We start from the raw sequence: 144,179 nt of genomic DNA, 5'->3' as shown, positions 1-144,179 counted from the left end.
CATTAAGCCACACAAGTGTCAGATCGGTTTCAGTGATTACCAATACTGGTAGTAAAGGAGTGGAAGTACTGATGGTGACATAATTGATACGGACACAACTTTATTTTATTAAGGTGGAATATTTATCTGCAAAAGAATATATGAAAGCAGTATGTTCAATAAATAGGCCAGTGATACAGTGAAAATGTATAGCACTGCAGAAGTCATGGTACTGAACCACTAACACATTTTACTGCAGCATCAAAGGAAATAGCAACTGAACTACCATTTTTCCATGATGAGAAGATTTCACTTTCACCTGGATTGATCCACAGGACATTTCAATACCATACTACATGCTACATTGAGAAACAAGGTCTGTTCTAAAAGTTGCATTTCTTCCTGTGATCCGGAGCTGTAAGAATAAGCTGATACAGAACAGGATATATTATTTCAGCTCTAAAGGCAAAGAAAAATCGCATTTATACACCACTTAATATAATCTTAGGGAGAAAAAGAATCATTAAACCACATTACAAATTAGACAAGTACGGTGGTTAGTGAGGTAGGTTTAACAAAGGAGAAGGGAGAGAGATATTGAGATGTGTAACAAGAGAGTTATGGATGGTTATGGATGGCGGTGAACAGAAGTGCAGAATAAAGTCTAGAATTAACTCAGACTTGCACTCAAAATAAACAAGATAGCACAAGTGGAATCCAAAGGCAAAAATCATAAAGAGTAGTACTAGAAATTGAACTCTTGTGATTGAGCACTATAAGCGCTCAGCACAAAGCCTTTAAATACAGACTTTCTATGAAGGAATGTAGCGGGCAATAATTGGTAGACTGAGTCTGAAAGGGACGACAACAGCTAACCATACCCTGGGGAAATGCAGTGGTGAAACCTGGATGCCTGCTGCTGTTCAGTCGGGACTAAGACAGAACTGCGCTCTGCCACCACCAACCCCACAGCCAGCCCCCCGATGGCCCAGAGCAATCAGGATAGTGCTGGTGAAAGTCATCTATCAAGGTAGGGTCTAGGATATCCCATGAAAGAATTCAGCTTCCTTCTTTGGGGCCATATCCCTCCCAATCGATGAGATGCTGCCTTTTACCTCGAACAATGCAGGTGTCCAAAAGTCACCAGACTGTGTAGGCAAGTTATCCCTCAGCAACTCTAGGAGGCAGTAGAGGCTTGGGAACCAGAGCCAAAAGGCTGGCACTCAAACAATTGAGAAAGGATACGTAGAATGTGGGGTGAACCTACATGGTGTTTAGTGGTTGGAGACAATGAGTAATTGGGCTAACACGCTGTAGGATTTTGAACAGATTGACATAACGAGGGGTCTATTTTCTGGATTCAACTCGCATGGGGAGTTTTCTAACTGAGAATCAGACCCGCAGGAAGATGCACTGGTCTCTGTCTTCTCCAAGAGTTGTCCTGGTCTTGTTGTTGACACAAATTTGCCAACAACATCTCTCACCTTAACCCATTTCTGGCAAAATCTCTGGTCCACTGATGGAACCTCCAACTCTTGTGCCAGGAACAGCAGAGGATGGTGCCCAAATTGGCATTCGAAAGGGGACATCTCAATAGATGAAGGCTGAAGTGTGTTTTGTGAGCAATCTCTGCCCAGATCAGGTTGTCACTCCAGGTGGTAGGGCTCAGTGCACAATCAAGTTTATGTTACAGCAGATGTGTATCACCACTCGAGCTGGGAATTATAGTTGAAGGGTTCTGTAACTCAGGTTAATTAAACCCAAAGATGTAATATTAGAAAGCTCCACCTATGGAGGGCTGAAAACAAGATTTGCCATTTTATTTTTAAAAAGGAGACTTCAAAAAACAGCTATGCGAGAATGAAGTGTGGCTGACGCAGACATAGACAAGTCACAGAAACCCAGCAAACTATAGAAACTAACTGAAGATAAAAACTGTTAAAAGTAGAGTTAGTAATGAGTATCTCTACCCTACTTACTGGAATTCCTCAGGGTGAAACCTCTGGAGGAGAGACAATATCGATAAAAGATTTATTGAAGCAACGGCTATATTGAGCACCAGCTATAGCGAGAGAATATTGGCAGAGAGTAGTGTCCTAGATCTCTACCGTATAACTGGGAATTAGTTCTATTAAATCAAACCAAGGGATTTGGTGAGTTAAAACTCTTTTACTGTTCGGAGTGTTTAATTTGTGTGTGAAATATGCTCAGCAGTGTTGTAACTGAGAAATGTTTGGAAATGACAATGTGATAATGATTTATCTAGAAATATAAAATAGAATGTGTATAAGAACTTGTGGATTGTAGTCCTGTTGCATACAGGTCAGGTTTTTTGTTTTATAAGTTTTGTGAATTGACTTTCCATGGTTGACCCACCATTTTATCCAACAAACCAAGAAACAATATGTCAAGCCACCCAAGATTGAAGAACCAGCATGGGAATGAAATACTTCAAGACGTAGAGGACTTAATATGGTTAGACATACAAGTTTATTTCTCCATCGAAGGATCCGAATATAATTTTCTGGAAGAACTGATTGTTTTTGCAGGGACTTTGATAAGTAACAGAATGAGATTTACTTTGTTTAAAAGTTGTGATATTAGAGAATTGTCGTGAAAGAGGTTAAGTTGTAGATATATATTTTAGGGTTTGAATTTGAATTTGTAGACATACAGACTGAACGGAAACTGAGGTTAACTATAGTACTTAAGAATAGGAATTCAATTAGTTTCCTAACAAGGGATAAATGGAAAGGCAAATGTTAGTCTGTAAATTTCTAAACAGAGAATAATATACTAAAATAATACCCTAAAACCCTCACTAATTTTTATAGATGCACTGTAGAAAGCATTCTTCTAGGGTGCATCACAACCTGGTATGGAAGTTGTCCTGTCCAAGACCGGAAGAAGCTGCAGAAGATCGTGAACATGGCCCAGCACATCACACAAACCAATCTTCTGTCCGTGGACTCACTTTACACCGCACGCTGTCGGAGCAGTGCTGCCAGGATAATCAAGGACACGACCCACCCAGCCAACACACTTTTCGTCCCCCTTCCCTCTGGCAGAAGGCTCAGGAGTTTGAAGACTCGTACGGCCAGATTCGGGAACAGCTTCTTTCCAACTGTGATAAGACTGCTGAATGGATCCTAACCCGGATATGGGCCGTACCCTCCAAATATCTGGACCGGCCTCTTGTTTTTTTTGCACTACCTTACTTCCCATTGTTCTATTTTCTATTTATCATTTATAATTTAAATTTTTACTATTTACTAATTTTAACTATTTTTAATATTTATACGTATTTAATATTTGTAATCCAGGGAGTGTGAAGCGCAGAATCAAATATCGCTGTGATGATTGTACGTTCTAGTACCAATTGTTTGGCGACAATAAAGTATAAAGTATACTAGATCTAATTAGTTAGAGAAATTCAAGTAATAAAGGTTATTCTAATGAATCCAATATTTCTAAAGGGAAAAGGAATTTGGTTTTCATTGATATCTTGGGATTTGGAAATTAAAACAGTATTTAGAATTATGCTTACTCATGTAAATATATATTTTTTTTAATCAACAAAGCTTACCTCCAGAAATGTGTGTTTTCTATTCACTGCCTCCTTCCGATATCTAGAGCCTCTGACGGTCCACTAGCTCCTAGTGTGGTACTGTGTGATTTGATTTTCTCATAAAGAGTGTGACAACCAATCACACAAGATAAGATGAACACTACACAGGTGTTATAATTCTCTTTCCAGTTAAGTGCTTCAAACTGTGGAGTGACAGCATCTGTTTTTTGATTTTATGATCCTGGGTGTTAAGTAATGTTGGAAGTGAACTCCTGAGGTATTTCTGGAGGTAACTCATAAGGTGTCTGATGCCCCTTTTTGAGGGGTTTATTTTTGCACTGATTCAACCAGCCCAGGACAATGTTTGTAGCCCAATTGACCATCACAGTCAGGGATGACCCAGAATGAATGGTATTTCAGGGGAGCAAATTAGATGAAACTGGATTAATTACACATGTTAGCCTATCTTGAACTCGAACAGGGATGTTTGGTGATTGATCTCCCCTGGCAACAGAGTTCACCATCCAGTGCCATGGCAACAAGCTGCTGGCTGAGATGTAAAAAGAGGATTTCCAATCTTCCGGTTGGCCCAAGGTCCAAATAATTCCTGCTGCACTGAAGTCAATAAAGGCGTCTAAGGGATGTGTTTGGTCTCCCCATGAAAGCAACACAGGGAGCACCACTCCAGAGGAGCTAAACCATGAGTGAGGCTAGCAACTGCCATAGCCCTCCCTAGACTGGATGTTCCCAGGAGTTCCCAGCAGCTTGGGACAAGAGGTCCAATAATGTCTGGACTCTCCACAGTTAAGTGCAACACCTCTCTTAAGGCTTGAGAGAGGCCGGTAAGTCCTATTTGCATAGGTTCTGCAGAGGCTGGGACCGGCGGCAGTCAAGGAGGAGTCCTAGCCCAGGGAAAAGGTGAGAATGAAGGATAGACAAGAGAATAATTTGTTTGGAATGATCCCCTTCATCTATCCCTTATCCTTTCAATTAATCAGTTATCAAGTCAGATTGCCAGGTCCATAAGACTCTCACAATTCATCACCAAGTTTCAGGTCACAAGGGCATCCTTTAGCTCATCACTCACTATGGCCATAACAAAAGGCCTATGGATAGTGGTGAACAGAATTTCAGACTAAGGTCCAGAATTAATTCAGAGGCACACTCAAAAACAAACAAGACAACACAAATGAAATCCAAAGGCAAAACCACAAAGAATAGCATTAGAAACTGAGCACTGAGTGAGCAGCGTGAGGCTTTTAAGAATAGATTTTCCATGAAAGAATGTGGCTGGAAATAATTGGCAGTCTGAGTCTTAAAGGGACAGTAGCAGCTAACCATACACCAGGGAATTGGCGTGCCAAAACTTGAATGCCTGTGCTATTGAGTTGGGACAATGACAGAGATGCAGAAGCTTAGGGAATGAATTCTAGAACTTATGAGAACTAGAGGGTATAAATCTGCATAATAGAACAGTTAAAATCAGAACTGTGCATGAAGGCACAGACCTCAAGAAGCAGAACTAGATAAACTACTTGTTAGTCACAACAAATTAAGGATAATAACAAACGCTATTGATTCTGGTTTGGAGTTCCACTGGTGTCATTTACCCTCCTGTCACTTCTTTTCATGAATATTACTTGTATGTGCCTTGATAGTGAGTGTAACTGGATCTTCTAACTGTGGAAGGACATGCAAATTACATTTTGTCATGGAGTAAGTTAAAAGATTGTGTGTTCATCTCTCACTCCAGACTCTAAGCTTGTCTGAACCAATATTTTTAAAGGTACTGAACAGTCAGGAGTAGTTTTTTAGATGAGGTATTTTTAAATCTATTCCACTATGTAAAGGGCAGGTCTGTTCTTGGTATCTTGGTCAATATTTATTCCTTAACCAACTTAACTAAAACAAATTAGCTTATAATTATCCAATCACAAACAAGAGAAAATCTGCAGATGCTGGAAAACCAAGCAACGCACACAAAATGCTAGAGAACTCAGCAGGCCAGGCATCCCCTATGGAAAAGAGTACAGCCAACATTTCGGGTTTGCTTACTCTTTTTCATAGATGCTGCTTGGCCTGCTGAGTTTCTCCAGCATTTTGTGTGTACCTTATAATTATTTTGTTGCTGTTTGTTAAAGTTTACTGTATGCAAAATGGCTACTGCATATTCTACATTGCAATGATCATTCTGCTTCAAAAATAATTAGCTATGTAGCATTGTGGAAGGGGCAAGAGTCAGAAAAAACGTTCTGTCAATGCAAGACTGGTTTTTCAAGATGAATGCATCTAACCATAGGCAGCCTTAGCTATGTTTCACCCGTTTCAACTGAAACGGGCCCTATCCTCCCAGGGACCCCCAACTGACATGCAAAAATTTAATGCACAGTGCCCAGACGCCACAATATTCTCCTGCTATTGCCAGCCAAACCACCAGTGGGCGCTCGCTGACTGACATCTGAGAAAATACATTAAAATATTTACTTCACTTGTAAACATTGCTCCTAGCAAAGAAGGCTACTTTTCAATGAGAGGAAGATGAAATGCTCCTATCCCAGTGGTGCTAAAAAAAACGGAAAATATTAGACAACAAAACAAAGTGTCTAAATAGTCTCCCAAAAGTTACATCTTTCTTTGGTCCAGCATCTGTAAAAGGCCTGCCGACTGCAGTTGCTGCAGCACCATCGTCACAGCATGGGTCTGCAGTGCCAAGTGACAGTGTAAGCGGTACAGGAGATGTTGATAATCAGGGCAATGAAATGAGAAGAACTATTCTACTCAAACAGATGGTGATAATGATGACCAAACTTTGTCTGATGAACAAGCACCACAGCATTATGACAGTCCTACAACTGAGACAGGTGAGGGAGATGCTGCCACTAGCATACCAGACAGAGAGAAAGCCCCACTAACATTTACAGAGACCGATCCGGCACGTTGGCCAACGCATATTACCAGTGACCAAAGGATCGACATTGTTAGGAGAGGTCCCGTTCAGTTAGAGGACATTAACTTTCCACAGAGCCAATCACGCTGTCGTTTTACCAAGGACAGATATGAAGATGAAAAATGGAGAAACCATTCGTAGGTTATGGTTAGTGTACTCAGAATCATCTGATTCAATCTTCTGTTTCTGCTGTACCCTATTTGGCAAGCGAAATCACAGTCTCACTTGCGGAGGTTTCAGAGTGTGGGAGCGACTCACTCTCACACTCCAGGATCATGAGAAGTCATATGCGCACCATGCCGACGCGGATAGCTGGCGCGAGCTGGAAACGTGCTTAAAAACGCACAGTGCCATTGACAGCACGTACCAAGAAATGCAAATGCTGGAAAAAAACACTGGAATGATGTCATGAAGAGGTTCATTGCCATAATCTGTCACCTTGCAGAATGAAACCTTGCTTTCCATGGCCACAATTCCACCCTACATAAAACAAATTATGGGAACTTTCTAGATCTGGTGGAGCTGTTTGCCGAGTTCGACCCAATGGTGAGCAAACATGTCAGACAAGCAGAGAAAAAAGAGATTGCTGACCAATACATGGGGAAAACCATACAAAATGAGTTAATCACACTTATTGGAGACAAGACACTGGAAGCGATAACAGAGAGAGTAAAACAATCACGTTACTACTTGGTGATAATGGACTGCACCACTGACGCTGCACACATAGAGCAGCTCTCTGTGACACTGAGCATTGTCACATGCCAAGTAAATGTCGGAGCTACTGTTAGTGAGCATTTTGTCAGTTTCCTACCAGTGCTTGACACAACAGGTGCAGGCCTGTCCGACGTTATCTTAACGCATATGGAAAAGTTAGGATTAGATATCTCAAAATGCAGAGGGCAGGCATATGATAATGGGAGCAATATGCGGGGGAAAAAATAGCGGGGTGCAAAAGAGTGTGCTAGATATTAACAAAAAAGCACTGTTCATGCCATGCGCCAACCACAGCCTAAACCTAGTCATTGTCAATGCTGCAAAATCAGCAGTGGAGACTGTGAGCTTCTCTGGGGTACTGCAACGTCTATACACACTATTCAGCTCATCGACACAGAGATGGGAGTTTTTCAAGGAGAACGTGCCACAGATGACCCTCAAGGCCATATCCAACACATGATGGGAGTGCCGCGTGGAAAGTGTGAAAGCCCTGCGCTACCAGTTTCCCGATGTTGGCAATGCGCTCCTGTCACTGATTAAACACACCACACAGAAAGGTGACAGTGAAACCACATCTGCAGCCAGAGGCCTAGAACAGGAGATCATGTCATGGAAATTCCTGCTGACTGTTATCATCTGGTACAAAGTTTTACATGAGGTGAATAGTGTCAGCAGGCTACTCCAGAGCCCGCATGTGGGAATCAATGTGCTACAGCGCGAGGTGGAATATGTTCTGAAATTTCTCAAGGAATACAGAGAGAACAGCCTTTCATCTGCCCAAACAGATGCCAGAGACATAGCTGAAGAGATAGGGATGCCAATGGTCTTTCCTACTGCACGAATCAGAAAACCAAAATGCCAGTTCCAGTACGAGTCCCAAAGTGCAGATCCTTCCCTGACAGTGGCACCCGAGGAACGGTACAAGAGAGAAGTTCTCCTTCTACTAGTGGACTCTGCCATCACAGGCATTAGTGAGCACTTCAAGCTGATGGAGTAATTTTACAGTCTGTTTGGCTTCATTTATGGAAAAGAGGAAATGAAAAAAGCCACCCAAAGTCGCACACTGAAAGACAGCAGCGTAAACATGGAGAGGGCACTTGGTGATGTGGAGGCGGAGGACCTTTTGCGCGAGGTGTCAGCTGCTGTCAGTGCCGTTCCTGCAAAAGAAACCACTGGCCTGCAGATTCTGAGCTACATTTACAGCAACAATCTGGTTGAACTGTGTCCTAACCTCACTATTGCTTTAAGACTCATGCTGACAGTGCGCGTGACTGTAGCGAGTGGACAGAAAAGTTTTTCGAGGCTAAAACTCATCAAAACGCATCTCAGGACATGCTCCAGAAGCGTCTGTCAGCTCTTGCTCAGATATCAATTAGGCATGAAATAACAAGATCGCTGGACAAAGATGAGCTCTTTAAGGCATTCTCAATACTCAAACACGGGGGGGGGTGAAGTTCGAGTGGTAAGTCTTTTAACACATTTTTAGCAGAAATAAAGTTTATAATTAAAATAATAAAATAAACTTTAATCACACTTTTTTGTTACTTTTTTTTGTTACCAGCATATCTGTAACATGTTTGAACGAGTAAGTTGATTGATATTATCCTGAAAGAATTATTTTCTTAGATCTTGAGATACATTTCTGCTGTCAGCATGTCTGTGTTAACAATCGATTATGGTTTTACATTGTGTCTTGGCAAATATGATTGATTGTCTGATATCTATCTGTTTTATTGATTAACACGAGCTTAAAACATGGCATGCATCTTTGAATGTAATAGCTTGGTTTGTACTGCAGTACAGCAAGTCATTTTGTGATTGTGTTTTCTCCTCTCTGTGGTGTGAACGTGGAACTCATTCATGCACCGCTTCTGACTGATGATGTGAATATGAATCTTCGGTTCCTTTTTTTCTTGATTTGCTGTGTTATTAACGCCCAGCAGATTTTGGTCTCAGACTGTTATTAATGTAGGATATGAAAGAAATGGGTAAAATATGTAAGTCAGTGTTTTTGCTCAGTTGTGAGCATCCTAGCACACTGCATCACTATGTGGTATTGAAACTGCACTGCAGCAGATAGGAGGGCTCTGCAACGGATAGTTAAAAATGGCCCAACACACCATCAGCACCAGCCTACCTGCCATCAAGGACATATATACAGAAAGGTGCCAGCAAAAGGCCATGAAGGATCCCACCCACTCTGCTTAGAGACTGCTTGTCCTTTCATCAGGGAAGAATGGCTGCATCCATGCCAGTACCTCCAACTTCAAAAACAGGTACTTTCCTCAAGCCATCAGGTGGATCAGCATCACCGCCTACTAACTCATCCCACCACCACTACTTGTAATTTCCTGTCAGAGTCACCTTATGTATAGACCCTCCTGCAGCTAGCATCTCTTTATGTGCATAAAATCTGTATATGTATACAATCCTGTGTAGTTACATTTATCACGTTTTTTATTGTATTCTTAATGCTTGTTGTGCTTTTTTTAATGACATATCAGATCCAGAGTCACCATCAGTTTCAGTTGTCAAGGTGGGAAGCATACCTAAAACATTATATTAGAAGATAGTCCATAAGTAATTGTTCTTATACAAAACCCCTTTCAACTTTCAATGCAGATATTTGGTATTTTATATCAAATGTATGCTAAATTTCTCAGAAGATATTGGGAACTACTTAAAATATGTGTAAGTGTTGATTTTGTGGGTGGATAAACAGGGTAAAATTTGCTTTTTATCACCAGGTCTAAACTCATATATATGGTCTTGGATACTAGTCAGACTCATCACTGTACACTCGACTCCACTGAAATTTTGATTGGAATATGTAGAAATGAACACAATCTGCGTTTTAATTCCATGTCCCATTCCCATTCTGATATGTCCACCCACAGCCTCCTCTACTGTATAAATGAAGCCACACTCAGGTTGGAGGAACAACACCTTATATTCCGTCTGGGTAGCCTCCAACCTGATGGCATGAACATTGACTTCTCTAACTTCCTTTAATGCCCCTCCTCCCCCTCGTACCCCATCCGTTATTTATTTATATACACACATTCTTTTTCTCTCTCTCCTTTTTCTCCCTCTGTCTCTCTCACTATACCCCTTGCCCATCCTCTGGGCTTCCCCCCTTCCCCTTTTCTTTCTCCCTGGGCCTCCTGTCCCATGATCCTCTCATACCCCTTTTGCCAATCAGCTGTCCAGCTCTTGGCTCCATCCCTCCCCCTCCTGTGTTCTCCTATCATTTCGGATCTCCCCCTCTCCCTCCCACTTTCAAATCTCTTACTAGCTCTTCTTTCAGTTAGTCCTGACAAAGGGTCTCGGCTCGAAACATCGACTGTACCTCAACTTTTATGTGCGGCGCTTGAATTTCTAGCATCTGCAGATTTCCTCGTGTCTACAATCTGTGTTTGTTTCTTTTGCAAGCATTTATCACTGGACAGATTTCTACTCACTCATCATTGTTTCATTTCCATATAGAAACATAGAAAACTTAGAAAAATAGAAAACATACAGCACAATACAGGCACTTCGGCCCACAGAGCTGTGCTGAACATGTCCTTACCTAGGCTTACCCATAGCCCTCTATTTTTCTGAGCTCCATACTCCTGTCAAGGAGTCTCTTAAAAGACCCTATTGTTTCTGCCTCCACTACTGCCACCTGCAGACCATTCCACGATCTCACCATTCTCTGTGTAAAAAAATCTTACCCCTGACATCTCCTCTGTACCTCCTTCTAAGCACCTTAAAACAATGCCCTCTCGTGCTAGCCATTTCAGCACTGAGCAAAGGCCTCTGACTATCCACACGATCAATGCCTCTCATTATCTTGTGCACCTCTGTCAGGTCACCTCTCATCCTCTGTTGCTCCAAGGAGAAAAGGCCGAGTTCACTCAACCTATTCTCATAAGGCATGCTCCCCAATTCAGGAAACATCCTTGTAAATCTCCTCTGCACCCTTTCTATGGTTTCCACATCCTTCCTGTAGTGAGGCAACCAGAACTGAGCATAGTACTGCAAGTGGGGTCCGACCAGGGTCATATTAGATTAGATTAGATTATGAGGGCATGCAGTCCTCTTTTATTGTCATTTAGTAATGCATGCATTAAGAAATGATACAATGTTCCTCCAGTGTGATATCACAGAAACACAAGACAGACCAAGACTGAAAAACTGACAAAAACCACATAATTATAACATATAGTTACAACAGTGCAAGCAATACCATAATTTGATAAAGAACAGACCATGGGCACAGTAAAAAAAAGTCTCAAAGTCTCTCGAAAGTCCCATCATCTCATGCAGACGTGAAGTCCCATCATCTCACGTAGAAGCAAGAAAACTCTCCCTGCCATGAGCTTCCAGCTCTGCAAACTTGCCGATGCAGCATCTTGGAAGCACCCGGCCACAGTCCGACTCTGAGTCCATCCGAAAACTTCGAGCCTCCGACCAGCCCTCCGACACTGAGCACTGAGCACCATCTCTGCCGAGCGCTTCGACCCCAGCCCCAGCCACCAGCAATAGGCAAAGCCAAGGATTTGGGGCCTTCCTCTCCAGAGATTCTCAATTGCACAGTAGCAGCGGCAGCGAACCGGGCATTTCAGAAGTTTCTCCAAGTGTTCCTCCGTGCTTCTCACATCTGCCTCCATCAAATCAGAATTGTGCATGGCATCCTATTTAAAAAAACCGATATCATTCACCGGAGAGGCCGTGCGCGCTGCGTCGCGCTGCCATCTTCTTCTCCCTATATACCTGCAACATTACCTCTCGGCACTTAAGCTCAATCCCACAATTGATGAAGGCCAATGCACCATATGCCTTCTTAACCACAGAGTCAACTTGCGTAGCAGCTTTGAGTGTCCTATGAACTCGGACCCCAGGATCCCTCTGATCCTCCACACTGGCAAGAGTCTTGCCATTAATGCTATATTCTGCCATCATATTTGACCTACCAAAATGAACCACCTCACTCTTATCTGGGTTGAACTCCATCTGCCACTTCTCAGCTCAGTTTTGCATCCTATCAATGTCCCGCTTTAACCTCTCATCCTATCAATGTCCTGCTGTAAACTTTCATCCTATCAATGTCCTGCTGTAACCTCAAGAGACTCAAGAGACAAGAGACTGTGGCCAAAGTTTCTAACTAGCATCAGTCACATGCACTTGTGTGACTGTTAAACACTATACTGTGCTTAGGACGAATAGTTTTTAAATAGCATCATTTGCAAGTGTTTGTGTTCAAGAAGCAGTGAAATTTGTCACTGATAGTTGGCAAGAAATAAGCAGAATGACAATTCAGAACTGCGCTGCTCACTGCGGTTTCAGGCATTCAAGCTTGGAGATGCTAGAAGCAGTCAGGAGTGAAGATAAATTGATTTAACTACTTTAACAAGTTAGGAACTGCAAAGAATTTGAAGGTATTGAACATACAGTCACCTTGTATGTTAGTTTGAAGGTATAACATATTCATTTTTTAAAGTTGAATGAATTGAAAAAATTGACTATTATTTACATCCTTCATATACATGAGGAGTAAAAATCTTTATGTTGCTTCTCTGTCTAAATGTGCAATTTGTAGTAATTTATAATAAATAGTATGTACAACAGGATAGTTAATGTAACATAGAAATACAGCTGTGAAAGCATGAGTTAAGCAGCCTGATGGCTTGGTGGAAGAAGCTGTCCCGTAGCTTGTTGGTCCTGGCTTTTAAGCTGCGGTACTATTTCCTGGATGGTAGCAGTTGGAACAGTTTGAGGTTGGGTGACTCAGGTCCCCAATGATCCTTTGGGCCCTTTTTACACACCTGTCTTTGTAAATGTCCTGAATAGTGAGAAGTTCACATCTACAGATGTGTTGGGCTGTCTGCACCACTCTCTGCAGAGTCCTGCAATTGAGGGAAGTACAGTTCCCATACCAGGCAGTGATGCAACCAGTCAGGATGCTCTCAATTGTGCCTCTGTTGAAAGTTCTTATAGAAAGTTTCTGACAACCTAGATTGAGTATAGCAATTAAAAGTTCCTCATGTGAGTTTATTTGGATATTTTTTCTGTGAGGAAATGATAACAAGAAAGGCGCTTGTTAGTTTATTTGACATTCATACTTATTTACAATTTCGGAAAGGATACTCAGTGATATTAATCTTGCAGAAGCACAGCTTGCCCTGGAGGAATGCTAACAATCCAACTCTTTAAAGTTAGCTTGATATCAAATATAATTTACTGCATGGATTTATAAATATAAGAGATTCTGCAGATGTTGGAAGTCCACAACAAAACACACCAAATACAGCAGGTCAGGCAGCATCTACGGAGAATAAACCGTGGACGAGGGTTTTGCCTGAAATTATAACTATTTATTCCCCTCTGTAGGTGCTGCCTGAGTTGCTGAGTTCCTCCAACATTTTCTGTGGTGGGTGTTACTAGATAGAATTTTGGCACGGTTTCACCTTTAAAATGATGTACAGCATTTAACAGCCAATTCAATTTCATTTTACCAATTGATTTTTGCAATGGGTAAAGGAAGAGATGAGGTTTACCCAGAAGGTATCCAAAATAGTACTTGCTAACACGACATTGTGCTATGATACTCCACTGAGCTAATTCTTCAGCTATCTAATCTCCACAAAGTTAGTGGGCAAGGAGTTTACTCTTAGTCATGTTTGCATGACTTTATCCCCTGATAGAGAGGGCTGGTATCCCTTACGTTCAAGGTCTGTGTGCTGCTCTTCCTATAACAACAGCTATTCTGTGTCTTCAAGTTATGTATTCTAGAAGTACATATACTACCCTGAAAATGAATTTCAGGGTAGTGTGATCACTTGAGTTGAGTAAGAGATTGTCTATGGGTGGGACGTCTGGTGTTGTAGAGGACGATCTGGGATCTACATATTCTGGTGCAGTATGGACACAAAACAGTGATGACTGTGGTTAGTAGTGGGTCTTTTTATTGTTAATTCTCTCCTTTCATGTTCTCTGCAGCACAGTGGAGGTCGCTCTCATATACTGTAGTGCAGCTCCCATTGTAAAGATTTTCTCCGGGTGCATCGATTGAGTGCAGTGTCTTCCCAGTTTTTAGATGTAATGTTGAACAGCTTCCAGCTGATTTTGATGTTATCTTTGAAGCATTTTCTTTGCCCACCAAGGGCTCGCTGACCTTTCTTCAAATGGGAGTAAGGGATCAGATTGGTGAGACATGAGTTAGGCATCTGAATAATAACATGACTTATCCATTGGAATTGGTGTTGCTATATCATGATGGAAATGCTGTTCATGTTGGCCTCTCCAGCACGCTGGTGTTAGCGTGTCTCTCCAACCAGCTGATCCTCAAATCTTGCATCGTGTCTTTCGGTGATATTGTTCCAGGGCATTCATGTGTCTATAGTAAGTGGTCCATGATTTAGCTCCATACAGTAATGTAGGAAGGATGACTATAGACCAAAAGTTTTGTTTTGACCTGTAAGTCATGGTCTTTAAAGACTTTTTTCCTTAATCTTGTATAGGCTCAACTTGCACTACTCAGGCTGTGATTGATCTGAGTCAATGTCTGCTTTTGAGGAGAGAATTCTTGCAAAGTAGGTGAAGTGGTGTACATTTTCAAGGACAAATCATCAACTTTTATAGAGGGCTGGATAAATGGCTGTTTGGGCAGTGCTGACATAGGACCTGTGTCTTTTTTATATTCAAAAGATGACCAAAGATCTGTATATCTTGGTAAAGGCATTCAGGGTACATTTGAGGTGTGTGCTACAAGACCTCAGAGAAATATAGGGTGACACATATATACTTTGATAATAAATTTATTCTGAACCTTGAACTTTGAACTTTAACTTGTAACTTATCGCACACAATGGTGGTATCTTCACAGCTTCTGGGCATATACCCAGGATAACAGTAGTCTGATATAAGAGGCAGAATCTCATCTGCAGAAAACAATATACCTTATAATTCTAGCACAGTGATTATGTGGTTGCGTAGTTACAATGTTCCAAGTTCATTCTTAACCTCTGGTGCTGTTGGAGGGAATTCTGTATATTCTCCCTGAGACCATCTCTGTATCCCTTAAGAACACTGATTTCTTCTCACATCCAAAAGATATTCCAGCTGGTAGGATAACTGTCTCCAGTAAAGTACCTCCAGTGTAGCTGACTGCTAGAAAAATCAGGATAAATTTGACAGGAATGTGGGAGACAACAGATTGTAACAAAATAAACAGGGGAATGGATCTGAAGTATTAGTCAGGGAGGCTACATAGATTCAGTGAGATGAATAGGTTTCATGTCATAAGAGTACGTGATACTTGCATTGCTCTTGTTGTAGTGTATTCAATTGGCCTTATAGGTCAGGGAAATAGTGGTAAGAAGTCAGGGGAGTAGAGGTTAGCCATTGCCTACCAGGATCAAAAATATAGATCATTGCTGGCCACTGAAATTATCTGTCAATTCAGTCTCCAAGAATGAAATTATCATGAATGCTTCCTCAGAAGAAAAATTTCTTTCAAGCCTGACACAAAGAATACACCGGGACAGGTAACGCTGGAAAAGAATATCTCGTGCTTTTATGCTTTTACTTTTCATGCTTTTTCAAAGCCCCTAGAAAACCTTTGCATCCTGTGCAGGCAAATGATGGCGCACTGAGGGCACAAAGGCATCTGGGATCTTGCTGAACTAGAGGCAAAACAGTGTAACTCTCAGCCTATGAAATTTAAGAAGATTGAGAAGCTTCTCAAACAAGATATCTTGACATTTTTTTCCAGTTTGCGAAGGAAAATACCAACATGGACAGAATGAAAAATAAAATAAAGGATGCTCACAGCTTTTCCTCCACATTTTCCCGTTAAAGAGAAACAGGCTCGCACAATCAATGATTTATTTGCAATCTCTGGAGGTGCAATGATTTTATGCTTTTATTCACCGAAGATTAATTAGGATAACATGAAACTTGTTAGTCCTACTACAATAAAATAAAGCTAGACCCTCTCACCTTTCTTCAAATGAAATATCAAATGCTTATCATGACTTGTCAATGGCTAGATTTGAGAAGTTTCATAAAAAATAAGAGAACATCTCAATTTTGAAATAGCTGGTCATCCAACATGATTGACTTTAGTTTGTCATGCCAAATTCTTTATTTAGGCCTCAGAACAGAGAAAAAAAAGCATGATAAGAAATTTTAGGGTTAATAATTACCTTTGAAGTATAGTTTAGCATTATTCTGCAGGCAATTTGGACACAACAACTTCCAAAAAGAACAATTTGACAGTGACATAAAACATTTTTTGATGTTGTTTGACATTAAATATTTGACAGGATCTGAGGATAATGCCTTTGCTCACATTCAACCAAGCTAAGGAAAAAATTTCTAATCACCTCAGAAAACGATGGTGTCTTGGTTTCTGACACTACCTCTGAAGGTACAATATTACCTCAATCGTGATTTTATGTGCTTAGTTAGCCAGACTGGGAATTGAGTCTGCACCTGTGTGTCTTTGAGTCAAGAGTGCTACCAATTAAGCTAAAGATGAAACTGAAAGATCATAGGAGTTCAAAGTTCAAAGTAAATTCATTATCAAAGCAGGTATATGTTAACAAGTACAAACTTGAGATTCACCTTCTAGCAAACAATTACAGGGAAATGATAAACTTTTGACAAACAGACAAAGACTGACTAACAACCAATGTGCAAAACAAGACAAACTGTTCAAATAATAATAATACTTAGAACATAAGATGTAAAGAGTCCTTGAAAGTGAGTCTGCAGGTCATAGAATCAGTTCAGAGTAATGGTGATTGTCATGTAATAACTTAGTGGTTGTCATGTAATAACTGTTCCAGACACTGGTGGTTTGAGATCTAAGGCTTCTTTCCTCCTGCCCAATGGTAGTAGCAAGAAGAGGGCACAGCCTTCATAGTGGGGGGTCTTTGATGATGTATGCTGCTTTCTCGTGGCAGGACTCAATCGTGGTGAGTGCTTTGCCTGTGATTGACTTAATTTTATCCACCACTTTCTGTAGCCTTTTTCATTCTTGGAGACTGGTGCTTCCATCCCAGGCCATGATGCAACCGGTCAGGATTATCAGAAAATTTTGTGACATGCTGAATCTATGCAAACTGCTAAGAAAGTAGAGACTTGATCAGACAGTAGCATGTGTTTATTTTATGCTGCTATCTGACCGAGGATTTGAATAAAGTCCTGATACTGTTTGTTTAGTAAGAACTAATAGGCTTAGTGGAAGAACATAAGGTCATTCAAATCCTTAAACTTGTGGTACCATTAATGAGATTACAGATGATTTGAAGAGTTTAATATTCACTGGGATTACTTCAGCAGAACTGTAGATGTTGTTTAGTACAATAATGCGGTAGATTTCATTTATTTTATCTACAGTATGTGCCTGTCATCATCAAGACAGTTCAAATTCCATTCATGCATTTGTTCATGACATGCAGTCAGTAAGAATACTTCAAGCCATCATAATATAATTTTTAAAGTGAAGTGTGTAGATTGAAAGAAAACATAGATTTCAAGATTTATATCAGGTAAATCATACAAATATCTTTTTCCCATTTGTTTCCACCATGCAGTATTAACTCTGTCCTTAAACTGTTTCCAACTAGTTTCATCAGTTCTTTCTCTATAGCTCCAAGCATTTAATTATGGACCATCACTATTAAAATATGAATTCCATGAAAAAGACACGCTGTAGCTCACCCCTTCTGATCTAAGTTATCACATGGTCATCTTGAATTTTCCTCAATCTACATTGGAATGCCCAAATATCAAGTATTCACTGGCCTTCATATAAAAGTCTATCCTTCAGCCTTACATTTCAATTATCAGGAAAATCTTTGCATATGATGTGTTGAAAGTGATATTGTCTTGTGGCTGTAAAGAATTATAATGTATAAAGCTGGAGTTCTTTTTACAATACATTTTGTTCACTGGTCCAGCCCACACTGGAGGCAGTCGTCGATTGTAGGGGACCATGGGTTTGTACCTCTGGTGGACTGTGTCCTCTCCAGGGCGCAAGCTTGGGTGGTAAGATTTGAAGAACTGGCTGTTGCCCATGCAGCAGGTTCCCCCTCTCCATGTCAGTGATATAAGTCCAAGGGAAGGGCAAGCGCTGATACAGCTTGTCATCAGTGTCGTTGCAAAGGCTGCCGGAGTGAAGTTGTAAACAACATCAAACTGCCTGAGGGACCCCGGCTCCAGATTTCTTCCTCAGGGTTTACTTCCGAAGCCTTTCCCATGGATGGGTTTGGCCGCAAGGCAGTGGAGGTTTAAAATCAGAGTTTTCCTTCTCCTAGACAGGCTGCCGTCCAAGGCTGGTGAGCCCCACCTGCCCGAGGCAACTGGTTTTGAGGTGCCAGTGGTCCACCTTTGCCCCTTCTGTTGCCAGCAGAAACAGTTCTGTCAGGCCTAGTCGCTAAGCCACACGTGAAGGCCCAGTGTTGGACTTGTTTGTCAGACACTATTAGAGTCGCACACCATTTGGAGCACTCTATAGGCAGTGAGAGCTTACTCTCACTACCACCCCAGCAATGACAACCTTAGGAACCGAGCCCATACTGAAGCTAGCCCATTACACCTGATATTACTGCCAGTGCACCTACCCACCAAAGCTTACCTGAGGCAAATACAGCAGCCCAGTCTGGCTAATTCGCCTCATACTGAGCTGGGCAACGAAGCATCATCAGGCTTCACTGACAACCAAATCCCAGGCCTGAGGCTTTGCCGCAGAATGCCTTAAGACCCTTTGGCAGGAGGCAATGCTGAACTTCAAATTTTATCGAAACTGCAAGGCTTTTTCTCTACATTTTATAAGTGATCCTCATGCATGTTAAAACATTAAATAAAATTGATTATTGCTTTAAGAAGCCATTTTCCTTGCTCATTTTCAAGATCATCCTCCAATCACATGAAGGCCCACCAGGTCTACTAAAGTTGGAGGTGCAAAGTAGATGATAATAGGAATCCCAAAAAGGTTGGGTCTCCTCTATTGGAGTCCAAGAACAGTTCAGAAATATAGCCAAATTTATTAAATAGGTCAAAAAAATCTCCAAAAAAATTATATAAAATCTTTGTATTACACTGAGACATAACTGTGGCTTGCTGCAGAGCATGGAAATTTAGGGTTCTTAAGCACTTGTATTTACTAATCATTATCTTAACTAGAGCCATTAAGCCCTTGTGCTTTTAGTTTAATCTGTTCAAGATAATATTGACTGACACGTGTTTCTCACATTCTATGAATATTTAAAGAGGACTCTCAGTTAGTGCTTTAGTGGAAGTTTTTGTGGAACCCTGAGACACCTATAAAGCAGCTATGGATGATCATTCACAGACTGTCAGGGATGTATAGGAGACCATCTATCCCAGCTTTGCTAGAAGGAGATATTGAAGCTGTAACCAGTAAGGAAAAGGCTGATATGTTTGTAGAGGTGTTCTAAGCATTACACAGTTCTAGAGAGTTAGGTGATTTGAGAAAGGAAATAACGTTAAAGGAAAGTTGGAAATTGGACAGGAGTTTGGATGATAATAGCTCCATAAATTTATTTTTCTCCTTTCAGGAATTGCAGGAAGCTGTCCAATCAGGTTCAAACACTTCTGGTAGGGATGGAATGTGTTATGAATTGCTCAAGCATTTAGATGACTCTGCATTAATAGAAATTCTAGCATTGTTTAATTCAACGTGGAAAGAGGGATAATTACCAGTATAATGGAAACATGTGGTGGTAGTTCCAGTTTTAAAGCCAGGTAAGGACGCGTCTAGTCCTAGTTTGTATCGGCCTATAACTTTAACGTCAGTGCTTTGTAAAATTATGGAACAAATGGTCACCAACAGACTTGTTTAATTTTTGGAAAATGAGGGATATTTTGCTGCCTATCAAAATGGTTCTAGAACTGGAAGATTAACCATGGAATCTGTTGTCCTTTTAGATCATGATATTTAAAAAGCGTTTCAAAATAGAGAAGTAATGGTATGTGTATTTCTAGATATTGAAAGAGCATATGACTCACTGTGGAGGGATGGCTTATTAATTAAACTCTATGATGTGGGAATTAGAGGAAGAAAGTTTAATTGGATCAAAGATTTCCTTAAGGAAAGGACAATTCAAGTAAGAATAGGTGGAACAAGCTCCAAGTCAGTTAAAACAGGTAATGGTACCCCTCAAGGAAGTGTCATTAGTCCAGTTCTTTTTAATGTCATGATAAATGGTATCTTTGATCAGGTAGGGACAGGATTTGGCAAATCATTGTTTGCAGACGATGGTACAATCTGGAAAAGAGGAAGAAGCATCAAGTATATATTAGGGCAGGTACAAAAGGCTTTAAGATCAGTTGAAAACTGGGCTAATAAATGGGGTTTCAGGATTTCTGCTTCTAAGTCCAAATATATGATTTTTTTGGCTTTAGAAGAAAGATTCATGATTGTGAATTGTCTATATGATTCTCCACTAGAAAAAGTCAAGGTATGCAAGTTTTTAGGTGTCTGGTTTGATGAAAGACTTACTTGGAGGGTTCATATAGATAAAACAATTGGAAAGTGTGAGCAAGTTTTAAATGTTATGAGAAGTATTGCTGGATGCGACTGGGGAGCAGGTAGGGAAACTATGTACTTAATATATCTAGCTATGATGAGACTAGTTATAGATTATGGTTGTATTGCTTATGATTCCGCTGCCACAGCAGTGCTTGGAAAACTAGACACTGTGCAGTCCAAAGCACTTAGACTCTGTTGTGGAGCTTTTAGAACAACATCAGTCCCGGCATTATGTGTGGAGATGGGGGAAGTGCCTCTGCATTTAAGAAAAATTCAGTTGGGCCTGCAGTATTGGGTAAAACTAAATGGATTCAATCACAGCTGTACACCAAAGTGTCTTTTGCAAGGGAAGTTGGAGTGCCAAAGTAAAATTAAAAGATGCCCATTTTTAGATTTGGTTAATAACTGGGCTGTGAAATTGAAACTGACTGAGGAAGACGTAATTGACCAAACTTGCTTGCCACCCGTCCCTTTTTGGCTCTTTCCAGAACCAGAAGTAGACCTATTCATCCTTTTTCAGCTTCAAGGAAGCAGTGCAATTTCATCAGTGTTGATCACAAATGAATATTTAAATAATAAATGGGAATCTTATCTGAAGATTTTTACTGTTAGCTCAGTGGACCCAGAGAGCAGTAAGGCAGGACTTGGGATGTATGTGTCTCAACTTGGAGTTAAGATTGGTCACCAGGGTTCAGATGGTGTTTCTGTCTTTGCAAAAGAATTATTAACAATCCTCTGGGCCTTATGGTGGATAGAGGACTCTCAATCACGTAGGGTTATCATCTGTTCCAATTTTGCTCTGCTTTAGAGGCTATAAAAGGGAATAAATCAAAAGCTCATCCTGACATAGTTATTGAGATTCTCTTAGTGTTGTTTAGAGTAGGGAAGGTGGGTTGTGCAGTTAGATTTTCATGGATACCTGGGCATGCTGGGGTGGAGGGAAATGAAATTGTGGATGGCATTGCAAAGTCTTCCTTATGGAGCAGGCACATAGAAATTAGATTTCCCCTAGGCAGAGCATAATTGAGAAGTAGGATTAAAAAAGGTATAGAGAAGAAGTGGCAGGAGGATTGGAAAAATGAATTAAAGGGCAGGCATTATTTTTCTAGTCACCCACTAGTTAAAAAGGTCTCAGACTGTTACCTTCTAAGTCGTAGAGATATGGTGAAATTAACAAGACTTGGGTTGGGACATTGTGGGTTAAACTATTATTTAAAGATAATAGGAAAACATCCGACTGGATTATGTGACTGTAGTAGTCCAGAGACAGTCCGACATGTTTTGCTGAGCTGTAAACGATACAAAATTGGAAGAAGCATGTTGTTCAAGAGGCTATCTGGCTTAAATTTATTTTGGTTTTCTATTAAATCTTTGTTTGGTTATCAAGAAAACCAACATCTGATTGAAGAGTATTATTAGTTTATATGTGAGACTAGGTTATATTCGAGAATTTGAATCCCTTGAAGTTCTATAATTATTTATACATCCTGTGGAGGGCTGTAATACGCCTAGATGCGTCTAAACAGCCGGAAAGAGAAGAAGTAGTAGTAATGCCTTAGTGGAGTCATTATGTTGGAAAAACTGAATTGTCTCCTGGTGTCATTCAGTCGCTTGTTTGAGGCTCTGTTAGTATTCCTATATCTAACACCTTGCTTCTGTCTCCTTCCTGGGGATCCTGCTGTTCCTCCACTCCTGGGTCCAGTTATGCACCTGTTGCCCACAGCTCCTGGGTTGAGGCAGTTCCAGTGACCTCTGTAACAGAGAAAGCCTGGGTCCTGTCCTCTGAGAGCATACTGTGTGAGAGAATGAATCCGCTCATTATGGACCTAGCAGAGGCTAGTTTCAGAGTTTCACCAGTCTACATTCAAGATTTTTGAGGTTCTCTGGGTCAACAAGTTTTGTAAGGTCTCTCACGTTCTGCTTTGTTTCTGAATTTTGTGCTGTGCTCCTGAGGATCATGCTGTGTTCCTGATTCCCAGGTCCGCTTCGAGTATCAGGTCCGCCATGTCTTTTTCAGATCTGTGCTCAAGAGCACCAGCCCTGCCCCAAGAGGTCTTCCTTGCTTTTTTCTTTCAGATCTGCCTCAGGAGAATCAGAACAGTTCTGGATTTTGCACTGCTGCCTCGAGCTCCAGGTCTGCCTTGTGTTTTACAGACTTGATTCGAGCTCCATGGGTTGTCAGGTGCCAGCCTTAGATGGGCGGGGGGGTGGGTGGGGAGGTACTGTCACGAGCTCTGGAGTTTGCTGTGGAGTGTTGAGCCGCTGGCGTTTATGAGCAACTGTTTTTACTAATCATTATCTTAACTAGAGTTACTGAGCACTTGTGCATTCAATTTAATCTGGTCAAGCTAATATTGACTGGAACCTGTTGCCAGCATTCTATGATGATTTAAAGAGGACTCTTGCTTATTGTCATTGTGTTGGAGAGAATGAATTGTCTTGCAGTGTCACTCAGTCGCTCCCTCAAAGTTCTGTTGGTATTTCTACACTAACATCCTTTTTTTTTCATTCCTCTGCTGGGGATCCTGCCATTCCTCTGTGTCTGAGTCCAGTTGTGAGCCTGCTGTCCATGGCTCCTGGGTTTAGTTGGTGCCGGTGACCTCTGCAACAGAGAAAGCTTGTCATTCCTCTGCACTCGATGACAATAGCATGTATACTTTTTGCAGGGAAATATACTATGGACATGTGGTCAATGTTCCGGGATCTCTTGCTGGATGTTAGCGAGAAATTTGTCCCGGAGAGGAAGATAAAGAATGGTGGGGTGAAGGAACCATGGGTGACAAGTGAGGTGGAAAGTCTAGTCAGGTGGAAGAAGGCAGCATACATGATGTTTAGGAAGCAAGGATCAGATGGGTCTATTGAAGAATATCGGGAAGCAAGAAATGAGCTTAAGAAGGGGGCATGAGAAGGCCTTGGCAAGTTGGGTAAAGGAAAGCCAAGGCATTCTTCAATTATGTGAAGAACAAAAGGATGACAGGAGTGAAGGTAGGACCGATTAGAGATAAAGGTGGGAAGATGTGCCTAGAGGCTATGGAAGTGAGCAAGGTCCTCAGTGAATACTTCTCTTCGGTATTCACCAATGAGAGGGAACTTGATGGTGAGGTTGATGTTCTGGAACATGTTGATATTAAGGGAGATGAGGTGTTGGAGTTGTTAAAATACATTAGGACGGATAAGTCCCCGGGGCCTGATGGAATATTCCCCAGGCTGCTCCATGAGGTGAGGGAAGAGATTGCTGAGCCTCTGGCTAGGATCTTTATGTCCTCGTTGTCCACGGGAATGGTACCGGAGGATTGGAGGGAGGCAAATGTTGTCCCCTTGTTCAAAAAAAGGTAGTAGGGATGGTCCGGATAATTATAGACTAGTGAGCCTTATGTCTGTGGTGTGAAAGCAGTGGGAAAATATTCTTTGAGATAGGATCTCTGGGCATTTAGAGAATCATGGTCTGATCAGGGACAGTCAGCATGGCTTTGTGAAGGGCAGATCGTTTCTAACAAGTCTGACAGAGTTCTTTGAGGAGGTGATCAGGCATATAGATGAGGGTAGTGCAGTGGATGTGATCTATATGGATTTTAGTAAGGCATTTGACAAGGTTCCACACGGTAGGCTTATTCAGAAAGTCAGAAGGCATAGGATCCAGGGAAGTTTGGCCAGGTGGATTCAGAATTGGCTTGCCTGCAGAAGGCAGAAGCTCATGGTGGAGGGAGTACATTCCGATTAGAGGGTTGTGACTAGTGGTGTCCCACAAGGATTGGTTCCGGGACCTCTACTTTGTGATTTTTATTAATGACCTGAATGTGGGGGTAGAAGGGTGGGTTGGCAAGTTTGCAGATGACACAAAGGTTGGTGGCGTTGTAGATGGTGTAGAGGATTGTTGAAGATTGCAGAGAGACATCAATAGGATGCAGAAGTGGGCTGAGAAATGGCAGATGGAGTTCAACCCAGAGAAGTGTGAGGTGGTACACTTTGAAAGGACAAACTCCAAGGCAGAGTACAAAGTAAATGGCAGGATACTTGGTAGTGTGGAGGAGCAGAGGGATCTGGGGGTACATGTCCACAGATCCCTGAAAGTTGCCTCACAGGTAGATAGGGTAGTTAAGAAAGCTTATGGGGTGTTAGCTTTCATAAGTCGAGGGATAGAGTGTTAAAGTCACGAGGTAATGGTGCAGCTCTATAAAACTCTGGTTCGGCCACACTTGGAGTACTGTGTCCAGTTCTGGTCACCTCACTATAGGAAGGACGTGGAAGCATTGGAAAGGCTATAGAGGAGATTTATCTGGATGCTGCCTGGTTTAGAGAGTATGGATTATGATCAGAGATTAAGGGAGCTAAGGCTTTACTCTTTGGACAGAAGGAGGATGAGAGGAGACATGGCAGAGGTATACAATATATTAAGAGGAATAGATAGTGGATAGCCAGTGCCTCTTCACCAGGGCACCTCTGCTCAGTGCAAGAGGACATGGCTTTAAGGTAAGGGGTGGGAATTTCAAGGGGGATATTAGAGGAAGGTTTTTTACTCAGTGGTTGTTGCGTGGAATGCACTGCCTGAGTCAGTGGTGGAGGCAGATATACTAGTGAAATTTGAGAGACTACTAGACAGGTATATGGAGGAATTTAAGGTGGGGGATTATGAGGGAGGCAGAGTTTGAGGGTCAGCACAACATTGTGGGCTGAAGGGCCTGTACTGTGCTGTACTATTCTATGTACTTGGAGGTAGAAATTTATTTGCAAGAAAGCACACAAACTATTTACATGATCATTGGTATAAATATTCAAGACTGTATATAAAACTGTTACAGTTTGGATGAAGGAAAACCACACATTTTCCTACTCAACGGGGTACAATATGAACATGCAGCTAGGGCAGCCTTTTCCATGTTTAATGATTCATTACAGAGGAGGAAACCCTGTTTGGTCACCAGCAGTAAACTTGTGTATATGTTTGTAAACATGTCCTCACAATTCACTCCATTACCTTGGATAGAAACATGCAGACAGCTCAGGTCACAGATTGTATTTATCATTAGTGACCAAAAGACAAATTTCTCCCTCACTATCCATTTATGAGTTCAGTAAATCAATGACAAAATGACCTTTCATTGAAAAAAGTGAACTCTTAATTTCATGTTGTACCATTCATAATAACAATCTCAGGATTTTATAGCCAATGACATAGCTTTATAATCCTGCTGTTACACACTAACAATGACTGACAATCAAGCCACAAAAAAAACTCTCATAAAAAGCAATTACAAGCAAATCTTTTTCCTGAAGTCAACTTGGAGACAAATATTCACTGCCAGACCAAACTATAGCAGCTACCTCACCAATTACTTGAAATGAATGTTGAAATAAGACAGAAAGTGTTTTAACATAAACAGCAAGCAACACAATATCACATCTTGTAGCGGTGCTCCCTCACAATGGCAGAGACCCAGTTACAATCCTAACTGTGAGAGCTGTTTGCATGGAGTTTGTGGGCTCTCCCTGTGGCAGCATGTTTTCCTTTGGGTGCATCAGTTCCCTCTCACATTCCAAAGATGTACCACTTGGTAGGTTAATTGTCTGTTGTAAATTGCCCCTTAGTGTAGATGAGTGGTGGAAAATGGGGAAAGATCTGGAGAATGTAAAGGGAATTTTAAAAATAAAGCTTCGGAATATTAGTATTGAGTATGGCCCCAAAAATCGTTCGGGTTTTACCCCAGTCAGATGTCCTTGGATGAGCCATGAAATCTGGAATTTGCTGAGAGCCAGAGCGGAGGCATTTGATGTGCAGGTCAAGAATGCTACAAGATATGCAGGTATGATCTCTGGAAAGCCACCCCGTGGGCGAAGTGGAAATTCCGGACCAGATTGGAATCAAAGAGAGATGTTCGACAGCAGTGGCAGGTTTGAATAGCATAACCTCCTTTTTTTTTTTTAAAAAGTTAAATCTTGCGACATAGGGGCAGCAAAGCTTCACCTCCAGATGAGCTCAATGCCTTCTTTGCTTGCTTTGACCACCAGAAGAGGTAGGATCCACCTGGCACCCCTTTGTCTCCTGATGATCACCTGGTCTCAGTATCTGAAGATACCTTCAAGAGAGTGAATCCAAGGAAAGCATCCAGTCCAGATGGAGTACCTGGCTAAGTAATGAAGACCAGTGCTCTGCGACTGGCTGGTGTGTTCACAGATATCTTCAAACCCTCTCTCCGGCTGTGTGTGGTACCCACCTGCTTCAAGCAGGCTTCAGTCTTATTGGTGCCAAAGAATATGGAGAGGGGCCCCTATGGCAGCTGGATGTCACTGAACACCCTTCCCAGCAGCTCCTGCAGCCAAGCTGGTGCCAAATGTATTGCTCTGCTTTCTTTTGGATTGCACAGGTGAGGCCGAGAGGGGGATCTTGACAACTGGGCATCCCACGATCTCCATACTTTCAACCCAGGCTTGCGTCTTAGAGAGATCACTCCAGAGCCGCTATCCATTGTCCTTCAGGATAGATGGATGCCATCGCTGAAATGAATTGAATTGACTTTATTCCTTACATCCTTCACATACATGAGTAGAAATCTTTTTGTTGTGTCTCCATCTAAATGTGCAATCATAGTAATTTATAATAATTTATAATAAATAGAACAGTCAACGATTCAAATCAGTGTGTGTTAATCAGTCTGATAGTCTGGTGGGAGAAACTGTCCCGGAGCCCATTGGTCCTGGCTCTTATGCTGCGGTACCATTTCCTGGGTGGTAGCAGCTGGAATAGCTTGTGGTTGGGGTGACTTGGGTCACAAATGATCCTTCAGGTCCTATTTACACACCTGTCTTTGTACATGTCCTGAATCATGGGAAGTTCACAACTACAGATGTGCTGGACTGTCCGCACCATGCTCTTCAGAATCATGCAATTAAGGGAGGTACAGTTCCCATACCAGGCAGTGATGCAGCCAGTCAGGATGTTCTCAGTTGTGTCCCTGTAGAAAATTCTTAGGATTTGAGGGGCCCATACCAAACTTCCTGAACTGTCTGAGGTGAAAGAGGTGCAGTTGTGTCTTTTTCAACAAACAGCTGGTGTGTAAAGACCACGTGATGTCCTCGGTGATGTGGATGCCGAGGAACTTAAAGCTGTTTACCCTCTCAACCCCAGATCCACTGATGTCAATAGGGTTAGCCCACCCCCATTCCTCCTGTAATCCACAACCATCTCCTTTGCTTTTGCAACTTTGAGGGAGAGGTTGTTTCCTTGACACCATTGTGTCAGAGAGATGACTTCTTCCTTGTAGGCCACCTTGTTATTATTTGAGATTAGGCCAATCAATGCAGTATCGTCGGCAAATTTAATTATCAGATTAGAGCTGTGGTCGTCATCATCATCATAATCCTTCAGAAATGGCTGATAATATTTACACGATTTATTGCGCAAATCTGCAAGGAGCACCACCACAAGAAAACAACATCTGTAATGACCTTGGGATTGGACCAGTGTAGATGTTTTATACAGGTATACCCTGTTCATGTTCCATAGTCTTTCAATTTCCTCTTTTAATTCAGCATACTTATGTTTTAACTTACTGATTTCTGTATATTATGTGAGCTGGAATAGCTTTATCTATTAAGTACATTGTTCTAGCTTGTTTATCCTGTAATATTCTACCTGGATGGTTAATATGGTTTGCTCTATTGGTAATGATGTCATAATTATAATTTGTAGGACTTTGACTGTAAAGCTTAATCAGTCTTGTATTCATAGTAAGGAATGGTGTCTTTTATGAGTTTGTATTTTAAAGCAAGATTTTGGTGAATGCTGGCTGCCACTTGAATGTAATCAAACTGAATTAAACTGCTGCAAGATCCTGTAATGTGTTGGATTATTTCTGGTTTCTCTTAGCATTTTCTGCATTTACTGTTTTGAAATTGTTAGGTTTGTTGATAATTTTTTATGTTAACCACCTGGTCCTGTAATGCCACAAGAAATACCTCTTTTTCTTGGAAAGACATCATCAAATCTGAGCCAGGCATTCGATGCTTCAGTGTCGACATCTAGTCTGCTCAGATTGTGGAGATGTCTTCCATGGAGGGCCATGCTCTTCCATTTAACTTTTTTCTTCTATAATAATCATTTCTCCGTTTGTCTGGGTTGTGCTTTAATTTAACTTTTAAAATTGTAAATGCTCTTGTGGAGTGCTGAATCCTGTTTTTGTTGAGGAAAATATATCCTTAAATCTCTATCTGATTGTTGTGGAAATTCTTTGTCTGTTATTCCCCTTCCTCCTTCAGTCCAAGGTAGTGCTAATCTAAGTGTGTTCATGTGTACACAATTAAGATCAGTCGTTTAAGTTCTTAAATTTCTTTGTAAAATTTTCAGATCAGTTACTGAACAAAATAATGTGCCAAAAGAATATATTAATATGGGAATAGCAGAAGTATTTATTGCCTTTGTTATATTTGTACTATTGAGCTCTGTTTGGCAGATTTTCTTAAGCCTTAACATAAATTCTGTCAAAAGTTTTCCTTTATCACACTATGATCTATTTTCTTTGCTTGTTGATGCCCAAGATACTGATGTTTCATATTCATCTATCGGTTGTATAATATTGTATCCTGCTGCTCTGTTTTCCATTCTGCTGGCTCTATTGCACCTTTATGCTTAATGTTTTGCACTTATCTAGTCCTAAGTTCATTTTTATATCTTTAGAAAATAGTTCTGCACTTTGAATTAATTGTTTTAGCTTTACTGATGGAGAGTATTTTTTTTCATGTTTGCACAATTTGCTTTCTTTTGCACAAGTTATATGTCAGTCTTTTTGTGTAGTTTTTCATTGATTCTGTTATACTTCTTTGCTCTATGGTGAAAGCCTGTAAGAAAATGAGTATCAGGGGAGTATATGGTAACATATACTATACATACCTTGATAATTTATTTTGAATTTGAATTTTAATAACAATGTATTATACACTTCCAAATGTGCAGGCAATCAGTCAAAGTCAGTTTCGTTAAACGTGAGTGCATTCTCAAAGATACAGCAGCTCCTTTTCAAGTTTCATGATTTCACAGGTCCGTGTTTTTTTTTACTTTTTACTTGTTGTGACAGGAAGTCAGACATTTTTAAAGTTTTAACCTCATAGCATTAAAAGTCTTTCCCCTTTTTCAGAAGTTCAAGTTCATCTGTGAAGATTGGAGGTTTTGCAGAATAAGCTTTTTTTTTCCTTATTTTGGCGAATGTTTCAAGTTATTTTCTTGCACGCGAGGCATACAGTCCCTATTCATTTATGATACTATTCACTTAACAGCATATTCTAATCCAGTAACAAAAATAGATACATTTTTGATCATTTCAAGATTGGTCACAGGTGGGGAAAAGGCAACGGAGGGAAAAATAATACTGATGAAATTTAATCCAAAAACAGTACATTATGAAAGCAAATGTATCAGTATTACAGATGCAGCTGTTACACATACAATTTAAAGGAGACAATGGGGGAGGATGGCGGGGGGTGGGGGGTGGAATCATTATGCTCAGTGGAGATGTTGGTTTGAATTTATTTGCTTGAAAGGCAAAGCAATTGGGGTAGCCAAGTGCAACAAATTTTATCCAGCAGCAATAATGTGCTTGGATTGAATTCTAAAAGCTGACTCCATGATAGAAGGAATTCAGAAATTTAAAAAAAAGTATATTCTTGCCGGAAAGAAAGGAACATCTGGAATATAAATGCCTTTTAAGATTGATTCAATAACATTGCCAACTTGATGATATTATGGGTTATTTCAAATGGAAGTGGTTCTACAACGTAAAGAGGTTATTGATCCTTTCAGATAATTGTCATGCTAAAATGGGCAGAATTCCCAACACAAATCTGATCTTGGATCTATAAGTTATATCACATCGCTATCTTCTTACATAGCTCATTTGATGGGTTCAGTGTTTTAATCCACTGATGTGGAAAATTAATGACAGGAAGATATTTCTCCAAGACAAAGTGTGCAATGCTGCTTAAATCAAAGTCTAACGAAGCATCACAATGAAAAAATTCTGAAGTAAGTGCCATTTTAAAATCAGAATTACATGTGCTGTGATATGCTAAATGAATATAAAGACTTCATCATTTTTTTATTCATGTTTAGTTTAGCATCAATAATCAACCCCAATTATGCATATTTTAATATTTCTGCTTCAATCTAAAGCTGGCAGGAGAAAAGTAAAATTACAAGATGACAATAAGATTATGAAAACCTGCTGAAGTCTCTCTGTACTTGGAATGTTTCTCACATTCACTGGATCTATACTTTATTCTGTCTGTAAAGGTAGTAGCACACATGTTGTCTGGAGCAATTGAAGGCCATTGTGGGTCACTGTCAACCATGGATGCTGCATCCCAGCTGTCTAGATAGGCAAGCCGGGGCAGTACAACATGGAGAGTAGGCTGCTACCTATGTAGCAAGCAACCCCTCTCCACACAACTGATGAACCTAAAGGAGTGGCAGAGACCAAAATTGTTTGGCATCAGCAGCATTGCAGGACTGGTCAGTTGGCATTGATCTCAATGTAGGACTACTTTAGTGACTCCAGCTCCAGACTTTGCCTTCAGGGTTTACACCCAAGGCCTTCCTATGAGTGTGTATAGCCGCAAGGCAGTGGAGACTTGAGATCAGAATTTTCCTTCTCCTAGAGGAGCTGACAACCACGCTGATGAGCAGCATCTACTCGAAGTGACCTGCTTTAAGGCACCAGTAACCTGCCTTTGCCCCTTCTCTTATCAGTAGATATAGTTCTGTCAGGTTTAGTGGCTAAACCACACGTGAAGGCCAGCAGCAGGACTTGGTTGCCAGAGGTTATCTGAGTGATATGCCACTGAAAGCATTTTTAGGTAGTGGGAATTTACCCCCATTGTCACCCCGGCTATAACAACCTGGAGCAATATTTGCATGGATTTGGTTGCCACCTTCCAAAGTATCTGGAGCCAAAACAAAATGAAGTCAAAGGAAACTACAAATTGCAAAAGGTGAACATTACGGCTGTTTGGAATGGAGTCCAGATAATCAAAACTCAAGGACAAGGTATTTGCCATTTTATCACATATTCTCAAGTGAAATGGTACTTGTCCCATCATAACTGATGTAGTCCCTTAGTGGTCAGTGCAGTTTTTAATGCTCCCTGATTGGCTGTTGGATCAGTTTGTTATCAGGGATTTTCACTCAGCAGGCAATGAAGTACCTAGCATATGTACAAAGCAATTAATTCTCTGCCTGGTGAAAACCTTTGGAATTTTGAGCTGCATTATTTGTTGCATTTCCATTACTTTAATTCCATAGATTAAAAGAGAATAAAGGTAGAATAAATATTGCTCCAAAGGTTGTGGCAGCAGAAAGATTATCAGCGTCCATTCTTAATTATGTCTACCTTTAGTTGCTTAACACTAATACAATTTTGCCTTGGAAAGTGACACAGAGGAGATATTTCAAAATTCTGTTTTATAGCAGGGCAAGCAACTGAACGTCCCGTGAAGGAATGCAAAATCACCAGTACAAAGCATAGCCAAAACATGAGTAGACCTGATTTCAATTCCAGAAAGAGAAATAAAGATGATTAATATTTTTTAGTGGCAGATCTAACATTCAACAGGACTCTCTGTGAAGCTTGATCATGCAGAGAGCTGTTTGCAGAGTTTGCCATCAGATTTGAAAAGCGAGCAGGGCCTGGCAGCAATTTGTGGGATTTTGAGATTACTTAACCGGAGCAGTCAGTGTGGGAGTGGCATTGTGTGACTGGGCCATCATTAGAGTGGGAAACTGGGGCTTTGTCTCAAGAGTCTTTGTTGAGAAAAGGCAGAAACTGAGATTAGTGGCACAGAAGCAGCAGAAGCATTCCTGCATCTGGTGCATTAAAATGCAGCTCCTTTGAGACCATGTTAGGGAACTGGAGCTGGAGCTCGTTAACCTTCAGCTTTTTAGGGATTTGAGTATGTGATAGGCAGGAGCTACAGGGAGGTAGTCACCCCAAGGCTACAGGAGACAAATAGATGACTGTCAAGAGAGGGAAGAGAAAACATCAGATAATGGAGAATAACAAGTACTGTTGAGGAGGACAACCTACCTGGGAGAAGCAACAGCAGGCATGCCTCTGACACCCAGTTGGCCCTCTGGCTCAGAAGGGTAGGATGGTATGGTAGTTTGCCTCCCAGGTGCCAAGGTTGCGATGTTTCTGAACGTGTCCACAATATCCTGAAAAGGGAGGGTGAGCAGCCAGATGTTGTGGTACATATTGGTACCAACGATATAGGTAGAGAAAGGAAGCAGATCCTGAAAACAGAATACATGGAGTTCAGAAGGAAGCTGAGAAGCAGGACCTCAAGGGTAGTAATCTCGGGATTGTTACCTGTGCCACATGACAGGAATAGAATGAGGTGGCAGATAGATGTGTGGCTAAAGAATTGGAGTGGGGGCAGGGATTCAGATTTCTGGATCATTGGGACCTCACTGGGGCAGGTGCGACCTGTACAAAAGGGATGGGTTGCACTTGAATCCAAGGGGGATCAATATCCTTCTGGGCAGGTTTAATAGAGCTGTTGGGAGTGATTTAAACTAAAAAAGGCAGGTGGATGGGAACCAGTATCATAGAGCTATGGATGAGGCAGCAGATCTCCATGTAGATGATGGGTGGAATATGAATGTATTGAAGGGCAAGCCAATGATGGGTACAAATGTAGACAGTGCAAAGAGTTAAATTGTATTACAGAGGCAAAATTCAAAAGGATGAAGAATACAGGAATTAAGGTGCAGTATTTAAATACATGTAGTATTCAAAATAAAGTGGATGAACTCATGGCGTAATTAGAGATTGGTCAGTATGACATTGTGGGCTTCACTGTGTCGTGGCTGAAAGAAGGTCATAGTTGGAAGCTTAATATCAAGGGATATACTTTGTAGTGAAAGGACAGGCAAGAAGGCATAGACTGTGGTGTGGCTCTGATAAGAAATGGAATTACATTTTTAGAATGAGGTGACATGGAATCAGAATATTAAATCTTTGTGGGTGGAGTTAAAACAGCAAGGGTGAGAAAAGCATTATGGGAATCATTTGTAGGCCTCTAATGGGGTTGAGATTACAAAGGGAGTTAGAAAACGCAAGTAATAAGGGTAATGACGCAATTGTAATGGGGGGACTTCAATATGCAAGGAGATTGGGAAAAATCAGGTTGGTGCCAAATCACAAGATTGGAAATTTGTTGAATGCCTAAGCCATGGCTTTTTAGACTAGCTTGTGCTTGAGCCTGCTCAGGGAAAGCTTGTCCTAGATTGGGTATTACGTAAAAATCCAGATTTTATTAAAGAGCTTAAGGTAAAGGAACCCCTAGGAGCCAGTGATCATAATATGATTGAATTCATACTGCAATTTGAGAGGGAGAAGCATAATTCAGATGCATCAGAATCAAAATAGAATAAAAGGAATTACAGAGGCATATGAGAGGAGCTTGCCCATGTGGATTGGTGGGGGGATACTGATGGGGTTGATGGCATAGCAGAGGTGGCTGAAGTTTCTGGAACTAGTTCACAAGGCACAGGATGGATATGTCTCACAGAAGACAAAGTTCTTAAATGGTAGGGGTACGCGACTGTGGCTGAGAAGGAAAGTTAAGGACTGCATAAAAGCAAGGAAAGGGCATATAATGTAGCACAAGTAAGTGGGAAATTGGATGACTGAGAAGTTTTTAAAATCCAATAAAACGAAACTTAAAAAGCCATAAGAAGGGAAAAGACAAAATATGAGGGCAAGTTAACCAATAATATAAAGTAGGATAATAGAAGATTTTTCTGAGTTATATCTATTTCAATGCAAGGTGTACTATAGGTAGGCAGATGAGCTTAGAATATGAATTAGCACGTGGAATTATGACATTGTAGCCATTAGTGAGACTTGGTTTCAGGAGAGGCAGGACAGGTAGTTCAATATTCTGGTGTTCCATTGTTTTAGACAGCGATAATGGGAGGGATTAAAGTGGGAAGGATGGCATTACTAGTCAGAAAAATTTCTTGGCAGTGCTCAAGGAGCCTACTTGAGCCTATGTGGTTCGAAGTGAGGAATAACAAAGGAGGACTACATTAATGGAATTATATTATAGCCCTGCTATTGGTCAGCTGGATTTAGGGAGCAAATTTGTAGAGAGATAGCAGAGAATTGTGTGAAAATTAATGTTGTGATAGGTGAGTTTAACTTTCCACATATTAACTGGAACTCCCATAATGTAAAAGGTTGGATGGAACAGAGTTTGCAAATGTATTTAGGAAAGTTTCCTTTATCAATATACAGAGATCCTATCTCGAGAGAATGTAATATTGCATTTTCTATAAGGGAATGTGACAGAAGGGTATGTAGGATAACTCTTTGGATCCAGTGATCATTAATTCCATTGTTTTCAAGATAAATATGAAGAAGGATAGGACTGGTGCTTAGTTTGAGATTCTTAATTGAAAAATGGCCAATTTTGATGGCATCAGAAAATAATCCGGCAAGTGTGGATTGGGATAGGTTGTTTCCTGGCACAGGGATGCTAGGTAAGTGTGAGGCCTTCAAAAGTGAATTATTTAGAGTACAGTGTGTGTTCCTGTTGGAATAACAGACAAGGCTAACAGGTTTAGAGAATCTTGGTTCCTGTTGAATATTGGGGCCTTGGTTAAGAAGAAGAGGGCAGCAAGGAAAAAATGAATTTTGATGATTATAAGAAATGCCAGAGAACATTAAGAGGGAAATCAGGAGGACTAACAGATGGCATGCAGTTGCTCTGGTGGACAAAGTGAAGGAGAATCCCAAGGGGTTCTACAGATATAATATATTAAGGGCAAAAGAATAGCAGTGGAGAAATTAGTTTACTTGAAGAGCAACATGGACATCAATCATGGAACAGCAATTTTGCAGATGACAACAAGATTGGGCATTTAGTGGACAGCAGGGAAGGTTATTAAAGTTTGCAGCATGGTCTGGACCCGATGGGAACAAAAGGCTGGAAAATGGCAGATGAAATTTAATGCCAACAATTGTGAGGTTTTTGAATTTTGGGAGGACAAACCAGGGTAGATCTTATACAGTGAAGGGTAAGGCACTGAGGAGAGCGGTAGAACAAAAGAATCTGGGAATACGGATCCATAATTCCTTAAAAGCAGTATCACAGGTGTAGAAAGGGTTATAAAGAGAGCTTTTGGCCCATTGGCCTTAATAAATCAAAATACTGAGTACAGGTGTTGGAATGTTATGTTGAAGTTTTGTAAGACATTGGTGACGCCAAATTTGGAGTATTGTGTGAAGTTCTGGTCACCTACCTTCAGGAAAGATATCAATTATATCGAAAGAGTACAGAGAAAACCTACAAGGATATTGCTGGGACTCAAAGACTTGAGTTATAGGGAAAGGTTGAATAAGTTAGCACTTTATTCCGTGGAGCACAGGAGAATTAGGGGAAATTAGATAGAAGTATGCAAAATTATGAAGGGTATAGATTGAATAATTACAAACAGGCTTTTTCCATTGAGTATGGGTGAAACTATAATTAGAGGCCATAGGTTAATGATGAAAAATGAAATATTTAAGCAGAAATGGAGGGAGAAGTTCTTTACTCAGAGGGTGGTGTGCATGTGGAATGAGCTGCCAGTGGAAGTGGTGGATTAAGGTGCATCGGCTATGATTTATAATATTATTATGAAACTCAGGAAAGCTCCATTTGATAAGATTAGGGTAGATTGGGAACAGGAATTGGGGCTTACCATTTCTGTGGATGATTGGGGGCAGATTTTACAATTAGTTAATACTTCCTCTATTTGTGCTAAACATTCCCTAATTCAATTTAAAGTGGTGCATAGAGCACATATGTCCAAAGATAAGTTAGCGCGTTTTTACTCGCATATTAATCCTTTCTGTGATAGATGTTCGGGGCAGATAGCCTCTTTAACTCATATGTTTTGGTCTTGCCCTACTTTGGAAACTTTTTGGAGAGATATTTTCAATATTATTTCTAAGGTATTAAATATAGATATCTCTCCTCACCCTATTACTGCTATCTTTGGACTACCTAAAATTTCTAGTAATCTTTCCCCTTCAGCCCGTAGAATGATTGCATTTCTTACTTTAATGGCGAAAAGATGTATTTTACAACATTGGAAAGAGCTTAATGCTCCAACTACCTTTTTTTGGTTTTCTCAGACGATTTTATGTTTGAATCTGGAGAAAATTAGAAGTAACCTTTATGATTCTTCATTTAAATTTGAACAGATTTGGGGACCTTTTATTCGATATTTTCATTTAATGTAATATTTACCCTTCTTGTTTTTTTTTCACTGTTTTAATGGAGGTCGGGATTGAGGACGTGATTTTAAGTTTAACTCTGTTTGGTTTCAAGTTAGCCCATTGCTTTGCTTTGCTTTTAGTTAGTTGCACGGTGGGTTTTTTTTTGGGGGTTTTTTTTTTCTTTTTTTCCATTGATATATATAAAATCTAGTATACTATTATGTTATCTTGGTTTCTTATGCTTAAATTACATTGTTTGTAGTATTTTCTTTTTGGTATTGTTATCTTTTGGAATTTTATTATACTTTAACATTGTATTAATGTTTATATGGCTTACCTTTTTTGTAAACTTACTCAATAAAAAGATTTAAAAAGAAAGAAAGGAAGTGGTGGATTTGCATTTGATTGCATCACTTAAGAGAAATTTGAATTTGTAATGTATGGAACTAATTATTTTAGAGCCTCCTTAGCACTACATATGGATTGTTGTCTAGGCATGCATACTGATCTGTTGACTGTACATTCGCTGTTGTCTATGTATGCGCATTGTTCTCTCCCTCTCACTGCAATGTGAATGCACCAGTTAAAGCTATCTCCTGTATGTGTGCTTTTATTTAATCAATATTAAGGGTTCAAGGATACCAAACAACACTGCATCGCTGATGGCTTGTCACGTCTCCCACTACTGGCAACTGAAGAAGAAAAGTCTTCACACTATGACCCAGCAGATGTGTTCCACACCACATGGGAGGACCAGTTGCTGGTAACAAATTCTGAAATAGAAAGGAAACATGGAATGACCTGACATTGTCAGCAGTCAGTGAAATCATGATGTAAGGCTGGCCAGCTCATGGTTTCCCCATATTTCCAGAGTTCTCAGCAAGACAAGACCAAGTGTCAGAATTTGAAAGGACACTGATGCATGGATCTCGTGCTGCGGTTCCCTCTAAACTATGCACCAGAGTGTTAGAAAGTCTGCATTAAGGACACCTGGGTACAGTCAAGATATAACCCGGAGCTTTGTATGGTGGGCAGGAATAGATAAACAGATTGAAGACTTAGCCAAAAGCTGTTCGGGATGCCAAAAAGTTCAAAATGCCCCCCACTGGTACTCTTGCACCCATGGGAGTGGCCATCTTCATCATAGTAAAGAGTACATATTGACTTTATTGGTCCATTCTGATCGTTGTGGATGCTCAATCGTAGTGGCCGGAGGTTATACCAATGAAGTCAGGCACCTCAGCGAAAAACTGTCTCCGCTCTGAGGACTATCTTCACCAAAAACTGCTTACCAGAACAAATTGTGAGTGACAATGGACCTCAATACATGTTCATGAGGGAAAATGGAACCAGACATTTCAAGTCAGCTCCTCACCACCCAGCAACAAATGGGTTAACTAACAAGTTTATCCAAACCTTCAAGAAGTCCACTAAAGCAATGGCCAAGGAGGGCATTTCTCTACAACACAAGGTGGATAATTTGCTTTTCGCGAATCAGAACTCTGTTGATGTGATGACAAATCAAACACCTGCAATATTGTTCATGAATGGGAATCGGAGATGTTGCATAGACCTCCTGAAACCAAATCTATAGAGGGAAATGCAGAATAAACAGTTCAGCCAGTTGCCAACTGAAGCAGGAAGGAGCTTTGAGAATGGACAAGAAGACCTAGCGTGTGATTACCAAGTGGACACCTGGTAGGATAGCTACAAGATCTGGACTAATGTACACAGTGAACGTTGGCGATCAGACATGGAGACGTTATGTGGACCAGGTACTGGATGCTCAAATGAAGACACAGCTGAGTCAATTGCATCCAAGAAGACTGTAATGCATCCAAGATGGACACGTTACAGTCACTGGACTTGCCTCTCAGTGATGATCATGTCACTGACAGCAACGTGACACGGGAAACCAAGAATGTTGTCTCTGACATGGCACCTACCAAATGCAATGCCACTCCACAGGCCCAGAGGCACTATCCTGAATGAAACAGAGCACCTCCCAAACGACTGAACCTTTACAACTGAGAAGTTAGCTATGGATGTAACTGTGAAAGCATATTTATTTGGAATATTGGTTTATGAAAGGGAAATTGAATGTTTTGTACATGTATAGTTTTATGCAGCATTAATCTAAAGGCGGAGGAAGTATGGATCTATTTCTTTTAGAGCAATGCCCCCCCTTATCACTACATATGGTTGTTGTCTACACATGCATACTGATCTGTTGACTGTGCATGCACTACTGTCTACGCATGCCCATTGCACGCTCTCGTGCTCTCTCTCACTGCAATGTGAATACACCAGTTAAAGCCATCTCCCGCATGTGTGCTTCTATTTAATATATATGTTGTGCACCAACACAACAGGATTAGTACACAGATGTGAAGGGTATGGAGGGCAACAGTGCATGTTTATAGGACTAGTCAGAATAAGAGTTTGACCTGGACTAGCAGGCGAAAGATTCCGTTTCTGTGCTGTCGTGCTCCATAACTCTAACACTTTGAAGTGAATTTTGAGAGAGACGGAAGAAAAAGAAGAAAAAATGGTAAACAGGATGCAAAAAGAAAAGAAAACAAAAGAATGCCTGCATTTTTTCGTTGTATCACACGAAGTACTTGAGGAACTCAACAAGTCAGGCAGTATCTATGGAGAGGAAGAAACAGTCAATGTTTTAGTCAAGACCCATTATGTGTTTATTCCCTTCTATAGAAATTGCCTGTTTTGCTGAGTTCCTCCAGATTTTGTATGTGTTGCTTAAGATGTTCAGTCTCTGTGCTATCGCTTGTATTTATTCTTTTGTGTGTCTCCAGCATCAAATGCAAATTTTCAGTTGTAAAACTATAGATGGCAGAAATGTATATGCCATAATGTTAAAGGCAACAGTGTCCAACCATCTTATAAGCAATTATTAAAATTTCATGTCATTCAATGGAATCCCCTGGTGAACCAACTGACAAGATACATTGTTTGAAAAACTATCACCCCATCATTATCTGTTCAACAGCAATTTATAGATATCCAGACATAATTGCCCCTCATCAAAAAATGTTTTATCATACCTGTATGAAAATTAACAAGACCATTGGATTTACCATCAATTTCATAACAATATTTTGATGAACATGTTTGCATCTCTTAAGGAAGATTTCGGAGAGGTCTAATAATCTAAGCTGGCATCACTTTAAATCTCTGAGCTGTTGCATTAATCTGTGAATGAGAGGAAAAGAAACTTACCGTAGCATTTATAAGAGCCATTTACAACTGATGCTTGTCTGTTTTCTTATCATCCAGCTATTCTGCACTGTTTTGAGACATGAGTTATAGGAATCCATATGAATTGTTCTCTAATTTACAGATCAGTGAGGAGAATGATCACAGATATAAATACTAAAACGCTACAGGCATGCTTTGGGAGATTATCAAGGATCAGTCCATAAATAGTCAGGACTCTAACAGATCTAGATAGTATACTCAGAGATATCTCCATAAATAAAGTGGCATCACTTGAAATGAACTGAGAAATGGCAGGCGAGGTTAAATCCTGATAAATGTGAGCCAATGCATTTTAGCAGAACTGATGGGGCTACAATATATACCAGAATGTGTAAGATCTTAAAGTTCCCACTATTTCTCACTTATTTTTAACATGCAAGTCCAAGGATCCTTGAAGGTAGCTGTGCAGCTTGATAACCTGATTAAGAAGGTATATGGGGTACTGGCCTTCATCAGTTATGACACTGACTTCAAGAACAGGGAATTTATCTAAAACTTTGAAACATTAGTCAGACCTTCGCTAAAGTATTGTGTGCAGTTCTGTTCATCACACTACAGGAAACGTGATACCACTGGAGAGAGTACAGAGAAGGTTCACTAGGATGTTGCATTAGATAGATAGATAGATACTTTATTGATCTCAAAGGAAATGACGGTAGTATTGCAAGTGCAGACATATGCAAATATACAAATATCAGGGGAGAAGTAAGAAAGAATAAAAAGTAAATTACCTCAAACAGTCTAACAGGAGGCTATAAGTTGACTCATTATAGAGGAATGGTCCCCAACCTCCGGGCCGCGGACTGATACATTGCCGCGAAGAATGCAGTGGTACAGCGGTAGCTGGGATGCACCCAGAACATCCTTAAGAAAAAAGCCGAAATAAACAAGCTAATTAGTTAGGTGCCGCGTGGCACGTAAGTGTCGGCCCGGATCAGAGCCTTTCTAATCAGATTATTGAGCCTGTTGGCATCACCTGTATTGATGTCATTGTCCCAACACAACAATGCAGAGAATATTGTATTGGCAACAACTGAGTGGTGGAACATGTGAAGGAGAGACCTGCATACTCCAAAGGATTGCAGTCTCCTCAGGAAGTAGAGGTAACTCTGGCCCATCTTGTACACAGCCTCTGTGTCGGTGCTCCACTCAGGTCTGTCATCCAAGTGTCCACCAGGTACTGTAGGTCCTCATCACATCCAAATCCTTATCATCAATAGTAACGGAGCAGTGCAGGTTTAGTCTTTCTAAAGCCCATCGCCACCTCCTTTGTCTTACTGATTTGAGCTGTAGGTGATTCTGCTTGCACCATTTGATAATTCATGATGGAGCATTTCAGTTCTGAGGAAAGAATAGAGAGGCAAATTCTCACTTTCCTGAAATGCAGGAAGTAAAGAAGGAACATGAGCAAGTTACATAAATTATGAGGGGTAGACTGCAGGTAGTTTATCTATTTAACAGAAATGAACAAAACTACAGGGCATGGATTTAGAGTAAAGGGTAAAAGATTTAGAGAAAATCTGAGAGGATCTTGTTCACCTACAGGCAGTGAGCACTCAGAGTACTGTGCCAAAGAAAGAGGTGGGAAAGAATAATTTATAGCATTTAAGAAGTGTTTCAAAAAATTATTGAATCATCTAGGCATTAAAGGCTACAGGCTAGGTGCTGCAATGTGAGATTAATATGGATGAGTGACTACTGTTTGGCCTAGATATTAAGTTTATTGTCATATGCACAATTCTCATGAAGTATAGTTGCAATGCAGCAGCATCGGCGCATAGGTACAGACAACACATAGAATAAAGAATATACATAAAATGATTCCTTACATAAGACAAACAAGGCTGTACAAAAACAAGAATAGAGTGCAAAAAAAAATGCAATTGAAGACAAGTCCAGGTTAGTCCATGATGGGCCAAATAACCTATTTCCTTGTTATATATCTTTATGACTCTATAATATATCAGGAAAAAATCAGGTTCATATTAATTTAGTGGGGTGATGAACCAATCATGATACACTCACACAATTCCTTTTCATGTGACACAAACAGGATGTCTGATAGATGGACAATCCAATATCAATCATCTGTCCTTGATCTAGATGTCCAAAATACTCTCTATAATTATTTTTAAAAATACAATTAATGAGCCTTGCACATTTTTACAGATAGATATCATTGATTCAATAATGTCAGCATTGCTAGGGGAAAACACATTGAAGTTTCAGTGCTTGCCATTACTCGCTGTGAATACCGATAACACTGAGACCACACATAATTATGTTACATCTTTTCATTTTGTACTAACTAAGGAAACTGGAATCAAACCAGGGCCATGTAGTGGCACAATGGGTAGAGCTGCTGCCTTGCAGTGTCAGAGATCTAGGTTCAATCCCATTCTCTGCTGCTGTCTCTGAAGCTTGCCCATCAACCACTTGGGTTTCCTCTGGATGGTCTGGATTCCTCCCACATTCCAAAGATGAACAGTTGGTGTGATGGTATTGGGTTTGCTGAGATGAAGTTCTAAACCCTAATGTAGACCTTAAGCCTTATCTGATATAAATAGTCAAAAGTACTCTCACTAAAGGGAGATTATATTGTAACTACCCGATCTTCAAAGACTAGTTCGCTTCCCTGTTTATTCTCCACAGTGAGTTTAGCTGGCAAAACCCACTATATGAGTAGTGGACACTCTTCCCTACCAAGGAGAAGATACTTCCAGCTAATAAAGTAGTATAAAACCCAGTTTTATTTTCTGTGGTACACATTTAAATCCAAACAACATTCTTAAAATACATTTAAAACTGACAAAGGATTTTTATATTACAAAACATTTCTAAATTACAGATCATTTCTAAAACACAAAGGATTTCCAAAACATAGGAACAATTCCTTTAAGCTTGAAAAAGCATACCAACAATGCAGATGAACAAATTTTCCATTACAGAAGTCAAAGTCTGAAGAGATTCTATTCGCTCTGTTTCTTTCATGCTTCTCCATTGCCTGACGCCAGCCCCCTAGGCCTGAGTCGACGTAGTAGCAGTAGTTCTCCATGTTCCTTACCCACCCCTATTAAGCCTGAATTGTTGTCTAGATTTATCCAGTTTTTCTGCCATTTGGGTGTATTCACACACATGTGATATTCTTTCAGATGCTTTTTAACACAATCTTGAAGATATAGATCCTAGCTACCCACAATTAATACAGTCAGCTAACTTCCTTGAGTATATACAAGATGTTGATTAGAGTACTGCACAGATGCAGGAAGAGTCCAGGGAAGAGCTTTTAAAGCCAGTCTCCAAAAAAGGGGGTACCATCAAGCAGAGTGGCCATTGTGGGAGCAGTCATCATGGGAGTGATATGAGTCAGAGTGGTAAGGCTTTCACTCAACAGGGCTTCGGTGAGATCAGGCAGTGGCAAGGTAAATATGTTCATTCCTTATTTCGTTTTTTCTTATTTAACTCTTGAGAATATAGGCGGTATGGCTACAGGACGTGTTCTGTTCCGGCTGTCAGGTGTGGGGCTTCCAGGAGTTCAGGAGTCCACCAGCCTCCCCGAGGGCCACTTCTGCACCAGGTGCATGGAGATGCATCAGCTTAGAGACCGTGTTCAGGAACTGGAGCTGCAGCTCGATGACCTTTGGCTTGTTAGGGAAAATAAAGATGTGATAGACAGAAGCTGCAGGGAAGTAGTAACCTGAAGGCTACAGGAGAGGGATAAATGGGTAACTGCCAGGAGAGGGAAGGGGGAACATTGGATAGCAGAGAGCAACCCTGTGGCCATCCCCCTCAACAATAACTACTCCAGTCGGGGGACGATCGACCAGAGGGAAGCAACAGCGACTGTGCCTCCAGCACTGAGTCTGGCCCTGTGGCTCAGAAGGGTAGAGAACTGAAGAGGATAGCAGCGGTAATAGGGGACTCTATAGTTAGGGGGACAGATAGGCGATTCTGTGGACGTGAAAAAGAAACATGGATGATAGCTTGCCTCCCAGGTGCCAAGTTTTGCAATGTTTCTGAACGTGTCCACAACACCTTGAAAATGGAGGGTGAGCAGCCAGAAGTCATAGTACATATTGGTACCAACAACATTGCTGGCAAAAGGGGGAAGGACCTGAAAGCAGAGTACAGGGAGTTGGGGAGGAAGCTGAGAAGCAGGACTGCTGCCTGTGCCATGCAACAGAGAGGAAAGGAGTAGAATGAGGTGGCAGATAGATGTGTCGTTGGAGAATTAGAGTGGGGGCAGGGAATCAGATTTCTGGATAATTGGGACTCCTTCTGGGGCTGGTGTGACCTGTACAAAAGGGACAGGTTGTACTTGATTCTGAAGGGGACCAATATTCTTATGAACAGGTTTACTACAGATGTTGGAAGTGGTTTAAACTAATACGGCAGGCGGATGGAGCTAAAGATGAGCCAACAGGTTTACAAGTAGATGATTGGTGTAACATGAATGTAAGGAAGGGCAAGCCAATGAGTGGGTACAAATGCAGACAGAACAAAGAGTTAAATGGTACCACAGAGGCAAAATTCAAAAGGTCGAAGAATGCAGGACTGAGGGTACTGTATTTAAATGCACATTGCATTTGGAATAAAGTGGACACAATGAGAGATTGGTCAGTATGATGCTGTGGGCATCACTAAGTTGTGGCTGAAAAAAGGCTATAGTTAGGAGCTTAATATCAAAGGAGAAGTTCTATGTTGAAAGGACAGACAGGATAGCATAAGCAGTGGCGTAGCTCTGTTGGTAAGAAATGGAATTACATCTTTAGAAGGAGATGACATAGGGTCAGAGAATGTTTACTCTTTGTGGGTAGAATTAAGAAACTGCCAGGGTTAAAGAAGAACTTTTATGGGAATCATATATAGGCCTCCAAATAGTAGCCAAGATGTGGCTCCTATTGCAAAGGGAGCTGGAAAAAGCATTTAAGGAATGTAATATCAGAATTGCAAGGGAATTGGGAAAATCAGGTTGCTGTTGAATTGCAGGAGAAGGAATTTGTTCAATGCCAGCGGGATGGCTTTTTAGAGCAGCTTGTGCTTGGTCCTGCTTGGGGAAAGGCTCTCTTCAATTGGGTGTTGAGTAGAAACCCAGTTCTTATTAGGGAGCTGAATGTAAAGGAGCCCTTAGGAGAGAGTGATCATAATATGATTGAACTCATATTGCAATGGAATAAAGGGAGTTACAAATGCAGTAGAGAGGAGCTTGCCCTGGTGGATTGGAAGAGGATACTGGTGGAGAAGATGGCAGAGCGGAGGTGGTTAAGTTTCTGGTAATTGTTCAAAAGGCACAGGATAGATATGTTCCACAGAATAAGTTCACAAATAGCAGAGTAGGCAACCGTGGTTGACAAAGGAAGTTAAGGACTACTTAAACGCCAAGAGAAGTGCATATAAGGTAGCAAAAGTGAGTGGAGAGTTGGGTGATTGGTAAGCTTTTAAAGTCCAACAAAAGACAAATGAAAAAGGTATAAGAAGGGAAAAGATGAAATTTGAGGTCAAACTAGCCAATAGTATAAATAGTATAAAGCCGAAACGTTGACTGTACCTCTTCCTAGAGATGCTGCCTGGCCTGCTGTGTTCACCAGCAACTTTGATGTGTGAAGCCGAATACTAAAAGTTTTTCAGTTATATAAACAGTAAAGGGAGGTGAGAGATGATATTTTACCAATGGAAATGATGCTGGTGAAGTTGTAATGGGGGATAAAGAAATGGCAAATAAATACTTTGCATCTGTCTTCACTGTGGAAGCCACTAGGAGGGTACCAGAGGACCATGAGCGTCTGGGAGCAGGAGTGCATTGCCATTGCTATTGTCTGTCTATCTAGGTACCATATCCGATGTGGACTTTGGTGACCATAGTTTTCCATATGGATCTATCCTTTGCTTTTTGGATGACTTCCATTTCCTCGATATGTAGCCACCTGGCTATGCTTTTGATGTACAAACGTTTGTACATAAGCTGAGATCTTCCTCTAGGTTTACTCCCCTCAATCTTTCCAGAGAGTATGAGTTTTTCTAGTTCATCTTTCCGCATGATGTGTCCTAGGAATCTAAGTTGTCTTACTCTTATTGTTGGCATGAGTGATCAAACTGCTTGAGCTCTTCTGAGAACTTCTATTGTGGGTGGAATTAAGAAACTGGAATGAAACCTCATACTTCATCTTTTTCCTTCTTGTAGCTTTTTTATTGGTCTTTTGTTGGATTTTACAAGCTTCCTAATCACCCAACTCCCCACTCACTTTTGCTATCTTACGTGCACTTTTCTTGGCTTTTAAGCAGTCCTTAACTTACCCTTATCAGCCATGGTTGACTACCTCTGCTACTTGTGAACTTCTTCTGTGGAACATATCTATCCTGTGTCTTTCGAACAATTACCAGAAACTTCAACCACCTCTGCTCTGGATTCTTAATCTATCTCTCCATCAATCATTCCAGTAGATTAACAATGTTACTGCTATTACAAAGGAAAAAAAGAGCCAGGCAAACTCAAAGATCTTAGGGTGGATACATCATTGTGCCAGATTGACTACATCCCGGAGTCCTGAGAGAGGTTCCTGAAGAGATAACGAATGCATTGCTCATGATCTTTCAAGAATCACTTGAATGTGCCATAGTTCTGGAGGACGAGAAGGTTATAAATATCACTCCACTATTTAAGAAGAGAGGAAGGCAAAAGAAAGGAAATTTTAGACCAGTTAGCCTAAACTCAGTGGTTGGGAAAGTGTTGGAGTCTATTATTAGGGTACTTGGAGACTTAATGACAAAATAATCAAATCAGCATGGTTTCTATGAAGGGAAATCCTGCCTGACAAATCTGTCAGAGTTCTTCAAGGATGTAATAAGCAGGGTGGACAAAGGAGAGGCAGTGGATGTCATTTACTTGGATTTTCAGAAGGCGTTTGATAAGGTGCCACACATGAGACTGCTTAACAAAATGTAACTATGGCGTTACAGGAAAGATACTGGCATGGATAGCAGAATGGCTGACAGGCAGTAGGCAGTGAGTGGGAATAAAAGGGGCCTTTTCTGATTGGCTGACAGACTAGTGGTGTTCCTCAGGGGTCAGTATTGGGGCTGCTACTTTTCACATCGTTTGTCAGTGATTTGGATAATAAGATTGATGGCTTTGTGGCAAAGTTTGTGGATGATACAAAGGTAGGTGGTGCTGAGGAGGCAATGCAATTGCAGCAGGACTTAGACAAATTGGAAGAATGGGCAGAAAAGTTGCAGTTGGAATACAGTGTTGGGAAATATATGATAATGCATTTAAAAGGAACATTAGTGCTGACTATTATCTAAATGGAGGGAAGATTCAAACATCAGAGGTGTGGAGGGAATTAGGGGTCCTTGTGCAAAACACCCAGAAGATTTATTTACTGGTTGAGTCTGTGGTAAAGAAGGCAAATGCAATGCTGGCTATTATTTCAAGGGGAATAGAATATAGAAACATTGAAATATAGAAAATAGGTGAAGGAGTAGGCCATTCGGCCCTTCGAGCCTGCACCGCCATTTATTATGATCATGGCTGATCATCCAACTCAGAAACCTGCACCAGCCTTCCCTCCATATAAAAGCAAGGAGATAATGCTGAGGCTTTATAAAACACTAGTCCACCTGTACTTGCAGTATTGTCTACAGCTTGGGGCCCCTTTTCTCTGAAATGATGTGTTGTCATTTGAGAGTCCCCGGGGGAGGTTCATGAGAATGATTCTGGGAACGAAGGGGTTAACATATGAGGAGCATTTGGCAGCTTTGGGCCTGTACTCACTGGAAATTTAGAAGAATATGTGGGGATCTCATTGAAACCTACCAAATGTTGAAAGAACCAGAAAGTGTGGATGTGGAGAGGATGTTTCCTGTGGTAGAGTTATCCAGAGCTAGAGGGCACAGCCTCAAAATTGAGGGGCAACCTCTTAGAACAGAAGATAAGAGGATTTTTTTTTTAGCCAGTGTGTAGCGAATCAGTGGGATACTCTGCCATAGACTGCAGTAGAAGCTAAGACCATGGACATATTTAAGGCAAAAGTTGATAGTTTCCTGATTGGTGAGGGCATCAATGGATATGGCAAGAAGGCAGGTGTATGGGGTTGAGTGGGATCCATTATCAAGGTTGATGGAATGGTGGAATGGAGTCAGTGGGCTGAATGGCCTAACTCTGTTCCTATACCTTATGGTCTTATGATCATAAACTCCCAAACTATTGACAGATCAGTTATTGTTATGCTGACTGTTTGTCTCCATATGGTCTGCAAGCTTCCTTGAACTAAACAACTATTAAATAACCCTTTGTCTTATACTACAGCTTTTTAGTAATAATCCAGGTGCTTAAGTCAGCATCTTGTGTTCTATAGTCTGAGCTTCTTTGGCAAGCTGTCTTTTTAAAATTCAGGCTGATTACTGCATTCCATTTACTTTTAAAAAAGAAACTGACGACTGGTTTCTGTTTATGAGCAGAAATTAAATAATGAATTTTAGGTGGAATTTTAACTTACATTTATTTGATCTTCACAAATGACAGCTGTGTATAGAAAGTTAAGTTTGGCTAAATAGCAAGAGGCCCTCTGGGCCAGGAATTAAGTATCCATCTCATTCCCTCTTGATAAGTGAAGATTTCTAACCAAGTTTCTTCCTACGGATATTAGGTATGAGATCAAGAGTCCTGCCCAAGACTCCTCTTGGGAACAAATCTATCACTCCATCAATCATTCCAGTGGATTAGATAGGAAGATATAAATACTTAATTGATCCCAAGGAAATTACAGTGTTACAGTAGCATTATAGGTGCACAGATACAATATCCTGGAAGAGAAGTAAGAAAGAATAAAAAATAAATTACCTTAAAAATAAGATTTACATATCAAAGATTACAAGATTTACAAGATTTACATGTTCACACTGATAAGACAGTAGTGAAAGAATTACTGTAATGTTATACAGTAATGGGTGCACATTCACATTGTCTAGATAAAAAGTAATGGTAGTATTGCCCAGTATTGCACAGGGTGTGATAAACAGAACTAAGCAAAGTTTAAACAGAGGTTTAATAGCAGTCTAAAACAAGGGGGTCATCACTTCTCCTACAATAGGTTGTCTCTTTATAGAGCCTAATGGCCGAAAGTAAGAATGACCTCCTATAACTCTCTTTGGAGCAGTACAGTTGCCTTAGTCTAGAACTGTAAGTGCTCCTTTGTTCAACCAAGGTGGCATACGGAGGGTGAGCAACATTGTCTAAATTACAAGAATTTTCCAGGGGGTCGTTTGTTCTACCAGAGCCTCTAGTGTGTCCAGTTACACTCCTATAACAGAGCCAGCCTTTCTAGTCAGTTTATTGAGCCTGTTGACATCACCCATGTTGATGCCATTGCCCCAGCACACCACCACATAGAAGATTGTAATGGTGACAACAGACTAGTAGAACATGTGAAGGAGAGTCCTGCATACTCCCAGAGGATCTCAGTCTCCTCAGGAAGTAGAGGTGACTCTGGATCTTATTGTACACAGCCTCTGTGTAGGTGTTCTACTCAAGTCTGTCATCCAGATGCACCTCAGGTACTTGAAGGTCCTCACCACATCTACGTCCACACCATCAATGGTAACAGGGAGCAGTACAGGCTTGGTCTTCCTAAAGTCCATCACCATTTCTTTTGTCTTACTGATGTTGAGCTGCAGATGATTCAGCTTGCATCATTCGACAAAATCCTCCACCAGCACGAGAAATGCTCTCTTTAATTCAATGGTCAAAGAACTCATTGAGTACTTCCTAATGGAGGTGTTTCTGTGTGAAATTTTCTTTAGAGTATTCACTTGCTTAATCCCAGTTGCACATATTTCTTAAATATCAAAGGAATGTTACTATTATACTTTTCCATAAACACACGACAACACATCAAAGTCCCGATTATAAATCCATATTAGTCCATCTTTAAAATCTTCTTCCCCACAAGCAGTTGTTGTCACTTCCTTGATGCAAGTTTGAATCACTGTCTCTGTCACCATTAGTTCATCAGATCAGCTCGCAATGCCTTTCTCTAAGCTGAAAATGGTTCATCTCCTCTGCAGGCTTATTTGCATTGCTTTTAATGCTATGCACGACTTTACTCAGGTTTTCTGAAAACAAATCTTGTTACTGATTGTGTATTGCTGTTTTCTTTTGCCTAAGGAGTAGTAATCTCAAATTTAATTTTAGAAAATTGTACTTAAGATTGTTTGTCATTTCCAGTACACAAGTATAAAGGAGAATGAAATTAATGTTGCTCTAGATTCAATGCAGCGCAAAAAAACACACTAAGATAAAGAGCACAATAATGAAAAATACAATATAAATACATGAGGTATCATATACATTGATTGTATGTCCATAAATTGATGCTAGGCATAGTGTGGCTGTACGTAAGGGAATACTGATAGGAAATGATAAAGTAACGATAGTGGGAGTGAGTTTGTGGGTGGAGGTGTTAATCAGCCTTACTGCTTGGGAAATGTAAACTGTTCTTGAGTGTGGTGGTCTGTGTGTGGATGCTAGTAGCTTACTGCCTGCCGGGAGTTAGACAAACAGTCCATGAGCAGGGTGGGTGGGACCCTTCATTATGTTATAAGATTTTTACCAGCACTTTTCAGTTGGTATGTCCTTAACGTTGGGTAGGTTTTATAGAAGTAATACATTGGGAGGTTTTGACTACTCATTGTAGAGCCTTCCTGTCTGCTGCAGTTCAAATTCATTATCAGGCAGTGATGCAGCATATTAAGATGCTCTTTACCGCATATCTGTAGAAGGACATAAATATCCATGTGCATAGTGCAGCTCTCTTCAATCTTCTCAGAAATGAAGGAATTGGTGAGCTTTACTGATTATGTTGAAAGTGTTCTGGGACTATGAGAGATTGTACAAGATGTACACACCCAGGAGTTTGAAACCGTCTGTGTTTCCACTGCTGTGTCATTGATATAAAAAGGGGTGTGAGTGGTGCAAGTGCTCCTGAAGTAGATAACCATCTCCTTTGTCTTGATAACATTGAGGAAGAGGTAGGGTTGCCAACTTTCTCACTCCCAAATAAGAGACAAAAGTAGCCATCAAATACAGGACACTTGTGTTTACCCCGAGAAAGACTACCATGACCATGAAGCCTTGAGCGGGAACCTGTGTGCGCATGTGTGACGTGCACATGTGTGACGTGCACATGCGTGTACGTGCCGATATTTTTTTCTGCAAATCAGTTTTGGTTTAATCTTCCCGATTCTGATACATACGTTATTTCTACTTTATATAGGCTGTGTATTTATCTTATCATTCCTGCTTTTGCTATGTTAGTGTTATTTTAGGTTTTATGTGTTATTTGGTATGATTTAGTAGGTTATTTTTTGGGTCTGGGAACGCTCAAAAATTTTTCCCATATAAATTAATGGTAATTGCTTCTGCGCTTTATGCTATTTCGGCACGAAAGGTTTCTTAGGAATGCTGTACCTTAGCGGGGGAAAAACGGGACAAGGGCAGTCCCGTATGGGACAAACCAATTTAGTCCAATATACAGGGTGTCCCGGCAAATACGGAACAGTTAGCAACCCTAGGAAGAGGCCGGGCAGCAGGCCTCGATCTTTTCTACCTTTTCTCTATAGGTGGTCTCATCGTTGCTGGTGATGAGCCCCACCACTGTTCTGTCGAATCAGCAAACTTGATAATGTGATTGCTCAAGTGTTTGGCTGTCATGTGTGAGTAGAGTCTACAGCAACTGGGGCTATCCATGATGAGCATGATGAGAAGGATGGTGCGGTTGTGTATTCTGACTGTCTGAGGTCTGAGTGTTAGGGAATCCAACACCCAGCTGCACAATGGTGTATTTAGACTGAGGAGTAGGAGTTTGCCCACAAAGGTCTTTGAGATAATAGTGCTGAATGCTGAACTGAAATCCAGAATAGGCATCCTTGTTTTCTAGGTATGTCAGGGCCTGCTGTAAGACAGATTCTACGGCATCTGTCATAGAGCAGTTCTGTTGGTAAGTACATTAGTCAGTGTCCAGTGTGGCATGAATAGTGTCTTTGATATGAGCCATTACCAGCGTTCAAAGCACTTCAGGATGATTTGCATTAATACTACTGGATGGCAGTCATTTATTTCTGAAGGTGTAGACCTCTTTGGTACAGGAACGATGGTGGTGTAAACCATAATAGTATAGTACCACCATTAGCAATGAACAACATATTTATAAAGTACATTATACTAAATCTCAAGAACCATACGCTATGGATTCTGGTTGATTGGGCCAATATGTTTGGCCCAGTTAAGTGTATGCCCCAGTTATCCAGTTTCATGGAATTTGATAAAAAGGCATAAAAATAGAAGCTACCATTTAACTGATTAACAAATTGTGTATTTCAATAAAATGCAGGACAAATTAGAACTTTACCAATATTACTACAGCACTATAAAATTGTGCTCATAATAGTTACCAATGGAAGAATTCATGGAGTGTACATTGACATATTTAAGAGGGAGTTAGATATGGCCCTTGTGGCTACGGGGGTCAGGGGGTATGGAGGGAAGGCTGGGGCGGGGTTCTGAGTTGGATGATCAGCCATGATCATAATAAATGGCGGTGCAGGCTCGAAGGGCCGAATGGCCTACTCCTGCACCTATTTTCTATGTTTCTATGTTTCTATGTTTCTATGTTTCTATGTTTCTATAGTACTTAAATGGTAAACTATGCATTCTTATCCCCTTAGAGCATTGAGGTTCAATGCTCTTCCCAATAACCAACAATTTATTTTTATCAGTTCCTGACATATTTGAACACCACAACACAGTATGTGATCCATTGATTTCTTTGAACCTGTTAGTGTTGAGTGTTTGCAGCAAAGGGACCGTCAGGCATGGCATGATTTAAAAAAAAAGCGTGTTTCTTCGGCATTGTAAATATCATTTGCACAGCATTCTTGAAGCAAGTCAGGCCATTTTGTAGGTTTCCATGTTTCTGCACCTACAGCATCAATATTACCTACTGCGATGTGTGCTTTCTTGAATTTAATGTGATGCCCAAACTTCCATCAACACAATTAATCATTATGTTGTTTTAAAATCTTCATGACCCAGCTTCTTAACTATCTCCTCGGTCTTGCTTATTTAACATTGGTCCACTAACATGCACACCTCATCCAGTTACAGTGGAAAACCATTGATGCGGGCCCCTTCAACATCTGGATCCTTGCTTTAACACTTTTATCTCTGTTGCCCCTGGCATAATGTCCATTCTTCTTGTGGTTTATCTCGCTGATTTAAGTGTGCAGTTGTAGAGCTTGGCACCCCAGTTATCTCTGGCAGCTGGCGATGAGTGGTGTGAGAGAGATGCCTTCTAATTTGGCCCAGTAAGGTAAATTTTTGGCTAGTGTCAAATATTTTCATGGCAAAGATCTTATTTTTTTAAGTCAAAATAAAACATTAAAAAAAGTTATCAAAAGTCACTGTTTTTTGAATTGGCATCCATCGCACCAAATCGATAATGTAACATAAACACATATAGCTGATGCAACTGTTCACTTTGAACTTGATGTAGTGTCTAACGGCCACACATGACTGACTGTCTCCTGCCTCAATTAAGTGGCATAGTGTCCCAAATAAGTGAAGGGAACCTCAGCTATTTTCTCAATTTGTTTTTGTTCCTTTGTCCCAAATAAGTGGCGGCCCCGATTAATCAGTGGCCTAATTAACTGGAATCTAGTCTATAAAAAGTTACCTCTGTTAGAAAGTAAATATTTAATATCCAAAGAGGTAAGATAATCATTGACTTATCTTTCTGTGAGATTGTGTTATTAGACCCTTCTATGGCAGAATCAAGATGAGGTGTGAAATGTGCATGCCCGCGTGTAATATTAGTGATCAGGACTGGGAAAAGGAGAAGAGCAAGGATAACATGATTAGGATGACCTCTAATCTTCACTCTTCCAGGGTTAAAGACTAACCAGAGGAATAGGTAAAGAGGTGAGTATGAGGCAGTGTATAGCAAAGCAAACATACAAGAAATTATCCAGAGTAGTGCTGGTCAAATATAGGAGTTAATGGAGTATTAGGAGTGGAGCCATTATATAAAAAAAGCAGAAACAACAGAAAATGGGCCAATGCTGGAAATCCAAGCAACACACACAATGTTGCAGAAACTAGGCAGGCCAGGCAGCATCTATGGAAAAAGTACAGTCGACGTTTCGGGCCGAGACTCCTCGGGTCCTGCCTGACCTGCTGACGATGCTCCAACATCTTATGTGAGTTACATACAAAAGGCCGAAGTTGTTCTGTTAAAACTGGACTTACTCTTTAATCTTGTTCATATACTTGTTAGCCATATAACCATATAACAACTACAGCACGGAAACAGGGCATCTCGGCCCTTCTAGTCCATGCCGAACTCTTACCCTATCCTAGTCCCACCGACCTGCACTCAGCCCATAACCCTCCATTCCTTTCCTGTCCATATAAAAGACTTTAATATGGGATTATATAAATATTATATTAAATTAAATATCTTTAATATAGCCACTAAAGGAAAGTACAATAAGATATCTGCCTAATGGAGAAGAGTCTTTATTTTAAAAAATTCTCTTTCACAATGCTCTAGTTTAATGATTTCAACATTATGTTCCCAAACGTGGAATCATTCAATGACATAACAGTGTCTGTGCTTTTCTCCATGTGTAGAGGGATTCATGTCAAGAGATTCCCCTACTAGTTTACCTTCAATATTTGAGCTGTAACCTTTCAGTTTTGTTAGGATGTTATTAATCATTTCCACAAGTGATTATTTAGTTTCCCATGTATCTATGTTCATTTCATCTACAATGAGATCAGAGAGAACGTTTAAGTAGACAGGAACAATCACTTTGCCAGAGGCAAGATTTAAGGGTTCCAGTGTCAGGAAATGTAGCAGAGGCTTTACCCAAAAGCTGAGCAGTGGAGGCGATTTATCAGTAAATAAAACTTTAATAGACTGCAAAATAACAAGCTACGAGGGGCCACAAAACAAGAGACAACAGAAACTAAACTTGACAGTCAACAAGGCAGGGAGAATCAAGGCTAGGAGCAGCTGATTGAGGCCAGCTGGTTGGAAGAGTGAAAAAGGACTGAAGGACTGAACAGGGGTTATAAGCTATAGGTGACGAGTCTGGCAAGAGAGGTAGGTTAATTATATTAGCTGGGTAGAGACTGGGAAGTGCCTGCATGTGCACTGTGTAAACCTTCCACCATCCTAGGTTCCGGAGGTACAGGTTCAGGTGGATTGAGTGGTCCATAGACAACGAGGCTTCAGACAGAACACGTGAAAGGTAGGTGTGATCCTGAGGGATGATGGCAGCTGGAGATGGTAAGTGACTGGAATAATGTGATGGGTGATTTTGAAGGGACTAGTGAACCAGGGCAAAAGTGCAGGGGAAGATCTCAGATAGACAGTTAGACACGTTCCCCAGGTCAGAGTAGTTTACATTGGTCAATAGTACTGCTATCATATTGGTCAGTTAATTGGATTTTGTACTTTATCCCTAGTGGTATGTGGATGAGTGATGGAAACTGGCAAAAATTGATGGGAATGTGGGGAGAGTGAAATGGGATTAATGGACGATTACTGTAAACGAAATGGACTCTGAGGCTAGGTGACTGTTTCTCTGTATGTAGGTTTATAATAAATTAATAGCTTTGTTTCATGTTCAACTTTAGCTCCCAGTTAAGCATTGCCACAATTTAATTTTCTTGTTTACAAACTCCGCCAAGCCTCTGACACTTTTATCTCTGTAAACCATCCAGTCACATAATCCCCTTAGGTATCTACCGTAAGTCTCTTTAATTCTGTCCTTTTGATCATCTCACTTGAGCAATAGCAACTGTGCCTTAGACTGACAAGGCCCTAAACTCTGTCATTCCCTCCTAAAATGTCCTGCCTTGTGAATTTTCTCTGCTGTCATGAGGCTCAGCGTAATCCCTAATTCTTTGGCCAAACTTATGGTCACCTACCCTAATATCATTTCACTTCATTTATTTATTTAATTTGTTTGTTTGATTGTTTGTTTATTTATTTATTTATTGGGATACAGCGTGGAACAGGACCTTCTGGCCCTTCAAGCCACACCACCCAGTAATCCCCCAATTTAATCTGAGTCTAATCTCAGGACAATTTACAATTGACCAATCAACTTTTCAGTCTTTGGACTGTGACACGAAACCGGAGCACCCAGAGGAAACCCACGAGGTCACAGGGAGAAAATGCAAACTCCTTACAGGCAGCAGCAGGAATTGAACTGAGATGGACTGTACTGTAAAGCATTGTGCTTACCATAACACTAATGTGCTGCCCCATATTGTCACCTTTTAGTTTAATAAAGTTCATGAAAACTATCAAAGGGGCTGCGCAAATGCAAGTGATTATTGATACAATATTATAAGGCATTTCATTTCCAGAAATTATTCACCAATGAACCTGAAAAATAAATTATACAATATTAAGAACTTCCTTAACCCTCAGAGAGATAAAAACACTAATTAATTGATGGTGGTGGGGTGGAGATATGTCTCTACCAAAGGAGGTATATGGCACTCCTTCTCTCCGCTAGCCTGCAAGTTACACTAAGACAAGGTGTAGCCCCTGCTTCGCCCCCTCCGATCAGGGTCACGTGAAACTGCAGGAGCAGGTGGCAGATGGTTGCATGAACAGCTTGTGCATATCACAATTCCTGGTTATGCAACCACTGACAACAGATAGACAATCTTTGAAGAGTATTGATAATGGCTGGGGTCACCCGTCTTGTACAGACACTGCCCAGAAGAAGGCAATGCCAAATCACTTCAGCAGAAAATTTGCCAAGAACGATCATGGTCATGAGACCATGATTCCCCCATGTCATACAACATGGTACATAATGGTGATGATGGATTAATTGCTTGCTTCTTTACAGGAGAGGAAACTCCATCAATGTTTCATGAGACACACAGAAGAATTAAAGACAAATCATCTCAACTAACCTTTTGGATATTGTCAGTAATGCTCTTCAGATAATTTCTTCAAAATTCCAGACCCACCTGTGGATTAGGTGAGATATTCAAGAATTAGGGAATCTATTTTTCATTCACATTTTCAGGATTTGACAACAGTGAGATTTTTTGTCATAAATTCATGCTTTAAGCTTGCCCTAATTTTCTTTAATGTTTACCGTTGAGAAGTTGCTGACTGTGCACACTTGGAATCCAAGTGTAAACCTCCAGGTCAATAGAGATTGTTTACTGTCTCTTGCTAAAGATGTAATGCAGCTTCAAAAGAAGGCTTCAATTTTAGAAGCATGGTTGAATGTGTACTACATCACATATTCAAGTGAATACAACAGCAGACACCAGGAAATCTGCAGATGCTGGAAATTCAAACAACACACACAAAATGCTGATGGAACGCAGCAGGCCGGACAGCATCCATAGGAAGAAGCACAGTTGACGTTTCAGGCCGAGACCCTTCGTCAGGATTGGCGAGACTGGTCTCCTGACGAAGGGTCTCAGCGTTGACTGTGCTTCTTCCTATGGATGCTGTCTGGCCTGCTGCATTCAACCAGCATTTTGAATACAACAGCAGACTCACTTCCATGATTTTCTTTAACCTATTTTAAAATATTTGTCTGTTCTGATTTGTTTTTGCAGTGAGATTAATTCTGTCAGAGCTGCCCTCGTCAGTTTTGGGGTTGATGAAAAACACATTATGCTCTGCTTACTGCAGTACTTCCAGATGTTTCTCTGCTCAGTGTGACATATAAATGTGTCTGAAAATCTAATCAGATCCATTCTGCAGCAAAATTTGCCTTGAAGCCTTGTCTGACCATCTGTTTAAACACCATAATGTGAGGAAGCTGATACATCGAAACAACATGATCTTAAATAATGACTGACAAGCCATGTACAGTTTTTACACCTTGGGAAGATTTCAGCAGCCTTGGAAATGGCATGCACGAGAAGTGCTTTTTCTGTCACATTTGCAGATATATACTGTTTTAGTCACAGACACAATGTGTCCACAAGGCCAGATCAGTGGCGAAGAAGCTTGTAACAAGTAATTCACTTCCTAATTCCCCAAAGCCTTTCTGCGCTCCACTGATTCGAGTTAGGAGAGTGATGGAATAGCCTCTCTAGCTTAGTGCAGCTTTAATCTCACTCAGGAAGCTCAACCCTGATGACAGAATCATTGGGGTCTCTCCCTACATAAACCCCATCCAGGACATATACCAGAAGCACTGCTTTTGCAGAGCACGCAGCATCGTCAAGGACCCCTCCCATCCCTCCCACGATCACTTTGAACTCCAACCATTATGAAGGAGACACCACAGAATAAGAACAAAGTCCATTAGGCTGGTGAACAGCTTCATTCCCCAGGCTGTGAGTCTTCTGAAAACCCTATTGTTTATGATAGGGCCAGTAGCATTATAATGTCGTATCTTAAATTTTCTGTTATATTTGCACTTTATGTCAGCTTGTATATCTACAGAAAATTGTTTTAACTATTTGTTGAGATTATTGTGTTAATATTATGTTCTGTATGATTTGTCTTCTGCTTCTTGGTCCAAAGGATTGTTTCCTTTAGCTGTGTGCTTGTACATGGTTGAGTGACGATAAACTTAAACTTGAACTTTACTGGACATAGCAGCCTTCTCGATCGGTACCCGATCCACAACCATTCACTCACTTCACCAACACACAGAGCAGCAGCAGATAAGCCTCAACAACTCACCAGGACATTCAAGCCAACAACCTCTACAAGCTCGAAGGACAAGGGCAGCAAAAGCATGGGAACACCGCCTCCTTGTAGTTGCTCTCTAAGCCTGATAGCACCCCAGCTTGGAAATATATCACCATTCCTTCGCTGTCAGTGTGTAAGATCCTGGAGCTCTCTCCCTAATAGCATTACAGGTAGACCCACAACTTGAAGACTGGAATAGTTCAGGAAGGCAGTCCACCACCACCTTCTCAAAGCCAGTTTGGGATGAGCAACTGAATGTTGAATGAGCCAGCAAAGCTACATCCGTTGAAATATACAAGAGCACTGCTCTTTTAATGTAGAAGTAAAATCACTCTGCAGAAATAAGCCTGAGCCTTACAAAACACAGTATCATTAAATCATAGAAAGACATAGCACCAATGAACATTTTTATCCATAAACCTGACTGATGACCAGAGTGGGAGTTGCCATAATGGTTGATGCTGCTTCAAATTTCTCGAATTTATCAGTTGCTTATTACCCAAAGAACCCAAAACTGACAGAGTTTTGCAAATTTATCCTTAGCTGCTGCTCCAGCTGAGACCCTATCTGAGTGGATTTGGCAAAATTAATGCCTCCATAATTCCTTATACCTCTTAAGAGCTTGAGCAATCAATCAGCTAGATGATTCTTAAAAGAGAATACATACCCAAACAAAAAGATTCAGGATCAGATTCAGAAAGGAGTGCTCAGGGGCAGCCCACAAGTACACACAGTGTAACTGGACCTGAAGAATACCTTCTTTCGGTTCCGGTGATGGCATCATTCAGAATGGCAGCTTAAATCAATAGCTCCTCTGGAAAAACGCATATTTTGCCCCGTTAATCCATCAAAGATAAGATCTTTTGAAAATATCTGAATTGATAAGGGGGGCAAGAATGGGGAGAAAGAATGGAGATAAAAAAAAGCATCACTGCGGAGCCTATGGAAGAGAGAGGTGCAGCATGCGGCTCTCCTGAACGTGCGCGTGGCGGCGAAGCTGACGCTGGGCCTCGTGCAGGCGAAGCGGCAAATATGATAAGGACTCTGGAAGAGATAAGGAACGTCCAAAAAGATATAAAATAGCAACTAAATGTTATAAAGTCAGATCACACCAACGTCAATCAGAAAATAGCAGTGGTAGAGACTCAAATTGAGAAGGTGGAAGATCATGTGCAAGACGTGGAACAGATACTAAGTAAGACAATAAAAATATTAAATCAACAGGAAAGTAAATTGCTTGACCAGGAGGAAAGATCGCAATGGAAAAATATCAGGATTTATAATGTTCCCGAAGGAGCAGAGGGATTGTCGATGATAGACTTTGTAGGAAAGCTGCTGCGGGAAGCGCTGGAGATTCCTCCGACTATGGAGATTGAAATTAAGAGGGCGCATTGTTCGCCCGTCCTGTAGCCTCCCGGATACAGAGAAAATAAGCCGTGCTCAACAGTACCTAGATTCCTTCAATTTAAGAGCAAGGCAGAGATTCTACGAAGGGCCTGGGGTAAGAAGAGGTCTTTGGAACGGGAAGTTAATATACTTCGATCATGATTACTCCCGGCGGTCCTACAGAAACGGAAGGAATATTCCGAAGCAAAATGAATATTAAAGCAAGAAAAAATTAAATTCCAAACCCCATACCCTGTTAAACTGAGGGTATTTTACCAAGAAGGGAGATGACTATATCAGATGGAGGAAGAGGCGACTACAGACATGAAGAACAGAGAACTGCCCATTAGCATGGTCAAACCAAGGGAAACTCTGGCTGAGCCAGTTATCCCAATCTGCTTGGGAAATAGTAAGAGAACCGAGAAAGCAGGGGACGGGAACAGGACGAGAGAAGGATATTAGGAAGAGTCTGTGAGTTCTCCGCGAGCAGCCTGCACCTCCTCCAGAAGAGCCATAAGGTTTGGCTAACTTTAAAAGTGCTGATAAACTAAACAGGAGCAAAAATAGATGGTGATATACATATCTTGAGAAATACGTATTATAATATGGATTTTATGTTACTCAATTTTTAAAAATTCATTCATTCATTCCTTTTTCCTCATCTAAATGAGAATATATATATGGGATGAATACACAGGGAAATCATTTCAGTGTAAAGTACATAGATTTTTTTACTTACTTTTATAGGTACTGCAGCGGGGTCCCTCAACTCACAGGTAGGAGGGGCTATCCCCCACGGCTAGACGTTTCTTCTAGCTCAACCCAGGGTCATCTAGAGACCCAGCCTTGGAATCACACCTTCGTTACTTTTTTAAAATTATTCACGTTTCTTGGCTCTTATTTGTTCAGGGAGTAGATCGATGAAGTTATATTCTGCAAATTTCAATGATATACTAACAGATAAATACACATGGCTAAGGACAAAGTAAAATTCATTTCTTTTAATGTCAATGGATTGTTGAATCCAGTCAAGCAGAGTAAAATTCTATCAAAAATGAAAAAAGAACAAGCCCATGTAGTATATTTACAGGAAACTCAGTTAAGTGATAATGAGCATGGAAAATTAAAGAGATTGGGCTTCACTAATTTGTTTTTCTCCTCATATAAATCAGAACATAGAAGAGGAGTTGCTATTCTCATCTCAAGCAAGCTAAATTTTGAAAAAGTATTCGAAATGGGAGAAAAGGAGGGCAGATATATTTTGGTAAGGGGAAATATAGATGGAAATACAGTTACTTTATTGAATATATACGCAACCCCAGAAAATGATATTAGTTTCTTCCAGAAAATTACTAATATTATGGTAATGGAAACAGAAGGTCTCTTGTTATGTGGGGAGACTTAAATTTGCAATTACAACCAAAGTCAGACTCTTCCAATAGAAAAACTTATGAAACAAAGTCCTTCCATAAGAAAGTTAACACTCTTTTTGAGGATGTTGGTCTTTCTTTCTTTTTAAATCTTTTTATTGAGTAAGTATACAAAAAAGGTAAGCCATATAAACATTAATACAATGTTAAAGTATAATAAAATTCCAAAAGATAACAATACCAAAAAGAAAATACTACAAACAATGTAATTTAAGCATAAGAAACCAAGATAACATAATAGTATACTAGATTTTATATATATCAATGGAAAAAAAGAAAAAAAAAACCCCAAAAAAAAACCCACCGTGCAACTAACTAAAAGCAAAGCAAAGCAATGGGCTAACTTGAAACCAAACAGAGTTAAACTTAAAATCACGTCCTCAATCCCGACCTCCATTAAAACAGTGAAGAGAAAACAAGAAGGGTAAATATTACATTAAATGAAAATATCGAATAAAAGGTCCCCAAATCTGTTCAAATTTAAATGAAGAATCATAAAGGTTACTTCTAATTTTCTCCAGATTCAAACATAAAATCGTCTGAGAAAACCAAAAAAAGGTAGTTGGAGCATTAAGCTCTTTCCAATGTTGTAAAATACATCTTTTCGCCATTAAAGTAAGAAATGCAATCATTCTACGGGCTGAAGGGGAAAGATTACTAGAAATTTTAGGTAGTCCAAAGATAGCAGTAATAGGGTGAGGAGAGATATCTATATTTAATACCTTAGAAATAATATTGAAAATATCTCTCCAAAAAGTTTCCAAAGTAGGGCAAGACCAAAACATATGAGTTAAAGAGGCTATCTGCCCCGAACATCTATCACAGAAAGGATTAATATGCGAGTAAAAACGCGCTAACTTATCTTTGGACATATGTGCTCTATGCACCACTTTAAATTGAATTAGGGAATGTTTAGCACAAATAGAGGAAGTATTATATTAACTGTTATATTATTCCCCTATATAAACTGTTATATTATTCCCCTGTAGCCTCGGTTCGTACTAACTCCTTAAACTCACCTTTTTTTCCTCTCTTTCGTGGTACTCGACAAGGCTGTCCTCTTAGTCCCCTATTATTTGATATTGCATTAGAACCTCTTGCAATTGCTATTCGAGAATCTTTAAATATTACTGGGATAACTCGGGGATTAAAGTCCCATAAATTATCACTCTATGCTGATGATTTACTTTTATATATTTCTAATCCTGAGAGATCCATTCCTGCTGTTTTAGAGTTATTAGCACAATTTGGTCTTTTCTCAGGTTATAAATTAAATCTTAGTAAGAGTGAACTTTTTCCGATTAATAAACATCTTCCCTTATATTATAAATTTCCATTTAAATTGATTAATAATTACTTTTCATATCTTGGGATTAAAATTACTTGTAAACATAAAGATTTATTTAAGACTAACTTTTTACCATTAATAGACCATATTACTCAACTTTCATCTAAATGGTTTCCCTTATATTTAACTTTGATTGGTCGTATTAATGCAGTTAAGATGTTTTTTTTGCCAAAATTTTTATATGTGTTTCAGGCATTACCAATTTTCGTTCCTAAATCTTTTTTTGATAAAGTTGACTCTAAAATTTCTTCATTTATTTGGCAGAACAAGAATCCGAGACTGGGTAAAATACATTTACAGAAAGCTAAGAGAGATGGAGGTTTAGCATTACCTAACTTTAGATTTTATTATTGGGCTATTAATATTCGACATATGAAATTTTGGTTACTTGATCGGGACATACTATTTATTCCTAAATGGGTAGCATTGGAATTACAATCTGTTCAGGGTTATACACTTGGTTCTATTTTAGGTTCCTCTCTTCCTTTTGATTCGAAACGTCTTAAGCAGGTCTCTAACCCGATAGTTAAATATGCTTTGCGCATTTGGTTTCAATTCAGAAAATTTTTTGATCTTAATCAATTCGGGTTAGCGATTCCTATTTTAGGTAACATATTTTTTCCTCCCTCTTTTACGGATCGCGCTTTTCAAACTTGGAAGACTAAGGGTATTTTACGGTTTTTGGATTTATTTTTAGATGGTTCCCTTATGTCTTTTGAACAATTATCTAACAAATATAACTTATCAAGAATACATTTTTTTAGATATTTACAAGTTAGAAATTTCCTAAGTACTATACTTACTTCCTTTCCAATGCTTCCTCCTATATATATTTTAGATTCGATAATTAACCTTAATCCATGTCAGAAAGGTGCATCGGCTATGATTTATAATATTATTATGAAACTTAGGAAAGCTCCATTTGATAAGATTAGGGTAGATTGGGAAGAGGATGTTGGTCTAATTGATATATGGAGGGACCTATTTCCCAACAGAAGGGATTACACTCATTATTCTGCCCCCACATTCTGTATATACAAGAATAGACTATTTCATAACATTTGGAAAAAATAGAGACAAAATAATCACCTGTGGAATTGGGACAATAGATGTAAGTGACCATGCACGATTTTGATCTACAACCAAAGATTACTATTTGGAAACTAAATTCAAGTCTACTCAATGATCTCTATTTTAAGGAGCAAATTAAAAAAGAAATTTGTCTTTACTTAGAATTCAATGATAATGGACAGGTTTCACCTCCCATTCTATGGGATACTCTGAAAAAAATAAAGAATAAATCATAGAAACATAGAAACATAGAAAATAGGTGCAGGAGTAGGCCATTCGGCCCTTCGAGCCTGCACCGCCATTTATTATGATCATGGCTGATCATCCAACTCAGAACCCCGCCCCAGCCTTCCCTCCATACCCCCTGACCCCCGTAGCCACAAGAGCCATATCTAACTCCCTCTTAAATATAGCCAATGAACTGGCCCCAACTGTTTCCTGTGGCAGAGAATTCCACAGATTCACCACTCTCTGTGTGAAGAAGTTTTTCCTAATCTCGGTCCTAAAAGGCTTCCCCTCTATCCTCAAACTGTGGCCCCTCGTTCTGGACTTCCCCAACATCGGGAACAATCTTCCTGCATCTAGCCTGTCCAATCCCTTTAGGATTTTATACGTTTCAATCAGATTCCCCCTCAATCTTCTAAATTCCAGCGAGTACAAGCCCAGTTCATCCAGTCTTTCTTCATATGAGAGTCCTGCCATCCCAGGAATCAATCTGGTAAACCTTCTTTGTACTCCCTCTATGGCAAAGATATCTTTCCTCAGATTAGGGGACCAAAACTGCACACAATGCTCCAGGTGTGGTCTCACCAAGGCCTTGTACAACTGCAGTAGTAGCTCCCTGCTCCTGTACTCGAATCCTCTCGCTATAAATGCCAGCATACCATTCGCCTTTTTCACCGCCTGCTGTACCTGCATGCCCACTTTCAATGACTGGTGTATAAGGACACCCAGGTCTCGTTGCACCTCCCCTTTTCCTAATCGGCCACCATTCAGATAATAATCTGTTTTCCTATTTTTGCCACCAAAGTGGATAACTTCACATTTATCCACATTAAATTGCATCTGCCATGAATTTGCCCACTCACCCAACCTATCCAAGTCACCCTGCATCCTCTTAGCATCCTCCTCACAGCTAACACTGCCACCCAGCTTCGTGTCATCCGCAAACTTGGAGATGCTGCATTTAATTCCCTCATCCAAGTCATTAATATATATTGTAAACAACAGGGGCCCCAGCACTGAGCCTTGCGGTACCCCACTAGTCACCACCTGCCATTCTGAAAAGATCCCGTTTATTCCCACTCTTTGCTTCCTGTCTGCTAACCAATTCTCCACCCACACCAATACCTTACCCCCAATACCGTGTGCTTTAAGTTTTCACACTAATCTCCTGTGTGGGACCTTGTCAAAAGCCTTTTGAAAATCCAAATATACCACATCCACTGGTTCTCCCCTATCCACTCTACTAGTTACATTCTCAAAAAATTCTATGAGATTCGTCAGACATGATTTTCCTTTCACAAATCCATGCTGACTTTGTCCGATCATTTCACCGCTTTCCAAATGTGCTGTTATCACATCCTTGATAACTGACTCCAGCAGTTTCCCCACCACCCACGTTAGGCTAACCGGTCTATAATTCCCCGGTTTCTCTCTCCCTCCTTTTTTAAAAAGTGGAGTTACATTAGCCACCCTCCAATTCTCAGGAACTAGTCCAGAATCTAACGAGTTTTGAAAAATTATCACTAATGCATCCACTATTTCTTTGGCTACTTCCTTAAGCACTCTAGGATGTAGACCATCTGGCCCTGGGGATTTATCTGCCTTCAATCCCTTCAATTTACCTAACACCACTTCCCTACTAACATGTATTTCGCTCAGTTCCTCCATCTTACTGGACCCTCTGTCCCCTACTATTTCCAGAAGATTATTTATGTCCTCCTTAGTGAAGACAGAACCAAAGTAATTATTCAATTGGTCTGCCATGTCCTTGCTCCCCATAATCAATTCACCTGTTTCTGTCTGCAAGGGACCTACATTTGTCTTTACCAGTCTTTTCCTTTTTACATATCTATAAAAGCTTTTACAGTCCGTTTTTATGTTCCCTGCCAGTTTTCTCTCATAATCTTTTTTCCCCTTCCCTTTGTCCTCCTCTGCTGAACTCTGAATTTCTCCCAGTCCTCAGGTGAGCCACTTTCTCTGGCTAATTTGTATGCTTCTTCTTTGGAATTGATACTATCCCTAATTTCTCTTGTCAGCCACGGGTGCACTACCTTCCTTGATTTATTCTTTTGTCAAATCATTAAAGGAATTACAAAATAAGCTGAAGAAAAAATATTAATGGTTCTGAAACAGACACAATGAAAGTGGATCTAAATCTTTGAAAATACTGGCGTAGAAACTGGAAAAAAAAGATAGCAAAAAATATAATTCATAGAATTAGGGATCCAAGAATAAAAGTGATAAAAAAATCAGCTAAGTGAAATTCAAGAAGCTTTTGAAATGTTTCACAAAACTCGATATACCAAAATTCCAGGGGGAAGCATAACATCAAATTGACACCTTCCTGAATTCTTTAGAGTTACCTACTTTAAACAAAGAACAAAATAGAACGATGACTACTGGCATAACTGAAGCTGAACTAAAAACTGCAATTAGTAGGCTTAAATTAAGCAAGTCACCAGGGTCAGATGGATATACGGCAGAGTGGTATAAAGAGTTTAGAAGTGAGTTAATTCCTGTTTTACTCCCCACATTGAACTGGGCCCTGAGAAAGGCACAAATGCCACCCAGCTGGAAGGAGGTGATAATCTCAGCTATACCAAAAGAAGGGAAGGATAAAATGGAATGTGGGTCAGTTAGACCAATATCTGTTCTTAATGTGGATTATAGAATATTTACCTCCATCATGGCCAAGCGATTAGAAGAGTTTCTACCCACACTGATACATGATGATCAGATAGTTTTTTATACAACAATGCCAAACACAAGACAATATATGAAGGACACTTCACATCATGGATCATATAAAAAAATGAAATTGAAGCAATAGTGATAAGCGTGGACTCTGAAAAGGCATTTGATTCAGTGAATTGGCATTTTCTTCACAGAGTTTTACATAGATTTGGTCTACATGACACAGTTATTAAAACTATACAGGCACTGTACGACAATCCTACTGCCAGGAAAACAAGACTTTTACCGCTATTTACAGATGTGACAGTACGTTAATAGGATGGTTAAAAATGTAACCAAGGCAAGTACATGTCTGATAGAGCTAATTAGAAAAGCATATAATTTAGACAACGGTAACAGAATAATTTCAAGCATGTATAACTGTTAGTCAAATCTTAAGACACATTCAACTTCATACAGTAAAACAAAATGGGAGAAGGAAGGCGGGATAATAATATCTGAGGAAGACTGGACAATAATATGGAGGTATCAATGGAAGTGTACCAGCTTACAGAAATGTAGGGAGTTTGGGTGGAAAAACTTGATAAGATATTTTATTACACCCTCTCAGAAATCCCATTATGATAGTAACCCCCCTGCTTGCTGGAGAAATTGTGAAAATCAAAATGCAAACCATTATCATATTTTCTGGGTATGCTCCGTTATCAAAGACTATTGGAGTGGGATACATAATGCCCTACAAGACATCTTTAAATGTGAAATACCTTTAGAGAGTAAGACCATATATTTTAAGTACATACTTCAAGAATGGTTGAAAAAAGATAAATATTTAATGAATGCACTGCTGGTGGCTGGTAAAAAGACCCTTACCAGGAAATGGTTATCACAGGAGAGCCCAACTTTAAATGTATGGATGGAAATTATAATGGACATTTACAAAATGGAGAAGTTAACAGCATCTGTTAATCATAAGTTGGAACAATTTTACTCATACTGGAAAAGATGGTTTAACTACATAACACCTCATAGGCCTGATTTTATTCTCACAAGTCAATGAATATGTTGTAAAAAAAATTACTCCCTACTCTGTACATAGTTTTCTTCTTTTGATTGTTCTTTCTTTCCTCTCCTTTCTGTAAGTGTATACCTCAGATAAATATTATGTGGAGATTTGTGACAAATACGATTATATGATTAAATATGTACAATCGCTGAAACACAACTTATGGAAATGTTTGTTTGATGATGAAATTCAATAAAAAATAAACTACAAAAAGAATATCTTTCTATGAACATAATATATCTGTGATGAAAATTTATGTGCTTAATATTCAGAAACAAAATTAGAATCACATTTAACATTACAGGCATATATAGTCAAATATGTTGTTTTGCGACAACAGTACATTGCAATACATAATAATGAAGAAAAACTATAAATACCATCTCAGATAGTAGGCCCTCTGTTGATTAGAGTTGACATGGATGTTGTGTCCTAGCTGTCTGTGAAAGCCAGGGCAGTACAACATGAAGAGTAAGCTGTTGCCCATGAAGCAGGCTCCCCGTCTCCACGCAGCTGATAAATCCAAAGGAACAACAAAGGCCGATGCAGTTTGGCACCAGCAGCATTGCAAGAGCTGCCAGTCAGTGCTGAACTCAAATTGAGACTGACTTAGGAACTCGAACTCCAGATTTTTCCTCAGGGTTTACTTCTGAAGCCTCCCCCATGAGTGCAAGGCAGCAGAGTTTTGGGATCAGTGTTTTCCTTCTCCTAGATGAGTTGCCAGCAACATCTGACATGCCCCACCTGCCCGAAGCAACTGGTTTTAAGGCAACACTAATCTGCCTTTGCCCCTTTTCCTGTCCGTAGAAATGGTTCTTAAAGCAGAACTGCACTCACGACCTGAGTCTGCATTCCATGTCTATTGATTTTGAGTATCAAGGGATTTTTTAAACATCCTGAAACAATATTTCTTACTGGTTGTAGATTTCAGCTGTAGTAGTCCTCATCAGGAATATTCAATGATTCCCATCAGAGCTGCCAACAAAGAGTTGCGGCTTACCGGCGCCGTACTGATGAGTTTTGAATGATAAATAATCATTTATCATTCATGAACTTAAATATACCAATGTAAATAACTTGCATGAGCAGCACTGGATGGCATACAACTAAAATTGGTGGAGCCACTGATCTGCGGTGCAGATACCCATGTTCATTTCTTAACATGAGTGTTGAATGTGTGGCGTTTGTTTGTACTTTAACTTTTTAGGTTTCAGCAGACTTATCAAGTTTGCTCACACCCCCCAGGATGTGCATTTGGCAGGTTTATTGGCCAGTGCAACATTGCGTGTATAGTCGGTGAGAAGAAGAATCTGGGGGAGTTGATGAAAAGTGGGAGGAAAGTCGGATTAGAGTAAATGGCTGGTTGATGGTTACTGAGAGCTTGAGGGGCTGAAGGCTCATTTTCAATATGTGCACCATATATCTGTGACTATTTTAACTCTGAATAAGTATTTCAAGCAGCCCAAATAGCATGGCAGCACCAATGAGTTCAATTACATAAAAACTAGAAATGATTTTAGTAACTCCAAATTAAGATGGTGCATTGAAGTACAGCTTCCATGCATGTCAAATTGTTACCAGACATTTCAAAAACTTTACTTAAAAATGTGTTTAATTCAGCCAAGACATCCTCTTTTAATAACAATCCATTAGTTTACGAAAACTATTTTCTCATTTGTGAAGAGCACAAAACAAACACTTCATAAATATAACAAAATTACAAATACAACATGGAATTCAGGAAAGCCCAGTTTACCGAGGGCAGATAGAATGGGCATTTTTTACCACAGCCAGTATTTGAAATAATTGAGACAGGGACAGTTACTAATAGCTAGATAGGCACGTGGCTGACTGGAGTACTGAAAGACATCTTCAATCTTTCATTGCCAGTCACCTGCTTCAAAAGTGCATCAATCATAAGAGTACCCAGGAAGAGCAGAGTGAGGTGCCTCAAAGACTCGCACCCAGTTGCACTCAAATCTACTGTGAAGACATGCTTTGAGATTTTGATGATTGCTAGAATAAACACTTGCCTAAGCAAGGACCTGGACCCGTTGGAATGTTCCTACCATCAAAATTGGTCTACAATGGCTGCAATTTCACTTGCTGTCCACTCTGCCTTGGACCACCTGGATGACAGCAATACCTAATGTCAGGTTTCTTTTTATTAATTACAACTCAGCGTTCAACAGCATCATCCTCTCAATACTAACCAACAAGTTTCAAACCTGGGCCTCTGTACCGCTGTACCTCCTTCCTTTGCAATTGGATCCTTGACTTCCTCATCTGGAGACCACAGCCAGTGCAGATTGGAAATAACATCTCCAATCTGCACCGACAATCAACACGGGTGTACCCAATGATGTGAGCTTAGCCCACAGCCTACTCTCTCCATACTCGTTACTTTTCTTGGCAGAATCTTGGATAGTGATGAGGAGGCAGACAGGAGTGTGATAGATCACCAGTTCAGTGGATTTGCAATGTCAGTAAGGTGAAGGAGCTGATTATGTGCTTCAGGAAGAGGAAATCAGGAGAACACGCAGCAGTTCTTATTGAGGAGACGGCAGTGCAAAAGGAGAACAGCTGAATGATCCTGGCTATCAACATACTGACACAGCAAGAGCCATCCTGCGCCCAACATATTGATGCAGTACAAAAGAAGGCATACAGGCAGCAATATTTCATTAGGAGTTTGAGGAGATTTGATATGTCACCAAAGATTCTACAGATGAACTGTGGAGAGCTTTCTGACTGTTTGCATCACCATCTGGTATGGAAGGGCCACTGCACAAGATTGAAAAAGCTGCAGAGGGCTGTAAACTCAGCCAGCTCCATCATAGACACCAGCCTCCGCACCATCCAGCATATATTCTTATTGCAATTTATAGTAATTTTTATGCATTGCTCTGTACTGCTGCCACAAAAAAAACAGATTTCTGAACGTATGTCAGTGATAATAACTTAATTCTGATTCTGAATACATTAGTTGGACAAAAAGGGCCATTTCTGTCTTGTAATTTCTACATAATTCGATGTGAAACAAAAGGAAAATTTGCCAAATTATGCCAGACCTCACTTTGATTTGGTTAATTATGAACAATCGGCATCTAAACAGGTGATTCTGATTGCCAGCTGTCTTAGTTCTTAATATAGAGGAACTGAAAACATCCTCTTCATTATATCTAAATATGCCTGGACCCACCAGAGAGAATGTTATTGGCCAATTGTTTTAAAATCACTTATAATAGCAAATAGAGCATGCCTTCTCTATAGAACACATTATTGCAATGTTTCTCAAACTGAAAACCTACTATTTATGGTTCTCATGGGGACGCACTTTCTGTTTATTAACCAGCATGATGATTGTTTCTCCTTTCAAAAGTGGCTTTAACAGAATTTGTGCTCCCTTGAACTTCCAGTTAAACCATACTGTGAAGCTCGGAGACTTCCAGAATGAGTTGGATTTAGTCAAGGTCAGACCATCTAAACAGGCAAATATTAAGAGAAACGTTTGAAACTACTATTTCCACTCTACTCCAAAGTTCTGGATTCAAAAATCAATGATCAACTTGAATTGTCACTGGCTAGAAAAGAAGTAATTTTCACTTTTTCATAACATAAATTGGGAAAAATCCAGCTTTTATATCACACTGATCTACCTGTATTTACTCTGGATTTAATCTTTTTGTTTTCATTCTCATTCTAACAAGATTCTTCCATTTATTCCTCACAATGTTTGTAAAGCACCAGGTTCAATTTATATTACAGGCCTGCCGATAACAGTTCTATTAAGTGTTCAAACATCAATAACTGCCTTATTCCTTCTCTTTCTCTAACCATTGGATGATTTTGTGGTTTTCTGTATTGGTTATTATATTGAAAAAAACGAGGTCAATCAGTTTCTCCAGCTTGATATGCACTAAGGTACCTTGCTGCAATTTACCTATCATTGATCTAAAACCCCTCGTGGGCCAACAAATTATTTATCCTCTTCTTGAAAAAAATATACTTGGTTGGCATTTGTGTGGCAAATACAAATTGGTCAGAGTATATGGACAAAAATGTTATAAGCAGGCCTACTAATTGGATGCATACTACGGGTAGAGAATTGCCAACTGGCTGCAGTGTAGATGTCAGGATAGTCTGAGTTTCTGCACCTATACTCTATGCTCTGGAGGTCATCTGGGCATCTTTGAGGTGCAGTTAACCTTCTGCTAGATGAGTGTTCTTCTGAGAGCCCTTAGAAGAGTAGCTAAGCTGTTGCCACGGAGAATGAAAATGAAGATTTTTCATGATTTTACTGATTATGACCCATGTGACCTACTCCTGCCTTAATTTCTATTATCACCGCGTCTTTGGGTGAATCATTCCATACATCTAATTAAATGTTTTAGCGTGCTGCTTTGGTTTGAATTTGTTTTAGCTTTGCTCTGTTGCTCTATATTTAGCTTCCTCTTCAAGGCAATGAGGGCGGATATTGGAACCTAGCTCCTTTAGCATATGAAAAGGAGACGTGCTGTATATCCCTATCAGAGATGTAGACATTCCATCAATCTGGTAGAAAATGGCAAGTATGCATCTGCCCTCTCTCCTGTAACTAAGCATATATATATATACTTAGTAGTTTATATAATCTATATATATATATATATATATATATATATATATATTACCTACTGCATCTTGATACTTAATGCCACCTCAGATAGCCTAGACAAATCACTTCAAATCAATATATACCACTATACTATTTATCAGACTCTTAAGATATTGGTTTGGAGTTTACAAGTTCAGTGCTCAATATATTAATGTTTTCATCTGAATTAAAACTACACACATACGTATTCATGTTAGACCATTTCAGTGTAGGGACAAAGCTTTCAAATTGCTGTCAAATCATAAATCACATACACAGCAACAAGCTTTTATTAGTTATTAAAATTGCAGAGGGCAGACCTTGACTTTATACAACAGATTAAAAGCGGTGATAAAGAGTCAGTAATGTGCTTACATCTTTCCTCATTGGTATTTCCCTTGACTTTAAAGGCAATTTCATTTCCCAGGTGTAAATGTTTAAGGATGCCAACAGCATTAAATCATAAAATCAAATGTCATGTTAATAGTCGTGTCATATAGACTCTTATATGTCAATCTCAATCCTTCAAGAATATTCACTGTATCATAAAAATGATCTCTGTTGAGCGTTATTTATTGTATTTTTGAAAACCTTCTTCACTGTCGACCAGTCTGTAGCCTTTTGATAACTTGTTCTGTCAGAGTGCTTCTATTCAGAAAGTACTTCATACAAACAATATTTACACCAAAAGCCCTTCATAACAGCAATTTAGCAATGGCACAGGTTTTTTTGAAATATCAGAAAGAAAGTAAAATATCAAAAGCTCAGTATGAAGGCTGGTTTGAAATGAATAAACAAAAATGAGGAAAGCATATCAAATATATCAAAGGCAATACAAATTCTGTTTGCGAACTACAATGGCAATAAGAATTCTAGAACAAATGGAAGACAATTGTACTTTTATCCTTCTTTTTTAAATGAATTTTAAGAAAGGTTCTTTATACAAGGAGACCCCAGGAGCTTCATAATAATGATACTGGACCTAAATGCACTGAACTACAAGAATTTTACTTTCAACAAGATGTTGGTGCGCTTGGTCCCTCCCGGTCCAACAAATGGTGCAAATACTTGTCTTAAACTTGTTTTCTAGTGATCATCAGGCCCTGTTGGACATTGGTAACATAAAATGTTGCAAATTGGGTTCATTGGTTTATTGACGAGACCGATGATGGGGGAGCTGCTGGCATTAGTTATTATGCGGACAAGGAGCTTATGCCACGGCATCGCCTGTTACAAGCACCTAGGCAAAGAGGCATTGGAGGCAGTGAGAGGAAAGAACAGAGGAGCTGAGTGTGTGCTGGAATCTGTGCTGGGTTGGGAACTGTCCCCCGCAGGCTGGCTCTCCATCGGTGCTGCTCTTCAGCGCTTACTCCTTGGAAGTCAAGCTGGATTGCCTTCACCTACAGCTGACACAGCATGAGACAAACTGATTTGCCTTTGTCTCTGGTTGACACAGCATGAGACAAGCTGATTTGCCTTTGTCTCTGGCTGACACAGTGCACGATGAGGAACTGCTGCATACCTGTTTTTGCAGAAATGTGGTTCCATGGCAATATCTCATGTGCCATCAACCTTCAGAGACTTGGGCTAATTTTATTTTTGTGACTGTGCATGTGTCTGTTTTACAACTTGGCTTTGAAGGAAGGCTGTTGCCTTTATCTGTATATATGATCATCACTGAACAACAATTAAACTTGAACTTGAAAGTTCATATCAACTGGGTTGATATACACCTGAATTCTAAAGGTTTTATGGAAATTGAGGGAAGCAAAGGGAAAACTATTTCCATTGATGGGGAAGTCCAAAGCAAAATTTGTGTAAAACCATTCATAGTTAGTTTCAGAAAGCACTTTTTTTGTAACATAAATAGTGTTTAAAATCTAAAAAAATATTTACCACAATTGTTGTTGAGCTGCTGATGAATTGGGGACATTGAAAATTTCAAAGCTGAGATTGATAAATCATGGACTTAAGAGGTAAGAAACAGATCAATTTTGATCTCAATAATTGTTAGAACAGTTTCAATGAGCTTAATGGCTGCACACAAATAGTTGCCACGTCATGGCATCATCCTCCTTTAGTTATAATGATGAATGTTAAATTTTAGTACTTGGGAAGTACAAAAATCAGTCTACTGTGCTTCATAGTTTGCTGTTGCCTTTTTTAATATTCAGGAGTTCCATCCGGCCAAGTATATCGATCACTCCAATGCAACAGATTGTTTGAAGGACCCTGGAAAACAGAATAAAAACTATATAAACAATTGTTCATCCCAGTTTGGCAAAAGAATAAATCAAGGAAGGTAGTGCACCCGTGGCTGACAAGAGAAATTAGGGATAGTATCAATTCCAAAGAAGTAGCATACAAATTAGCCAGAGAAAGTGGCTCACCTGAGGACTGGGAGAAATTCAAAGTTCAGCAGAGGAGGACAAAGGGCTTAATTAGGAAGGGGAAAAAAGATTATGAGAGAAAACTGGCAGAGAACATAAAAACGGACTGTAAAAGCTTTTATAGATATGTAAAAAGGAAAAGACTGGTAAAGACAAATGTAGGTCCCCTGCAGACAGAAACAGGTGAATTGATTATGGGGAGCAAGGACATGGCAGACCAATTGAATAATTACTTTGGTTCTGTCTTCACTAAGGAGGACATAAATAATCTTCCAGAAATAGTAAGGGACAGAGGGTCCAGTGAGATGGAGGAACTGAGTGAAATACATGTTAGTAGGGAAGTGGTGTTAGGTAAATTGAGGGGATTGAAGGCAGATAAATCCCCAGGGCCAGATGGTCTGCATCCTAGAGTGCTTAAGGAAGTAGCCCAAGAAATAGTGGATGCATTAGTGATAATTTTTCAAAACTCGTTAGATTCTGGACTAGTTCCTGAGGATTGGAGGGTGGCTAATGTAACCCCACTTTTTAAAAAAGGAGGGAGAGAGAAACCGGGGAATTATAGGCCGGTTAGCCTAACGTCGGTGGTGGGGAAACTGCTGGAGTCAGTTATCAAGGATGTGATAACAGCACATTTGGAAAGCAGTGAAATGATCGGACAAAGTCAGCATGGATTTGTGAAAGGAAAATCATGTCTGACGAATCTCATAGAATTTTTTGAGGATGTAACTAGTAGAGTGGATAGGGGAGAACCAGTGGATGTGGTATATTTGGATTTTCAAAAGGCTTTTGACAAGGTCCCACACAGGAGATTAGTGTGCAAACTTAAAGCACACGGTATTGGGGGTAAGGTATTGGTGTGGGTGGAGAATTGGTTAGCAGACAGGAAGCAAAGAGTGGGAATAAACGGGACCTTTTCAGAATGGCAGGCGGTAACTAGTGGGATACCGCAAAGCTCAGTGCTGGGACCCCAGTTGTTTACAATATATATTAATGACTTAGATGAGGGAATTAAATGCAGCATCTCCAAGTTTGCGGATGACACGAAGCTGGGTGGCAGTGTTAGCTGTGAGGAGGATGCTAAGAGGATGCAGGGTGACTTGGATAGGTTGGGTGAATGGGCAAACTCATGGCAGATGCAATTTAATGTGTATAAATGTGAAGTTATCCACTTTGGTGGCAAAAATAGGAAAACAGATTATTATCTGAATGGTGGCCGATTAGGAAAAGGGGAGGTGCAACGAGACCTGGGTGTCATTATACACCAGTCATTGAAAGTGGGCATGCAGGTACAGCAGGCGGTGAAAAAGGCGAACGGTATGCTGGCATTTATAGCGAGAGGATTCGAGTACAGGAGCAGGGAGGTACTACTGCAGTTGTACAAGGCCTTGGTGAGACCACACCTGGAGTATTGTGTGCAGTTTTGGTCCCCTAATCTGAGGAAAGACATCTTTACCATAGAGGGAGTACAAAGAAGGTTCACCAGATTGATTCCTGGGATGGCAGGTCTTTCATATGAAGAAAGACTGGATGAACTGGGCTTGTACTCGTTGGAATTTAGAAGATTGAGGGGGGATCTGATTGAAACGTATAAGATCCTAAAGGGATTGGACAGGCTAGATGCGGGAAGCTCGTTCCCGATGTTGGGGAGGTCCAGAACGAGGGGTCACAGTTTGAGGATAGAGGGGAAGCCTTTTAGGACCGAGATTAGGAAAAACTTCTTCACACAGAGAGTGGTGAATCTGTGGAATTCTCTGCCACAGGAAACAGTTGAGGCCAGTTCATTGGCTATATTTAAGAGGGAGTTAGATATGGCCCTTGTGGCTACAGGGTTAGGGGGTATGGAGGGAAGGCTTGGTTCTGAGTTGGATGATCAGCCATGATCATAATAAATGGCGGTGCAGGCTCGAAGGGCCGAATGGCCTACTCCTGCACCTATTTTCTATGTTTCTATGTTTCTATATGCAACAGGAATTCTGCAGATGCTGGAAATTCAAGCAACACATATCAAAGTTGCTGGTGAACGCAGCAGGCCAGGCAGCATCTCTAGGAAGACGTACAGTTGACGTTTCAGGCCGAGACCCTTCCTGAGTCCTGACGAAGGGTCTCGGCCTGAAACGTCGACTGAACCGCTTCCTAGAGATGCTGCCTGGCCTGCTGCGTTCACCAGCAATTTTGATGTGTGTTGCATAAAAACTGTATGCAATGGTTTTCTGGTGTTGCCTCAGATTTTCAGCACATGATGTGGAATCATCAAGTAAAACCCTACATATATTCAAGCCAAAATTATTTTGTAGGTTAAAATGGTAACCATGTAGATTTTAACTGTTCTTTGATTTTCCTTAACATTACTTTCACAATAAAGACAATGGTGCAATTTTATGATAAATAATTCTTTGCTCATATCTTTTTTATATTTCACGCTGTTTTTCTTCCTATGTGCTGCACTGAAAACAAAGATACATGATATCACTGCCGACAGATTAGCAAATAACGTATAATTCACTATTTCAGTTTGTGAGATTTTTTTTCTTGACCTGTGCACAAATGGTTGTATCTGTTTTTGGTTGAAAACATTATGGAGTCATCTTCAATTTCCCAAGAATGGATGAGATAATTTTCATGCAGCAGCATGGTCATTTAATTCCAAAGACCTGAAACTTTATCGAAGAGTCAAAGAAAGCGATGAGAGAATAGTGTTTTTTTTGGTGGGGGAAGGAGGTAATCAGGAGAAAGAATAAGTTAGCAAAGGCAAAACTGAAATGCTCATTATTAATAATGAGAAATGGTGCATGACAAATCCACTGCCCTGGGGTTGTAATAATGTGGTTTTGCCTCCGGGACGTGGAGTTAAGCTTTAACTAATGAAGTAAAGTATCTTGTTTCTACTGCCTGAAAAGGACTTAAATGAAATGCATTTGGATCAATCCAAAACAATTCCCATTGGGCTTAGACCCTTAGAATAAAATTAATATAATTTGGCAGAAATTTAAGCTTTATTCATTGTACATGAAAATACAGACAAGAAATATCTATAAAATATGATTTCATGTGACCTGAATTATTCGATGCTGTAGACATTGAGTACTTAAGTAGAAAATCATTCTCTATTAACTCTGGTATCTCCAGCAAAAGTATCACAACACAAATTCGTCTTCACTGTCTTCTCAGAAATTCATAGGATCCATGTCATACAGTACAGTGCAAATTCTTAGGCACATATACAACTAGGGTGCCTAAGACTTTTGCACAGTACTGTATTTGTTAACATGGAGCAGAGAGCCAGTTTATAAATATGGTGGGAGCAAAGGATGTTGGGAATGGTCAGGGTGGAGCGATGTGGGAGGAGTGTGGGAGAGGTGCCAGAGAAGGAGTGCCAGGGGTAGGGGTGGCACGGTTGTAGACACACCCAGCCCTGAGTCGCCAGGCAAGGTCATTTGATTCCAAATTGCAGGAAGTCTCTCTGGTGCTTCCCGCTCCTTCCTCTCTCCCTTCCCCTCCCTTTCCCCTTTTCCCAACCATAATTTCTCTCTTCCTGCTCCCTTCCCACTCTCAGTCCACAATAGACACCCATACCTGAATCAGATTTATCATCACTCAGATATTTCATGAAATTGTTTTCTTTTGCTCTGGCAATACACAAAATTAATACAGTACTGTGCATAGGTCTTGGAGACCCTAGCTACATGTATGTGCCTAAGACTTTTACACAATACTGTCCATAAAAGCAGTTATGAACAAAGCTGTTTTTTATAACATTTACGAGTTTTCCCTCCACAGACATTCCTTGACTTTCCAATATTTTATATAAATGAGTGAGCGAGGCCTCTGTCGGTCAGAGTCAACCACGGATGTTGTGTCCCAGCTGTCTAGATACGCAAGCCTGGGCAGTACGATATGAAGAGCAAGTTGTTGCCCATGTAACAGCCTCCTGCTCTCAATGCATCTGATGAACCCAAAGAAATGGCAGAGACTGATATAGTTTAGTACCAGCAGTGCCACAGGTGTTGTCAGTAGGACTGCCTTAGGGACTCCAGCTCTGAATTTTTCCCTTGGGGTTTACTCTCAAAGCCTTTTCCATGGGTGTGTAAGCCCAAAAGTCAGTGGAGGTTTGAGATCAGAGTTTTTCTTGCCCTGGATGAGCTGCCAGCCATGGCTGATGAGCCCCATCAGCCTGAAGTCACTGGTTTTAAGGTGCCAGCTTCTCCTGTCAGTAGACATGGTTCTGCTGGTCTTAGTAGCTATGCCATATATGAAGGCCAGGAGCTGGACTTGGTTGTCAGAGGCTATTTGAGGTGCATGCCATCGGGAGCATTTAGTAGGTAGTGGGAGCTTGTCCCCATTACCACCCCCAACTAAAACAACCTTAAGGAACCTTTTCTATAAATGTATTAGATTATTATTCATACTTATCAGTATTATTCTTCTTACAGTCGAATAAACAATTACAACAGTTGTAATGCTCAAACTTCCTATGGGCAGTAGCTCCTGACTTCATTTCAGTTAGCTCGGAACTTCAGAACCTTTCACTGTACTGTATATCTGATTAAAGAAAACTCATCGACCTGAACTCTATTTATTTTGTACAGGAGTAGCCTTAACTTATGAGCATATCAAGAATTTTCCTTTTCTGTTTCCCAAGTCTCAGCCTGGGTGATTGTATAATAAATGACAGACTGATTACATGGGATCACATTTTTGTGCATGATTGCTTCAGTAATGATGGCCTCTACCTTTGTCAACACATTGACTTCAAGTATTATTAAATGACCATGGAACAAGATTTTGAACAAATAAAACATGCTTCTTATTTGCAACACTCATTCAGGTGCCAGACAATCAGGGGACAGGGTCCATTATCAATTTATCAACAAGTTAATGAATCCATAGTAGAGTGAATGGCAACAAGGGAAATTTGGCAGCAGTTTAAAAAACACAATTGAATTGCAAGCTTGTAAATTAGTGATATCATTGGTGAAGTGAAATTTGCAACAAAGACACATCAAGTGAATTCAAAGATCCAAGTGTATATTTGAAAAAGTACTGAAATGAAAATTAGAACAAGTACATATATTCTTTGAGATAAATTGCATTGAAATTATTCTCAGGAGAGAGAATAATTGAGGACAGAAGAAATATTTTAATTCTTTAATTATAGCCATTTTTATAAATGCTGTCTTTCAATTTTCTGTCAATGAGCTAGAAAGAAGAACCAATTTCTCGCACAGTTTTAAGTGCTATCGCCATACACAGTTACATCTGAAAAATAGTGGATTCTATTCTTCCATTCTTTTTATCTGTCTTCCGTTTGTTCAATCCGATAGATGTAATTGTCCAGTGGTATTACTTCAAAGAAAGGGAGTGGTATTAACCCCATTTTCAATCTGAAACTGTGTCTGACACTCTTCACGTACTTGTATGTGAGAACTTGCCTAATGCAAAATTTTCTATTCTGTTTTAACATTGCAACGGTGACTAGTAAGTAATATATTGGTTGTAAAGCCTTTAGAAATGCACAGCAGCTGTGGAAGACACAATATTGATTAAAGCAATTTTCTCTTGCTTTCCATCATTCTGTTCGCATTAGTGGAGGATCTTGCACCAAAAAAAAATGACTGTGGCAGCTAAATTTGGTTAGTGTTCTATGCCTGAATGATAGAACATGGAACAGTAAAACACAGGAACAGTCACTTCAGTCCACAATGTTGTGCTGAACCAATTTAATTAGCAATCAAGTGGCCAACTAAACTCATCTCACCTGCTTCCATAATGCCAATACCCTTCAATTTTCCTCAGATCAACGCGTCTATCTAAATGTCCCTTATGGATCTGCTTCTACCATCACAACAGGCAGTGCATTCCAGGCCCCCACCACTCTCTGCGTAAAAACACTAGCCCCCTCACATCCCCTTCTCACCTAAAGTGCATGTCCTCTGGTATTAGATATTTCAATGCTGGGAAAAAGATTATGTCTGTCTACCCATCTACGCCTTTCATAAACTTATAAACCTCTATCATATCTCTACTCACCCTCCGCCGCTCAAGAGAAAACAGCCCAAGTATGTCACCTTCTCATTACAGCACATGCCCTCTAATCTAACCAGCAGGCTGGGTAAACCTCTTCTGCCTCAACAACCTTTCTATAATGGGGCAATCAGAAAGTTTGGAATGCTCCAATGCGGCCCAACGAGAACTTTATAATTGAAGTAACCACATTAGCCATATCAGTTGGTGATGTCTTCATTTTGAAACGCTGCACAAACTATAAGATATTTTGATTGAATGCCTCTGGATAACTTTAAGAGATAACATCAGGCGTGGTCCTGAGATCTGGTGAAGAGCTAATGTTGTTCCATTATTCAATAAGGGAACCAGGGATAATCCTGGAAAATATAGATTGGTGAGTCTCATGTCAGTGGTAGGGAAGTTACTGGAGGAAATTGCAGTCTTATTAAGCTGCAATATAACTTCCTAACCTTTGAACTCCAGGTTATTTAGATACATCACAAACAATGGAGGTCCCAGTACAGATCCCTGCCATACTCCACTAATCACAAACCTCCAGCAGGAATAAGTCCTTTCAACTATTAAGCTCTGCCTTCTATAGGAACACCAGCTCTGAATCTAATTGATCAATTCACTATGGATCCCATGCATCTTAATCATCTGGATGAGCCTCCCATGAGGGACCTTGCCAAGTGCCTTACTAAAATCCACATAGACAAAATTCACAGCTCTACCTTCATCAATCACCCTTATCATCTTGTTAAAAACTCAATCAAGTCCCAACTTGTCCCACACAAAGCCATGCTGGCTCTCTCCAATCAGGTCATACTTTTCCAAATGCTCTTCAATCCTATCCCTAAGAATTCTCTCCAGTAGCTTCCCTACCACTCACATGAGACTCACCAATCTATAGTTTCCAGGATTATCCCTGGTTCCGTTATCGAATAATAGAACAATATTAGCTATTGACCGGATCGCAGGACCGCGCCTGATGTTGTCTCTTAAAGTTATCCAGAGGCATTCAATCGAGATATTTCATAGTCTGTGTGGTATTTTCGTAATGAAGGTATCATGAGCTGATACGGCTAATTTGGTTCTTCAGCCAATTACCCTGCAAATGCACCCTATGAATAAAACGTGAGTGGATTTCATCTGTGCCTCATTGTGCAAGGCTGCCTGTTATCAGCATGCTACAGAAACTTTGCAACTCCCACTGATAGTACTGTGCAGAGCTCCTACATCTGACCAACAGGATGGAGTTGTATATTGCATTCTGACCTGCTGGGTTCCTCCAGCATTTTGTGGTGTTGATGGCATCTGTTTCTTTAAAGTACAACACACCTAATTTCTTCAACACCACAAGCAACACCAAGGTCGCAGGGTACTTGCCCATTGCAGTGCTTGACAGCAGTCTTATTCCTGCATTCAGGGTTGCCTAGCACTTTATCTTGTGCAAACACACCTTTAATACCTTGCCTTACAGCTTTGACAATCACTGCTGATCAAGAAGCTTTCTGATTTCTATCTGTCAGCTAAAAACATGAAGGGTCAGGAGTAGGTACATACGTGCTTGAGCTAACTCAACATTCATTCGGAGTGTACCTGTTGTGCTTTCTAATTATATCCGTCTGTCCCGGCTCCATATAAATTTATACTATACTCCTGTTCAGCAAAAATACACTTGTTTCAGACTTAGAATAATTAGCTGAGAAAGCATCGATCGTATTTTATGACAAGAGTTCTATAAACCTCTGCAAGAAGAGCTGGCTTTTAACTTCCCTACTGATTGGTCTGGGTCTGATGGTAGCATTATCTCCCAGACTGAACTGCAATCTATCCTCTTAATCCCTTGCAAAAATCCAACATCTTAAATGATATCATCCCTCAATTGCATATAATATTTGTCCTGTTTCCTTAAATATAGTTTAAATACTATTTTCATTTCTCATATATGCAAACACATCAGATTTAACACTGGAACTCAAAATCATGCAAATAATCTGTGATCAAACTAATTTTAGCATTGACATTTACATATATGAAGTTTCAGTGTTTCAGCCATTTTATCTCTCCCCTTGCTTTCAAGTGGGACCATCAATTTACAGTAGCTCACTGAGTATTATTTGTAATTAGTGGAAATTTCTCATTTCTCATTTTTCTTGTCTTAGTTCCATTTATACTCTGAAATATATGTCCATTAATAGAAATATCCTGAAGAATGTGACTCAGGGTGAATTTCTATTCCACTGTTCTGGAGAGTTATAATGTTATGGGGCAGAAATGTAACCATGATCATTTTCACTATCTATGTACTTTATAGTGGCTGTGTATTATACTCTATTTCCCAAATCCATTTTATCAAAATGCAGAGTACAATATGCATACACCACTAAAGCTTGTATTAACTACAAATGGCCAAGGACAGATTTTATTCTGCAAACCAAACTATAACTGATTTACCTCTGAAGACCAAAAGAAAATCCATAATGTCGACATCCTCTCAACTGTTTGAAATGTGTATTCACTTTGAGTGAATAAATAAACAAATTGATAAACAGCCTGTTCAAAGGCAAGGCATTGAAATTGCGGTAGAAATTAATTTGTAGGAAACAACTATATGACAGTGAAGTATATGGGAAAATGATAGTGTTGACACTGTGTAATGCATCCGTAAACTGATATGTGATTAAGTGAAGGTGCAGGTATTATGGGCTTTCCCAAGCTCTTCCTGCATCATAGATCAATAGACTTTCTAGCAAAGGCTGTCTGCCAAAATATTACAGAACATTCTCAATGAAATATGCAATTTTCTTAAGTTTATGAAGCCAAAAGATGAGAGAGTAGAGCTGCAGAACTTGCAGATTTTGTTGCCACAGTGAAGAATTTTTTTTCATTCACTGGAAGCATCCCAATAATAAATGGGACTGTGCATTACTTCTGTTTTAAAGTGGAAATCAAACATTTTGTTTTTTTTTTCTAATCTATTTCCGGTTTTCATGAAGTTAAAATTCAAGTTCAAGTTTATTTTCATTCAATCGTATGCATGTATAATGTATACAGTAAAATGAAACAATGTTCCTCTGGGACTATGGTGCCAAACAGTATACACAGTGTGTATATATAAAACAAACAGCACATAGAATAATAAACAAATATATTCTGGGGGTGTACATGTTGACATGAAATGCTTACGTGACATATAGTTAAACATACAACAGTATAATGCCAGTGGTGCGATCATCCATAATGTGTACTGGCAGAGTGTTCAGAATTCTCACAGCCTGGGTGAAGAAGCTGTTTCCCAGCCTAACAGTCCTTGTTCTTACATCGTGGTAGCTTCTACCTGACTGTAGAAGGTCAAAAACAGATGGAAAGGGTCCTTGACTATGTTGAGCGCTCTGCAAATGCAGCGTTTCTGGTACATATCTTGGATGGCCGGTGGGGTGGTGGGGGGGAGTGGTGGTAGAGACTATGATGAACCTCTCAGCAGCCCTCACAATCCATTGCAGGGTGCTGTGCTCAGATACCTTGCAATTTCCATACATACAACTAGTCAGGACACTCATGATGGTGCTCCAGTAGAATATGGTTAGAATAGGGGTGGGTAGTCTTGCTTGCCTCCGTCTCCTCAGGAAGTGGAGGTGCTATTGTGCTTTCTTAACTAAAGAGCTGGTGTTGAGGGACCAGAAACAATAATTCAGTTGACCATTTTTTTTTCCAAAAGACAACATTCAATATTCTTATTGTTGAAAAATAGCAGCTTTTTATTTGATATGAGTAAAGATCTTGCATTCTGCATTTACAAGTACTCTGCCGCCTAGTGCTCTACTTAGAAACAATAATTCATGAGGCTGCTCGTGCCCAGAATTATTCTGGGTACTGATGATAAGCCTTTGCTTTATTGCTACCCGGAATGATGAATGAGAACTAAGCTGTTTCGTGATAAAAGTGTAACCTCAATCACAAACAAACAGCAAGGTTATCAACAGAACAGTTAGGAAGCTGAAAGTCAGTCCTCTCAAAGAATGTCTTCATTTGACAAAACTCTAGGAATTAGCTGACTTTGAGTTTTCATTCCAATGTCTCCTCCATTTCCTGAGTGGACATTCAATGAGTTCGAACCTTATTTTGGCAAACATTTTAAGACCATATGATTATAAGGTAAAGGAACAGAATTAGGCCATTTAGCCCATCGAGTCTGCTCCACCATTTCATCATGGCTGATGCATTTCCTTGTCAGCCCCAATCTCCTGCCTTCATTCCATAACCATTCATGCCCTGACTAATCAAGTCTATCAATACACCCAAAGACTTGGTCTCCACGGACACCAGTGGTAGCAAATTCCACAGATCCACCACTCTCTGGCCAAAGGAATTCCTTCTCATCTTCTTTCCAAATGGATGTCCTTCTCTTCTGAGGCTGTGTCCTCTGGTCCTAGACTGCTTCACCTTAGGAAGCACTGTTTCCACATCCACTCTGTCCAGGCCTTTCAACATTTGATAAGTTTCAAAGAGATCAACCCTCATTCTTCTGAATTGCAGCATAGGCCCAAAGACAGCAGATACTCCTCATATGATAAGCCTTTCAATCCCAAAATCATGTTTGTGAACCTCCTTTGAAACCTCTCCAATTTCAGCACATCCTTTCTAAGATAAGGGGCCAAAAACTGCTCACAACACTCCATGTAATGCTTCACCAGTTCTTTACGAAGCCTTAACATTACATTCCTGCTTTTATATTCTAGCTTTCTCGAAATGAATGCTGATGTTGCATCTGCCTGCTTCACCACCGACTCAACCTGCAAATTAACCTTCAGGGAATCCTGTATGAGGTCCCTGTGCTCGTCAGATTTTTGATTTTATTTTTCCATTTAGAAAATAGTCAACCCTTTCATTTCATATACCAAAGTGCATGACCACATACTTTCCAATACTGTATTCCATCTGCCACTTATTTGCCTATTCTCCTAAGTTATATAAGTTCTTCTGTAGCTTCTCTACTTCCTCAAAACTACCTACCTCTCCTTCGTATCACCCACAAACTTGTCCACAAAGCCATTAAATTCTATCATTGACATATAACACAAAAGGCAGCTGTCTAAACACAGACCCTGTGGAACACCACTAAGTCACTGGCTACCAAATAGAAAGAGTGAAAGAGAGGTGAGAATAGATTTTGGCTTTCCTTTATTCCCACTCTTTGCCCCTGCCATTCAGCCAATGCTCTGTTGGTGCTAGTATCTTTCCTGTAATATCATGGGCTCTTAACTTGTTAAGGTGCCTTGTGTGACACCTTGTCAAGTCCTTCTGAAAATCCAAGTACACAACTCCACCAGCGCTCCTTTGTCTATTCTGCTTATTATTTCTTCAAAGAATTCTGGAAGATTGGTCTGACAATATCTTCCCTTAAGGAAACCATGCTGACGGCTTGGAGCCATATTGTGTGCCTCCAAGTACCCTGAAACCACATACTTAACAATTGACTCCAACATCTTCCCAACCACTGGGATAAGACTAACTGGCATATAGTTTCCTTTCTTCTGCCTCTCTCCTTTCTTCAAGAGTGGAGTGACATTTGCAATATTCTATTGATTCCTGAAAGTTCATTACAAATGCCTCCATAAGCTCTTCAGCCACCTCTTTCAGAACCCTGGGGTATAGACCAGCTGGTCCAGATGATTTTTTTTTAATATTCAGACCTTTCTGATTCCCAAGCATCTTCTCCCTCGAAATATCAACTTTGCTCAATTCTGCGCTTGACAATTTTGAACTTCTAGTATACTGCTGGTGTCTACCACAGTGAAGACAGATGCAAAATACTTATTCAGTTTGTCCACTATAACTCCATTACTACCTTTTCCCTCAAGTAGAGAACTGTATGCATTGATGCTGATTCCGTTAACCTACAGCCTTATTCTTTTGAACATACTTTTTTTATATATAAAAAGAACTGAAGAATGAACCCCAATGTTTTATACACTCTTTTCAGACCTAATGACCTAATTATATTTACGAGGGGTGATTATAAAGTTTGTGGCCTAAGGTAGAAGGAGTCAATTTTAGAAAACATAGCACATTTATTTTTCCACATAGTCCCTTCATAGATTTACACACTCAGTCCAGAAGTCGTGCAGCATACGAATCTTGGACCTCCAGAAAGTGTCCACAGATGGGTGATTGATAAGTTTGTGGCCTAAGGTAGAAGGAGATGAGTTATACAGCTCTTGTTACATGCACATGCAGGTCAACTCTTTGAGTGATGATGCAGAAAGTTTGAAGTTAATAACTCATCTCCTTCTACCTTCAGCCACAAACTTATCAATCACCCCTGCTGTGGACACTTTCTGGAGGTCCAAGATCCGTATGCTCCAAGACCGCTGGACCATGCGTGTAAATGTAGGAGGGGACTATGTTGAAAAATAAATGTGCTAGGTTTTCTAAGATTGACTTTTTCTACCTTAGGCCACAAACTTATCAATCACCCCTCGTAGATATGCAGAAAGCACACAGCACATTTACCTTCAGAGATCAGGACACACAGTAGATAGAAGAGTTGAGATGTTACACTGCAACTTCACAATACAGTCCGCACCTGGAACGTGGTGTGCAGTTTTAGCTGCCACACGGTTAGAAGGATGTGATTTACTGGAGAGAGTGCAGATGATATTTACCAGAAGGTCACCTGGAACAGAGGATTTTTGTTAGTGGGAGAGATTAGATATATTGGACTTGTTTTCCCTGGAGACATTGAGGATAAAGGCAAATTGCGAAAACCACGTAAGATTATGTGAAGAACAGATAGGTTAGGTAGTCAAAATATTTTTCTCATAGTAGGAGAATTAACAATGAGAGGATAGAACAAACTTAAATGAGATCCAAAGGATTTTATATAGCTAGTGATTGCTGCCAGAAGTGGTGGAATCAGATACAATTAATATATTTAAGAAGCATTTAGTCAGACACTTAAATAAGCAAATTACAAAATTAAATGGCCCTAATATAGACAAATGGGTTACTTGCATCATACACCTGATGAGGTAACCATAGCATTTGGCCAGGAACAGATGTCGTCAAGTGGTACCCAACCTTCATAGAGTGTTTCGACCCTTTACACTACACTCTCCAGTTAGCGGATCAGCAGTTGTGGCCTAGTCACTGCCCATCTGCTCCTGACTTCCAGCTTAACTCCTCTCATCTGCTCCACATCCAGCAAGAGGCTCTTTCTACTTCCTCCCTTATCTTGTGAGCTGCTTGGTGCTTGCTCTTTTCATCAAGGCCCAGTGCAGGCAGCAACATCTATGTCAACCTGCAGGAGCCCTGTTCAGCCAATCTCCATGGAAATAGCCATGTCTTCCATCCTTTGTCCCTGTATGCTTGGACTAAGGACTGGAATTTCACAGCCCTTCTCTCATGAGCCTCCTCACATCCATCCTCCCATGGTACTGTGAACTTCAGCGGGATGATTTTCTTGTCTTGGGTGGACCACAGTAGGATGTTTGCACCACCTCCGAGAGCTGCAGCTTCCTCCCCACATCAACCCTCATCTCACAGGATTTGGCAGTTCGCAGCAGATTGGATTTAGGCCTGTTTGATATGACTGGCGTGGCTGTTCCTTGATGCCTATCACTACCCTGCCTGTTGGCCAAATGGTCTCTTTTTACACCTCTCCCACTCCAGTGTGTCAGCACGGGACAGCAGGACCTTTTTGTTGTGCCACCTATACCGTACTTGTGTTAAAGCTGTTTTGCATCCTGACTGTATGTGTGCCAGTGAACTCCGCTGACCACAAAACTTGCAGTTAGGGTCCACTCTCAGCTCCCATGTGTGCAGCTGTGATAGGGTGTCATACATGGACTGCTGGAGGAAAGAAATGACTTAGTCATATTTAGACATGAAGAAAGCACACAGCACAATTAGCTTCAGAGATCAGGGCATACAGTCAATATAAGAGTCGAGATGTTATGCTGCATCTTCACAATGCAGTCTGCATCTGGAACGTGGTGTGCAGTTTGAGCTGCCACACGATTAGAAGGATGTGATTGTACTGGAGAGAGTGCAGGTGATATTTACCAGGAGGTCACCTGGAGCAGAGGATTTTTGCTAGTGGGAGAGATAAGATAGTTTTGACTTATTTTCCCTAGAGACATTGAGGATAAGGGTGAACTGTGAAAACGGATAGGTTAGGTAGTCAAAATATTTTTCTCACAGTAGGGGTATAAAAAATGTGAGGATTGAGCAAACTGAAAGGAGATCCAAGGGATTTTATATAGCGAGTGATTGCTGCCAGAAGTGGTGGAATCAGATACAATTAATATATGTAAGAGGCATTTAGTCAGACAATTAAAAAGGCAAGTTACCGAGTAAAATGGCCCTAATGTAGGCAATTAGGACAAGTAAATTCAACATGGATGTGGTGGGTGAAGGGCCTTTTGCTGTGCTGCATAACTTTATGACTATGACTCTTAAAATCAGGTCACTTAAGTTGATGGATTGGCACTGCAGTTAAAATGTCAAATCTATTTGCAGTAGATGAACATAGCATTTTTAATACACATTTTAAAATGCTCCTCAGTTGGGACCTTGGTAGGTTTTGTATTTGTTAACAAATATATTTGTAGGGCTTCGTGGGGAAAGAAAATCTTCCAAAGCTAGTCACAAGTTTAGGCCAGCACTTGCACTGGCATACTATACACCCTTTTTACCATCTTATCCACTTGAGTATCAACTTTCACTGAACTACGGACCTGGACCTCAACATCCCTTTGTATCTCGATGCTAATAAGGTGTCTATTATTAACTGTTTACTTTCTCATTTCATTTGACCTCCCAAAGTACAACACCTCACTCTTGCCTGGATTAAACTCCTTCTGCTACTTTTCTTCCCAGTATTGTAACTGATCTATATCCCACTGAATTCTTTGGTAGAATGGCAGTTATTGAGTGCTTTAAAACACCAGAAATCGTAGTTCAATTCCTGCCACTGTCTGTAAGGAGGTTGTATGTTCTACCCGTGACTGCATAGGTTTCCTCAGGGTGCTCTGGTTTCCTCCTGTAACCCAAAGGCATACACATTAGGAAGGGTTAATAAGTAGTGGGCATGCTATTTTGACACCGGAAGCATGATGACACTTGTGGGCTGCACCCAGCACCTTCTTGGACTGTATTGGTTGTTGATGCAAACAACACATTTATTGTATAGTTCAATGTTTTATTATGCATGTGACAAAAAAGATACAAGCAACACACTTAAAAGTTGCTGGTGAATGCAGCGAAAAAGATGATCTTTTATCTTATCTTTAGACTGTACACAACTGCATCAATCTTGGTGTCATCCACAAATTTGTTAATCCACTCGTCTATATTTTCATCTAAATTATTGATATATTTCACAAAACAGCAGGTAGTCAGTACTGATCCTTCTGGAACACTACTGGTTATGGACTTCCAGCCAGAATAGCAGCCGTTAACCTAAGTCTGTCTTCGATGTGCAAGCCAGTTCCAAATCCAAAAATTAGCAATTCCATGTTCCATGCATTAGGGTAGTGATAACAGAGTAGCACATGCTAAACTGCTAAAACAATACCATGCATTTATCCCCTGAATCAACCTAGTGAGGGATCTTGTTAAATACCTTAGTGAAGTTTATGTAGATAAGGTCCACTGTCATACCTTCTTCAAACATGTTTGTCACCTTCTCAGAAACTGAATCAAGTTTGTAAGGTTGTACACAAGCTCACGTTGACAGTCCCTAAGTCGGCCATGACTTTGCAAGTATGCATAAATTCTACCCCTCAGTATCCTCTCCTATAGTTTCCCTCCCACTGACATAAGGGTTACTGGTCTTTATTTAGATTTAGATTAGATTAGATTATGAGGACACTCAGTCCTCGTTTATTGTCATTTAGAAATACATGCATTAAGAAATGATACAATGTTCCTCCAGAGTGATATCACAAAAGTGTATTATCCCTGTTTCCTTACTTGAACAAAAGCACAACTTTTGCTACGCTCCAGTCCTCTGGGACCTCACCTGTTGCTAGTGAGGACACAAAGGTCTTTGTTAAAGACCTGCAGTCTCTTCACTTGTTTCTTTCAATATTTTGGGATATATATAATCAGGCCCTGGGGATTTATCTATCATAATGCTTTTCAGGAGACCCAGCATTGCTTCCTCCTTTATCTCAAAATGTCCCAGCAATTTAGCATGCCCTATTCTGTTTTCACTATCCTTGAAAGCTTTTTCCTCAATAAATACTGTCTCAAAGTACTTATATGGTACCAGAGCCACTTGCTCTGACACTGAGCACAAATTCCCTTCTCTATCCTTGAGTGAATCTACCCTCCCCTTAATTATCCTCTTTCAGTTAACATCAGTACAAAATGTCTTGAGATTGTCCTTTGTCCTGCTCACAAAAATCATTTTATGGCCTCTTTTGGTCTTCCTGGAAGTTGGTGAATTGTGGAATTCATTACCACATTTGGCTTTTGAGGCCAAACCATCAGGTATATTTAAAAGAGAGGTTGAGAGGTTCTAGAATAGGGTTGAGTGTAAAAATAAATCAGTGATGATTGATTGGCAAAATACATTTGAAGAGCCAAATGGCCTGATTCTGCTCCTATGTATTATGTCTTATGGTCGAAGATTGGATTTTATCCACACTCATAACTATCCTAAAATATAATGAGTTAATAAGGAAGCTATTGTAGTTTTGCTTCATCATAAATGAGAAAAGCTGCATGAGTGTTGCATCTTGCAATGCATAGTGCACTTTCACTCCAAGAAATTGTGTGATAAATAGAATTCTGTAAGCTTCAATTTTAAGGTGTTCTGCAACCATAACTATGGAAGACCAGCAGATTTTCCCCGAGACAAGCCAGAAATGGTATTTGACTATTCCTTCCCATGAACCTACCATGCATAATTGAGAGGATGTCCACAAAATTCACCCCTTATTTCTTTTTCACACTAGTCGAAAATAACAATTGCTTATGATAATATTCCTCCAGTTTTATTCCAGACACCCTATGGAGAGGGACAGCAACTTCAAATTCATCGGTGTTATTATTTCAGTGGACCTGTCCTGGACCCAGCACATAAGTGCAATTATAAAGAAAGTAGGGCAATGTATTGTAGTGGGTGTCATTCGACATGACATCTAACACCAACATCTATTACTTCGTCATTGTTCAATCTTTACCGCTACCATTTTCAGAACCTTAGGGTGCAGTTCATCTGGTCCGGTGTCTTATACACACTTAGGCCTCTCAGCTTTTTGAACACCTTCTCCCATGTAATAGTAATTGCACTCACTTCTCTTCCTTCACACCCTTCAACACCTGGCACACTCCTTGTGTCATCCACAGTGAATACTGATGCAAAATACTCATTTTTTTTATCTGCCAAGCTCTTGACCCCCATTATTACTTCTCTGGCCTCATTTTCTAGCAGTTCTATATCCACACTCATCTCTCTTCTATTTTTGATATATTTGAAATAAAAATCTTTTTCAAATATTGTTTGCTAGCTTGCTTTCGTATTTCATCTTTTCTGTCCCAATAAATCTTTGAGTTGTTTTCTGTCCATTTTTAAAAGCTTCCGAATCATCTATCTTCTTGCTATTGTTTTCTTTGTTGTATGCCCTCTCTTTTGCTTTTACATTAGTTTTGACCTCCTTTGATAGTCACGGTTGTATTATTTTGCCATTTGAGTATTTCTTTGTTCTTGGAAAAGCATCCATCCTGCACCTTCCTCATTGTCACAGAAACTCAAGCCATTGCTATTCTGCTGTCAGCCCTGCCAGCAACTCCTTTCAATTTACTTTGGCCAACACCTCTCCCATACCACTGTAATTTCCTTTACTCCACTGGAATACTGCTACCTCAGACTTTACTTTCTCCTTATCAAATTTCAAGTTGAACTGAATCCTATTGTGATTACTACCTCCTAAGGATCCCTTTACCATAAGCTCTATAATCACCTCTGGTTCATTACATAACACCAGTCCACTATAGATGATCGCCGAATAGGCTCAATGTCAAACTGCTCTATAAAGTCATCTTGGATGCATTCAACAAATTCATTCCCTTAGGAGCCATTGCCAACCTAATTTTCCAATCTACCTGCATGTTAAAATCTCCCATGGCTATCATAACATTGCCCTTTTGACATGCCTTTTCTATTTCCTGTTGTAATCTGTAGTCAACTTCCCAGCTATTGTTTTTTGGCCTGTATATAACTGCAATCAGGATCCTTTTACCCTTGCAGTTTCTTAACTCAACCCACAAGAATGTGACATCTTCAGATCCTATGTCACGTCTTTCTAATGATTTGATGCCATTGTTTACCAGCAGAGCCATGCCAAACCTCTGTCTGCCTCTCTTTTCCTCTGATACAACATGTAACTTTGGAAATTCAACTCCCAACTACAAGCATCCTTCAACCATGATTCAGTGATGGCCACACATCATACCTGTAAAAGTGCAAAAAGATCATCCATCTTATTTCTTCTACCCCGTGCATTGAGATATAACACTTTTGAGTACTGTATTTGTTATCCTGTTTGATTCTGCATGCCTAATGCACTGATATTCACCCTACTGGCTGTGGTTTTGTCATATATTCTGCCTGCCCTTCACAACAGTCTGACTACACGCTTTCTTTGTTTTTTTACCATCCATCCTATCCTGAGTTCCTTTACTCCGGATCCCAACCCCCTGCCAAATTAGTTTAAAATCTTCCCAACAGCTCTAACATACCTGCCCGCAAGAATATTGGTCCTCCTCAGATTCTAGTGCAACCCGTCCCTTTTGTATAGGTCATTTCTCCACCAGAAAAGATCCCAATGATCTAAGAACCTGAAGCCTTGTCCCTTTGCACCAGCTTCCCAGCCACACATTTATCTGTCAAATCATCCTGTTTCTACCTTCAGTCGTGCTTGGCACAGGTAGCAGTCCAGAAGTGACTACTCTGGAGGTGCTGCTTCTTTGCTTTCTGCCGAGCTCTCTAAATTCTCTTTTCAGCACTTAATTGCCTTTCCTTCCTATGTCATTGGTACCAATATGTACCAAGACATCTGGTTGCTTTCTTTTCCTCTTCTAAGTGCTGGTCTCAATATCTATTGCTTACTTATTCATTGTTTTCATTATTTTTCCCTTTTAGATTTGTATAGTTTGTTGTGTCTTGCATATTGTTTGCTTGTCTGCCTTGTTGGATGCAGTCTTTCATTCATTCTATTCTGGTTCTTGGATTCACTTGGGAATGCCCACAATAAAATGAATCTCAGGGATTCAAGGATGTATCTGGTGACATATATAGCATGTACTTTGATAATAAATTTACTTTGAACTTTGAACTTTAAATCCCAAAAATGTACTCATTAAACAATAAAGTTGTTTCACAAATGAATGACTTATGATCCACCGTGTAGTATAACTATTTACTGATGAATCAAATTGCTTTGATATTGTTCCTTATTGAGGGAGGGAGGGGAATGTCAACTCAGACCATGAGAGGCCTGCGTTCGGCATTTTCATGCCTTACAAGGCGCAGATTGGAAGTCTGTGTGGGGCGTCACTCCTCACACAGACTAGAGCAATGTGTGATTAAGTGCCTTGCTCAAGGACACAAACACACTGCCACAGCTGAGGCTCGAACTAGTGACCTTCAAATCACTAGACGAATGCCTCAAACACTTGGCCACGTGCCCAACACATTCCTTATTGAAAGCAACCAAAATGTTTTCTGTCTTGTTTGAAATGCTGACCAATCACTCTCTCCTGGAGAAATCTTGACTCCACTCGGACCCTCTGCTATTGGAAGAGAAAATCAAGAAAACATCAGTTATACTGTATGCACTTAATTCCAAATTTCCCCCTATTAGATTAGAAGATAATGTAATCTCTGAATGGATTCTCCTGTACTAGATAAGAATCTCTACTTCAGGTTCATAGTCAGGCTGCTTAATTTCTTAGTTGCAGAAATATAAGTGTTAATGAAAGTGAAATGACCAGCTTCTATCTTGTTTAATTCCATCCTTCATGGTTTTTACATGACTTAAGGAAATAGGCTGAATTGGTGTGTATTACAACCTGGGCTTCTGCTGCTCTGCTGTGAATCTGGGACAAACTGAGTGACAGACACTGGCAGATCTGTATCATTCACTCAGCTCCATAAATAGATTGCAGTCATGGAACTCAGTCACAACCACACCAACAATTCTATGCCCACCAGTCCTGGAGATTAAGAAATAAAGGTAAGATGTTAATTATTTTAAAGTCATTAACCACTTAATAGTCTTTCAATCAATAATATTTACTGTTTAAGTTTTCCTTATGTTAAATAATTAAAAGATCTATTTAAAAATTCTTATAAAACTTCTCAAGTGTTCACGAGAGGACAGGATCCACAATGTTCATTCTAAAGAAGGAGTGTTTGTAGTATACAAGCTGATGTCAAGTCACTGCTAATTCCAGGACTGGGAGGCCAGTGTGGTTGGACCCCCACATCATGTTGGTATCTGCATGGACAAAGTATGTGGCAAATCAGAGAAATAACCTAAACTGTGCGCAATAGAGGTCTTAACTGATCATGATACTCACATATTATCATTTTAACTGTGACTAACCATAGATATAAAGCAAGAGGAAAAGCTCCAATAGAGACATGCTTTGGAAACAATGGATCCAAATCATCTATCTCAAAATGCAGGTAAAAATGAAACGTGTGCAGCCTTCATTGCTTTAACTGGAGATTTGCAGGATTTGCAAAGTTTGATTGCATCTCAGCCTTGCCACTTAATGGCTCTTCTGGTGTAAGTATTTCATAAACTTCATCAACGATGCCTTTTTTTAAGCAAACATGTATCTATGGCATGTTAGCCAATTATTAATGTTGCAGAACTTGAAACATCGGCCCATTTATATTACATCCATAAATAATTGTTAAAGCTAATCACTTTTTTCAGTTAATGAGCTTTGCAAGGCACTTTAATTGCTGAGAGCAGCTGAGTTTCCTTTGTTAAATTCATAACTCACAATTCAGCAAACACATCAGCATAAGTTATCTCTATATCCAGAACATGAAGTGATGTTCATTTTAACACATCTCTGCCCCTAAACTGCTTCATTATTGGTAATATAGGAATGGTTGTGGGTGTATTCAAAAACTAATTGGTGATAACATTGGCAGAGCCATCGTGCACTCAAGTACCATTTTCTCTGTTGTATGACACTGTCAATCAATGAACTGAGTGCATTATTCAGTGGGATCTTTGATTCATTGTTTGCAGTTAGTTTTTTTTTCCTGAACATGTTTTATTGAAGGCTCTCCCTCTTATTTTCCTTTGTAAGCATCAATGCCAAATGCCCACAAGCATGATTTTGAGAACAAGTGATCAATGTTGTGGCTTGAGTGTACAGTAGGGCAGAAATTATGTGTGAGGTTACTAGAGGGGTGGGACTTTCTTGGTAGAACAGTGACTACCAAGTACTACCTTCTGCAACTGGATCCTAGACTTCCTGACTGGGAGACCTCAGTCAGTCCAGATCGGAAGCAGCATCTCCAACACCATCACACTGAACATGGGGGCCCTCCAGGGCTGTGTGCTCAGTCCACTGCTGTTCACTCTGCTGACCCACGACTGTGCTGCAACAAGCAGCTCGAACCACATCATCAAGTTCGCCGATGACACAACTGTGGTGGGTCTCATCAGCAAGAACGATGAGTCAGCATACAAAGAGGAGGTGCAGCGGCTAATGGACTGGTGCAGAGCCGCCAACCTGTCTCTGAATGTGAACAAAACAAAAGAGATGGTTGTTGACTTCAGGAGGACACAGAGTGACCACTCTCCGCTGAACGTGGACGACTCCTCCGTAGAGATCGTTAACAGCACCAAATTTCTTGGTGTTCACCTGGCGGAGTATCTCACCTGGTCCCTCAACACCAGCTCCATAGCAAAGAAAGCCCAGCAGCATCTCTACTTTCTGTGAAGGCTGAGAGAAGTTCATCTCCCACCCCCCATCCTCACCACATTCTACAGAGATTGTATTGAGAGCATCCTGAGCAGCTTCATCGCTGCCTGGTTCAGAAGTTACACCATCTCGGATCACAAGACCCTGCAGCGGATAGTGAAGTCAGCTGAGAAGATCATCGGGGTCTCTCCTCCCGCCATTACAGACATATACACCACACGCTGCATCCGTAAAGCAAACAGCATTATGAAGGACCCCACGCACCCCTCATACAAACTCTTCTCCCTCCTGCCATCTGGCAAAAGGCACCAAAGTATTCAGGCTCTCACGACCAGACTATGTAACAGTTTCTTCCCCCAAGACATCAGACTCCTCAATACCCAGAGCCTGGACTGACACCAACCTATTGTCCTCTACTGTGCCTATTGTCTTGTTTATTATTTATTGTAATGCCTGCACTGTCTTGTGCACTTTATGCAGTCCTGGGTAGGTCTGTAGTCTAGTGTAGTCTTTGTGTTGTTTTACGTAGTTCAGTGTAGTTTTTGTATTGTTTCATGTAGCACCATGGTCCTGAAAAACATTGTCTCGTTTTTACTGTGTACTGTACCAGCAGTTATGGTCGAAATGACAATGAAAAGTGACTGGACTTGATGATAGTCACGTGGTGGACCAGGAGGGGTCTTCCAGAAATATGAATTGACTTAGATAGTCTCACTGCACGACAAATGTTCAGGAGCATGAACAATATCAAGGTCATGGAGGTGAGTTAAGAACAGAGCAACAGCCTATCTGCAAAATAAGGAAGCTGATATTGTAGCTGGAGTATGTGAAAAACACAGAGGAAGCTGATAACTGTATAAATGTCATGAACTACAGATAAGGTCACTTGCGAATACATTTTAAAAACCTCAAAGGGACAATTTAATCCAGCGTTTTCAGAGGCTTTTGAGAGATACTTTTCTGTGCAATGAGAAACCAGAAAAAATAGCTGCCAAACACACATTTTGTCCTGACACTTGTAAAAGGTACAATATCTGTGTTATTATGTGTATACATGATAAAGAACTTCAGTTTCCAGTGCGTAATGCGGGCATTTCACCCAGAACTGGAAGTGACGTTGGTGAGCTGGTTGCACACACTCACGTTGGGCTGAAGCCATTACTGGACTGTCCTGTAATTAAATATGTGTTGGCTTGACCCATGCTAAGTTTGTCTTTTATCAAGAACAAATACAACATATTGTCAGAAGTCAGCATGAGGACTAAACACAGACAGTTAAATGTACCACGAGCAATTAAGAAAGAGATGCTACTGTATGTTCCGACAGAGAGAAGCTGGTAACCACAGTGATGATGCAGTTGTTCACCAAATTCACCAAAAGACTTCACATGAGAGCCCAAATAGATAACCTAAGTCCCTCCACACCTCTGCAGTTTCCTGGCAAACTAGCTGATAACTGGAAATGCTTCAAGTAGTGATTCAATATATATTTAGTGGCCAGTAGAGCTTGACGCACAAATGAAAAATTTAAAGCATCTATCTTTCTACACATAATTGGCGAAGATGCTTTGGACATCTATGACATCTTTCAAATTGATGAGACAGCTATGATGACAAAATTCGAGGAGTATTTTGGCCCAAGTAAAAACATCACATTTGAAGCATATAAGTTTTTTTCCCCCCTGTGAACAGAAGCAAGATATTAGCTTTGTCCAATAGTTAGCTGAGTTTCACACTCTGAGTAAAGTCCTGTGAGTTTGGAGATTTGAGAGACTGACTTGTAACAGACAAAATAGTTTATGGAATCCCAGATAATGGACTTAAAGAAAGCCTGCTTCATAAACAATATTTAACACTGGAAACGGCTGTGGATAGGTGTAGTGCAGCAGAGACCATGCAAGCACTAGTCAAGGAGCTACACAGGGGAGAAACAGCAGTGTCTGCTGTGAAAACAGCGGGGCAGAGCATAGGGCATTTCTCAAAGCAACAGCAAAGCAGAGAGGTAGGCAAATGTAGCAAATATGGAGGTAGGCACATTCCAAAATCATGTTCCGCTTATGGAAAATCCTGCAATAATTGTGGGAAGAAGAATCATTCTGCAAAGTGCTGCAAAGCAGGGGCTACCAAGATAAAGGTGCACATTGTTACTGAGGAAATGGAGGAAGTCTTTGAACATTCTCTACAGACTGTTGATATTGGTAAGACGGACTGGATTGTTCCTGGGACTGTGAATGAGACAATAATTCCATTCAAGTTTGACTCTGGAGAATGGGTGAATTTGTTGTTCTTGGACGATTACAAGGCTCTCAATTACAAAGAGAAAGATTTAATCAGTGAAGTTAAAAGTGAAAGGTCATACTGGAGAGAATCTTCCAGTAAAAGGGGGCTGCTTAGTGACCTTCAAGCACAATGGGCAGTACTAAAAGGCACACCTACTCATTGTATAAAAGAGAGTACAACCAATATTAGGTCTGAGTGCATGTGAAAAGCTAAACATGGTGAAAAGAGTTTTCATAGTTGCTTCACACTCCAAAGATGATCACATTTCACTCATGGAAGAGTACACAGATGTCTTTGAGGGGCTCAGATGCTTACCTGGTGTACATAAAATTCATATAGATGAGACCGAGGCTCCTGGTACCTAAGCATGCAGGAAAGTTCGGTCTGCACTTAGAGATAATTTTAAACAAGAACTAGCACACATGGAACGGATAAATGTCATACAGAAAACTGTAAAACCATCAGATTGGGTAAGCTTACTGGCTCTGTGCAATAGAAAAATGCAGCATTATGGATATGTCTAGACCCAGGATATCTTAATAAAGCCATCAAGCAAGAGCATTTTAAGTTGCCAACACAGGAGGAGAACATGTCCCAGTTTGCAGGTGCCAAGTGGTTTAGCAAACTCAATGCGTCATCTGGGTTTTGGCAGATGAAGCTCAATGAGACAAGTTTAAGACTGTACTTTCAATGTACCAGAGGGAAGATATCACTTTCTTCAGTTACCATTTAGGATTCTGTCAACACCAGAAGTCTACCATAAAACCATCCAAATGATCTTTGATGACATATCAGGTGTTGAGACCATGATGAATGACATCATCATCTGGGGATTCACCAAGGAAAAACATGATGCATGACTGAGACAGGTGCTAGATGTGACACGGAATGTCAATTTGAAATTAAATAAAGACAAATGTGAGTTTGATGTAAAGACACTGACTTTCATAGGAGACATTATGTCAGAAAAGGGAGTGAAGCCTGACCCAAGAAAGCTATTGAGAACATGGAGAGGCCCAAAACAAAGAGGAGGTGAGAAGTTTCGTAGGGATGATGACTTACCTTGCTAAGTTCATCCCTTGCCTGTCTAATATGTCAGCACCTCGTAGATCAAGTTGTGTAGCAAAATGAATGGATTTTGTCTCATCAGCAAGAGGAAAGCTTCCAGAGACTGAAAAGAATCCAAAATGAAGAGCTCATGCGGAACTTTTATGATCCAAAAAGGTGTACTAGGATCTCGATTGATGTGTCCTGGTCACTACTGCAGCAGCCCGATGACACATGATAACCTGTGGCCTATGCATCAAGGGCTTTAACAAGTGTGGAAGCCAACATATCCGCAAATAGAGAAAGAGCTTCTAGCCAGCACATATGTACGTGAAAGGTTCCAACTGTAAACCTATGGACAAGCTTTTGATGCGGAGACAGATTTTAAACCATTGGTCTCAATTATGTCCAAACCACTGATTAACTGTCTCATGTTGATAAGGTGGCAGAAGTAAGGCATGAAGATGATCTACACACCGGGAAAATATACGTTTGCCGCTGATACACTGTCTCGAGCAGTCAACAAGAAAGAGAAGAGTAACCAAGAAATTAATGCGTTTTGCAGGCCAGTGTTGACCTGATTGTCACAACCATCCTGGTATCTCCCGACAGTGCAGAGAAGATTAGGACATCATCAAGGACAGATAAAACAATGAAAGTACTAAGAGACAATACAGAAAAGATGGCCAGCATCTAAGAATGACTGTCCAATTCTGCAGAAGATACATGAAGAGCATTGTGGTGGGGAAATGTGTAAACGTAGAGCTTGGAAAATCATGTACTGGCCAAGAATAAATCAAGAATTCTACCAGAACACTGCTTCATGTGAAATATGCCTTACCTACAGACCAAAACAGCAAACAGAATCATTGACTCCACAACCTGTACCAGACAGGCTGTGCTTCAAAGTTGGAGTGGATTTGTTTGATTGCAATGGGAAGAGCCACATTGCTGTAACAGACTAGTTTTCCAATTACCCAGAGGTTGCAACACTGCGATCAACATCCAGCAAAGTGGTCAACACCTTCCAGAAAGCTGTGTTTGAGAGGCATGGAATTTCATGTAAAGTGGTATCAGACAATTTTCGAGCTGTGAATTTGAGTCCTTTGCCAATGAATGGGGCTTTGACATATAGTTTCAAGCCCACGTCACCCTAAGTCTAATGGCCTAGCAGACAATTCAGTCAAGGTAGTGAAAGGCCTCCCTCATAATGAAAATGCAAATGAATAAGAGAATTTCCACAAAAGTCTGATGATTTACAGGAATGCAGCACTGCAGAATAGTCTTTCACCAGCCCAAATATTGATATGTCAATGGATATGAACTAACCTTCCAGTGCATGAAAACCTGTGGACTCCTAAAGGAGAAGCAAGGTCAAATTGGCTAAAAAGAAAGGGGGAAAAAAAAACAGACAAAACAGTGAAAAACCTACCAGTGCTGAAGCCTGAACACCAAGTAAGAATCTGAGATCACGATTCTGGCATATGTTCCATGCAAGAATATCCGCAAGAGGAAATTGCCCACATTCCTACCGGATCCAGACAGAGCAAGGAACACCTCTAAGAAGGAACAATGTGGATGTATGTCCATCAGCTCCAACCCATAGTTGTAAAGCATCACCTATCAGTAAACCAAAGAGGCCAGCAGATGTGAAAAATAAACCTGTTGATCAGAGTTCTCAAAAAGACACAGATATTAACACATCAAGTACAGGTTATACATTTGTGGAAACATCTTGGTGACCAAAAAGGATCATTAAACCTCCTCACAGAAAGATTGAAAGATACTGAGTGAAAAAGGGACTGGCTACAGAATGTAAATATCTTTGTTGGCCAGAATTATTGTTTCCTGCAGGTGTATGGGGACATACTCTTGTGTTTGTTTTCTTTAAAGGGGGAAGATGTGTATGTGTGTACATAAATAACGAACTTCACCACCCAATGTGCATGCGAGTGGTTCACACAAGCCAGAAATGACATTGGTGAGCAGGTTGCACATGCTCATGGAAGACTGAGCCCAATACTAGAGTGTCCTATAAATATGTTAGTTTTGCCCATGCTAAGTCTATCTTTTATCAAGAACAAATCTAACAATATCTATGTCTGTTTCAAATCACTACCAGAAGTGTTTTTGACGTATCGACTAATAAATAAAAGAATTAGGACAAATCTATTCAACACCTTGGACTTTACATTGGAAAGAGTATATAGACTAGCCAACAGTATGGGCCGATTCTTAAGAATGTGAAATTTTTAACAATCCTACAAAAACTGTAACAGTGGTATAGTCTTCTCTTTCATATGTATATAAAATAATTAAATTAAATAAGTAGTGCAAAACAAGTAATGAGGTATTGTTCATGGGCTCAGTGTCCATTCAGAAATCGGATGTCAGAGGGGAAGAAGCTTTTCCTGAGTCACTGAGTGATTGCCTTTCGGCTTGTGTAACTTCTCCCTGATGGTAGCAATGAGAACGAGGCCTAACCCGGGTGACAGCAGACCTTAATGATGGATGGCATCTTTTTAAGGCATTGCGCCTTGAAGATGTCCTGGATAATACAGAGGCTCAAGCCCATGATGGTGATGACTAAGTTTACAAACCTCTGTGGCTTTTTCCGATTCCTCTCCCCCCACTCTCATACCAGACAGTGATGCAGACAGTTAGAATGCTCTCCACGGTATATCTGTAGAAATTTGTGTGTGTCTTTGGTAACATACTATATCTCCCCAAACTCCTAATGAAATATAGCTGCCGTCTTACCTTCCTTCTAGCTGCTTCAATTTGTTCATCCAGGATAGATCCTCAGAGGTATTAATACCAAGGTACTTGAAATTGCTTACACGTTTCACTTCTGATTTGTCTCTGTGGACTGGTGTGTGTTTCCTTGTCTTACCAGTTCTGAAGTCCAAAATCAGTTCTGTGGTCTTGCTGAATTTGAATGCAAGGTGGCTGCTGTTATACCACTAAACTCATTCCTGTATGCCCTCTCATCACCATCCGTAAAGGTGCCAATGTTAGTTGTATCGTCAGCAAATTTATAGATGCCAATTGAGCTGTGTCTATCCACACAACCATGGGTCTAGAGAGAGTAGAGCAGTGGGCTAAGCACACATCCCTGAGGTGTATCAGTGTTGAATGTCAGCGAGGTGGAGACTTTATTTCTGATCTGTACAGATTATAGCCTTCTGGTTAGGGCGTCGAGGACCTAGTTACATAGGGAAGTACAGATGCTCAGGTTCTGGAGCTTTTTGGTCAGAACTGGAGGAATCATCACATTAAGCACTGAGCTGTAGTCAGTAAACAACATCCTGGTATTTGTATTGTCCAGGTTATCCAAGAATGTCTGAAGAGCCAATGATATCACATCAGTGAAGCCTCAGAAGATTAGTACACCTTGCTAGTTGTGGTAAGTTATGTGAGTGTCAATTATTACCAGAAAATGCTGTCTGTCCCCTTTAATATGGACCAGATAAATGCAGTAACCTGGTACCAAAGCTGAAGAGTCACAAGGATGCATTGTTATAGAAGAGTCTCACGGTGCACTCACTGACTCCGAAAATTCTGTGTGTCTTGATCTGACCCAAACCACAAGAGATAAACCCAGATTGAGATCCTTATACAAGAAATACAAAGATGGCACTCATATAGGACAACTAGGTGTAAACTCAGTGACCACTTTATTAGGTACAGTACATCTGATCATTAATGCAAATATCTAATCAGCCAATCCTGCGGTAGCAACTCAATACATAAAAGCACACAGACATGGTCAAGAGGTTCAGTTGTTGTTCAGACTAAATATTTGAATGGGGAAGAAATCCAACCTCTGTAACTTTGACCATGTGATAGTTAGTGCCAAATAGGGTGGTTTGAGCATCTCAGAAACTGCTGATCTCCTTGAATTTTCATGCCCAGCAGTCTGGAGAATTTATAGAGAATGTTGCGTAAAACAAACAAAAGAAAAAGGCAGTGAGTGGCAGTTATGTGGATGAAAATGCCTCGTGAATGAGAGAGGTCAGAGGTAAATGGTCAGACTCGTTCAAGCTGACAGGAAGGAGACAGTATCTCAAATAACAATGTGCTACCACAGTCATGTGCAGAAGGGCATTTCCAAACATACAACACATCAAACCTTGAAGTGAATTGGCTAGAGCAGCAGAAGAGAACAATATACACTCAGTGGTCATTTTTTAGGTATCACGTGTACCTAATAAAGTGGCAAGTGAGTGTATTATACATCTGAAACTCTACAGACATGCAGCACTGATCGAAGGCCAGCTGTTACTCTTTTTATCAAAAGATGCTGAATTTTGTCTGATACGAAACGGGGCTAGTCATTCCAGGTTATGTCCAAAATTTTTGAAATAGGAGAATCTGGTCTTGTTTCTGCAGCATTGCTTGATGGCACGAGTATGTCTGCTGTATGCAACACTTGAAAAGCTACTCCATTAATGTCACTGTGGTTGAGCTAGCACTTTGGCACTAGCATACTACTGATATTGTCTGTACTCAATTTCATTGTCGCAGGCTGACAAGGGCAAGGCCCAGGACTGCATGCTTAATGCCACAAAGGTTGATATTACGGATTTTGACTCAGATATGATCAGGAGACATTTGTGATCTGTCAAAAAGCTGAATATGCAACCATACAAATGTTTGCAAAATATCCTGGCCTCCACAATTATGCTTAGTGTTTCATTCCTGGGTTGAGCCTAATTTAGTTTAGTCCTCTTAGGTACCTAAAAAGACCAATGTAATATGTCTGAACGACTGGTGTCCTGTCACATTCACCTCAATAATAAGCAAATGCTTTGAGAGGCTGGTCAAGGACTACATCTGCAGCCTGCTACCACCCATACTGGATCCACTACAATTCACCTACTGACAGATGATGCAATAGCCACTGCTCTACACACCGTCCTTACACACCCGGAGAATAAGGATGCTTGTGTGAGAATGCTGTTCTTGAATTACTGTACAGCATTCAACACCATAATTCCCTCCAGGCTTGACAAGAAGCTCAGAAACCTCGGCCTTCGCCCTGTCTTGTGTAGCTGGATCCTGGATTTCCTGTCAGATCACTGGCAGGTTGTAAGAGTGGGCTCACTCACATCTGCCCCTCTGACCCTCAACACAGGTGCCCCTCAGGGCTGTGTCTTAAGCCCCCTCCTTTACTCATGACTGTGTCACAACCCACAGCTCCAATCTGCTCATTAAATTTGCTGATGATGCTGCACTGATTAGCCTAATCTCAAACAATAACGAGGCAACCTACAAGAAGAAGTTGTCATCCTGACACAGTGGTGTCAAGAAAACAACCTTTCCCTCAATGTTGCAAAAACAAAGGAGATGGTTGTGGACTACAGGAAGAATAGAGACAGGCTAACAGCTATGGACATCAATGGATCTGGGGTTGAGAGGGTAAACAGATTTAAATTCCTCAGCATAAAGATTACCGAGGATCTCATGCCGTCTGTACATCCCGGCTATGTAGTGAAAAGGGCAAAACAATGCCTCTTTCACCTCAGACATTTGAAGAAGTTTGGTGTGGGCCCCCAGATCCTAAGGACTTTCTACAGTGGCACAATTGAGAACATCCTGACTGGCTGCATCACTGCCTGGTATGGGAACTGTATTTCTTTCAATCGCACGAGTCTACAGAGAGTGGTGCAGACAGTCCAGCGCATCTGTAGATGTGAACTTCCCACTCTCCAGGACATTTACAAAGACAGGTGTGTAAAAAAAAAGGATCAATGGGGACTTGAAACACAAACTGTTCCAGCTGCTACCATCCTGGAAACAGTACCACAGCATAAAAGCCAGTACCAAGAGGCTCCAGGAGAGCTCCTTTCACCAGGCCATCAGACTGCTTAACTCATGCTGACACAGCTGTATTTCTATGTTACATTGACTATCCTGTTGTACATACTATTTATTATAAATTACTATAATTTGCATGTTGCACATTTAGACGGAGAGGTAAACATAATGATTTTTACTTCTCATATATATGAAGGATGTAAGTAATAAATTCAATTTAATTCAATTAATGTCAGGTCTCTGGAGGCAGTCTACACAAGATGCACTTTTGTAAAATAACAGTTGCCTTGATAACTTTGTGAACATCACCATCCACCACTTTGTTAATGTGAGAAGACTGACAAGATAACAATTAGCACAAACAGTTTTGCTCTGGGTAGCTGGGCCACTTCATGATTTTCAGATGTGGCGAGATAAAGGACTATCAGTAGAAATCTTCAGGTCTGCTGAACAACTTAAACAAGTTTAAGAAATCCAACATAAACAGTAGGGGCCTCCCAGTCAACAGTAGAATTGAGCGTAGGTGTGCATTAAGCAATCAGACTCAATTTTGGCTTTATTTTATTGCTGTATATCTGTTCCTACCACTGCACTGTAAAGTTGACAGAAGCATTATGTTCTCTCAAAATTCTATCAGTTAAAAGGAGCCAGTTTCACAACAACATTGCTCTTGGATGTGCCATCGTCTGATTTGATCAGATTAGACATTATTATTTCATTGAAATGTTTGCAAGTTTCAAGTAGCCCCATATCCTGTAATATTAAGTAGGTCATTCTAAATAGATATTGAAGTCCCCGTGGTTGTCATGCTACCAATAGCAGAGATTTATGTACCTTGGAAATATATTGAAATGACCAGATCTGATTTAATTTGTTGGAGAACCTGGCAGAGAGAAGTACCTATTATCACTTATCTCTGGGAGATATTTGAACTTCATTTCCAAAGGCCAAAGCTTTGAGTTAGATCACTCGAACAATCAAAACTTAATAATTTCTTCATATGTGGCAAATTATTACCAGCCCTAACAGGGCAGCATGTTTCATTCCCCGTGGCAATAACACGTCAAGGTCTAATTGATGGAAAAAAAAAACAACAATTTTACTTAAAGTCAGAGCATTACTTTAAACTGTAACTTCTTCAAAACCGCTAAAGTGAGAGTAAGGGTAAAGGAATGATGTGCAGTGGAGTGTGAGATATCTTGCATATATTGTCAACTGCCGTACAAAGGTTAAATTAAACCAATAGGTGAAATTCCTTTAATTTAGTGCAACTGTCAGCTTAAGGCAAATCTGTATGCATAAGATGCTCAGCTGATGCCACAGGTGAATTAATATAAATGATATTAATAAGTTTATTGGGAAATAGTCAGACAGAACCTTGAAAATTAATGGGCTGTTATTTTTTACTGATTACTGGCCTGGAAACAATTTTAAAATTAAATAATACGCACAAAATGCTGGAGGAATTCAACAAGTCAGGCAGCACAATTGAAAGGCATAAAGAATCAATGTTTTGGGCTAAGACCCTTCATCACAACTTAGGGCCTTGTCCTGAAACATTTTATTCCTTTTTATTCCTTTCATAGATGCTGCCTGACCTACAGATTTCCTCCAGCATTTTGTGTGTATTACTCTGGATTTTCCAGCATCTCCAGAATCACTTGTGTTTAAAATTAAATAAACGACACTGTACATAGAAATAAGTAATATTTTAAAAGATAGCATTTCTCTGACACTACTTCATCATCTATACAAAGATAAATGTCACTGTGAAATCTTAACATTTTGAGTATCGGACCCGGATCCATCTCCTCAGGCCATTTTCATTGGTTAGTAAGGTTAGGACTATGAAAAGGTATGTTCCTGACTTTGGATATTGGTAATCACCCAGCCAAAGTTAATGACTCTCAGCTAAAATGACACAACCTTGCCCATATCCCTGAGACCCACTGTAGCTGCACACTCAACCCAAAATCATAACTTTGAGATTAACATTGCATTGAAAGTGAACAACAGTCATTATCACAAGTTTACTGTATTGAACAATTCACAGCTGGAATACTGTGCATCGATCTCATCAGCACACCACAGAAAAAATTTAACAGCAGTCGAGAAAATGAGAGGAAATTTGAAAATTTTGTCAGGACTGAAAAAAATAACAATTGCAAAAAGTGACTAGTCAGGCTAGAGTTCTTTTTCTTGGAACAAAGGGGATTGAGAATGTATTTCATTGAGGTACTTATTGTGAAAATAAGCTAAGATTCAGCAAAGAGGAAGGACCAACTGCTCTTGGCAGAGACATCAGTAATTAAGCAATTGAATGTCAGGATAGACCATGGAGGGACTGATGAAATTTAAAGTCCAACTTGATACAACTTGAGCATCAGACTTTCCACGTGACTGCTGAAAATCTGTTTGCATTTGGTTTTCTGTCTCTGAACTCCATTAGGAGTCTAAGTTGAAATGCATTCAAGATTACATCAGCAAGAATTTCTCAGAAATTTTGGAACTTCTACTTCAGTCTAAGCTTCCCACAGCAGTGTTGCAGGTAATGTGACCCTTACTGCAGAAACAAAATGAAGATCATGGGCCTATATACTTGTAGATAAATATCTGACATCAGACTTGAACCCACAACCACGAAACCAAACCGCGTGCAACTCAAGATGTCATTTCATTCATTCCAGTTTTCCATGATGTATACATTTTTTTTAACTGATTATTGGCCTGGAAACAATTTTAGAATTAAATAAGACACACAAACTGCTGGAGGAACTCAGCAGGTCAGGCAGCATGATAAAACTGCCTTGAATTCTGGAACTGATTTAATGATACAATTTATTGTTTTCAATGGTAGATATTAAATACATTCTCTGACTTGTTTCACAGATCAATCACAAATTAATAAAAATGATTATGACTTGAATGGACATGTGATTATCATTTTTGATTACCTGATTAATTGTTGTTAGCCATAGACATATAGAATTGAATATTCTAAAATATATTGGTTTTTAGATCCAGTCTCTGAATGCTAAACATCAATATCTGATTTCTCATTGCATACTTTTCTTCTAATATGATTTTTATTACTTATTAACAATATATATATTTGTATTTAAGCTTGTTTTGTGTATTCCTCAGTTAAAACTTCTTTCCAATAATATGGAAGATGTCACTTGGTACTTGTCCTGCCTAATCAACTAAAGCTGGAAGCCATTAATACCGGACAACTAAGATCATTGGATTATATCTACTTCAGCAATTGGCTCAGTCCTTATTCCCAGCATGTTCCTGTCATCCATCACCCCTACATTTGTTGTTCTGTATTGGTTTACAGCATGGTCTTGTCCATGTTCTAAAGCACTCAACTTTGGTTTTAAACTATTTCAAGGCCCATCTTTCCTGAACACTATAACATCATTTATAACATTTATATCATTGATTCCTCCTTCTTGTAAACAAATTTCACCACCTTTTCCTCTATTCCCCCACTCTGACCTTTTTACCTCTTCTCACCTGCCTATTAGTTCCCTCTGGGTCCCCTCGTCCATCCCTTTCTCCTGTGGTCCACTCTCCTCTCCTATCAGATTCCTTCTCCTCCAACTCTTGACCTTTCTCACTAACCTGGTTTCATCTATCACATTCTAGCCAGCCTCCTTTCACCCAGCCCCCCCCGCCCCCAGGTTTTTATTCTGGCATCATCCCCTTTCTTTATCAGCTTGAAAAAAAGGGTCTTGGCCCAAAACGTCAACTGTTTATTCCTCTCCATAGGTGCTGCCTGACCTGCTGAGTTCCTCCAGCATTCTGTGTGTGCTGATCTACATCTGTCAGTACTCCTACAATTCTGGTTTTTTGGATATTCCTATATTTCCCCTCTCTCATTCGGCAGCCTTGGTACTAATCTCTGTAATTGCCTTTCTAAAATACTCCACTTCACCATTAATGTCTTCCATTAAATTACTCCATAGATCCCACCTTGTCTGCCATTTCGTGATATTCCCTGATAGCTCAGCATTAAACAATTTGGGTAATATTCCTATCAAAATTTACAGTTAAAAGCACTTTATGAGCATGACATAAGTTGTTGCCGCTGTTATTCATAATTACAATATTTCAAAGGATACATTTGTATTAAGTGTTATTATACCTAAATTTATATCTTACATCTGCTTGCTTCATGAAGATAATACTCAGTAATGACATTACCAAGAAATTATCTCCCATATGCCATTCATCAGTCTTCAAAAAGTGCAGGCAGAGGCTGAGTAATGTGCCAGACAAAGCTCGTTGTGAGGTTCCTTTCTAAGACTCGTCAGGACAGCAATCTGATAATCCAAAGTTCACATTTCAAAGTAAGTTTATTATTCAATTACATTTATATCCCCATGTATTCCTCTGAGATGTTGTCATCTTGTGGGCATTCACAGTAAATACAAAAAAAACACAACTAAATCAGTGAAAAACCACACACAACAAAAATGTTCGAACAACCAATGTGTTAAAGACAACAAACTGCGTAAATGCAAAAGAGAAAAAAAAAACACAAAATAATAAGAATAATAAATAAATAAACAAACAAATAAATAAAAAAGACCATGAGTTGTAGAGTCCATGAAAATGAATCCATAGGTTGTGGAATCAGTTCAGTGTTGGGGTGAGTGAAGATGGTCATTACAGTTGGTGTTGCTACACTCAAACCACCAGGGCAAGATATAATATTACGTTTGATCAGTTCTTTTCCAGGACCTCCAGGGTTGTGATCTCAGGATTGCTACCTCTGCCACACATGCTATTGAGGCCAGAACTAGAAAGATAAAACAGCTGAACAAGTGGCAAAAGAGTTGGTGTAGGAGGGAGGGCATAAGATTTATGGATCATTAAGCTTTCTTCTGGGGAAGGTAGGACCCGTACAGAAGAGACAGAAGGAGATTAATATCCTAGCAGGAAGGTTTGCTAATACTGCATGGGAAGGGAGTGGGTTTAAACTAGAGTTGCAGGGGGATGGGAACCAGAGTGCCAGAACAATTAGTGGAAAGGATGTGGAGACAGATGTTGTTAAGACCTCTGGACAAAGTCGGGAATCAAAAGGTTGAGCATGGTGCGACTAATGTCCTGAGCTGCATATATTTCAATGCGAGAAGTATTGCAAGAAAGGCAGATGAGCACATGGCATTGAATAACAACAGGAACGATGATATTGTAACCATTACTGAGACTTTGTTGCAGGAAGAGCAGGACTGGCAGCTCAATATTCTGGAGTTCTGTTGTTTTAGATGAGACGGGGGGTACTGGGGTGATTAAAGGAGAAAGGGTGGTATTACTCGTAAGGGAAAATGTTAAGGCACTGCTCCGTGAGGATAACTTGTCTAGTGAGGTGTTATAGATGGAACTGAGCAACCAGAAAGGTGTGACCACATTAATGGGGCTATATCACAGACCACAAAACAGTCTGAGGGATTTAGAGGAACAAATTTGTAGAAAGATTGCAGACCGTTGCAAGAAACATAAGGGTTGCTATAATAAGTAATTTTATCCCATACTGTAAAAGGACTAGATGGGATAGAGTTTGTCAGATATATTCAAGAAAGTTTCCTTAATCAGTGCCAACAAGAAAGTGTACGGTACCTGATTTGCTATTAGGGAATAGAAACATAGAAACATAGAAAATAGGTGCAGGAGTAGGCCATTCAGCCCTTCGAGCCTGCACCGCCATTTATTATGATCATGGCTGATCATCCAACTCAGAACCCCGCCCCAGCCTTCCCTCCATACCCCCTGATCCCCCGTAGCCACAAGGGCTATATCTAACTCCCTCTTAAATATAGCCAAAGAACTGGCCTCAACTGTTTCCTGTGGCAGAGAATTCCACAGATTCACCACTCTCTGTGTGAAGAAGTTTTTCCTAATCTCGGTCCTAAAAGGCTTCCCCTCTATCCTCAAACTGTGACCCCTCGTTCTGGACTTCCCCAACATCGGGAACAATCTTCCTGCATCTAGCCTGTCCAATCCCTTTAGGATTTTATACGTTTCAATCAGATCCCCCCCTCAATCTTCTAAATTCCAACGAGTACAAGCCCAGTTCATCCAGTCTTTCTTCATATGAAAGTCCTGCCATCCCAGGAATCAATCTGGTGAACCTTCTTTGTACTCCCTCTATGGCAAGGATGTCTTTCCTCAGATTAGGGAACCAAAACTGCACACAATACTCCAGGTGTGGTCTCACCAAGGCCGACAACTGCAGTAGTACCTCCCTGCTCCTGTACTCGAATCCTCTCGCTATAAATGCCAGCATACCATTCGCCTTTTTCACCGCCTGCTGTACCTGCATGCCCACTTTCAATGACTGGTGTATAATGACACCCAGGTCTTGTTGCACCTCCCCTTTTCCTAATCGGCCACCATTCAGATAATAATCTGTTTTCCTATTTTTGCCACCAAAGTGGATAACTTCACATTTATCCACATTAAATTGCATCTGCCATGAATTTGCCCACTCACCCAACCTATCCAAGTCACTCTGCATCCTCTTAGCATCCTCCTCACAGCTAACACTGCCACCCAGCTTCGTGACATCCGCAAACTTGGAGATGCTGCATTTAATTCCCTCATCCAAGTCATTAATATATATTTTAAACAACTGGGGTCCCAGCACTGAGCCTTGCGGTACCCCACTAGTCACTGCCTGCCATTCTGAGAAGGTCCCGTTTATTCCCACTCTTTGCTTCCTGTCTGCTAACCAATTCTCTATCCACATCAATACCTTACCCCCAATACCATGTGCTTTAAGTTTGCACACTAATCTCCTGTGTGGGACCTTGTCAAAAGCCTTTTGAAAATCCAAATATACCACATCCACTGGTTCTCCCCTATCCACTCTACTAGTTACATCCTCAAAAAATTCTATGAGATTCGTCAGACATGATTTTCCTTTCACAAATCCATGCTGACTTTGTCCAATGAGTTCACCGCTTTCCAAATGTGCTGTTATCACATCTTTGACAACTGACTCCAGCAGTTTCCCCACCACCGACATTAGGCTAACCGGTCTATAATTCCCCGGTTTCTCTCTCCCTCCTTTTTTAAAAAGTGGGGTTACATTAGCCACCCTCCAACCCTCAGGAACTAGTCCAGAATCTAACGAGTTTTGAAAAATTATCACTAATGCATCCACTATTTCTTGGGCTACTTCCTTAAGCACTCTGGGATGTAGACCATCTGGCCCTGGGGATTTATCTGCCTTTAATCCCTTCAGTTTACCTAACACCACTTCCCTACTAACATGTATTTCGCTCAGTTCCTCCATCTCACTGGACCCTCTGTCCCCTACTATTTCTGGAAGATTATTTATGTCCTCCTTATTGAAGACAGAACCAAAGTAATTATTCAATTGGTCTGCCATGTCCTTGTTCCCCATAATCAATTCACCTGTTTCTGTCTGTAGGGGACCTACATTTTTGTGTAAGGGAATACTTTGCATCTAATGATCATAATGCCATTAGTTTTGAAGTATGTAGGGAAAAAATAGATTTAATCTGCTGGTTGAGATTCTAAATTGGACAAAGGCCAAATTTGATGGTATCAGAAAGGATCTGGCAAATGGGTACTTAACAAGTAGAAAGCCATTGAAGGTGAAATTTTCAGAGTACAGAGCTAGTATGTGCCTGTCAGAATAAAAGCTAAAGATATCAGGTGTGGTGAACCTTGGTTTTCAAGAGGTATTGAGACAGATGTTAATGGAAAAAAGGAAGTGCATTGCAGGTCTAAGCAGGTGGGAACAAATGAGGGGCTTATGAGTATGGAAAATGCAAGAGAACAGTTAAGAAAGAAATCAGGAGGGCTTAAAAGGGCATGAGGTTGCCTTAGCAGACAAGGATAGGATTCTATTGATATGTTAAGAGCAAAAAGACTGCAAAAGACAAAACTGGTTCTCTAGAAGATCAGAATGATAATCTATGCATGGAGCTAAAAGAGACAAGGGAAATCTTAGATGGATTTTTTGCATCCATATTTACTCAGGAGGCAGACACTGAGTCTATGAAGAGAGGCAAAATGATGTCAACTTCATGGAACTTATATAGTTTACAGAAGAGGAGGTGTTTGTATTCTTGAGGCAAATTAGGATGAATGAATTGCCAGTGCCTGACAAGGTGTTCCCTTGGACCCTGTGGGATGCAAGTGCAAAAATATCTGGGCATTAGCAGAGATATTTAAATCATCCTTAGCAACAAGTGAGATACTGGAGTATTGGAGGATAGCCAAAGTTATGCCATTGTTTAAGAAAGGTTCTGAAAATAAACCAGAAAATTATAGCCCAGTGAGCCTGACATCAGTGGTGGGAAAGGCATTCTAAAGGACTGAATATATGACATGGATTGATTAAGGATAGTCATGTAGGTCATGTCTAATCAATCTTATAGACTTTTCAAGGAAGTTACCTGGAAAGCTGATGAAGGCAATTCAGTAGATGTTGCCTACATGGACTTTAGCAAGGTATTTGACAAAGTCCTGCATTGGAGATTGGGCAAGAAGTTTCAAGCCATCGACATTTAAGATGAGGTAGTAAATTTGATTAGACATTGGCTTTGTGGAAGAAGCCAAAGAGTTGTAGTAGATGTTTGCCCCTCTAACTGGAGGCCTGTGAATAGTGGAAGGCTGTAGGGACTGGTGCTGGGTCCATTGTTGCTTGTTATCTATATCAATGATATGGATAATTATGTGGTAACCTGATCAGCAAGTTTGTGGATGACATCAAGATTAGAGGATTAGTGGACAGCGAGGAAGACTATCAGAGCTTGCAGTGGGTTCAGGACAAGTTGGACAAATTGACTGCAAAATAGCAAATAGAATTTAGTGCAGACGTGTGAGGTATTGCACTTTGGTTGGACCAAACAAGGTAGATCTTACACAGTCAATGGTAAGTAGTTCACTGAAGAGTTATGTAGAACAAAGGGATCTGGGAATACAGAACGATAATTCATTGAAAGCATGTCACAGTTAGATAGTATCACGAAGAAAGCTTTTGGCACATTGGCCATCATAAATCAAAATATTGAGTACAGGAGATGGGATGTTATGTTGAAGTTGTATAAGACACTGGTGAAGTCTAATTTGGAATATTGTGTGCCATTTTAGTCACTAACCTACATGAAAAATGTAAATAAAGTTGAAAGGGTATAGAAAAAATTTACAAGTATGTTTCCATGTCTGGATGACCTGAGTTATATGGATATATTGAATAGGTTTGGACTTTGTTCCTTGGAATGTAGAAGACTGAGAGGAGATTTGATAATGGTATACAAACTTATGAGGGGTGTAGATAGAGTATATGCAAGCAAGGCTTTATCCGCTGAGGCTGTGTAGGGCTTGAGTTAAGGTGAAAGGCAAAGCATTTAAGGGGAACATGAGGGGAAAATTCTTCACTCAGAGGGTCGTGAGATTGTGCTACGAGTTGACAGTGGAAGTATTGTATGTGAGCTCAATTTCAACATTGAAGAAAAATTTGGATATGTACGTGGATGGTAGGAATGTTGAGGAGTATGGTGCCACAGCGGGTCAATGGGAATAGGTAGTTTCAATGGTTCAGCAGGGACTAGATGGGCCAAAGGACTTGTTTCTGTGCTATACTTTTCTATGTCTACTGCCTGTACATTGATAATCAAACTATCCGTAAATGACAGAGTGTAACTTCACGTAGTTTACTGTGGAGATACTTTCTTCCTGTCTACCTTTGCAGTGAGAAAAATAGCTGTGTTGAAATGCTGTAATGTTGGTCACCCCTCATGCCACACTCTCTGGTACAAACTATTGCTCTATTATCATCATTGAACCATTTTTTTTTGGCTGCTTATTCTTTCTGAAAAATCTGTTTTTGGCTATTTACTTGCAAATTTAGTGTAAGAGGCAGTTTTGCCTTTTTACAGCATTAATGTTGCACATTTGCCTGTTCTGTTCTTTATTTGAATAAAGGTGGTCACTGAGTATGTTCATGGTCTTCTGCTGCTATAGCACATCCACTTCAAGTTTTAAAGTGCTGAGCATTCAGAAATTTCCTGCTGCACACCACTGTTGTAACACATGGTTATTTGAGTTAATGTTGCCTTCTAGTCAACTTGAAACAGTCTGGCCATTCTCCTCTGATCTCTTTCATGAATAAGATGTTTTCACCCACAGAACTGCTCCTCACTGGATATTTGTATTTTGTTTTTCACAGAATTCTCTGTAAACTATAGAGAATGTTGTCATAGAAAATCCTTGGTGATCCGCAGCTTCTGAGATACTCAAACAACCCCATCTGGCACCGACAATCATTCCATGGTCGAAGTCACTTATCACATTTCTTCCCCATTCTGATATTTGGTCTGAACAACTGAACCGCCTACCCATGCCTGCATGCCTTTATGCATTGAGTTGCTGCTACATGAGTGGCTGATTAGATAGATTAGATATTTGCATTAAGTATACAGGTGTACTTAATAAAGTATCGATTCTTTCTCTTTTTCCCCCACACAAGAAAAATATTTCTTTTTTTACACCATACACCCATTGTGAGCTGCATTGTCTCTGTCTGACTTTAATAAAAGCTACAAGATCTACCAAACTTTGTAATGAAAATTGATCCTTTTGATCAATTTTCAATTTGCCGAAAGGCATTTCTCTTTTCTAAATTTATGCACGAGCATGTAAACACCAATTTACATTGAATAAGGGTGCAGTTTCATTATTGCTGATGAAGTTAGCAAAACACACTGGTGAAAGATGTAAATGAAATGCTCAGATTGATTGGAATGTATTTGACAATACCATTTTGATAAAGATTGCACATTTGTTACAAGTTGAGACATGCGGATTAAAGTCCATCTGGTGTGAAGCAAAATTCAAGCATTAATATTCAACTCGTTAATAAATGAATTAGTTAATTAATTCATTGAGATAGCATGAAATAGGCCCTTCTGGCCCTTCAAACCGTGCCACCTAGAAATCCCCTGATTTAATCCTAGCCTAATCATAGGACAATTTACAATGACAAATTATTCTACCAAATAGTACATCTTTGGACTGTGGGAGGAAACCAGAGCACACAGAGGAAATCCACGCAGTCACAGGGAGAACATACAAACTCCTTACTGGCAGCGATGTGAATTGCACCCAGGTCGCTGGTATTGAAAAGCGCTGTGCTAACCACTTTGCTACGTGCCGCCCTTATGGTGGTTCATGACAGTGGCTCACTATCACCTTCCTAAAGGATGCTCACATTCCATAAATGAGTGATTACAAAGAGATAAATAATGAATTGTCTATATAAAGAATGATATAAGCACAATGGACATTAAGGAACTAAACTTAAATTATAGTTAACTGTTTATATTTCTTCATAAAAACAATAAGGCAAAAATTATGAAAATATAAGTATTCAAATTTGTTTTTCTTTAGCTTAGTTCAAATATAACATGAAAGTCTTGTTTTGTCACAAGTACGGGAAGAAGATTTGAATGTTAACTTAAATGAAGGATAATAGCTGATATGGACTTGTGACACTGAATGATCTATTCTTACATCATGACTCTTTATCAATTCTATCTATTTATTCCAATCTCACAGCTCAAATGTTTGCTAGCCATCTCAACTAAACACATACTGTATATTTTGAAAAGAATAGTTTGTCCATTCTGCACTATTTTGAATAATGAAAAAAGTATCTAATTTCTGTTTAATTGTAAAACGGCCAGATAATTAGTTTCAGTATTGTGTATGCTAATATGAAAATAACAAATAAATTAAATGTCAAACATATGTTTGCAGAACCTCAGGCATTTTGCAATCATTTATCACTTATAATGCAACACAATTTATTTTAATTTTCCCTAAGGGTATAAACAAAGGATAATTTGTAATTACTCTCCTGAGTGACTTTTACTTTTAATGTAATGCATTACTATTCAAGATGTAAGATGAGGCCTCACATAAATCTTAAATGCGGACAGTTGAATGTGCTGAATTCATCATCTGATCTGGCTGTGTACAATCATTCAGGCATGAACCTAGAAGTTCGTGTTCAGATCCCAAGTTTTGCCAGAGTGGAGTGTTCAATTTATTCTTTTGTTTGTTTAAAGATTAACTTTTTTTTTCCTCTTAATTACGTTCTCCCTAGTCATGGTCAACTGCCTGCCAGGATGTAACTATGGCTTCACCAGAGAACTGCAAGCATAACTACCATCAGCATTTCACAGTGAGAAAATAAGACGGAAAATGCAGATCGATACTAGCAAGCCCCTTGATATCTTTCTGCTACCTCCCCAGGGACGGGGTTGGTGGGGGGAGGTGGGGGACATCATGTGGTGCATCATATATTTATGAAATAATTATTTTCCAGAGTACAGCACAATGCCATCTGGCAGGTTTGCAGCTGTTGGAGAAAACATTATTGCACTTTCATTGTTTCACTCATCAGCACCATTGCTTTGACTGAATGTTGAATTGTTAGCTGAGCAAAGCTTCACACAATTGTTTCGTAGATAGTCTTTTTTTAAATAGTACCACAGCTTATTCAAAAGATGCTTAGAAAAACTTTAAGGATGCCCACAAGGTATGTTTTTCATATCACATGGTGCATTGGAAGGCACTAAAATCGGCCCACGTGGAATTCATTGCTCTGCATCCATTTGATATTTATTAAATAAGCCTTCTTTGCACACTCTCTTAATCTATCTAAGTCCTTCTGTAGCCTCTGTGCTGACTCAAAACTATATGCTCTTCCACCTTTCTTCGTATTGTCCACAAATTTGGTCACAAATCTATCAATTCCATTATCCAAGTCGTCAATTCCATCAGCCAACCAGATAAGGCTCTCTTTATTCCTGCCCTTTGCCTCCTACTAATCAGCTACTGCTTTGTCCAAGCCAGTATCTTTCCTGTAATATAATGGGCTCTTCACCTGTTAAGCAGCCTCATGTGTGGCACTTTGTCAAAAGACTTCTTAAAATCCAAGTACACAACATCTATAGATTTTCCTTTGTCAATCCTGCTTGTTATTTCTTCAAAAAGTTCCAACAGATTTGTCAGGCAAGATTTTCCCTTGAGGATACCAAACTGAGTATGGTCTATTTTATCAGGTGTCTCCAAGTACATCAAAACCACATCCTTAATTATTGATTCCAACATCTTCTCAACCATGGAGATCAGACTAACTGGCATATCCTTTATGCTGTCTCTCTCCTTGCTTAAAGAATGAAGTGGCATTTGCAATTTTTCAGTCCTCTGGGACCATACTAGAATCTATTGAGTCTTGAAAGATCATTACTAATGCCTCCACAATCTCTTCAGCTATCTCTTTCAGAACCCTGGTGTGTAGACCATCTGGTCCAGGTGACTTATCTACCTTCAGACCTTTCAGTTTCCCAACCATCTTCTTTCTAGTAATGTCAACTTCTCTCACATCTGCCCCTACACACTTGAACTTCCAGCAAACTGATAGTGTCTTCCACAATTCATCTGCCATTTCCTTATCCCTCTTTACTACCTCTCCAGCATCATTTTCCAGTTGTCTGATATCTTCTCTCTTTTACACTTGATATATGTGAATAAAATTTGTTATTCTCCTACATATTATTAACTAGCTTATCTTTGTTTTTCATCTTTTCCTTCTTCATGACATTTTTTAGTTGTCTTCTGCAGGTTTTTAAAAGCTTCCTAACCCTCTAACTTCCCTCTGCTTTTTGCTCTATTATATGTCCTCACTTTGGCTTTTATATTGGCTTTGGTTTCTCTTGTCAGTCATGGTTGCATCATTCTGCCTTTAGAGTACTTCTTCTCTGGGATATGTCTATCCTGCACCTTCCAAATTGCTCACAGAAATTCCAGCCATTGCTGCTCTGACTATCAGAGCTCTCTAATAGTGCTCTCTTCTTATCAGTGCTTCTTTGCAATTAATTTTGGTGAGCTCCTCGCTCATGCATCTGTAAATACTCTTTGCTCCACAGTAATACTGATACATCTGAATTAACTTCTCCCTCTCAAATCCCTAAGGTGGATTCTATCGTATTATGCTCACTGTTCCCTAAGGGGTCCTTTATCTCAAGCTCTCTAATCCATTCCAGTTCATTGCACAACACCCAATCCAAAACAGTTGGTCTCCTAGTGGGCTCAACCACAAACTGCTCATAGGCATTCAACAAGATTCCCCCCCCCCCCCACCCTTGGGATCTAGCACCAACCTGATTTTTCCAATCTACATGCATATTGATCCCCCATGACTATTATAACATAGCGCTTTTGACATGTATTTTCTATCTTCAATTGTAACTTGTAGAGCACGTCTTTACAACTGTTTGGACGTCTGTATATAACTGCCTTTTGACTCTTACAGTTCCTTGGCTCTACCCACAACAACACTACACCTTCAGAACTTACGTTAACTCTTTCTAATTATCTAATTTTATTTTTAACCAACTGAGCTATCCCACCCCCTCAGCCTTCCTGCCTGTCCTTTTGATACAATGTTTATCCTTGAACATTAAGCTCCCAGCTATAATCTTCTTTCAGCCACAATTTAGTGATGCTCACATTATACCTGCCAATGTCTAACTGTGCTACAATCTAATCTATCTTATTCCATATACTGCATGCATTCAGATTTAGCACCTTCAGTCCTGTATTCATCACCCTTTGTGAATTTGTCCCCCTTTTTCAATGCTGCTTATCAAATTGACTGCAATTTTGCCCTAACATCAGCCTCTCATTGCTAGCTGACTTACTGCACTCTGCCTCTGTTTGTAACCAACTACCCCAATCCTTAGCCCTATCACTCCAGTTCCCACACCCTTGCCAAATTAGCTTAAACCCTGCCAAACAGCTCATTACAAAGTTTCTGTGTCAAAGGTAGACAAAACAAAGTTAACTTCACTTATTGATTTGGTAGCTAATCAACCTGGAGATGGTGTCTCATTGCCTGTCAAAACTATTCTACACCCAATTATTGAAAATGCGTATGTCTATGTGCATTATTGCACTGTCCTGAGCCATGCCAATGAGTTAGGCATCCTGTGGAACGCTGTGCCCAACACCTGAGTGAAGAAATCTAGGAAGATCAGCCCCAACAATTTTAAATCAAAAAGCCAAGAATAAATATAGGCAAAGCAGACAGATGCCTGTCAGCCAGGATTGTAATAGGCTGTGTTGATTAGACCCAACAAGTGTCCAGGAGATATGATACTAAATGTGCAAGCACAAGAAGGTAACTTATCATAAAGCAGAAAACACATATAAACCATAAAAAATACTGGATAGGAAGTCACAACAATTTCCACAAATATTTCAGGGCTCACAATTCTTAGTCATCAGCTGATGTTTTCTGCTTTCAAGAAATCTCCGAATTCCAATATATTCGGGAACTCATCCCTGAGTCCTAGGCAACAATTGCAATCTCTGACCTTCAGTCGAGGTGCAACAAAACGAAGAAATTCAATAAATATGAGTTTCACAAGGGTAGAGCAACCAGGAGACACACAAAACTCTTTGAACTTTTGTTCTCATTACAGTAAATCAGCCTGGTTTCTTTCATTCAAACAACACTGGAAGAACAAGCCAATGATTGGGTACAAATGCAGACAGTGCAAAGAGTTAAATTGTACCCACACATTCAAAAGGGCAAAGAATGCAGGACTGAAGGTGCTATGTTTAAATGCATGTAGTATTTGGAATAAGGTGGATAAACTGGTGGCGCAGTTAGAGATTGGTCGGTATGATCTTGTGGGATTTGCTGAGACATTCCACTCTTCAGGAGGGGGGGAATGCAAGAGAAAGGAAATTATAGGCCAGTTAGCCTAACCTCAGTGTTGGAAAGTGTTGGAGTCTATTATGAAGGATGAGGTTTCGTGGTACTTGGAGTCTAATGGTAAAATAAGTCAAAGTCAGCGAGGTTTCTGTAAAGGGAAATAATGGTTGACAAATCTGTTAGAGTTCCTCTAGGAAGTAGCAAGTAGGGTGGATAAAGGCGAGGCACTGTAAGTCATTTATTTGTATATTCAGAAGGTATTTGATAAGGTGCCACGCGTAAGGCTGCTATGGCATTACTGAAAAAATACAGGCATGGATAGAGGAATGGATGACAGGCAGGAGGCAGGGAGTGGGACTAAAGGGGGTCTTTTCTGGTTTGCTGCCAGTGACTAGTGGTGTTCTTCAATTGTCTGTCTTGGGACCACTATTTTTCATTGTTTGTCAATGATTTAGAAAATGGAATTAATGGTGGTAGGTAACACTGAGGAAGCAATGCAATTACAGAAGGATTTAGACAAATTGAAAGAATGGCCAAAAAAGTTGTAGATGGAATACAGTGTTGGGAAATGCATGATTATGCATTTTGGTAAAAAATACAAAGGTGCAGACTATTATCTAAATGGGGAGAGGTTCAAACATCAGTGGTGCAAAGGGACTCAGGGATCTATGTGGAAGACTCCCAGAAGGTTAATTTACAGGTTGAGTCTATGGTAAAGTAGGCAAATGCAATGTTGGCTTTTATTTCAAGGGGAATAGAATATAAAAGCAAAGAGATAATGCTGAGGTTTTATAAGGCATAGTCAGGCTGCACTTGAAGTATTGTCGACAGTTTTGGACCCCATATCTCAGAAAGGCTGGATTATTATTGGAGAGACTCCAGAGGAGGTTTATGAGGACGTTACCACCAATGACGTGGTAAACATATGAGGAAGGTTTGTCAGCTTTGGGCCTGTACTCGCTGGAATTTTATAAGAATGTGGGGGGATCTTATTGAAAGCTACTGAATGTCAAAAGGACTAAATAAGGTGTATGTGGAGACGATGTTTCATATGCTGGGATGTTGAGAACTAGAGAGCACAGCCTCAAAACTGAGGGTGACCCTTTAGAACAGATGTTTTTTAGTTTAGTTGATTAATTCTGTTTACACTAGTTTTTTTTGGGGGGGGGTTATTATTATTTTTTCCTTTTTCATGTTTTTTTTTAGATATTTTTCTTTGTTTTATATTACTCATTTGTATCCTATACGATTGGGAGTTTTATCATTTAAGTGTTATCTGGCTTCATAATCACTGACGTTAATTATAACAATGTATTCCCAATAACTTTGTACTACTACCATGTTATATTTATGTTTTTATGAAACTAATGAAAAGATCGAAAAAGAAAGAAAAAGAACAGACGTAACCAGGATCTTTTTTTAGTCAGAGATTGGTGAATGCTCTGCCACATACAGCTGTGAAGACCAAGGCAATAGGCATATTTAAAGTATAATTCATATTTTCCTGATTGGTCAGAGCATCAAAGGTTATTGCGAGAATGTAGGTGTATGGGGTTGAGTGAGTCTGGAATCAGCCATGGTGGAAAAGCCAAGCAGACTTGATGGGCTGAATGGCTTAATTCTGCTTCTATGTCATACGGTCTTGTGGTCTTATAGTCTAACACTTATGTCCAATAACACAGTGTTCATCTATCCTCATAAATCAGGTACACACCTTAAAGATCACTCTTCATCTATTAGTGCACCAATATTTGTACACAACATTTCTCAGCTTCACAAAAGAACACTAATATTACATATAAGAGATAAGCCAGAATCGAAAATAGAATCCATCAAGCCAACTTGACAGGCACTAAGAAAAAAATCCATCGGCCTAGCTCTCAAGGCGACAACAGACGTTTTGTCATTAACAGACATCCTCATGTTAAAGGTAGCTGAAACTAAGAAAGAATCTAGCTGCTATCAGGAAACATTAGACTTACAGTGTTTACCTTGTATAAATGCTCTGCAAACAGTACTCACTAATAGACATACAGGCCCCACATGCTAAGGATTCAGACAGAGTTAATGGTCATTTTACCCTCCAGACATTCATCCTAATATCTACAAAATTTAATGTGACACTATAATCTCCGTGAATTGCAGAAGAAGTTCAAAATGTTGAATGGCTTACGTCTGTTGCTATATTTCTACTAAAGATTCAGGTTATCAATAAAGGCCTCTCAACAACACATTGATTATGAGCAGTGGAAGCACAGTTAAATATAATCAGATATAGCTTATTGATGTCTTCTGAACATGCATTATATCGCATTAAAGTGGAAAGTAAGCTGACCGAAACTGATGGGCCAGAACTTGCGGTCTGTATTTACTGCTAACCCGTGTGGTAAGTATTTGCTACAGTGAACATCAAATCATCATAATTTTGGAGAGCTGGTCAAGAAATCACCAACAAAAGACAGCCATCAATTTCCACACTTGCACACAAATGCACAACTTGGAGGAGCTCATTGTGAGAAATAGCAGCAGATTCCTGCCCTTTGTAATTCAGCACAAAATAAAGTATTTGATATATTTTTTTTTCTTTTAAGATTAAGATTCTCAGGATTAAGATCAATCTAAGGATGGAAATGCAACAAAAGGATTTTTTTTAATTTGCAAAGTTCATGAAACATAGCATGGAAAAATATTCAAATACAGGCAGACTGGAAAAAGAAAGTTGCATCATGCAAGCAATCTGTCAGTAGCTGAAAGGCGAGCCCTTTCCCTTCTACAGATGAAAGATTATAAAAAAATGATTAATGGACATTACCGCCTTTGACATTAATACATATTCATAACAAAAATGGATGAGAAAATATATCCAACTACAGCAAAACTTAAATAAAATTAGCTGTGGCAGAAAGATCATTCACATTGTTGATGGATTTATCTTGTGCCATATGTGTCACGAAATTATGAAGCATTTACTTAAAATTATTTGGCATTTCATGGTAGAAACATTCCTTTAATTTATCAATGGGATGTAGGAATTACAAAATAGAAGGGAGATAATTAAACTTAGAGTGCTAGTTTAAAATCTGTTATAGGGTGGTGGCAAATCATTTGCCAATTTTGGAATATTGGAATACTGTACTTTATTTCCATTTTTCTAATGGCTGCTAATTTACTCTTACCTGTTTTATACTTCTGTCCAATGTCAACATTATGCCAATTTCAGTGACAAGTAACGTATTGCTTTGTACCCCTGAACACTTAAGGTATCTGGAGATGAAAGTCATCCTAAATTAATCCACATCCAAGTAGAGCTTGTATTCCTTGGTACCTTTCAGGAATTAACAAAGATACTTTTTGAGCTAAAGAATTTAAAAAGTAACATACTGATGCACATCCTTTTAGTTATTTCTGCTCTAAATTTGTTTTGAATACTTTTGTTCAAACAGTACACGCCAATGACCTTATCATTCTACAGACTTGAATAAGTCACTGAAAACATCAAGAAGAATTACTCAAACAGTTGAAGCTGAAATATTTCAGGTTAATGATTTGTATCTGTACTAATGTTATTTAAATTACCTTGTTACACATTATCTACCTGATCACGTAATATAAACATGTCAGAATAATGCATTCACCTTACTCCTTTATATACTTTACAGCAAAGTAACTGCTGTGTACAGCACAATCATTGTCGTACGAATAGGATATGGAATCAATTTATAGTCAGCAAACTGCCACTGATATCAAAGACAGGATCGTTCATTTCAGTCAGTGTTGTTTCTGGATTCATGGTGCCCTGGATATCTGAGGGATATCTCCTGTTCTGCTTTGAAGCAGCTCCATTTCTATCCACACACATGGACAGCATGTCTCCTCAACTTAGCGTTTCATCCAATAGATGCATTGATGGCGGTGCGGTACTGCATCCAATTCAGCCTAGCGTTTCGGTCCTTGGACTGGCTCTTGAACTCCCAACCTTCTGCCTGAGAGGGACACATGTCAGCATTGACTAAGCACTGATATAATCAAAATAACAGTTCTGGTTGGCTGATTTTAAAGAAAGATGGAATGAATCCCATTCCTCAAACAAAAATATAAGAAGAAAATAATAATTTAAAAGACCATTCAGATGAGAAAGTGAAGAAATTAAGAGATTACATTTGGAAGAAAGTTAAATTCCTGGAGGGTTGTAAGACTAAATGCACTGACTGATTAGTCTGGCTTTCAAATATTCCTACAATTGCTGAAAAATGTAATTAAATATTTACTATTTTTATATTCTTTGGCCAGTTGTTAAATATCCATATTCCAGCTGGAACTCATTTTATTGTCATTTTCATCCAATATAACTAACCAGATTTAACTTGATCTTGCATTAGGATTTAGTATTTCAACATTCTTGGCTTTTTCAAAAGTAAGTGCTGTATTCTTGCAGTAACAACAATGCTGGTGAACAATCTGAGCATACTAAACCCACATAACTTCTTTCACTCTGCAGTTTTCAAAACGTTCTATACTTAACATGCCTAAATTCCAACAAAGAATCTCCAGAATGTCTCTTTTTCTGCCGTTTGTACTGTCATCTCTGCATTCATTTTAAAACCTTCCAGGAATTTAATTTTCTTCCAAGTCTAATCTCTTATGTTCCCTTAATTCCTTCACCTTTTCATCAGCAGTGTCTTATTTTGTCAAGCCTCCAAGCTCACCAACATTATTGTCTCTCCACGTTGCCTCCATTATCATTTTCTAAAACTGTCCCAAGTTCTCTGAGCAAATTACAGGTTACCTGTCACAATATTACTAACGCCAGGTTTTACCTGATAAGGCTTTTACGAAGAACCTTTGGATGTCTTAATGCTTTAACACTGGCTACATGCTTCATTTAAATTGATTTATTTAACTACTAAATTTGACAATGGAAAACAGTAATAAGTGATGAAATTTCTCTCTCTCTCTCCCTTTACTCTGATACAACACCATGCAGGAAGACAATGAACAAAATCTAATTCTAATGAATATAATATCATCATCTACCTTTTCAAAATTTGACTGATTGCATGACGTAGTCCAAAATGATATAAGCAACTAACCTATTTTGCATAGACCCTAAAACTAATATAACTGCCAAATAAACCCATTAAACACTCTTTCACTGTTAATGCAATTTTGAAGAGCAGACTATTCAAGTCCCAGTTCCCCTTAATTTCATGAAACTTCAGTCTTAATTTAATGTGTCTCGATCTTCTGCTTATTATTCCTACCTCCAGTGATAATGTGGCACAGAGTGACACTGTGAAAGAATACAATTTGATGGCATTGTTCCACATGTCATTCCTTGGGTCATGCTTCAAATTGAAGGTTAAAGCTTGCCAAAGCTCTCTAACAAACATTATTCTGCCTCTACTACTTTTTACTAATGAAACTTCACCCTACATAATCTGAGGGCATCCTGAAGTCTTCCTACTTGCCATATATTTTAGAAGAATTTTCAAAATAATGAAGAGACATTAAGGAAGGCTGAGGCATGGATCAATTCTCCCCAGTTGCCTGATAGGAAATGTTATCAAGAATCATGTTGTATCATAATTTCGTAAATTAAGTAAGCTTTTTGAACCAGTGAAAAATAGGAATCTTTGGAATTGAACTATCGGTTTAGTGTCTCAACACCTGGCAATTTAATAATGACATTGGACTTCACTGATCTGACAATGGTTAAGTGATTGTTCCATAATTATTTTAAACTATCAATGAAATCTTAACAATTAAGACATAGTTTAATGATTGTTATTAGTGTCATGAATACCATAAATGTAGAATACTGGAAAGTAGATCAGTTGCAGATTCCTTGTTGTTAAGTAATTTTATATTGATGTTAGCTCTTTAATGAGTTTAGTATCTCCTTCCTCAATATGGAGTAAACCACATAAGCCTGCTATTTAATTATGTATTCATAACATCTGAGTAATTAAATGAATTGAGTACTCCATGCAGTGTCTCAGTAATGTTCAACTATTTTTTTCTAGGCCGCTACTTTGCAACATCTTGCATTTAATAAGGCCTTGCAATGCCTTGTTCTTTAATTACTGACACAAAAATCTTTCATGAGATAGTCAGCACATTGCACTAATATCCGCCTCAAGTTATGGAATTAAGATATTGTAACCATAGACATGATTGCAGAAGGAGCAGGACTGGCAGCTGAATATTCTGGGGTTCTGCTGTTTTAGATGGGACAGAGTGGATAGGGTTGAAGGAGGAGGTGTGTCGTTACAAGTCAGGGAAAATGTTACAGCAGTGCTCAGTCAGGACAGACTAGAGAACTCGTCTAGTAAGGCTTTATGGGTGGAACTGAGGAATATAAAAGGGATGACCTCATTAATGGATTTACATTTCAGGCCACCCAACAGTCCGCAGGATTTAGAGGAACAAATTAGTAGAGAGACTGCTGAAAGAAGCATAAGGTTTTTATAGTTGGTGATATTAACTTCCCTCATTTTAACTGGGACTCCCATACTGTAACAGGACTAGATAGGATAGAGTTTGTCAAATGTATTCAGGAATGTGTTCTTAACCGGTACACAGAGGTCCCAACAAGAGAGTGTGTGCGATACTGGATCTGCTATTATGGAGTGAGACAGGGCAGGTGACAGAAATTTGTGTAGTGGAACACATCGCTTCTACAGATCACAATGCCATTAGATTCAAAGTAAATTTGCAAAAAGGTATAGATCTGGTCAGTAGGTTGAAATTCTAAGTTAGAGAAGGCAAATTTTGATGGTATCAAAAATGATCTGGCAACTATTTGTTGGGCAGGCTGCTTTCTGGCAAAGGGGTACCAGGTAAGTGGGAGGCCTTCAAAAGTGAAATTTTGAGAGTACAAAGCTTAAATGTGCCTGTCAGAATAAAAGGTAAAAATAACAGGTTTAGGAAACCTTGGTTTTCAGGAGATATTGAGGCCCTGGTTAAAAAGAAAAAAAGGTTGATAGCAGGTATAGGCAAGCAGGAACAAATGAGGTACTTAAATAGAATAAGGAATGCAAGAGAACACTTAAACAAGAAGTCAGGAGGGCTGAAAGAAGGCATGAGTTTGCCTCAGCAGACAAGTTGAAGGGGAATCCTCAGTGGTTCTACAGATATGTTTAGAGCAAAAGGATTGCAAGGGACAAAATTGGTCCTCTACAAGATCAGAATGGTAATCAATGTACGGAGCGAAAAGAGATGCTGGAGATCTTAAATAAATATTTTGCATCTGTATTTACTCAGGAGGCGGACACAGATTCTATAGAAGTGAGGCAAAGCATCGACTTCATGGACCCTATACAGATTATAGAGGAAGACGCATTTGCTTTTGTGAGGAAAATTAGGGTGGATAAATCCCCAGGGCCTGACAAGATGTTCTCTCAGACCCTGTGGGGGTCAGGTGCAGAAATTGCAGTGGCCCAAGCAGAGATATTTAAATTATTCTAAGAGGCAGGTGAAATACCGCAGGATTAGAGGGTAAGTAATTTTTTTCTGCTTTTTTAAGAAAGGCTCCAAAAATAAAGCAGGAAGTTATATGCTGGTGAGCCTGACAGGAGTAGTAGGAAAGCTATTAGAAGACATTCTCAGAGACCAGATATGTATATGAGTATTTAGATAGACATGGACTGATTAGGGATAGTCAACATGGTTTTGTGCATCGTAAGTTGTGTGCCATTATTATAGAGTTTTTCAAGGAACTTACCAGGGAAGTTGAAGAACGCAAGGCAGTAGCCGCTGTCTACATGGACTTTAGCTAGGCATTTGACAAGGTCCCCCTTATGAGGTTGATCAAGAAGGTCAGTGGCACAGCATTCAAAATGAGGTAGTAAATTGGATTAGACATTAGGTTTATGGGAGAAACTAGAGAGTGGTCATAGATGGTTTCTCTCTGAGTGGAGGCCTGTGATGAGTGCTGGGTTTATTGATGTTTGTCATCTACATCGATGATTTGGATGATAATGTGATAAACTGGATCAGGAAATTTGTGGATGACATAAAGATTGGGGGTGTAGTGGACAGTGGAAAGACTATCAGAGCCTGCAGTGGGATCGGGCCCAGCTGGAAAAATGGGCTGAAAAATGGCAGGTTGAATCTAAAGCAGACAAGCGCGAGATGTTTCACTTCGGAGTGACCAACCAGGACAGGTCTTGCACAGTGAACAGTAGGGCACTAAGGAGTGCCGTAGAACAAAGAGATGTGGAAATACAGGTTCATAATTCATTGAAAGTGGCATCACAGGTAGACAGGTTTGTAAAGAAAGCTTTTGGCACAATGGCCTTAATAAATCAGTGTTGAATACAGGAGATGGGATGTTATGTAGAAGTTATATAAGACATTGGTGAGGCCTAATTTGGAGTATTGAGTGCAGTCTTGTCACCTACCTTCAGGAATGATGTAGATAAATTTGAACGAGTACAGAGAAAATTTATAAGAACGCAGCTGAGACCAGAGGACCTGCCTTATAAAGAGAGATTGAATAGGTTAGGACTTTATTCCTTGGAACATAGATGATTGAGGTGAGATTTATGGAAGTATACAAAATTATGAGAGGTATATATAGGGTAAATTCAAGCAGGCTTTTTCCATTGAGGTTGTGCTGGGCTACAACAAGAGATCATGGTTAAGGGTGAAAGGTGAAAAGTTTTAGGGGAGCATGAGGGCAAATTTCTTCACTCAGAGGGTCATGAAAATGTGAAACAAGCTGCCAGTGCAAGTGGAGCATGCGAGCTCAAGTTTAAAATTTAAGAATTCTTTAGATAAGTACATGGATGGTAGGCATATGGAAGGCTATGGTCTCGGTGCAGGCTGATGGGAGTAGGCAGCCTACATGGTTTGCTATGGACTAGATCATCCAAAGGGCCTGTTTCTGTGTTGCTCTTTTCCATGACTCTAAGTTTATCAACAATGATAGGAGAAACAAATTTTTCTCTTGTCATTATTTACTTTCCTTAATATTCCTCCCCCAGTCCCTAGTTTACTCTGGTGTGCTCCATCTACTAAAGAAGGACATATTACATGTCATTGTTGGTAAGCTTATAAAGCTAGGCTTTATGAGTTGTAGAGACAAAATAACAACACTTTATATTCCGTCTGGGTAGCCTCCAACCTAATGGTTGACTTCTCTAACTGCTGTTAATGCCCCATCTCCCCCTCATACCCCATCCGCTATTTATTTATCTATTTACTTATTGATTGGGCCTCCCATCCCATGATCCTCTCATATTCCTTTTGTCAATCACCTGTCCAGCTCTTGGCTCCATCCCTCCCCCTCCTGTCTTCTCCTATCATTTTGGATCTCCCCCTCCCACTTTCAAATCAGTATCTTAGAAGCAGATTATAGGTTCAATTCAATACTAGAGACAGTAGCATGAAGCCAAGGCAGAGATTTTCAGTTGACTATTGACAACATGTGGTGTTTAGTTGGCACTTTCTTTTAGATTTAAGTCTAAACTGAGGCCCTAATCGTCCATTCAGATAGGCATGAATCATCTCACTTTCGAAAAGAGTAGGGAGTTCCCAATTGGAAAAGTGAAATTAATAACATGTTTGCTTAAGATAATGACTATTCTGTTTTTTTTTGTGCCCCAACCATAAAATTCTCAAGGAACTTAACTGGTACACAGGAAATAAGCACGAATCAGACATGGCCCTCTTGTAGCTCACTCTGACATGATCAAATCAATTCGACATCGAGCTAAGACCTAGATATTATTGTTCTATTTCTCAACTTCAAGATAAAGCATGGTAACCGGCCCTACCGACCCAACAAGCCCATGCTGCTCCGTTACATCCATAGAGCCAATTAACCTACTAGCCCATACATCTTTGGAAAGTGGGGGGAAACTGCAGCACCTGGAGGAAATCCACATGATCCTCAAAAGAACGTACAAACTCTTCACAGATGGTGGCATGATTGAACCCGGCTGCTGACTCTGTACTGGTGTTATACTAACTGCTATACCGCTGTGCTGCTCCAGATAAAATCGGGTAATGAAGATTCCTGCAGCTAGTTACATGTTGGAGACAACTGAAGGACACCTTCTCCTTGCACAAGATAGAAGAACCCAAACTGTCAGGCCACTTTGAAACTTTGAAACTGCTTAATGACCCAATCATTAAGTAGCCCTGGGCACTGAAATTCTACCTGGCTCAAGCTAACAGGAAGGGCTGTAAACTCATTTCAATATTATATCCTTACTTGTCTTAATTTCGACACTTTCCCAAACTGCCCAAATTTTGGTCCTGACCTATTTAGTTGCAGGTAGAATTCACATTATCATTCAGGTCTGCTGTCTACACTTTCTACTTAGTTTTAGTGTAAGGATGCAAGGGCATTGCACTTAGAACTAATTGATCAGAAAGGATGTGTGCTAAGCTTTGGTTCTGGTTACTGTGCCTTTTGAAATCTGCAATGTTCCTTGACTCATTGTTATGTTCCATCACATTCAAAATTCCATGCTTAAAAATGTGGAAGTGCATAATGTTAATAGAATTGCAGTAATTACTGAGTACTGGTGAACAAACAGGAACAAAGGGAAACATTTCAAGATTCTGCATCATGCACAAGGGATTGAAAGAAGACAAATGTAAAGAAAATCAGCCAATGGGCTCAGACTGTTCATGTCATTAGATCACAATGCAAAACAACAGGAGTGTTATAATTAAAAGAAAAAGGGCAATGTGGTATTAAAGGTTGGGTGGTTTCCAGATGCTAATGAAATTAACATAGCAATTTTTTTAAGGTTAAAGCAATTACCAGAGAAACATCTCCCAGAGTAAGGTCACCCTTGTTTCAGTTAAGTGTCATTTTCCATCTGTTTATTACATATTATTAAACACTCAGTGGCTTCTCTGTGGCATCCAAGAGGCCTTTAATCATCTAGGCCAATTACTGTACATATTTGTCCTTTCAGTGCATGGTCAATGCCATACAACTGAAGAGTATTGAGAGAGGGATAACACAGTTCATTCTATCACTGCTGGATTTACATAGCAGAAACCTGGTGGAGATACAAAAATAACATTTACCTTAATGTAGCCCATGCAGAGATAGTTAGAACCACTCAATTCTCCCAGCAAGAAAGTGCTATTTTGCAGCAAGAGTCTTTGGCATAAAATCAGATATGTGTTGCGTTTCTTTTTTTGGATGTTAAGTAGAGGCAATCACAGGCATTTAACTGTGGGATCCCCCACACTGATTCTGCAATCTGTCTCATTGCTCACACAACCCACCATCCAGAATAATAACGAATACACAATGACGGATGTTTTGGCCAAGACCAAAACTTGGCTATCGCAAGTCTTCATGTCCCGGGCTTTAGATGTTTCAAAAGAGATAATGAAAGGGTAGGGGAAATGTTATTACTAATCAGGAATAGTATCACAGCTGCAGAAATAGAGGGCATAATGGAAGGAGCATCAACTAAGCCAATGTGAATGTAAGTCAGAAATCGAAAGAGAGCATGTTCCCTTGTAGGAGGCTAATGTAGTTCCCCCCCCCCTTAGAAAAAGATGTGCTGAAGAGCAAATAAGGTAGATTTTGGAGAGATGCAAAAGTATCAACATTGTTGTCTTAGGGGAATTCAACTTCCCTTATATTGATCCTTAGTACAAAAAGTTCAGATGAAGCAGAATTTGTTAGGAGTGTACAGAAGGACAGACCAACTAGAAGAGCAGACACAGTGGATCTAGTACTAGGTAATGAACTTGGTCAAGAGATTTGGAGATAGCTTGACCATAACTGCCATCTTGTTGTCAGAAATAGAAAGTAGGCTTGACCCAAATGCAGAACAGCACAGATGATTTCATGATGAGTGATCATTTTAATAATAAATAACATGCCATGAGAAGCCACAAAACAAGAGAGAATGGATACTTAACATTGTCAAGGCAACAAGGTAACTGAAGGTTAGGAGCAACTGGTTGAGGCTGGCTGGTTTGATGGGTGAAAAAAGGATTATGGATGAGAGCTAGGTTAAAATAGGCTGCAGGTGATATGCTGGTAAGGAGTGGCAAGAGACTCCTGTTAGCTGGGTAGAGACTGGGAAATGCCTGCCTGTGCAGGCCTCACAGGATCCACCCCTCCTACAACTGGCACTCGGTTGCCCAGAACAATCAGATGGGTCTGGTGGAACACTCTGATAAGCAACGGATCCAAGATGAAACTGGACAGCACCCAAGATCCCAGTCTATCGGGGCAAGGATCTGCGATGGTGGAATGATGGACTGAGCACTAATTTCTGTTTCTGCTGGGTTGAACTGTCGTTACAGGGCATCTGCTTTAGTGGTTCTTCAAGCCTGGTCAGTAGGAGATGATGAAGTTGAACTGCTCGAAGAAGAGGGCTCAGCAGGCCTGACATGAGTTGAGTTGGCAGATCTACTGAATGGTTATGTGGTGGTCAGTCCACATCAAGAAGGTCTAGGTGTTCCCCTTTAGCCATGTTTCCATACCTCCAAAGTCCATTCAATGGTGAGTAGCTCCAAGACATTTACTCATAACAGTGTTGTGTAGATCTTATATTGCACAGGAAGAAGACACAAGGATGTGTCTTCCCGTCTAGTCACCGCTGGGTGAGGATGGCCTTGGCACCATGTCAGATGTGTCCTACTCTTCTACCAAGGTTCTGGAGAGGTTTGGATGGTCAAGAATAGGAGCAGTGAAGAAGTATCGTTTGACTCCTCAGAACTGTGGACTGTGACAGCAGACCAGGTTAATCCATGAGGTAGGTGATTTGCTGAGAGTGGTGTGAGGAATGATAATTTGGCTATAGTGCTGAATGAAACAATGGAGATGGCCAACAAACACAGTAGCTTGTCAGAGGGTGTTGACCATTCATCAATGGAGCAAGGTTAGGAAACTCCCTTTGCAACTCTTAATTAATTGAAGCTCAGACTTTATTGTCTCTGCACAAACAGCAATGTAACTATGAATGTCCCTTGGGGTTAACCCCAGGCCAAAACTTTAACAGTACCAATATTCACTCAAATCACTTTCCAATTGATAACACCGAAAAAAGGGATCCCTGTTGGCCAGATGATCAATCCCTCTTCTCCCAGCCCCTGACATGGGGGTTCTTCCTTAAGATGAGGAGTCATCAAAGTTATCGTTCTTTTGTATTTGAAGCATTTTTTTTTACATTCAACCCTTAGCAGTTCAAACGTTGCATTTCAGTGTTATTAACTATGAATCATATGACTAAACTTTCACACCTTCTTATTGGCTCTGGTCCAAGCCAGCATCAATTTATTGCCTTCTTCTGCAAGTAACAACTAGTAAATTATGGCTCTCTGTTTTAAATCAGTTACCAAAATAGAGACCAGCTCAAATCACTCAGAGTAGACACTGGCCCCACCATTCACAAACCTGCATGTTATATCTAACCAAATAACACCTCATAAATAGCTTTTTATTTTTAGATGATATCCAGTCCAGCAGATTAACTGAAACATCATTGTGTATACTTAAAAACACTGATCAAGGCATGCAACTCCAGCTCACAAAATGTAACATGCAGTCTCCATTCCTTCAACCTCATGGCAAGAACAAAGACGATTGGCTTGACTGTTTCCACTGTCCTTGACACATTTGCATTTGACATTTTCTTCTAGATTGTAAATCCTCTATGGCCAACTCGGGAGTTCATTTGGGGCCTCTCAATGACACTGAGCACTTTCTCTGGGCCCCTGGTTATGCCATGAGGTGAAATGACTGGTATGTGGAACTGGCATTTCTCTAACTTGGAGCTCAATTGGATTTTGAGGAGATACTGAAGCCTGTATAGATATGGCAGATGAGATCTTGGGGGTCCTTGGAGGAGATAAGGATATCATTGAGGTAGACAAACATATATCTGTGTAGCATATCTCGGATGATCTCATGAATGAAGGCTTGGAAAATGGCTGGACTGTTGGGAATTCCAAAAGGCATCATCAAGTATTCATAGTGTCCAGAGAGTGTTATCAATGCCATCTTCCACTCATCCATCCGTCAGATGCAGATCACATTGTAAGCACTCTGTCGATCCAGCTTGGTGAAGATCTGGGACCCATGAGGTGTTTCAAAGGTGCTATCCATCAAGTGGAGAGGGTAGCAGTTCTTAATGGTGATTTTGTTGAGTCTATGGTAGTCAATGCAGAGATAAAGATTGTTCATCTTTCTTTTTGGCAAAGGAGAATTGGGAATTGGCTGGGGGCTGTGTTGGTTGAATGAAACTGTACTGTAGTACTTCAGCAATATAGTCATTCATGGCTTGGGTATCAGGACAGGAGAGGGAGAGCAAACAACCTCAGAGAGGAGGCTGATCATTCAGTCATGTGGTCTTTGAGGCGGTGGGGTTCTGGCCTCCCTTTTACTGAAGGTGATTGCAAAGCTGTGGTATTCCTGTGGGAGTCTGGGGTTTCCTCCATCTCCACAGATTTACAGAATGCAGTCTACTGAGGTTGCAGTCAGGTGGGTCCCCACCTCAGAAATAAACCTGATGACCAGGCGAAATAAGGGTCATGAGTGGAGAGCCAAGATGGGAGGACTGTTGGGTGAGCCGATAAGAAAGAAATGAATGGACTCACAGTGCCTTGCAATGCTCATGTGCACAGGCTGAGCGTGCACTCTGTCCATCCCAAACCCCAAGGGACATTTATCAATGGCTATGATGCTAAAGGGATGGGAGATGAGCTCAGTAGGGAGAACAAGCTGCACACGCACCAGATTCTACCAGACCCTCCCATACATGTAGAGCCCTGGAGTGTGCAGAAGGACAGAGAGAGGGAGTAGGGCTATGTTGATAGAACAAGGAGCCAAGAGGAGCTTTCCAACCAAAAATCCCATCAGTTCTACCTGATAGAGACCAAGAAGCTCGCAGTCAAATATACTGTACTTCCTCTCGGGCTGAGGGGGGAGTAGCAGAGCTACCGGCTGAAGAAGGTGAAGGGCTGCCGCACACCTCCAACCAACTGTTTGTGCACAGCCCCCACAGCAGAGTCTGAGGCATCAGTAGTGATGGCTATAAGTGCACTGGGGAGCGAGTGCACCGGTAAGATCACATTCGAAAGAACTTGTTTGGTGTCATCAAATATTCTGGTCATGTCTGCTGATCACTCAAGCATTCAATAAGGGGTTCTGCCTTTAATAGCATCATGCAAGGGGAATATCCATTCAGCAGCTCATAGGATGAAATGATGATAGAAATTCACCACACCTGAAAACTCTTGGAGTGCTTTGGTAGTGTGGGGCAGTGAAAAGTCCAGAATAGCAGTGACTTTTGATGGCAGTGTAGTCACACCCTCTGTGGAGATGTGGTGGCCGAGAAAGTCAATGGTTGACAATGCAAACTGGCATTAGCGGGGTTAATAATCAGCCCATGTTGGCCTAAGTGCTTGAACAGTGTGTGAAGATGAGATAAGTGTTCGCTTTTGGATGTGCTGGTGGCAAGTATGTTACCCAGGTGAAGGGAAAGAAACTCTTAAGTCCTTTGAGTCCACTAATCATTGGAACGTCAGTGCAGCATTTTTCAGTGTAAACGGCGTGTGCAGAAGCTCGGAAAGGGCACGTGGGGTTATAACATTAGTTTTGGGAACATCCGGGGTACACAAAGGTCCTTGCCTATGTATTTTAGAGAAAATTATCTTTCCATCTAAACATGCTGAAAAGTCTTGAATAAGTGGGACGAGTTAATGATTGGGGGTTGTGGCCTCATTAAGGTGTTGTCAATCGCTGCATGGACAGCAACCCCCCCTTGGGCTTAGGGATGCACAGGCATGGGCATGGCTATCGTGGGGGAAATAAGAATTGCTTTCCCTCGTGTGCTGAGCTGCCAGAGAAGGTGTGACTGGTGCTGGTCACATAGTCTGGTTCTTTGAAATTGGCCCAGACCAACTCATGCACTGCACTTTCAGAAGGATCATGAATCGCAGAATCATTATAGCAAGAAGAAATCAGCAATACCCTTTGAGTCAGATCAGCAATTAGCTCATCCTTTCACCCTCTTGACCCTTGCTCAAAAGGTTATTTCCACTCATGTCTATCCAATTTCCTTTTCAAAAGCCTGATTGACTTCATTCACTTCAGAAGTAAGTTCCAGCCATTCTCTACATTAAAAATCTTTTCCCCTTCCACGGGTGCTTTTGGCCGTCACGTTTATCTATTGTATAACCCCATCTATTCTTATTCTCTGTTTTCTGTCATCGATCTATCCTGATGCATTACTCTCAATACCTTGAGTCTTTAATTTTTGGAGTCATCCTAGAACATGTTATCAAATGCATTTGGAAAATTAAATTTCCTTATGTTCATTTCACTAAAGCAGAAATGCTGTAAGAATTCAGCTAATTATTCAGCATAGGTGGAAATTAAAAACAATCAACATTACAATTCAGTCACCGTAATGTATCGTTCTATTTCTTTTAGAGCCATGACCCCGCCTTATTAATACTACATATTGACCTATTGTGTACGCATGTGGATTGCTCTCGCTCTTGCTCCAGTGTGAATACACTAGTCAAAGCCATCTCCCGCATGCATGCTTTTTATTTAATTGATATGTACTTGTGCACAGACACAACAAATTGGTGATGCGCAGGAACCTGAACATCAGAGAATATCACAAACTGCATCAACCGTTAGGGGATGAAACAGCAAGAGTTATATAGCACGAGAAAGCCAAAGGACGCAAGAGCAATAGTGAAAAATGCGCTGAACTTAAAGTGAAAATAATCTGGCGATGGCTTCAGTTGGGAAAATTTATTAATTTAATAGCACTAATGAAGGCTGGGAGTCATATGTCGAGAGGGTTGAACATATTGTAACAACAATAATGTGGAGGAGCAAAAATCGTGGCCTCTCTCCTAGGTGAGTTCAATTGCTTTTACGCTAGGTTCGAATTTGCTAACTCTGAGCCTCCGAGGAAAGCCACTGATACAAGCACAACCTCACCATCTCTGAGGCTGAGGTACGCAGATGTTTCCGACAAGCGGACAGTCGCAAGGCTGCAGGACCAAATGGCATCCCAGGGCGAGTACTCAGGATGTGCATAGCACAACTGGCAGGTATGTTTACAGACATCTTTAATCTCTCCCTCTCCCAGTGTAGAGTGCCCTCCTACTTCAAATTATCCACCATTGTCCCTGTACCAAAAAAAACCAAGGTAACATGCCTAAACGACTGTCATCATGTCACACTAACCTCAATAATAAGCAAATGCTTTGAGAGGCTAGTCAAGGATTACATCTGCAGCCTGCTACCACCCAAACTGGACTTCCTACAATTCGTCTACTGACACAACCAATTGACAGACGATACAATAGACACTGCCCTACATACCACCCTTACACATTTGAAGATGAAGAATGTTTATGTTGGAATGCTGTTAGAAACATAGAAACATAGAAAATCTGCAGCACAATACAGGCCCTTTGGCCCATATGCTGAGCCGAACAGGTACTTACGTTAGAAATTACCTAGGGTTACCCATAGCCTTCTATTTTTCTAACCTCCATGTACCTATCCAGGAGCCTCTGAAAACACCCTATCATATCCGCTTCCCCCGCCGTTGTCAGCAGCCCATTCCACACATTCACCACTCTCCGCGTAAAAAACTTACTCCTGACATCTCCTCTGTACCTACTTCCAAGCACCTTAAAACTGTGCCCTCTACTGTTAGCCATTTCAGCGGTGGGAAAAAGCCTCTGACTATCCACACGATAAATGCCTCTCATCATCTTATACACCTCTATCAGGTCACCTCCCATTCTCCATCACTCCAAGGAAAAAAGGCCGAGTTCACTCAACCTATTCTCATAAGTCATGCTCCCCAATCCAGGCAACATCCTTGTAAATCTCCTCTGCACACCTTCTATAGTTTCCACATCCTTCCTGTAGTGAGGTGACCAGAACTGAGCACAGTACTCCAGGTGGGGTCTGACCAGGGTCCTATGTAGCTGTGACATTACCTCGTAGCTCTTAAACTCAATCTCATGGTTGATGTAGGCCAATGCACCGTATGCCTTCTTAACCACAGAGTCAACCTGCGCAGCAGCTTTGAGTGTCCTATGGAGTCAGACCCCAAGATCCTTCTAATCCTCCACACTGCCAAGAGTCTTGCCATTAATACTATATTCTGCTATCATATTCGACCTACCAAAATTAACCACCTCACACTTATCTGGGTTGAACTCCATCCGCCACTTCTCAGTACAGTTTTGCATCCTATCAATGTCCCGCTGTAACCTCTGACAGCCCTCCATACTGTCTACAACAGCCTTAACCTTTGTGTTATCAGCAAACTTACTAACCCATCCCTCCACTTCCTCATCCAGGTCATTTATAAAAATCACGAAGAGAAGGGGTCCCAGAAGAAGATCCCTGAGGCACAACATTGGTCATCGACCTCCATGCAGAATATGACCCGTCTACAATCACTTTTTGCTTTCTGTGGGCAAGCCAGTTCTGGATCCACAAAGCAATGTCCCCTTGGATCCCATGCCTCCTCACTTTCTCAAAAAGCCTTGCATGGGATACACTAACATCTATATACACTAACATCTACTGCAATACCTTCATCAATGTGTTTAGTCACATCCTCAAAAAATTCAATCAGGCTCGTAAAGCACAACCTGGCTTTGACAAAGCCACACTGTCTATTCCTAATCATATTTTGCCTCTCCAAATGTTTATAAATCCTGCCTCTCAGGATCTTTTCCATCAATTTACTAACCACTGAAATAAAACTCACCGGTCTATAATGTCCTGGGCTATCTCTACTCCTTTTTTTGAATAAGGGAACAACATCTGCAACCCTCCAATCTTCTGGAACCTCTCCCATCCCTATTGATAATGCAAAGATCATTGCCAGAGGCTCAGCAATATCCTCCCTCACTTCCCACAGTAACCTGGGGTATATCTCATTTGGTCCCAGTGACTTATGCAACTTAGCAGGTCAGGCAGCATCCGTGGAAACCATCAGTCAACGTTTTGGACCGGAACCCTTCACGCTTCACAGCCCGAAACGTTGACTGATCGTTTCCACGGATGCTGCTCGACCTGCTGAGTTCCTCCAGCGTGTTGTGAGTGTTGCTTTGACCCCAGCATCTGCAGATTATTTTGTGTTTATGACTTATCCAACTTGATGGTTTCCAAAATCTCCAGCACATCCTCTTTCTTAATGTCTAAATGCTCAAGCTTTTCAATCCACTGTAAGTCATCCCTACAATTGCCAAGATCCTTTTCCGTAGTGAATACTGAAGCAATGTATTCATTGAGTATCTCTGCTCTCTCCTCCAGTTCCATACACACTTTTCCACTGTCACACTTGAATAGTCCTATTCTCTCCTATTTTATCCTCTTGCTCTTCACATACTTTAGAATGCCTGGGGGGTTTCCTTAATCTTGCTCACCAAGGCCTTCTCATGGCACTTTCTGGTGCTTCTAATTTCATTCTTAAGCTCCTTCCTGCTGGCTTTATAATCTTCTAGATCTCTATCATTACCCAGCTTTTTGGACCTTTGATAAGCTCTTCTTTTCTTCTTGACTAGATTTTCAACAACCTTTGTACACCATGGTTCCTGTACCCTACCATCCTTTCCCTGTCACATTGGAACATACCTGTGCAGAACACCATGCAAATATCCCCTGAACATTTGCCACATTTCTGCCATACATTTCTCTGAGAACATTTGTTCCCAATTTATGCTTCCAAGTTCCTTCCTGATAGCCTCATATTTCCCCTTACTCCAATTAAATGCTTTCCTAACTTGTCTGTTCCTATCCCTCTCCAATGCTATGGTAAAGGAGATAGAATTGTGATTACTAGCTCCAAAATGCTCTCTCACTGATAGACCTGACACTTGACCAGATTCATTTTCCAATACCAGATCAAGTACAGCCTCTTCTCTTGTAGGATTATCCACATATTGCGTCAGGAAACCTTCCTGAACACACCTAACAAACTCCACCCCATCTGAACCCTTCACTCCAGGGAGACGCCAAGCAATATTTGGGAAATTAAAATCTCCCACCACGACATACTTGTTATTATTACACCTTTCCAGAATCTGTCTCCCTATCTGTTCCTTAATGTCTCTGTTACTATTGTGTGGTCTATAAAAAACACCCAGTAGAGTTATTGACTCCTTCCTGTTTCTCACTTCCACCCACAGAAACTCGTTAGACAATCCCTCTGTGACTTCCTCCTTTTCTGCAGCCGTGACCCTATCTCTCATCAGCAGTGCCACGTCCCCTCCTCTTTTGCCTCCCTCCCTATCCTTTCAGAAACATCTAAAGTCTAGCACTCTAAATAACCATTCCTGCCCCTGAGCTGTCCAAGTCTCTGTAATTGCCACAACATTATAGCTCCAAGTACTGATCCACACTCTATCCGCTTTATTCATAATACTCCTTGCATTAAAATAGACACATCTCAAACCATCTGTCTGAGCACATCCCTTCCCTGTCACCTGCCTATCCTCCCTTTCGCACTGTCTCCAAGCTTTCTCTATTTGTGAGCAAACAGCCTATACCTCCGTCTCTTCAGTTCGGTTCCCATCCCCCAGCAATTCTAGTTTAAACTCTCCCCAATAGCTTTAGCAAACCTCCCTGCCAGGATATTGGTCCCCCTCGGATTCAGGTGCAACCCGTCCTTTTAGTACAGGTCACACCTGCCCCAAAAGAGGTCCCAATGATCCAGAAATCTGAATCCCTGTGCCCTGCTCCAATCCCTCATCCATGTATTTTCACTCCACCTCACTCTATTCCTATACTCCCTGTCACGTGGCACAAGCAGTAATCCCGAGATTTGTGGTCCTGCTTCTCATCTTCCTTCTAACTCCCTGTAGTCTGTTTTCAGAACTTTCTCCCTTTTCCTACCTATGTCGTTGGTATCAATACGTACCACGACCTCTGGTTGTTCACCTTCCCACTTCAGGATATCGTGGACGCGATCAGAAACATCCTGGACCCTGGCACCTGGGAGGCAAACAACCATCCGTGTTTCTTTCCTGCATCGACAGAATTGCCCTTCTGTCCCCCTAACTATATAGTCCCCTATCACTGCTACCATCCTCTTCCTTTCCCTACCCTTCTGAGCCACAGGGCCAGACTCTGTGCCAAAGACACAGCCACTGTTGCATCTCCCAGGTAAGCCGTCCCACCAACTGCACTCAAATAGAGTACATATTGTTAAGGGGGACAGACACAGGGGTACTCTCTAGTATCTGACTCTTGTCTTTCCCTCTCCTAACTGTTATCCACTTATCTGTCTCTCAAGACCCCTGTGTGACTACTTGCCTATAGCTCCTATCTATCACCTCCTCAATTTCCCTGACCAGACGACGGTCATCGAGCCATATGTCCTGTTCCCTAATGCAGTCCCTAAGGAGCTGCAGCTCGACACACCTGGCGCAGATGTGGCCTTCCGAAAGGCTGGGATTCTCCTGGACTTCCCACATCTAACACCCAGTACAGAACACTGGCATCACAGACATACTTCCTGTTTCTATTCTTCACAGGTTACCTACCTCGCCTTGACCTGCTATCGTTGAAGGCCTGTTGAGCCAAGGCCCTCCTACTCGGTCTACCTCTACTCTGTCACCTGATCTATAACGCTGTCTTATTTTTTGTACACTTCCCGTCGGTCTAACTCACTGACGTGCATGTGCCTGTGCAGTCGTTCCTCGATCAAACTGCCAAAGAATGATCGCCTTTTATGCTCTTCCCGCTGGTCTAACTTGCTGACGTGAAGTGTGACAGTGGGAAAGTATGTATGGAACCAGAGGAAATAGCAGAGGTACTTAATGAATACTTTACTTTAATATTCACTATGGAAAAGGATCTTGTTGATTGTAATGATGACTTGCAGCAGACTGAAAAGCTTGAGCATGTAGATATTAAGAAACAGGTTGTGTGGAGCTTTTGGAAAGCATCAAGTTGGATAAGTCGACGGGACCAGGTGAGATGTACCCCAGGCTACTGTGGAAGGCGAGGAAGGAGATTGCTGAGCCTCTGG

At 40.3% G+C, this 144,179-nt stretch overlaps 1 long non-coding RNA gene across 2 annotated transcripts; it reads right to left on the bottom strand.

Moving 5' to 3' along the window:
- Positions 1–37,676: 37,676 nt before the first annotated feature.
- On the bottom strand, positions 37,677–87,936 carry LOC134357705 (uncharacterized). Of its 2 annotated transcripts, XR_010020705.1 has the most exons (5): positions 87,798–87,936; positions 74,782–75,117; positions 61,158–61,351; positions 57,280–57,336; positions 37,677–37,780 (listed from the first exon to the last, which is right to left on the bottom strand). It is a non-coding gene; the product is annotated as an uncharacterized LOC134357705 (long non-coding RNA). The 2 variants fall into 2 exon arrangements; XR_010020706.1 differs by lacking the exon at positions 61,158–61,351.
- Positions 87,937–144,179: the final 56,243 nt, after the last annotated feature.

The sequence above is a fragment of the Mobula hypostoma genome, chromosome 17 (assembly GCF_963921235.1).
Source record: "Mobula hypostoma chromosome 17, sMobHyp1.1, whole genome shotgun sequence".
NCBI classification, from domain to species: domain Eukaryota; kingdom Metazoa; phylum Chordata; class Chondrichthyes; order Myliobatiformes; family Myliobatidae; genus Mobula; species Mobula hypostoma.
Note: the sequence above shows the minus strand (reverse complement) of the source record. Positions and strands in the feature narration are given on the sequence as shown.